The following is a 144,179-nucleotide window of genomic DNA, read 5'->3' on the forward strand; positions in this document are numbered from 1 at the left end:
TGGATATCTCTTTCCCTTGACCCTTTGACATTTCTTTCCCCAGACTTCAGTTCAACTGGCACTTACTTAAAGAAAAGTTCTCCAACTCACCTGTCACTCCTCATTTTCTACTATAGAAATCTGCTTATTTTATTCATAGCACTGAGCTTATTTTCTTTCTTTCTTTGCTTAATCATTTATTTCCAACTTCCCCAGCAGAATGTAAGCTCCGTGAGGACAGAGCCGCATCCGTCTTATTCATGACCATACACCCTCCGTGTCTAGCACAGTGCCTGACAGTCACTCAAAAACTACATATTAAAAATGTTCAGTCAGCCGGGCACGGTGGCTCAAGCCTGTAATCCCAGCACTTTGGGAGGCCGAGATGGGCGGATCACGAGGTCAGGAGATCGAGACCATCCTGGCTAACACGGTGACACCCCGTCTCTACTAAAAAATACAAAAAAACTAGCCGGGTGAGGCGGCGGGCACCTGTAGTCCCAGCTACTGGGGAGGCTGAGGCAAGAGAATGGCGTAAACCCGGGAGGCGGAGCTTGCAGTGAGCCAAGATCCGATCACTGCACTCCATCCTGGGTGACAGAGCGAGACTCCGTCTCCAAAAAAAAAAAAAAAAATTTCAGTCATTCTAACATTCACAGTGATGATTCTAGCTTGTACTTTTGAAAGCTGAATATATTCTGAGTGTATATGTTTTATATGAAAATTTCAAAGAGATAGTATTGAGGTTGATCTGAAAGGATTTATGTAATCATGAAAAGTTTTAAAATATATTTTAGAATGTATACATAGTATTGTCCTATTGCTTTGTTTAAACTTGCATGACATAAACAGAGCTGCCATTTAGGAGAGGAGTGTGGATAAAACAAGAGTCTTACTTGTGTTTAAATGGTATGTGTATAAACACCTGTAAATTACAAACCATATTTTCAAGAAGTATGATTATTGCTATATGAGTGTAATCTGAGGCTGGAATTAGGATGGCATTGCTAGAATTCTTGGTACTCTTGAGAAAGAATTCTAAGAAGCCAGGTAGTTACTGTGCAGCATAGGGAGTTAAAGAAAATATAGTTTCATTTTATGGAGAATTCCTGAATACCATTAAATAAGATACATATTAATAAAGTAGAAACAACTTAATGTACTTCTAATGCTTTATCATTTGTGTCTCCTTTTATCTAGCTCTTCCTGAGAACAAAAAGGATTTATGAAGGAAAAAGCAGCGAATCAAAGAAGTTCTGGGATTAAATTCTGTTTTGGCCACTTACTAGTCATTTGACCTTGGGCAAATCACTTTACTGGACCTCAGTTTCCCTGTATGCAAAAGGTTTTGGTAAAAATCATATTAGTTAAAGAATGTAAAGAGTTTTATAAATTACAAAGTGATTAAGAAAAGTAAAATGTATTGTTTTGTAGGAATGATAAAAAAAAAAAGAAACTTTGACATTTTTTCTTCAAGTTCTTGCCTAAAATATTTATTTGTTTGACCCTTTTTAGATTTAACAGATTCTATATGTTTAAATATCAGTGTAGACCCCTTCTTACCCTACTGGATTTATAAGGTACTAAAAGTAGATATGGATCTCTTCTGTCTTGGTTCATTCTAAAATGGGATGTTTGCAAACCTCTTGGTGTTTTTTTTTTAAATATGAATGAAGCTTATATTAATTTTTGGCTTGGTATTAAATTTTGTTTGGAATATTATTGATTAAGAATGTCTGTTTTTGTTTGGTGTTTTTGTTGTTGCTGTTGTTTATTTATTTTACCAAATTTGACATCATCTCTACCTTTCCTGGAACATTTATTTTGTTACGAACTTTTGCTGATTGTAGTCTTCATATAATACTGAAAACAAAAGATGGCATATAGGCCTCAATCCTAAGAACTTTCCTTTTAGTTCTCATTTCTACAATGTGTGAAACCCTTTTAAATGGCTTTGTTAAGAGATTTTTCTGGAAGAAGGGAAGACATGAGAAAACTCAAATTACTTAACAGCCAATCCCTGCCAAGTCTTCATAATGTTCCTCTCTCATACATCACTTTGAAACTACCTGCCTAGTGGTTTGGATTTTTGAAACTCTAAGTCAACATTGCATTGGTCTTCCTGTTGCTATTGTCTTGACTTTTTACTCCGGTTTTGGTGGAGTGGAAGAGTCCATTCTGTCTCTTCAGGCCTGCCAGCTTTTACTCCTTTTGGCAAAAGGAAGCTGATCAAGTAATCCAAGCACCAGGAGAATAGCTGCCCTGGCCAGTGATGGCCTCTGACCTAAGGGTCACAGGTTATAGCCTTGTGAGTAGCGCATTAAGTACATTTATGAGGCAGTCCTGCCAAATCGCTATAACACTGACTAATGCTGCCAACTGGAGCCCCTCTTGGGAAATTTGAATATAAAACATTCAAAGGGAGCTAATGAACAGCCAGAAGCAGGAAGTTACACAGACAGAAAGCAGTAAGAAGAAACCACAAGCAGAAACAAGGCATGGAAGTGTACAGTGGTAATCTTCAGTAATAGCCAAGTTCTTCTGGTCAATGCCATTCTTGAGGCAACAACCCTTAGAATCCTTATTGGGTGTCCAGGGTTGCTGTCAGACTAGTAAAGCTATGGTTGGACCCCAAATGCTCTTGGGGGCTGCATGTCCACTCCTCTCTTCTTTAATCTCTGCATATCCTTAAAAGAAGACCCCATTGTGAGAGGTCACTGAGTATACCTCCTTTGGCAGTGGCTAAGAACAAAGTTTACACATCTAAAGCTACCTGTTACTGTGATCACCTCATGCCTTGTGCCCCAATCTCAGTAACTGACTTTCTGTCTTGGTACTTCACCTGGTGCTAGACTCCTGGAGTCTATCTTGTTCTCTCTAGTATTCCCAATAACTGGATTCTATCTCCTAAATCCTGATATATGATCAGCTTCGCATTATTTCTGCCAGATTGTTTTACTGCCAGCTGGCTTGCTGGACTCTACCTATTACCTGCTTCCAAGTTCTCTGAATTCTTGTTCCACCCACCTGAAAGCCAGCCTCCTAGATGATGAAGTGTGAGATTATCTGTCAGCATCTCACCAGAAGATGACGCAGCCTTTGTCTTGTCACTATTGGCCACCTTCTGCATTGTCTGCTGTATCCTGCCATGCTCCATTTCTGACCTGTTCTGGGTTTGACCTAACTGGATAATAAGTCCCCCACACTACCTGTTACACCGCTCATTGAAAATGAGTTTCCTTCCACCTTATGCGAGGTAATTACAATAACTGCCTAACTGGTCTGACAGACCACTCAGATCTTCTGTACACCACATGAGTCACTTTTTTAGTCTTTAAATGAGACTTTGGAAAGATGCCTACATTGGGAAACCATTAACTAAAATGCCTAAGTGTGAACTTCTTATCCAAGTGTTTAAGGTCCTCTCCCATCTGACACTCATCTACCTTACCTTCTGCCTGCTTGACTCCTCTGCCCCAGCTAGAAAAGTCTTGCTAACAACTTTATAAAATTACCTGACATATTGTTTTTTCTTGTCCTTGAGTATTATGTCCTGCTAAATTACAGTGTCCACTGAGTCCTCTTTAACCACTGGAATCCTACTCAGGTCCTATGTAATTCATTAACTCAGCCAAAAGACGGTGACTACCACTTTCCAGTCACAATATCAGTTCATAGTTATCCAACAAGATATAGGATTTCTTTCTCTCAAAGTGTTTTTAGTCGAAGCAAGAGAGCTGAATGTTAAGCTAAGAAATGATTGGAGAATATGCATTGGGGAGACCACGTAAAGGAGGAAGCTGTAGATTCTCAAGCAGCAGGAGAAGCGTATTCAGAGAAAGCTTAAGGATGGGCAGATCCTTGATCTAAATCTTTATTTAATGATAAATAAATGTTTGAAATGTGTAGAGATGGGGACATTGTAGGCAAAAAAGTTAAAGGAGCAATGGATGCTAAGATATGTCTTCCATGTATGCAGAACAGCAAATAGCAGAGAGTGAGCGATGGTGCAAGCTGGGGATGTAAAGAAAAACATAGATCATTGCCTCTCATAATACACAAGGCATGATCAGTCTGGAGAATTAGGAAGACTTCCCAACTCTCTTCTATCTCCCCCTTATTGTTACAATTCTTGCTTCTTCCTCTGCTGTCGATTGTATAGATATCACAAAATTTAAACCTCCCCTCTGTACCACCATAAGCTGCTTCTTCATCCCATCTCACCTTTCCAGTCACAATGTTTTTCAGTATATAACTATTTCTTCCTCCACTTCATCATGTTGGAGGCACCTACCTTTAAAAGTTGTAACAATAAATTCATTCAATAAATATTTATTTACAGTGGATACTATGGCTAAAATGTTTATTTGCAGTGGATGCAGTAGTGGGCCACCTCAGCTCTCTTTAGGACCTACACAGGTGTTCCCATAGCTTCCACAAATGTTGGAAGCTGATGACTCAGAGTTGCGACCTGTCCAGAAATTGAACTGAAAATTCAAAAATTGAAGGAAGCATCCTTTCTCAATGTTTGCTCCCTTCCCAGGACCGGTTAGCTTCTAATAATTGATACCTGAATAGGCGCAAAGGCTGATCCCCCTTTTCTGCGGTGAGGACAGCCTAGCAGTTCCACCTCAGCTCCAAAGCAGTCGACGGAGTCAGTTATCTTTTGCAACTGCATCACAGTTACTTTCTCCTTCTCCCCAGTCAGGCTTTCCTAATCTCTCATAGGGATTAACCCCAATTAACAAATTTACCACTAAACTTTCTGTATGCCAGTTCCAGAGCCTCAGAGACTATTTCTCAGGGAGTGTGACCTATAACATTATTTAATGAAAACCATGGTTCCAAGAAGAAAAACTACGAAGTGAATTTTCATTTTTTAAAAAGAACTATTAGGCACACTCCATATGCCAAGAGCAGCGTTACACCTGGAGAAGATGCAAAGAAGAGGAAATGACCTGGGTGGTGGCAGTGCCGTCTCCCAGTTCTGGAGGCAGAAGAGCCTGCCAAGAGGAAAGGCCAGCTAGATCCCCATCCTGCCAAACTCTCCAGGACTAAGTACAAGATTAGATTGTCTTGCTTTACCCAGTCCAGTAAGTAATTCATAGGTCCAGAAAGTTAAATCTGAAATCTCTTTTTCTTGGTGGCTTTAAAACAAAATTAATTTCCCAGTACCAAAGTGGTGAACATGGTCCTCTTTAGAAATAAGAGAGAAGGCAGCCAGGTGCGGTGACTCACGCCTGTAATCCCAGCACTTTGGGAGGAGGTGAGCAGATCACCTGAGGTCACGAGTTTGAGACCAGCCTGACCAACATGGAGAAACCCTGTCTCTACCAAAAATACAAAATTAGCCAGGTGTGGTGGTGCATGCCTGTAATCCCAGCTATTTGGGAGACTGAGGCAGGAGAGTAGCTTGAACCCAGGAGCCAGAGGTTGTGGTGAGCCAAGATTACACTATTGCACTCCAGCCTGGGCAACAAGAAGGAAACTCCATCTCAAAAAACTAAAAAGAAAGAAAAAAAAGAGAAGGCTAAATAATGTCTCAAAGTTATTTTCAGGCAAAGACGTAATATTAAAAGTGATGCACATTTTGAAATAGAAGCTATTTTAGTCTTGATCAAGGATGCATTAGGGATTTTAGGAGGCTTGGGTCATTTCATGGTATGAGGATTATTTATTGTAGATTGGCATTGTGTCACATTTATATTAAACCTATATATTGAATCTATTTTATATACAGCTTTCTCACTAAGACTGTTAAGTACTGATAATCAATTATAACCCTGTGTTGGAGCCACAGATCTGCTACTTAAGAAAAAGGATTACTGAGCAGTGGCCATCAGCACATTTATTCAAAGAGATGACAATGATTTTTTCCCCTGGCAAACAACAAGCCTACTGTGTCACCCCAGACTGCTTTTAAATGGATGTGGGTTTGCAACTCCTAAGGATAAAATTAAAACATGTACATTCTCTCATACCAGCATTATTTATCAAAATGACAGTGTGACCATTTTTCTTACAGCTTAAAATGGCACATTGATGATAATTACTTTAATCTACTTTTAGTACACCATAAGATGCTTGAATTGCTGATGTAATTTTGAAGTTAATCTTTATTTATAGTCATAAGTCTCCTGTGGTGTAAGGATTGGTCATTCATAACAAGACAAATAGAATATCTATTCATAGACTATACCAGCGAGGAGTAGATGCTCAATTTAGAAGGAAAAAGTGGACTAGAATAGAACTTGTTAACTTCTTCTCAAACTTTTCATGCAGTTTTCTAGATTAACCTTCATACAAACAAAGTTCATTTCTCTTTTTATTAGAATAGAAGAGCATATCTCCTGACTAGCATAGAAGAACAGAACCTTATCTGGGTATAGGAAAAGCTCATGCATTTATTTACCATTCATTCAGCATACATCTTGTATGTATGTTCCATGAGCCAGCAATATGGAAGCTGCTGGAAATAGAATGTAAATATAAAGAATCCTTGGGTATAGATTCGATTTAGGCAGAAACCATGACTGATTTCTTCATTGCTCTATATCAATGATAGAAAAATGGGGACTCCACAATTATTTACAGAGTGAATAAGAAAGACATAGTCTCTAACTTCAACAATTTTATGACCTAATAGAAAAGTTATCACCTAAAAAAATTCATATATTTTCAAAGAATTTAAGATAATCAAAAACAGGAGTGGCTTTTTTTATAGTAAAGCATAGCAGTTATAGATTTGGGATCAGATAAATATGAATGCAAATTTTGGTGCTACCACTTAGTAGCTGTCAGACCTGGGCAGGTGTTTGGTAACTAAACCTCGGTTTCACTCTCTGTAAAATTAGAATAATCACATTTTTCTGAGTAGTTGTAAAGGTTAGACATTTTATATATGTATATATATGTGTATAAAATGCCCATATATACTAATATACATGATGTCTAGAAAATTTGTTGTTACATAATAGATACTCCATGCATTCATTCATTCATTCAACTGAAATTTATGTTGTGCACCTTCTATAAGTCAGGAGCTGGAGATGCAGAGAACAAAACAGACTCTCCTCGTGAATGGAATCTACATTGTGGTACACTTTCTGATAAACTCGGTAGCCCCACAGATGGGATCTTTCTCTGTTCGGTGTCACAGAGCCAATACCCAAACCACAAGGCCAAGGAATGGAGAAGCAAGAGCATGGCTCACAAATCAACTTCTCAACTAGCAAGAGGTAAGGGGGCTAAAATATAGGATTTCTCTAATGAAGAGGTGGACAGTAAAAACAAGGGGAGGAATACCTATGTCTTCTCTGGAAATGGCTGGTGAACCTCTCAGAACTAGCATGCCACCTTCCTTTTTGTCCTTTTACAGCTTCTTCTGGTTATTGTCATGGTGATTATCAACTGTCATTATGCTGGTAGGAGTGTCAGTTAGCATGGAAATGAAATTAAAATAAAGCATCAGGTGTTTGGGGGGTCATTCAGTCAGCTGTCTCACTTCTAACCATTCTCAGCTTGTCTGGTTACAAGGGGAACTTCTTACCGACTGCATCCTGTGTTTTAAAGATAAGCAGCGTGAGAACAAGGTAGAAATTCAGCTAGGTCACACAGCCTTTAGTATGTTAGTTAAACATGTTTTGAAGAAAGCATTAGAGTAGGAGAGGAGTGTTGTTCAGAGAAGATGGTTGGAGGGGCCTCTCCAAAATGGTGACATTTGAGCAGAGACCTGGATAAAATGATGAAGAGAGTTATGTGGCCACATAGAGAAAGAGCATTCCATTAACGGAAGGAGAAGTGCACAGGCCCTGAGGCAGGAACATGCCAGGAACATAAGAACTGGTGAGCTAGAGTGAGCCAGAACAAGAGGGTAGGAAATGAGGTCAGAGAAGAGCAGGCTTCAAACCACAGAGAGCTTGCAGGTGATCTAGGGCCTTCGGTTTTTACTTTAAAAGATGGGAAGCCATTGGAGGGATGTGAGAAAAGCAAGGACACGATGTTTTATGTTTTTAAAAGAATCCCTGGCTGCCTTGTGAAGTCAGTCCTTCAGTGAGGCCAGGATAGAAGGAAGAAAACGTTGTTGATGTTAACGCCCTTCATCAACAGCTTATTGGTTGTATTTAAATCAAAAATTTTTAGGAAGCTGGCATAAAGCCAAACAAATGATATGTGGATGGAGCCCAGTGTTTGGCCCCAGTGTTTGACTAGTTTGCCTCTGCATATCGGTTGCTCTGCCATGGAAAATGCTACCAGCTGTTTCCCTCTCGTTGCCCCAACCCTGGCCAGGTCCTGATCTTCGCATTGCTTGACCCTGTGCAGATTCTTTTCAGAGACTGAACTCTCAGCATTGAAGAAATAAAGGGACTTGTATCAGACAATTCCATCCTATGGTGATGTGAACGCAGAAGACTCTGAGACCGGCCTCAGTTAATTTAGAAGGTTTATTTTGCCAAGGTTGAGGACACGCCTGTGACACAGCCTCGGGAAGTCCTGACGACATGAGCCCAGTGTGGCCGGCGCACAGCTCGGTTTTATACATTTAGGGAGATATGAGACATCAATCAATATAGGTAAGAAGTACATTGGTTCGGTCCAGAAAGGCGGGACAACTTGAAGCAAAGGTAATAAGACTCCAGGCGGGGAGGGAGCGTCCCACTACGATAGGTGAGACACAAAGGGTTACATTCTTTTGAGTTTCTGATCAGCCTTTCCGAAGGAGGCAGATCAGATAAGCATCTATCTCAGTGAGCAGAGAAGTGACTGAATAGAATGGGAGGCAGGTTTGCCTTAAGCAGTTTCCAGCTTGAGTTTTCCTTAGTGATTTTGGGGACCCAAGATATTTTCCTTTCACAGTGAAAATCAAAATGAGTGACTGAGGCAAAAGTCTCAGTCAATCAAGGTTTATTTAGCCAGATTTAGGACATGTCCCAGAAAACAAAACAAAACAAAACAAAACAAAAAAACATAAACCACAGAAGAGCCTGGGGCTTTTTTTCAAAGAGGCTTTTAGGAGGTTTAGTATTTATACATTCCTTCAAGGTGGGGAAGGCATCTAAGAAGAGGGGCAGGTGGGCAGTCAGGCGAATGGTTTCATACTTGTGAGACTTTAGTTTCCTGCCTAGTAAATATACATTTTACGTAAGATAAGGTGAATGCTTGAAGAGAAAAGGGGAGCAGAGGAAGAGTCACTTATACAGACATCTTTGGGTAGGTGGAGGAACTGATCTCTTATTTTTGTTTCACAGCTGGGAAGATAAGCTTATAATTGACATTATCAGTGTGGGATGAACTTTAGTTTTAGGGCCTAGACTTAGATTTGTAGACCGAAAGCTACAAGTGGCATGTCCTTATTATGGGAGATCAATAAATAATTTACTCATGAATAAGCGGTGGAGACAATCATTCATATATGCTGGAGGCCTTTTACCTTTCCATGGGGATCCTGCTAATGCATAACTCCAGCAACAGCTATTCATTTGGAAGAAGGTGTTGTCTGACTCAGCCTCCCAGCTTCATTTTTGCATAAAGAGTTTGGGGGTCCTGAAATTTTTAGATTTTCCTTTACAGTGGAATAACTTAAGGTATCAGCTTGTCAGATTAATCTAAGGAAAACTCAAGGAACAAAAACAAAATGTGAGTAAAAATTATGGCCCTCGTCTTGGTTCAAACCCCAAGTATAATATGTGCACATAGTATTTTATCACTTACTAAGTTGTTTTAATGAGCAAAGGAAACTGCTTTTGCAAGTTGTCACTCAGAAAGTGACATAAGACTCCAGTGTCATCATTGCTTAATAAGCTTATCTTCCAGTTCTCTCATTCTTTCCACCTCCACTCGAGGTGGGAGCCAGAGTCCCCTCTTCAGGACACTGACTAGTGTATTGCTTAAGCGTCCATTTCTCTGCTTGCCTGTTTTCCTCTGGCCAATAAATGGGTAACTATTATGGGATAAGATTCTAGAAAACTGGATTGGAAAATTTTCTTCCACAGCAGCTTCATCCCTTGCCTGCTCAGAAGAAAGAATTCAACTGAGGGGCAGAAAGCAGAGAAAGAGACTGAGGCAAGCTCCAGAGCAGGAATGGAAGTTTCTTACAAAGGCTTTAGAACAGGACAGAAAGTAAAGAACTCTTGGAAGAGATCCAACTGGGTGCCTGAAGGTCAAAACGAGAAAAGAAGTGCCTTTAACCTTCACCCTGAGACGTTATCGGCTTGCCCCTTTCCTATGATTCTTCTTCTAGGGTGGGCTTTCTGCATGCGCGGTGCCCTCCTTACCCTTGGGTACTGAGCACACACAGTGTGTTTAGGGAGTTATATGAGTGCCCATTTGAGGCTTTCTTCCCTTTTCCAGTGGAGTGTGCCTCTGGAAGATCATTCCTCTCCACTTTTGTCTCTTTACGTACATGCCTAGGAAGTTGCTTCTCCCTGAGGCCTGTATTCAATTACTATTGTGATGTTAACAGGTGTGGGCCATCTGGAAATGACCTCTCCCTGGCACTGCTGAATTAGCATGTTTAGAGAGGCAAAGTGATAATTACTGAACCATCACCTGACATTTCTAGTGGGTGGTGGGGAGAGCCCTCTTCTGCCCTGCACATGACTACCTGTAATAAGCCCATACAGCAAAATGAAAGCAAGTTTATTAAGAAGGTAAAGAAATAAAGAATGGCTACTCCATAGACAGAGCAGGGAGTTCCCAAAAGGGGAGGGACATGCCCACTTTAGGTACAATGCTTGTTTATATCATGGGGAGATGTATTCTATTACAAGGGTTTGTGATAATGGATTATTTTTTCTAATTACTATATTTTACAAGAAAAAATATATATATATTTTTATATATATATATATATATGTTTTTTTTTTTTTTTGAGATGGAGCCTTGCTCTGTTGCCAGGCTGGAGTGCACTGGTGCGATCTTGGCTCACTGCAAGCTCCGCCTCCTGGGTTCAAGCGATTCTCCTGCCTCAGCCTCCTGAGTAGCTGAGACTATAGGCACGTGCCACCATACTCAGCTAATTTTTGTGTTTTTAGTAGAGACAGGCTTTTGCCATGTTGGACAGAATGGTCTCGATCTCTTGACCTTGTAATCCTCCCGCCTCTGCCTTCCAAAGTGCTGGGATTACAGGCATGAGCCACCATGCCCAGCTATATTTTTACCTTTAAAGCAAAATTGGAATGTTTTTGTCCTCAAGATATTGGGATATCAGGACATTCCTGAGTCTGGATCTGTTTAGTAAATGTAATCAATCTGTTCCCTTAACTGTAAATACCTAGAGGCTAGGAATATCTAACTTCCGGGAAATGCAGACCAGCAATTCCCAGCCTCATTTTACCCAGCCCCTAGTCAAGATGGAGTTGCTCTGGTTCAAACACCTCTGACTCAAGGACCTCTGCCTTCATTGATGATTTTGTCTCTTCATTTTTACTGTAACAACCCTATTCTGACACACTGGAAACCTAATCTCTAACAGGAAGAATAATGAGATGAAAAAGAATTTGCATAAGAAAAAATAAACAAATAATGTATTATTTCAAATAATAATTCAGGAAACTCTACTATTTCCATTTTATGGTGAGAACACTGAGCCCTAAAAAGGTTAAAAAACTTGCTTACATTTACATAGTTCACTGACAGCAGATTCAGTACTCAAATTGATATCTCATTTCCCCAAATTCATGTTCTTAGTTACCACATAACCAGTATTGTCCCCATTGTTATGCATGAGAAACAAGCCTGGAGGGATTAAGTGATTTATTCAAGATCACATCATTAACATACTGCGGAGCCAGAAAGAGAACCCAGATTTTCCGCATCTTACCAGTATTTCCATACCGCCCATCCACTTTCTCATGTCTTGAATTTCCCATTCATCCACAGAAAGTAGCAGTCTTGAGGTTGTGCCATGGAATTAATGGAGTTAATATTCCCAGTTAGAGGAAAGATTTCATTATTTAACATTATTATAAAATAAAAATGGTATTTCCACAGTAATCATCCATATTTACTTATGCTTTTATCCTATCATTTTCAAAACAACTTTCAGGGCAACACATATTAATAATACAATAACAATGATGACTATATAATAATCTCACATAATGCCACATGTAAATTTGAATATTAATGAATATTTCTATGACTATGACAACAGAAAAAAAACAATGTTTTCGGTGTAGAAAATGCCCTAATCATTGCTCTGATATTATGAAAAAGCTAGCATTCCTCCCAAAGTGCCTTCCAGTTTTCTAGGAATGATTCTCTCCACAGCTGGGTCTGACCTCCAGAGCTGCTGGAGAAGATCTATTTTAAATTCTTTGTCTGAAAATAATTAAGCTCGGGAGAGTAAACAAGGAAAAGAGATATTTTTCTTGATAGATACAAACATTAACATTTGACCCATGGTAACAAGGTGATAGTGACAGCCTAACTATTGAAAGAGAATCTTTTATATTTGCAGTTTATAAATACTTGCTGCTTACTTCCCTCCCCTATTCAATATTCTCTGTTTTGTGTTTTGTAAACAACCCAGAAATCTCCACAGCAACAACCATAGTATCAAAACCACATTATAGCTTTGAGTTTGGAAATGTGTACAGTGAAATCTCAAATTTTCTTGGCTGTAGTGTAGTAAGAAAAGGAAAGATTTTCCAGGGACTACTTGTATGGCCAATATTACATAAGCATAGTCATAGCTCAAAACCATGTGTTAAATCTTTGTTCTAATAAGCCACTACTAACTGTACATTTAAAGAATATTTTAACTCATAATTTTTATGAAAATAAAACTAAAACCAGTCAAATGTGCAGTCCCACAAACTAGATTGAGCAACTGGTACTGGGACTATCATTTCATTTTTAATGTCTACATCTCACTCTTGCAATCTTATAATGTCCTCTTTGAGTGTACTTTTGTCTAATGACATAAAAATCTATAACACTACCAAATTATTTTCAAGAATGTCAATAAATAAGTTGCTGTTTTGTGTCTATCACCTCGTCAGAGTGGTAACTACGACAATTGGTCATAGAGGAACGCCTCTCCCAAAGAGCTCTGGAAGAAAAGAGCCCAGTGGTAAACAGCCCATATACTCTGCAAAAATAAGTAAACGAAATGTTTGATAATGGATTGAAATCATCTTTTTAAATGATTTCCTAAGAGAGCAAGAAGTCAAAGAATGCACAGAAGCTGAAAACCGGAGAAAAAGAAGACACTTGGAAGATAATAAAGGCCTAAAGCCAGCTTTTCCCTAGGAAGCATCTGCTCAATCATGTTAATCTCCCAGTTTCTGTTTTCATGGAAGTGCAGAACACAGGAAATAGGTAATAAAATCAAGGACTACCCAAAATGAAAGATTTCACAGAGCTCTTCATAAAATTGGTAACAATCCTGGAGGATGAATAAGAATTAAATCAACCAAACAGAAGGATCATCAAGTAAGCTCAATTCTCTAAGGTTCCCTGACTAGTAAACACAATTATGCTTTTATAATCTATATTTTCAACCTGGATTCCTTCTACATATATGGTCAACAAAGATTTTTAAGTGATATCAAATTGGAAATACTATCAGGTGACTGATGGAATTCAACAGAATTCCTCTCCAGAGAATGGAGTCATATCCAGACCTCAAAGAATTATCACAGCTGAAGTTCCAAGAAACTTGAGTTAATGATAGAAAATCATGAAATATATGAGCATATAGGCTGAAATTAATGAGAGTCAGCCAAAACAAGATACCAGCAATAATTATAGATATTGAAATTAATTAGAAGAATATAAAATTAGTACTTTTTATGTTTCAATCAGTAAGATTATTTTTTGAAATTATGAGCAAGGGACAGGAGACTATATAAATTAAATAATAAAATTTGAAATAAGTGAAATATATATTTTTTAGAAATTAAAAATAAAATAATTGAAATGTAAACAGATTAACGGAATACAGGTTAACAGGTTAACAGATTAACAGGTTAACACATTAAAGAGAAAACTAGGTACAGCTGAAGAAAAATTTAATGAACTAGAAGATAGATGCAAGTATAGTATCCTGAAATTAACCCTAAATGCAAATATATGGAAAATATGAAAGCAGTTAGAAGGAATGAAAAGGTCTAACCATACGTTTGATGAAAGAAACAAAAAGGTATGGTACAAAATAATTAAGCTAAGGCAATAATCAAAGGGATAGAAACAAATAATTTTTTGAACTATGGAAAGAAAGAAAAACCTCAGATCACAGAAACCTACTGATTGTCTTACAGAAAAAAATACGTATATTATCTATATCTGCACAATTAGTCACCAGATGTTTTTGGTGAATTTTAGAGCACCAACGGCAAGTGTGATATTTAAATAAGTCTGTGATAAGAAGAATTATTTTAAACTGATAGCTACAATAGAAAGCAGAAAAAGTAAAAGACTTTTTAATCTTCCTTGAAAAATGTTAATCTAAAATACTAACAAAACTGTCTTTCAAGAATAATAATAAAATTTTGTTTCCAGCAAAAAAAAAATCTAAACAGAATGTTTACTACAAATTCTCATTAGAGATCTAAACATCCGCTTCATTCAAAAAGAAAATTATCATAGAAGTTCAGAGATGTGAAAAGAGAATAACGGGTAGTAATTTTCGTAAATCTATGAATCGTTGTTTTTAAAATAATTATAATATTTAAAGAATGGTATTAAAAACACAGATTAAGGGAAAACATTAGATAGAAATAGAATACAATTTCGTTGGAGAGCTGCAATAAGAGTTAAAGCATTTTAACATCCCAGTTAAAATGGGTAAAGTAGAAGGTAAAGATATTGATCAACTTTACACATTATTTAGTTATATATGCATATAAAACTATCTAGAATTATCATTTAAAAATAAATACATAAAAAAGAAGGTGGCACAAGATGGCAGAATAGGACTTTTCAGTAATTGTCCTGCAGAAACATCAATTTGAACAACTATTCATACATAAAAAATATCTTCACAAGAGCTAAAGAAACTAGATGAGAGATTACAGTACCTGATTATAGCACAATAATAAGAAAAGATGCGTTGAATAGGGTAGGAAGACAGTTTCACGTTACCCACATCACCTCTTCTCCAATCTCAGGCAACACAGTGTGGAAAAAGATACCATCTTATTGGACGAAAGAAAGGGAAGTGAAGGAATTTGCTTTGGACCCCAAAAGTGGGTCTGCCACCATAAAACAAGGCATTGAGCAGAACTCCACGGCCTCTGACTTCAGGCTGGTATTCATGAACTCAACCTCCAGACATGACCTGGTAGCAGACAGAAACCTGTATCCCCTGTGAGGTGGATTTCAACTCCAGTTCACATCATTGCCAGTCAATCACAGTGACCTTGAGATCAAGACAACACTTAGTTCTAACAGGTCTCAGCAGCAGTGGGCTTCAGGTACAAGCCAACATTTCAACAGATTCAGAAGCCAGAAGCTTTAGGCATACACCAGCTCTGCACCAACCTCAGCAGCCATGGGATTCCAGCTCAATGCCATACCAGTCACAGTGGCCCTGGGTTTAGGGAGCACCAGATGGCCTGCTTAGAATCTCTGGACAGGCTCACTGTTGAAAGGCATTCCCAAACAAAGCTAGTCTGTGAAGAATGAAATAGGTACCTATTTATTCAAATGTGCAGACATTAATGCATGGCCACAACATCAAGAATAATCATAGAAACATGACATCATCAAATGAACAAAATAAAGTGCCAGTGCCTTACCCTAAAGAAATGGGTATGTATGAACTGTCTTACAAAAATTCAAAATAACTGTTTTTATCAAACATCAAGGAAATACAGAGAAACAATTCAACAAAATGAGGAAGACAATACATGACAAAAATAAGAAAACTAACAGAGAGATTACTATAATTTCAGAAAAATCTAACAGAAATCCTGGAACTAAAAAAATACAGTGAATGGAATTAAAAGTAAAATAGGGTCAACAGCAAAATTATCAAGCAGAAGAAAGAATGAGTGAACTCAGGGATGGGTTATTTGAAAATATGCAATCAGAAGAGAGAAAAAAAGAAAGGAACAAAGAAACTTCTGTTTCTCAAGATTTATGGGACAATATCACAAGAGTAAATGTCATAGGAGTTAAAGAAGGAGAAGGAAAAAGGAGTAGAAAGTTTAAGAAAATAATAGCAGAAAACTTTCCAAACCTGGAGAAAGACATAAATATTCAGGCACAAGAAGGGCAAAGAGCTTCCATAATAATGAACTCAAATAAGACATATTATAATCCAAGACACATTATAACCAAATGTCAAAAGTCAAAGACAAAGAGAGGATGTGAAGGCAGCAAGAGAGAAGAAGTAAATAACATATAAGGGTGGTTCCAATATGCCTAGAAGCAGAATTATCAGCAAAAAATTTACAAGCCAGAGACAATGGAATGATATATTTAAAGTGCTAAAGAAAAAACAATTGTCAACCAAGAATCAAAGCTGTTCTTCAGAAATGAAGGAGAGATGTTTTCCCAAACAAACAAAACCTGAGGAGTTCATCACCACCAGACCTGTTTTATAAGAAATGATAAAGGGAGTTCTTCAAACTGAAAGAAAAGGATGCTAATAAATAACACAAAAATATTTGAAAATATAAAACTCAGGGTTAAGAGTAAGTACACAGTCAAATTTTGGATTCTAATCCTATAATGATGGTGTGTAAATCATTTTTATCTTCATAATGAAGGCTAAAAGACAAAACTATTATAAACAATAATAACTAAAATAATTATAAGGGATATGCAATATAAAATGGTGTAAATTGTGATGTCAAAAAATTAAAATGGGGTTCTAAAAGTATAGTGTTTTGAGGGTTTTTGTGATCTGTATTGTTGTTATCAGCACAAAATAATGTAACTATAAGATGTTTTTTGTAAAACTCATGGTAACCAAAAAGCAAAAACCTATAGTGAATGCACAAAAAAAAAGAAAGCAAGGAATCAAAACATACCACTAAAGAAAATTACTCAGTCACAGAAGAAGACAATAAAGACTAAGAAAGAAACATGGACCTACAAAACAACTAGAAAACAATTAATTAAATGGCAGTGGTAAGTTCTTACCTATCAATAATTACCTTGAATGTAAATAAATTAAATTATGCAATTGAAAGACATAGAGTGGCTGAACAGGAAAAAAGAAAAAAACACTTACATGCTGTCTACAAAAAACTCACTTCACCAGCAAAAACACAGACTGAAAGTAAATATACGAAGAAGATATTCCATGCACATGTAAATCAAAAGAGAGCAGAAGTAGCTATACTTATATTAGAAAAAAATAGACTTTAAGTCAATGGTTGTCACAAGAGACAGGAAGGAATTACATAATGATAAAGGAATCAATCTGTCAAGAAGATATAACAATTATATATACACCCAACATCAGAGCACAGGCAGCAGCAGCAAAAATGAACAAGTGAGATTATATCAAACTAAAAAGCATCTGCACACCAAATGAAACAATCAACACAGTGAAGATTCATGATAAAACATGGGAGAAAATATTTGCAAACTATATATCTGATAGATCAATATCTAAAATATACAAGGAGCTCAATAGCAAGAAAAGAATATTCTGGATTAAAAATGGACAAAAGATTTAAATAGACAGTTCTCAAAACAAGACATAAAAATGGCCAACAAGTATATGAGAAAATGCTCAACATCATTAATCATCAAGGAAATGCAAATTAAAACTGCAATGAGATAATCACCTCACACCTGTTAGATTGGCTACCATCAAAAAGATGAAAGATAACAAACGTTAGTGAGAATATGAAGAAAGGGAAACATGTTTACATTGTTTGTGGAAATGTAAATTAGCATGTTATTTCAAAAACAGTACAGAATTTGCATAAAAAATTAAAAATAGAACTAACATATGATCCAGCAATTCCACTATGTACATAATCCAACAGAAATGAAATCAGTATGTAAAAGAGGTACCTGCACTCTGATGTTTATTGCAGCATTAGTCACAATAGCCAAGATACATAATCAACCTAAGTGCCCATTAATAGGTGAATAGATAAAGAAAATGTGTGTTATAAAGATACACAATGAAATACTATACAGCCTTAAAAAGAAGGAAATTATGCCATTTATGACAGCATGGATGAACCAGGAGAGCACTATGTTAAGTAAAATGAGCCAGGCACAGAAAGACGAATACTGTATAATCTCACTCATATGTGAGATTTAAAAAAAAAAAAAGTTTATTTTGTAGAAGTAGAGGGTAGAATGGTGGTCACCAGAGGCAGAGTGGTTGGGGGAGGGGAAAAGAGATATTATTGAAAGAATACAAAATTTTAGCTAGATAGTAGGAGTAAGTTCAATCAAAAGATCTATTTTACAGCATGGTGACTATAGTTAAGAGGAATACATTGTATTCTTATAAAACGCTAAGAGAGTGAAAGTTAAAGGTTCTCACCACAAAAATGATAACTATGTGAGGCAATGCAAAATTTTAATTAGCTAAATTTAACCATTCTGCAATGTATATATACTTCAAAAATATGTTTTACATGATACATACATACAATTTTATCTGTAGAAGTAAAATAAATAAATAGGTAAATACATTTGAACTGATAAACGGATAGTGTAATTTTCAAAATATTAAATTATAATGGAGGGCCAATGAGAAAAATATGCAACCAAAACAAACAAAAATCAAAAGCAATAAAACAATCCAAATGAAGGTTTTAAAAAAGGGTAAAACACAAAATTCCTCAAAAGTAAGAAATAGTAAAAATTAAGATATAGAAATAAATCCAAGTATACTAATAATTATAAAAAGGGATAAATATTTCTGTTAAAAAACAAAACTGTCTCACCAAGTTCTTTAAAACTCCACTTATAAGTCATTTATAAGTGACTCTGTGAAATACATATAGACACAGAAAGTTTATATGAAAGGATAAAAAATATCTACAAGGCAAATACAAACCAAAAGAAAACTGGTGTTGCATTATAAATATTGTATAAAGTAGATTTTAAGACAAAGCATTACTAGATCTAAGAAAAATAGCAGCTTTTTTTACAAAAGATTAAATTCATTAAGAAGATAAAATAATTCAAAATCTTTATGTATTTAAGAACAAAACCTCAAATTATATCATCAAAAAATTGACAGCTCTGCAAGAGGAAGATAAATTCCAACAAGATTTGAACACTGTAATCAACAAGTTTGCTCTAAGGAACACATAGAACATTATATCAAACAGTTGGAGACTACAGTTTTTTACCCTAGGTACACATCAAATATTTACAAAAATTTACCAAATGCCAGGCCATAAAGCAAGTCTCAGCAAATTAATAATAGGTATCCTACAGACTATGCTCCTTGATCAAAATATAATTAAGTTAGTCAATTAAAAAAAAGAAAACTTTTTTACACATCAATTTTCCAAAACACTATGTACACTTATAGGCCAAAAAACATATCATAACCATCAGCAAACTGAATCTAGCAATGTACAAAAAATATCAAATAGAGCATTAATAACTTGCTTATACTAGGAATGCAAAGTAGATTTAACATAAAATCAGTTCATGAATATCATCACAATAATAATTAATGTATTAAAAAGTCAATTATAATTACAACAGATGCAAAAAAATGAATCCTGTAGAATACTATATCAAAGCATGATTTTTTTAAAAAAATAATGAATTAGGAATAAAACAACTCTCCCTTAACACAACAAAATCTTCAGTGAACATCATGTTAAACATATGACATTGTAAGCATTTCCTTGAAAAGTTAGAACCAACTAACGATGCATACCATCACCACTTATGCTCAGTGGTGAACTGGAGATTCTATACTGTTCAGCAGAACAAGAAAAGAAATAAAAGGTATAAGGATTGGAGTAGAAAGAACAAGGCTGTAATTCTGGCAAACAGAGTATCTACTATCCAGTAGACTATCCAATAGAATCAACAGATTTTTATTACAACTACTATGCACACATTTTTATGTTATGACATGTGACATTATAAAGAGTACTACATAATGAAAAAAAAATAGCCAGTCATGCAATGAAATCAATGTGAGCAGAGACAGCACAGGGATCTTAGGTTCAATTATTTAAATATTCTAATGGTCCCTATCTAAATGTGTTCTTCCACAGATGATGCAAATAACAATTTTCATATAATATTGCTTTTGTTGGCATAGTCCCCGGTTCTCCCCTTCTGCAAGCTCTACAAATATCAGAAAAGCTGGAGATATTCTGCTCAGTCCTTCACTATCCTTTGGATCATTTCTGTAAACATGGGTGGGTGCCCATTTTGTGATATACAATGCGCCTGGCCCTGGGAAAGCATCCAGGAATAAGACAAAGCCTCTGCCTTGATAAGATTCACAATCTAGTGGGACAGACAGTAACATAAATAGAGCAATAAATGATAAAGATGTCCCTGCATATGCCAAAGTGATTGGTCTAGATGTATTAGTAATGAAAAATGAGGAAAGACATGTCACATATGCTATGAATCCATGCACATAGAAACAAATTTGCAATACCTCCAGAATCATTAAAATATTGCCCAACTTGTCTTATTCTAAATCATACATCCTAACTGATTGAGATTTTAATTTTTTTGCTAAAATTGTTTTAATTCAGTATTTTTAGTAATCCAGTGTTTAAAAGAAATAACACAGGAGGTATATATCCTCTAACTTATTCAATTAACCCACCAGTAAACTGTTATGAACATGACTTTCTTTGAATTTCATTGAGAAAAGGTAGATGATATCTGGCTAGGGCAAGGTGTACGGAATGGTTGGTTTACTTTTCTATGCACCTACTAGTCCTTGCTCCAATTTTTTTCCCCATCTCAGTTGTTTACACCAAGCACTTAATTATCTGTAGGCTCTCCTGCTTTCTCCTGGGACCATGGCAGTATACCAATAGCCTATATCCCAAATCAAAAAATATTTAAAATAATTATTTCACTATTCAATGCCTGAAACAAAAGATGCCAAGCACTTTCAGAGCACCATAGAATAGCATCTCCGCTTCCAAATTATTATTATTATTTTTTTTTTTTTTTTTTTTTTTTTTTTTTTTGAGATAGAGTCGTGCTCTGTCACCCAGGCTGGAGTGCAATGGCACAATCTTGGCTCACTGCAACCTCCCCTTCCCAGGTTCAAGTGATTCTCCTGCCTCAGCTTCTCAAGTAGCTGGGATTATAGATGCCTGCCACCCCACCCAGCTAATTTTTGTATTTTTAGTAGAGACGGGGTTTCACCATGTTGGTCAGGCTGGTCTCGCACTCCTGACCTCAGGTTATCCATCTGCCTCGGCCTCCCAAAGTGCTGAGTTTACAGGAGTGAGCCACTGTACCTGGCCCCCAAATTCCCTTTTAATAGAGTAAGCCTATTGATTCATCTTATTCTCAGGCCGCATGGGTAACCAGAAGTTCTATGCCAACATATCACTGAGAAACAGTGGTGGTAACTAGTAGCACCTGGAAAGGAACACCTACCTGCAACCCAGTCAGCTGAAAATAGCTTTTCTTTTTTATTTATGTCAAATAATAAGATCGTTGTTCTCCTCAGTTTAAAGTCACTATTTTCTCCCTCTGCCCCCATTTTGCTTCTTGCTAACTTTTATCTCCATGTATTGAATGAATCTTCAGTCTCAGCATGCTAGGGTTACGAACTCTATGGGAACTTTAGTAGAAGCCTCTTCTGACAATATGGGCAGGGTACCATTATGCAGAACCATAGTTTGTTCTGTGCTCTTCCTGGACTATGGAACTTGGACACCAAATATGGCCCAGGCTGTCTCAACCGAGTCACCAAGATTGTGCTTCCTGAAGCCTGCCACCTCCGAATAGCACCTCAGCCAGATCCACCTCAAGGAGACAGAATAGCCTCAAGTACATCTCAATTGCCATATATAAAAAGTAAGAGAAGGTAGAAATGGGCTTCTTTAAGGTCCTCTATCTGGCGAATAGCCAGTACAAGAACTGGAATATTTAGCCATCTCTCCATCATTCTCTACCTGAAGCACTCAAGGATGAGGAAGGCAGAAGGGATAGAAGATACAAGAGAACAGCCATAGTGAAATGAAAAAACTATAGCCTAGTGGTTAAGTGCTCGGCCCCAGAAGGCACACTACCTGAGTTCAGAACACTGGGCTATGCCACTTAAAAGCCCTGTGACCTTTGACAAGTTAGTTATTCTTTCTGGGCCTTGTCTTCTCACCTGTCAAATGGGGAGAGCCTTACCTCTTAGAGTTGTTGTGAAACTCTAGTGCTCGTGGAGATGGTAAAAGCTCAGTGAATATCATTTTCTAGATTTTCTAAAGATCTATTATTTTCACGAATACTATTATTCTTCTTGCTGAAATAAATGATCACTTTTTCCCCCAAAAGTTCTGTGTTCCACATGATACAAGCAGATGAAATAGTGAAAGTTCTGTTAACCAACTATTTAACCACAAACAACTCCTTTACGTTTTCCAGGGAACAGATGGACTTTTCAACACCAAATTGAAGGCTATAAATAGACTCACTATTTTGTCATAATACAAGTCTTAGATAAAAGTGGGTTTTATGCTCCTTCTTTAAGAATTGTTACTCATATTATCCATGGAGTTATCTCTGTACTATCAAAATAATGAATTGTTATCTCAACTCGAAGCCACAGCACAGTTCAAAAATAAATTTAGGATGAGCATCCTTTTAGTTCTGCACAGTCCAATACAGTATCCAATAGGCTATTTAAGTGTGGGTATTTAAATTTAAATGAATTAAAATTAAATAAAATTTAAAATTCAGCCCCTTAGTCACACTAACCATGTATCACGTGCTCAAGAGCCACATGTGGCTAGTGAATCTTTCCTACTGGATAGCACTGTAGATTATAAACTGGAGTGTCTGGTACCACTTCTCAGCTAATCTAACCTGATTAGTAAAGACCATTAAGAAGTCACTGGTGAAATCAATCTTCCATTTAGAGTCGAGTGTGATAATTAAGGAATCTTACATTACAATTATTTATATTCAGTATTCCCAAGCAAATTTTATAGGCTATCACATCTGTATTTTTCAGTTCTAACATCAGGAAATTACATAGTACCATATGTTTTCAAGACAGTTGCTAATTTGAAACACACATATGAGATATCCCAAGCCACCATTTCTTCGCATAATCATATATAAACTATGCAAATGATTAGTGGTCCAGACTCCCCAAGCAGAGTCTACACAGCAAAATGACACTTGAGTGTCATTGAGGAAATTTGTACTGTGAAGGTAGCAAATATAAACTATTAAAATTATGAAAGTGATTCTTTAGTCTAGATTTTTCAGAATAAATTTTCCGGTATCTAAATTTACTACTTTATATATGCTTTCCTTGACTTCAGTTCATTATATCTGAGTTACCTGCTCTTTCAATACCTTAGTTTCATTACAAAATCATCATGAACCACTGATCCAGCATCTCCTGACTGTGAATCAAGCAGCTGCACGTCACACACATCTCCCCAGCCCTGGCCCTCTCTGCAGCTGGCCAGGTTAGCAGGTTCGCTTTCAGAGCCTTCAAGAAATCCAATTTGTTCCCAGGAACTGCCCTAACACTATTTGAATCTCCTAATCTCATTGTGACATTCTTGGAGGTAAGAAGGTGGTCACATGAATAACAACGAGTCCTAGGTGGGCACTACAAAAGAATATCAAAGAAATAAAAATGTCCCTGATAAAAAGAATCAGGAGTGGAGTGGATTGGAGAACAGTGGTCATTTCCAGGATTTGAGTGATTTCCAAGTGTTAGCACAGAGACTAACAAACTGTCAACTCATGGAGGTAATGATGATGGTGATAATAGTGATAATGATGACAACGACGATGATAATGATGTTGATAATGGAGATGATGTGTTTTCCCAACCCTATCTGCAAAGTATGGGAGAAATAAAATTCGAACCCCTATTTGTGACTCCTTAGTCTGATGCTCTAATTCATGCTGTCTACACTTGCTCAATGGTAAGCACACCTTGCTACTAGTTTACTTTTTGTATTCATAGACATAAATCTCCTCAAAGACCCCAGAACTGAACTCCAGTGAACAGAAGGCACACTGGATAAAGTCACCCCATTTAATAATTTCTCCTGGCTGTGGGTCTGTTATGTGCTAATTTGTCAACAGCTTGTTTTCAAGATGTGGTTATGAAGAACGTGACTCTTTATTCTGGACAAAGCTGAGGCCCAAGAAGCCACCTGGCTCATGTCAGGGGTGCACGCCTTGCTTTTCTATTAGAAGTTCTCATTTTCCTGTTTCACTTTGTCTTGAATGACGTTGTGCTGTGTCCATATGTTGTCTCCTCTGCCCTCTTGGGTCATTCCGTTCCAGCTCACCAGATCGCAGCTGCTTCATGTCTCCTGCAGGCTTCCATTCTTGGCACATGCCCAAACTAGTGCCACAGCAACCCTATTCCAGGTAGGAAACTGGCTACTTTCCAGGGCGTTATTGTTATTACAGTGTCCTTAAACGTCTGGCCTTTCCACCTCTGTAGATTTGTTTCCATTTAAAAAGCCTGGAGGATTTGCAGTTGCACCTCCTAAAGCACCAATGTGATAAAAGCAAGGACATCTGGGGAAAACTTTTTTTTTTTTCACTTTTACATTCATTTCAGATTTAAGGTCATCAACCTCATGTAACCACTAAAATGGAACTTGTGCCTCCATTCAAATATATAAGGAAATGTATACTTCTCTTGACTTTTGAGATATTCTCTTTCAAAAGCTTCATCACATAAAAATCTATGCATTTTCCTATCGCCTATTCTTATTCAGGAATCTGGATTTACAATGTCATATGCAATATTAGAAAAGTATTCTACAAACTGATCATACGCCATCTGCTTGTGAATAATAATTAGTAGCCCCCTCTCCCACCCCAAGAACATCTGTCTCATTTTACTGCCAGCCTATTTAGAGCCAAGCATCATTGTTACCTGGATCTTGATCCTCTTTTTCCTGATTAATGTGCTTATTTAGATCTACTATTTAAAATTTATAGACAAGCTCTGAGCACTACTGGATAGACAGCCCAGAAGGAAAGAAGGAAAGTCAAGATGCCAATGCTAATTTTAGATGATTTTCCTGGTCAGTCAACCCAATGTCAGATTGCTAGATTTTCACACTGCCACTCCCATGGCAACCAGATTAGCAAAAAGCTCCTAGCTTGCAAGAAGAGTTTTCATGAGTATCTTTAGAAAACACAGTTCTTATTCAAGGAAATATGAGTAAAGAAAAAATAGAAAGCTTTTGTTTGTTTGTTTTGGGGTTTTTTTGTTGTTTAATTTTAGTTGTTAGTTGTTTAGAGGGTTTTATGTTTGTTTGTTTGCTCATGTATCTTTCTATTCTTGAAGTCCAAGGAAGAATGTCCATTTTCTCTTGAAGTCATGAGGCATATTTTCTTATTATGATTCTCATAAATAGAAGTGTGTCATTTGGAAAAGTGGAGATCATTCTTTATCCTAGTGGTATTAAAACAAACTTTTTTTTGTGCTTTTCAGATTTTAAAGACCTCAACAAACTTAAGAGATGTGCATAGAGAATTCAAGACATTTTATTTTACAAATTGGAAATTGGACAGAAATTTTGACTTGCTACAAACAAATTTTCTTCTAGAAATACAGTAATGCATCAGCTCATGCTTTGTCTTAGCAAATCTCTCGATGCAAGAGACACAGTTTGTTGTTCGTATCAATAGAAACGTTTTGACAACAAACTCTCTTCCCTTTTGTAATATCTATACATCTGATGGCATTATTCTTGCACCACTGATTATTCAGAATGGTCTGTATTTTGCTTTGTATCTACTACTGTCACATTTTCTTAATCACTCAAGGAGTTGTTAACCTATATAACATTCTTCACTGCTACTTGCCACTCCCATGAAAACTCAAAGTCAGCTATTACTAGAATTATTTTCCTAAAAGCTCCATGGAAGCCTTGGAGTAGCTAACACTTTAAAATAAATTTAAAAATACTCATTTTTGAGGACTTTCACTTATTAAATTATTTTTATGAATACCTTGGCATAATTTTATCACTAGTGGTAAAGATTGTTTTCTATCATACATCATGAATGAAGTTCTTTCCCATATTCATTGTACAGTAATTTCACATGCAAATCTATACAAAGTACACACAAAACTCAATAGTGAAAAATGTGACATAATCAGTAGTCAGAAGGCATCATAATGCCACATGTCTATCCCATTGCCAGCATCTTCAACTTCAATATCTATTCCACCTACATTTATCTCTAATTTTCACCCTTTTTCACAGCATAAGATTTGTTGTGGTGTATAAGAATAGGAGAATTACTCATGAACTTTTCTAATATTTTTATTAGAAAGAGAGAAAATATTATTAAAATAATCTTTCCTGACTTATAGCCAAAGCTTTTATAAACTATTGAATTCAATATTTATCTGGGCTGCTAGGGTTGAGAGGTTTACCAACGAAGCTCCTTCTTATTAACCAACAGCACAAAATAAAGATTTTGCCTACAGCTCAGTTATTGCTCTTAAAAGTCTTTTAATTTAATCTATGATCAAATAAAATGTTCCAATAGGTTGATTTCTGTGTTCATTGAGTAAGTCAACTACTTTGACTTCTAAATCATTTTTCAAAATATTAATCATGCTAAAAATAAGAACATAAAGGCAAATAGAAATCAGAAAAAGTATCTATAAATTAATTGTCTCTGAATCTTAAGACTAAAAAGGATCATATAATACAATGGTTTTCCAGTTCTGGTTCATGGCACACTAGGAATTCTGGAGAAGTGTCTTGAGGGCTGCCTTTGCCAGGGAGAGTGGTAAGTGGAACCCTACAATCTCATTCAGTTACATCACTCAGATCTGCTCTATTCTACATGTTAGATAGAGTTCAGTGCACTACTTAAAGAAAGGAATTTTGTGGATGTTTTACTTTGGACTTATATCTTGCATCAATTTAGATTGTTCAGAGCTGAAGGCAAAAGAGGAAGCCAAAGGTTTTGTTTTTTGCTCTTCGGCTCATGGTTATTAAAATGTGTGTGTTAGGGATTTTCTCAAGGAAGTTTCATCCTTTAGAGAAGACTGTTGATTAGCATGTCTACTAAGCATTTGTATCACTTTCTTGAAAACAGCCAAGCAATGCCACCTCTAGGTCCCATGTCAGGCATAAGGAAGGCAAGAAGCATCATTAGTAAAAAATGGGAGTGGAGGGGGTACAGCATTTGATAGGAACTATAAAATGTGTAAGAACCTTTTAATTGTATTTGTCTCTAAATATCCTAAAATATCAGTCTTGTTGCAATTAACAGCTATCAAAATAAGTTTTAGCCAAGACAAGGAATTGAAAAGGGTCAGAAGACTCAAGAATTGGCAAACCCTAAAATATTATTGATCATCAATTTATCCTTTTATAATACATTCTGTTGAAAGGCAAAATCTGTCTATTTATATATTATTAAAGGATATATACATACATGTGTATATATGTACATATATATGTATCACAGCTCATGGATATTAAAATGCATGTTTTAGGGGTTTTCTCAAGAAAGTTTAATATATGTGCCATATGTGTATATATGTATTACACTAGGAAATATACATATGGCACATTACATACATATGCATATATTACATATGTATATACACATTACACATGTATTATTACATATGTATATATTACATATATGTATACATATTCCATATATATTCCATATATACATATGGAATATGTATATATTCACACAATGTGCCATTCAATTTCTTCATAATATCTAATTTAGTTGCTCCTTTCAACAAAACATTACTGAATGCCTACTGAATAGCCTATGTGAACATATATGTATATGTTACATATATGTAATGTGCCATATGTATATATCCTAGTGTATATATGTATATATCCTTGTATAATATGTGTATATATGTATTACATATATGTGTATATATGTTTGTATATAATATAAGGATAAGTTGATAGCCAATAATATTTCAGGGTTTGCCAATTATTAAGTCTTCTGACCCTTTTCAATTCCTTGTCTTGGCTAGAACTTATTTTGATAACCACATTTCTTTTTTTAATTTGCCTTCAAGAAGCAGAATACATAGTGTTTAATGGCATCCTTTGTGAAGATAAACTATTGCCTAATCAGACAAAGTTTTCCTTTCTATATGTTTCTACAAAGATCCTTCACTTACTTGGAAGATAATTTCCTGGTACTTAATCCAGTGATACCACAGGCCAAAATTATCTTGAAAAGTAAAAGTTCATTTCTTGCATCAATTGATCTGAATTATTGGAATGATGCTATCTTTTCATACAACATGCCATTCAATTTCTTCATATCTAATTTAGTCACTTATTTCAACAAAATATTACTGAATGCCTACTAAATAGCCTATGTGAACAGTCCCTATACCACAAGATATGGGAGATACTTTTCTTCAAAGATGATTTAACTTTAACAATTAATTGTTCATGAACCTTCCAAAACCTCTCAATGAGAATTCTCAGAAGACACAGAGGTAGTCCTTAATCAGGCAATGACATTTATTTTCTCAGCCCATTTTCAAAACAATGGCCCTTTTACCATAAGGACACGACTTTAGGAGCATTCTGTTTACAGCACGGGTCTTTCTGTCTCTCTTCTCAGACAAAAAGCTGAAGCCTTTAATTTGCCTTGGCTCATCTCAGGTATGAGTTTTAGACTGAAAACTACTCTTCATTTATTGAATGGCAGAATCTCTATTAGTCAGCTCTAGTCTGTCTAGTATTTCAGAGCTCCATTTAAGGAAAAAAGAAAAAAGGCACCAGCTTCATTCTCAGATTTTACACAGAGAAATCCTACAAAGTAATCTTCTAGGGGACCAAAGATGGCTAATCTATGCTTTCCTTATGTAAAGGCTTGATCCTTTGAAAAGAAATCTAAGTAACATGGAGGAGGCTAGCTCACCAATAAGCTGAAGATAGAATTCATGAGATACTTAAATCCCTCTTCCAGACAGGGCCCCAGAGAGACAGTCTTCTGCCCCTTCACAGTCTGGGTACCTGGCAATTACTTCTGATGACGTGAGTGCCTGGTGTGGTAATAATCTTGTCAAAGGTTTAGGCATAGACAAAATAATCAGGAATAATTCTTTCCTCATAGACCAATTTTCTAGGGCTTGCTGTGTGAAACCAAGAAGAAAATACTTTGTCAAATTTATGCGCAGATAAAATCAAATAATGTTGAGATATATTAGCAAACCATATTCAATGGTACATTAAAAGGACTATTCACTACAATCAAGTGGGATTTATCATTGAGATACAAGGTTGGTTCAACACATGCAAATCAATAAATGTGATTTGCCATATTAATAGAATGAAGGATAAAATCCATAAGACCATCTCAATAGATGCAGAAAAAGCATTTGACAAAATTCAACATCTTTTTGTGACAAAATGTCTCAACAAATTAGGTATAGCAGGAATGTTCCTCAAAAAATAAAGGCTATTTATACAAAGCCCACAGCTAACATGATACTCAAAGGCAAAAAGTGGAAAACTTTTTCTCTAAAATCAGGAACAAGACAAGGAAGCATATTCTCACCATTTCTGTTCAGCATAGTCCTGGAAGTCCTAGCTAGAGCAATTAGACAAGAGAGAGAAATAAAAAGACATCCAAATATAAGAGAATGAAGTGAAATTGTCTCTGTAAATGGTATGCTCTAATATATAGAAAATTCTAAAGACTCCTCCAAAAAAACTGTTAGAACTGATAAATGAATTCAATAGTTTCATGATACAAAATCACCTTACAAAAATTAGTAGCATTTCTATATGCTAACAATGAACTGTCTGGAAGAGAAATTAAGACAACAATCTCATTTACATAGCATCAAAAAATAAAATAAAGTAGGAGTAAATTTAACCAAAGAAATGAAAGACTCGTGTACTAAAAACTGATAAAAGAAATTGAAGATGACACAAATGGAAAGATACCCTGTGTTCATGAATTGAAAGAATTAATATTATTAAAATGTCCACAGTAACCACAGCAATCTATAGATTCAAAGCAGCCCTTATCAAAATTCCAATGTCATTCTTCAGAGAAACTTTAAAAATCCTAAAATCTATATGGAACCAAAAAAGACCTTGAATAGCCATAGCAATTCTTGCCAAAAAGAACAAAGCTGGAGGTGTCACTCTACCAGATTTCAAAATATATTACAATGCTGTAGTAATCAAAATAACATGGTACCTGCACAAAAACAGACACATAGACCAATGAGATAGAATAGAGAGCCCAAAAATAAACCCATAGATTAACTGAGTTTCACAAAGGTACAATACAATGTGGAATGGACAGTCTCTTCAATAAATGGTGTTAGGAAAACTGGATATTTATATACAGCAGAATGAAAATGGACCCTCATCTCACCCTCTATACAAGAATCAACACAAAACAGATTAAAGACTTAAATGTAAGGCATAAAACTATAAAGCTACTAGAAGGAAACATGAGAGAAAAGCTCCCTGATATTGGTCTGGGCAGTAATTTCTTAAATATAACCCCAAAAGCACAAGCAATAAGAGCAAAATAAGACAATTGGGATTGCAAAAAACTAAAAAGCTTCTGTATAGCAAGGAAAGCAATCAATAGAATATGGTCAGGCATGGTGGCTCATGCCTGTAATCTCAGCACTTTGGGAGGCTGAGGTGGGCAGATCACTTGAGGTCAGGAGTTTGAGACCAGCCTGGCCAACATGGAGAAACCCCATCTCTACTAAAAATACAAAAAATAGCTGGGCATGGTGGCACATACCTGTAATCCCAGCTACTGGAGAGCCTGGGGCAGGAGAATTGCTTGAACCTGGGAGGCCAAGGTTGCAGTGAGCCCAGATCATGCCACTGTACTCCAGCCTGGGCAACAAGAGTGAGAGTCTGTCAAAAAAAAAAAAAAAAAAAAAAAACCCACAATTAATAGAATGAAGAGACAACCTACACAGTGGGAGAAAATATTTGCAAATTATGCATCTGATAAAAAGCTAATATCCAAGATATACACAGAACTCATACTACTCAATAATAAGAAAATAAATAACCCTATTAAAAAATGAGCAGAAGACTTAGACACTTCTCAAAATAAGAAATATAAATAGCCAACAAGGATAAGAAAAAAATGCTCAAAATCTATAATCATAAAATAAATGCAAATTAAAAATATCACCTCACACCTGTTAGACCGGCAATTATCAAAAAGATGAAAGATAAATGTTCACAAGAAAAGGGAACTGTTATGCACTTTTGGTGGCATTGTAAGTTAGTACAGTCATTTTGGAAAACAGTGTGGAGGATCCTGAAAAAAACTGAAAGTAGAATTACCATATAATCTAGCAATCTCACTACTGAGTATATAACCACAGGAATTGAAATCAGAATGTCAGAAGAGATGCCTACACTCCCATGTTCATTTCAACATCATTCACAATGGCCAAGATACAGAAACAACCTGTGTCTATCAATGGGTCAATGGATTTTTTCAATGCGTTATATATACACAAAGGAACTCTATTCAATCTTAAAGAAAAAAATGAATAATTCTGACACTTATAACAACATGAATAAACCTAGAGGACATTATATTAAGTGAAATAAGCCAGGTACAAAGAGACAAATGCCATATGATCAGATCAGGCTAATTAGTATGTCCATCACCTCAAATATACATCATTTACTTGTGATGAAAACATTAAAAACTCTTTTCAGCTATTTTAAAATATATAATACATCATAATTAACCATAGACTTCATGTTGTACAATATAACATCAACACTTACTCCTCTTATCGGTAAACCAAAAAGTATCTGAGACAGATCTCAATCAATGTAGAGGTTTATTTTGCCAAGGTTAAGGACACGTGTAACATCCTTAACATAATGTCCTCTAATAAACCTAGAGGACATTACACTAACTGAAATAACCTAAGCCAGGCCCAAAGAGACAAATGTCATATATGAAAGCTACAGAAGTCAAATCCATAGAAGTATAGAGAGTAGAATGGTGGTTACCAGAGGATGGGGGTAGGGTTGAATGGGAAAAGGGGAGTTGCTGGCCAATGGGTACAAAGTTTCGTTTAGATATGTGAAAGGAAAATAAATCCTGGGACCCATAAATCACAAAGCCAAAGGGAAAAGTCAAGCTGAGAACTGCATCAGGCAAACCTGTCTTCCATTTTATTTCTAAATAAGATAACTACAAAGATTTTAAAGAGCTACATACCTCCCTCACAATTTGCCCATTAGGAAATTCCTTGTAGGCGTCAAAATCTTTACCCTAACCGTTATGTTGAATGTCACCCTGACAGTGTACATTGATAGCTTATCTTCACAGGTACAGGACAAAGGACAGAACTCAAAGTCATCCCTCTGCTCACCTGAGACAAATGCATATGTGATTACTTCTTCTGCCCTCTATTTATTTTACCTTATGTAGAAATGCAGATTCGCTAAGCTAGATAAATGCATAAGTGACTTTTCCTCTACCTGCCCTCTCACATAAGAAGGACTGATCAAAGACTCAAAAGAAAGCAACCATTTGCATCTTATCTACCCACACCTTTTAAAAATTTTCTCCTCTTTCCTCAACATCCAACCTTTTCCCTTTAAATATTGAAGCCTTCGAAATTATTTTTGGAAAAAGGCACAGTCCTCTCTCCCAGATGTGCATCTTTATCCATGGCAAAATAAATGTATAAATTGATTGAGACCAGTCTCAGATACTTTTTGGTTTACAAATAAAAGGAGTAAGTGCTGGTGTTACATTGCACAACATGGTGACTATAGTTAATTATAATGTATTAAATATGTTAAAATAGCTAAAAGAGAAATTTACATGTTTTCATTACAAATAAGTGATACATATTTGAAGTGATGGATATACTAATTAGAATGATCCAATCATTCCACAAGGTTCACATGTATCAAAACGTCACTTTGTACCCAATAAACATATACAATTATTATATGTCAATTAAAAATAAAATAAAACATAATTTTTAAAATTTTAAAAAACAAACACTAAATTACCAAAAACTGAAACATTACCCCTAGGAAAATACATATATTATACATATATTATACATATATATATTAAGTGATGGATATATCCCATATATATTAAGTGATAGGATGCATACATCCATCACTTAACATATATATGTATAACATATATATATAATGTATATATGTATTTCCCTAGGGGGAGATGCATATCATATATTATCATCACAGTACACTGCATTGCCCCTACTGTCTCTATCTTCTGGTCACCTGTGTGTAACAGCTAAAACAAGAAGGTGGAGCAATGCCTAATTCAACCTCAACTGGGAACATGTACCTCTGGCAATTAAATGTTTCACTGTCGTGCATGTCTTTGAACGACCACAAAAACATTGCAAATATTGACTTAGGGCTACAAATAATTTTAACAAGTAAGCAAATTCACAAATATGGAATCTACAACTAATGAGACTAAACTGTATCTGAATAGGGTCTATTATTCAGGATAAGGAATGGTTACAACTCAACCTGAAAAGATAAGCCAATTTAAAAATCGGCAATGGTCTTAAATAGACATTTCTCCAGAAAAGATATACAAACGGCCAAGTACATAAAAACGATGCTCAATATCATCAGTCATTAGGTAAATACAAATCAAAACCACAATGAGATCTCATTTTACATACACTAGAATGACTATTTTTTTGTGGTTTGTTTGTTTTGAGACGCAGTCTCACTCTGTCACCCAGGCTGGAGTGCAGTGGGGCTATCTCGGCTCACTGCAAGCTCCGCCCCCCAGGTTCACGCCATTCTCCCGCCTCAGCCTCCTGAGTAGCTGGGACTACAGGCATCCGCCACCACGCCTGGCTAATTTTTTGTATTTTTAGTAGAAACGGGGTTTCACCGTGTTAGCCAGGATGGTCCCGAACTCCTGACCTCGTGATCCGCCCGCCTTGGCCTCCCAAAGTGCTGGGATTACAGGCGTAAGCCACCATGCACAGTGGCTATTTTTTTTTAAACTGCAAGTTTTGACAAGGACCTGGAGAAATTGGAACCCTTGTGCATTGTTGTTAAGAGTGCAAAATGGTGCAGCCACTGTAGAAAATGGTTTGATTGTTCCTCAAAAAGTTAAACATATAATGACCATATGACCCAGCAATTTCACCCCAATATCTGCCCAAAAGAATTAAAAACATTCAAACGAAAACTGCAGCATTATTTACAACAGCCAAAAGACAGAAACAACACAAATGTCCATCAGCAGAATGGAGAAACAAAATGTGTTCTGTCTATACAATGAAATATTATTCAGTCATAAAATGAGTGAAGCACTGATAAATACTACAACAGAAATGAATCTCAAAAACATACTAAGAGAAAGAAGCTAGACACAAATGTCACTATTATATGATTTCCTTTAGGTAAAATATTCAGAATAGGTAAATCCATAGAGATAGAAACGTATTAGTGATTTCTAGGGATTGAGGTGAGGGCGGGTGGGGTGTGACTGCTTCATGGGGAAAGAGTTTCCTTTGGGGATGACAAAAATTACTTGGAACTAGATAGCGATGATGACTACAGAAATGTAGAAGTACTAAATACCACTGAACTGAATGGTTTAAAATGGTTAATTTTATGTTACGTAAACTTTACCTCCGTAAAAAAATGCATCACTATAAAAAATGCTGAATGAGAGCCCATGACACTGCAACTGATTTATAAATACTTGGAATATTTCCATTGAACCCGGATCTGGTTTTGAATTTATAAAGATAACTCAAATTATATACACTAAGAAATTATTCTTATGACCTATATTTTAAGATACAAAAGAGATTTCTGTTATTTTAATTGTCCTCAAACTGATCCAAATATACATTTTCAATATACTCTTTTAAAAGGAGTACACTGCATCTTCAGGATAAGACAGACAACATTTATCTCACTTTCATTTCATAACTTTAATAAATACATGCATTATTCTAATAAATCTAAAATCGATCAATAGCATATATTAAAATGTTTGTATAATTTTAGGAACTAATACATTTATTTCACGCTTCACAAAGCACTAGCTACAAAATTCAAAACACTTGAAGATATTTAAGAAAAAAACACAATAAAGTTTTTGTTTTCCCTCTAGGTGACACTGAGTTCATTTAGAAGAAAAACAGTTTAATTCTTCACCCACATAGGCAGCATCAATTTAGCTGAATTTCTAGAGAAAGACTAAAGAAACAAACTCTTTATGGCTCTTATGTTGAAGTTAATAAACTTATTCCTAAAGCTGGATGAATAGAAATAACTGGTCCCTAAGATATAACAGCTACAGCTTACACTTGGTTACCCTCCTCTTTCTCCTTCCTCATAGAACCAAAATTATTAATAGCTGTTAAGCCCACTCTTTTTCCCAGAAACCCCATACATCTCAGGGGAAGTCTACCTCAGCTTTAGGGGTGGACTTGATAACTATAGGTGACCCCAAACGTCTTGCCAGTAATTTCTTCAGGAATGGTTATACGACTTACACTGAGAAAATGGTATAGGGGAGTGGTTTGCTGGAAGCGTCTAGGAAAATTCTTCCTGATTCTTCTGAGAAATTTTTCTAAAACAACCTCCCCTCCCTTTGCTGGAACACTGCCATGCATGGATATGAGACCATATATCTACAGACATCTCACCAGCCTCAGGATGAAGCCAACATACAGAGAAGTATAGACACCTGGACTCCTGAAAAAGAGAAATGAAGCCAAAATCATTAAAATCCTGACCAATACCTCATACCCAAATATTCCATTAAATTAGAGAATACTTTTTTATTTTTAAATATGGGTTGGGTTTCTATTAAAACTGAAAGAATGTTAACAGATACAAAGGTTTAGGGCAAGCTTGCTTTCTCACAATTACCAAATGATGCACTATTAAATTCATTGTTTCTTGTTAAAATACTCACTTCAAAGATCCCATGTTTAAACTGAATATTTAGTAGATTAAGGCATATCTCTTGACTAAAATCTTAGTACATTATCACTGGCATCTAGCAGCAAGAACACACTTGTCAGATTGATAGTTATCACCAAGAAATGGAATTTTTTTTCATTAATTAAACATTACTTTTAGACATAATATTTGAGTGCCTACAATGTGCCTAATAATACTCTAGGCAATGGAAATACAGTAATGAACAAAACACACAAAAATCCTTGCCCTCATGAAGCTTACATGCTGGAGGGGGAAACATACAGTGACGTATATATAAAATATATAGTACGCCAGATGGTGGTAAGTGTTAAGAAGTAAAATCATACAGACTGCAGAGATACAGAGTCTGAGGATGAAAAGACAATCTAATCTCAAAAAGAGAGTCAAGGAAAGCCTCACTTCTTGTTCACATTTGAGCAAATGCCTGCAGGAAGTTAGAGAGCGAGAGCAGTGCTAGGGATAAGGAGATAGCTACAGGCAAAGAGAAGAGGGCTCGTGAAATGCCCTGGAGGTGGAGACGGAAGCCTTCCTGCTGTTTCCTGTACCAGGAATAGTAAGGAATGCAACAAGGCTGGGCTGCAATGAGAAGGGAGAATAGTGAAGACAGCATTAGAAAGGGAACGTGGGACCATTGGCACTTACAAGAGAAAGCAGACCAGGATCAAGTGCTGTAATACGCAAGTTATTAGAAGTGGTCTGGGTCTGGGTGTACTTTGAAGATACAGCCAGCAGAATTTGTTGGTGAATCAGATGTGAGGTAGAAGAGAAATATATCAGTCAAAAACGGCTCAAAGTTTCTTGACCTGAGCAGCTGGAAAGATAGTGTTGGTAACTGAGAAGAATGTTATGGCAGATCTAACTTCTTTGGCTGTGGGGAGGAGGCGGTACATTTGAGGGAGCCCGAATGTGTATTTGGACTTGCTAAATTTGAGCTTCCTGTTAGATATCCGAGTGGAGATGTCAAAAAATCTGTTGATCCTAGGAGGCAGGATGCTGGAGTTCAGAGAAAAGCTCCAGACTAGAGCTGTAAATTTAGAAGTTGTCAGTGTGTTGTTGGTATTTAAAAGCATGACGTTTGATGACATTATCTGGAAAGCAGAGGTAGGGTATGAAAGTAAGAGATCCAAGGTCTGGGCCCCAGGACGATGTGATGCCGAAAAAGTATATTTATGTTGAGGAAAGAGGCTCATAAAATGCTGTTGCAACAGAGAAAGGATCCCTATTTCCATCTAGCCCCAAAGCTATGAGGAATAGGAATAAAGGAGATGGCACCAACATATGCCTAAACAGTTGTCTTTATGTCTTTCATTATCCCATCCAGGGAGCGTATTAACATGGTCTGTAAAGTTCCAATGAAGTTTTGATTTTGTGAATGGATCCTTTTGCTGAAAGTAACAGTAAGCCCAGACTCAAAGTGGAATAAATGATAAGCTGACAATTTAACTTCACATGACAATGAACCTGAAGAAAGAGCAGACCCAGAGGCAGGCACATGGCTCACCTTTGCCTCCTTGTGGTTCTCGGGCCCCTGCTCTGCCCCACATTGACGCAGGCATCAGAAAACCACCAAGATGGTCACAGCTGTTTCTGGCCTCAGAGCAAGAGCAGAAAAGCAGATCTGCTCTTGGAATGTCTCAGAGCGAAATGAGTCAGAACTGGTGAGGAGCTAGACAGGTTTATTTCAATGACTAGGTCACACAGAAGTTGACAACTTAATCAAGAAGGAAGCAATTCAGAAGTGATATTCAGCGATGTCCTTGAGCTCATTACACACAGAGTACATTTTTCAAGTGCTTTTGAATTGCCTTTCTCTCTTCTATTATTTGCTTTCACTTAGCCAATCTCTCAAGGACATTAACAATTCTTCCAAACCCTTTCTCTTAGTTTTCTCCCCTATGGGCCGTCATCTGCTTCCTCAAATTTAAACCAGTTACTGTCTGGTCCTGCTGCACAACGTTCATTATGGGGATAATGTACTTTGTTACACCCCTGGATATATTTCTTGAATCCCATAAGGAAATCTTTCCTAGAAAGCTTCAGTAGGACATCTCTTCATACTTTATCGGTCAAAATTAGATCCTCTGCCTACTTCTATACCAACTAATGGCAAGGACATAGGATGACCGTCACTAGACAGGTAAAGGTCCCTTTGACCTACAGATAGTATTCCTCCCTGAGGAGCCGATGTCTAGAGAAATCGGGATTTGATTGTCAACAAGAAAGAAGGCATTGGATGCTGGGTATGCAGCCAATGGTATCTGATTCAATGATGAATAGAAAACTCTTTTTAAAGCACAAAATAGGAGCAGTGCGTTGTAAAAAGAAGAAAATATAGTTGCAAAATTAAAAAGTCATCCATTTGATTTCACAAGTTGTTGCTCATGAAATATAAAATAGTTAGAAGATTGACTAGGATTTTTCCTTTTTTTTTCTTTTGAGACGGAGTCTCACTCTGTCACCAGGCTGGAGTGCAGTGGTGCAATCTCGGCTCATTGCAACCTCCGCCTCCTGGGCTAAAGTGATTCTAGTGCCTCAGCCTCCCAAGTAGCTGGGATTATGAGCCACCACATCCAGCTAATTTTTTTTTTTTTTTTTTTTTTTTTTTTAGTGGAGACCAGGTTCACCATGTTGGCCAGGATGGTCTTGATCTCCTGACCTCGTGATCTGCCCACCTCTCTCTCCCAAAGTGCTGGGATTATAGGCGTGAGCCGCCACCCCTGGCCTGATAAGGATTTTTTAAATCACTTCCAGCACCAACATTTTGACTTAAATACTATTTTGATAAAAATCATGTGAATTGCTATAAAACACCATAAAATATCACCATTCTATTTTGAGAAATCTTAGTACTTTAATGGTAGCCATTTTTGGACATAAACCGGATCCATAAATTTTTTTTTTTTTTTTTTTTTTTGATGGAGTCTCGCTGTGTCACTCAGACTGGAGTGCAGTGGCACCATCTCGGCTCACTGCAATCTCTGCCTCCCGGGTTCAAGCAATTCTACTGCCTCAGTCTCCTGAGTAGCTGGGATTACAGGCACATGTCACCACTCCTAGCTAACTTTTGTGTTTTTAGTAGAGACAGGGTTTCACCATGTTGGTCAGGCTGGTCTCAAACTCCTGACCTCGTGATCTGCCTGCCTCAGCCTCCCAAAGTGCTGGGATTATAGGCGTGAGCTACCACACCCAGCCAGTTGCGTAATATTTTAAACATTACATTGCACATGCCAGGTAAATGTAAAATCAAGCTTCAATTGACAGTAATCTGATGGGTTTCAGACTATAAATTACTTAGTTTTAGATCAGAAACAGTGAGCATCTGATTCTTAAAATGAAACTTAATGGAGCTACTATTAAAGTCAGTGTATGACCGGAGCCAGATTAATAGTAGATTAGGTAAATGGTGATCTCAGTCCCAAAGGCAGCTTGCAGTTTATCATATGTCTGTATTTCCCTCTGTAAGTGAGAAAACTCTAAATTGATGTTTAAAGGCCATAGGTCATCCCTCCAAATCTCTTCTATTCTCATCAACCACGTATCCTGGGTCCTGTACATTCTGACCTCCACTTCACTTCATTTGCCTCTAATTTGGTCTCTGTTGCATTCATTGCATTAAGAAGGTGCAAAAACACGTTTCGCATGTACAGAATTGTCATTTCAATAGGAACTCTTCTCTCCTACAAAAATCAAGCTTCTATGAAGAAATATAGAAATACATGGTCCAGTTCACCTTTCTGTCCCTGGCTAAATAATGACTAAATGTGATCTCCCATCCCTTTATAATTGATAGGCCGCTGATGTAAAATAAAAATCACTGCTATTGATTTTCTGTTGGACAAGGTTAATAGCTTGCTTGTTCTTGTGTGCTTTCGATTTACATGTGGCATTTATTTCCCTGTTTTTTATTTGTGTTGGTTTTGTTAATAAAAAATCATTTTATAAATAAGATTATCGTTACTTATATCAATGATCAGGTTTCTCTAGTAATGAGGCTATCAGGTAATATACTAGTGTTGTTTCTCTCAGAGAAAATTATCTCTTACTCATTTTCACTTAGATTTGAAACATTCATCTCTTCTCAATTCTTTAAAGATAATTCCAAATTAATTATCGAGCTGCACCAGGTAGAAGTAACGAAAATCCTTTAAAGGGAGAAAATAGATAAACCAATTGATTCTTCATTAACTAATCAGCTAAAGTTCTTTCATATTTCAAGTAGCCTTCTCAAGATCATAGTTGATATAATTCATATGAATTATTACATCATTTTTCTTTGGAAGTTTGAAATAAAGAGTTGAAACCAGTTTCTGAGAGAAACTACTGTTATCTGATAAAATAATCTATGAGGCAATAATGAGGGAAATGTTAATGAACATTCCCAGAGTATGTACATCTAGCCTACTTTCCTGAACCTTCCTGAGTGCAAATAGATCATGTATTACTGATTGCCTGGTAATGGATAAGTCATCATTAGGACCTAAGATGTTCCAATGTGGAAAGTGCTATTAATAATTTTGGCATCCTATATTAAATGTGTTATTAATAGAATGATTAATTATTATTTATAAAAAGACCTTATTATTATTATTATTTTAGACAGAGTCTTGTTCTTTTTCCCAGGCTGGAGTACATTGGCACCATCACAACTCACTGCAACCTCCACCTCCTGGGTTCAAGCAATTCTCCTGCCTAAGCCTCCTGAGTAGCTGGGACTCCAGGCATGCACCACCATGCCTGGCTAATTTTTGTATTTTTCTTTTAGTAGAGATCGGGTTTCACCATGTTGGGCAGGCTGATCTTGAACTCCTGACCTCCCTTTGATCCACCTGCCTTGGCCTCCCAAGGTGCTGGGATTACTGGTGTGAGCCACCACACCCAGCCAAAATACTTTATCATTATTTAAAGCCCAAATACACTGACACATATGGTCCAAATTTCTGAGCTTAAGAAAAATTTAACCAAACTACAATTTCAAAATAATGCATGCTGCTAACAACATCATAGTGTGAATATGGAAGTGTACCTTGGTAGCATGAGACACAATGTCCTATCCAGATACAGGCATGTGGAAAATAGGTATCAAAAGCAAGGCCTCAGTCAGCTATGATGAAGGATTCTGCCCTTTGCAATAAACACAGTTGTCTGGCATGAGTTAGAAAAGTTGCTTTCTCCTGAACAACAGCACTAATCAGTTTGTCATCTTGCTAATGGGCAGTTCTCTTCACCATTCCATCAGTGATATGGTTTGGCTGTGTCCCCACCCAAATCTCATCTTGAATTGTAGCTCCCATAATTCCCACATGTTGTGAGAGGAACCCATTGGAAGATAATTGAATCATGGGAGGGTTTCCCCATACTGTTCCCTGGAAGAGAATAAGTCTCATGATATCTGATGGTTTAACAAGGGGTTTCCACTTTTGCTTGGCTCTCATTCTCTTTTGCCACCACCATGTAAGAAGTGCCTTTCGCCTTCCACCAAGATTTTGAGGCCTCCCTAGCCATGTAGAACTGTGAGTCCATTAAGCCTCTTTTTCTTTACAAATTACCCAGTCTCGGGTATATCTTTATCAACAATGTGAAAACAGATGAAGGAATACAATCAGTTTTGTTGAGTCTCATCTCTAAGACTATTGGATGCTGCTGCACTGCTGCACTGCTCCATGGACTGTGGCCTCTCTCTGCATGAGAGTCAGTGCAACTATTCTAGGCTTAGTGACAGAGAACACGAACAATTCACTCTCTCCTCATTCCCAGTGCACAGAAGGGAGGAACTGGAGAAGTTTATTTCAGTTAATGAACCACATAGAAGTTGGTAACATAATCAAGAGAAAGGAGACAGAAACAATGATCCAGTGTTGCCCTTGGTCCGATTGAGGACTCAATATGTTTTTCCTGTTTTCTACTAACTGCCATTTCTTTTTCCTTATGTAGTCTGCCTTAACATATCTACTCCCTCAAGAATATTGCCAAATTTCTTGAAACTCTCTCAGTTTTCCTCCTTTCTGGTCCTCTCTCTGCTTGCTCAAGCCTGAACCAATGGCTCTCGGGCTGACTGCCCAGCTGTCATCATGGGAACTTGCTTCATTCCTCTCCTGAATGGGATCAACTGTTTCCTCATTGCCATCTGTTGTTCTGGCTTGCTTTGCTCCTCATTTCACTCTAGTTCATCTTTAAGTAATTTCTTACGTAAGAGTTAGGACTCAGGAAGTATGGTAGGTAACTTTCTGAGCCTTTGACCATCTGGAAATGTTGCTATCCTATTGTGCACTTGATTATAAGATTGGCTGGGCATAGAATTTTAGGTTAAAATCATCTCCCTTCAGATTTTTTAAACTATGGCCTTGCTGTCCTCTGGCACAAGATATACATGTTGAGAAATCAGATGCAGTTCCAACCCTCTTGTTCTTTATCTCTGAAATTGCTTAGGAAATATTCTTTGCTCTTGATATTCTAGAACTCAAAGTGTCAATCTTACACAACCTCCTCCCTGATTTAAGGAAAATCCACTTCAAACAAACTTAGAGACTTTGAATCTTTCCAAAGTTTCATTAGAATGAGTTAGCTTCTGTTTAACACAGGACACCACCACAGAAATGTATCATGGCATCTCTTTGGCACTAAAAACATTGAAGAGATTGTGAAATTGCATTTTCAAAATTATGTGTTGTGGATAGAGCTATTATTTACCCAAGTATCCATTTTTTTGAGTTGTTTCCTAAGACAAGTATCAAACACTCACATAGCACTTACTATACATTATAAAACATTCTAAATGCTTTACAACTTGCTCTTAAACCATGTAATTCTCATAACAGCCCTGTGAGAGAGCTTCTGTTATTATCTCTGTTTTGAAGATGAGCAAACGGAGACCCAGAGGGGTTAAACTATTAATAAAGAAAACACAGCTAGTGTAGGGTAAATGCATCCGACAGCAATAACAAGCAAATCCTTAGAATGACCGTGTATGGCACATGCCCCTGAATATGTGTTCTGAGCTAGGGAATCCAGGACTGGCCAACCCAGAGATTCATTTGTTATCTATGAGAAACATCTGGCCCCCCATTCTCCGACCCCACTGCCCCACCACCATCCTGTGGAATACAAGCTGTACAGGGGACTGAGGCCCTGAGTTTGGTGTTAAATGAAGGTTGCCAGGTGGAGGTTGTTAGGGCTGGGTGTTGAATGAAAACGCTGTATCAACTGCACGCTGTTTACAAGTCGTTGTTTTCCTGCCCAGCCCACTGCCGCTGGACTGCAGGAAGGAGGGTATGCTGTCCAGCCCACCACCAATGGACTCTCTCCCCTGTATATAATCCCTTAGTATAAGCCCGTGTGTCGTTTGCTGGTTCTAGGTCTCTTCTTCCACCTCTTGAACCTGGTGCCTTCCCTACTGAAGTTAAGAGGGGTTCGGTACAACCGCTGGTAAATGGCTGATTCAGGATTTGCACCCAGAAAATCTTACTGAGGAGACCATAAGCACTAAGCTATGCTGCCTCTCACGAGCTAAACACATCAAGCTCTTTAAACATTATCTTACACTACAGTTATACAATGAGCATTTGAACATGACAAATGAATAAAAAGCCCTCACATGAAAAGATGATGCTGTGTATGCTCCCATCTTCCTCAAAGTATTCCTTCCTAAATTGTAGAAGTTCTTCACCTACTTAGCATTCAATACATTTGGAGCCTTCAGTGAGTATTAAATTGATGCTTCTGCTGCTGACACTGCTCTCAGCCTTGCAGTATAATGAGGCCGTCAGAAGAAAACAAACCACTTATTAGTCAACTCAAAACATCTTTCCCTCCATTTTACAGAGAGATTGAATCAGCATACATGCTCCAGACTATACAATGTCTAGAAATTTAAGATTTTAAGTATCTTTTTAGAAGAGAATAGTTTGTATTGACTAATACTTAATTTTGAAAATTCCCCTTCTCTACTGGGTTTTTTTATTTTAAATAAGAAAAAGAAAACTTAACAAAGGTAATGCTTTCAAGTATCACTTTTTTATCTTCCTATCTATTTTCACAAAGTTATTCAGTGAGCTTCACCTTTCATTTTTTATCTGCTCCATCCCAGAACCAATGTCTTCCTTAGTGAACCATCCTGGTGGCTTGGCCGCCGTGTGACCTAGGTTCCAGTCCTACCTCTGACTCTTAGTAACTATGAAACCTGAAGCAAATTAAGTACTATCTTCTCTGAAATTCAGTTTTCTCATTTATAAAGGATTAATAATAATTCCTCCCTTGCAGACTTGTTTTGAAAATTAGAGGCAACATACATGAAGGATTTGATCCAGAATACACACTCGGTAGACAGCACTTGTTCTATCTCAGTATGTCTTAAGAAAAAGAAGGTGCATTGTGTCTTTAAATGCAAATGGTCTAACTAGAAGTTTTACCATAAACTAATTATCCCAAAGTTTGAAAAAAAAATCAAGAGCTAATTCCTGGAGTCAAGTCTCTATACTCCAAGTCATGAAAATGTGTTCAACATCTCAAGAATGAGATTTGTTAAATTGATCGTTTGGGATGAAATCAAGCAAAGAGAATACTAAGCAAATTTTTAAGATTTCTTCCTAAATACAGATCTCTAATTATAATTATTGAGCAGATTCTTTGCTTCCCTTGTCCATATTGACAACCACATCTTTAAAATTTTTTTCAAACCCTTGATAGTCAAATATAAATGCCTGACATTCTCTTTTTAGAACGATTTTACGGTACTGAAAACAGCTTCAGTTTTTCTGTGAACAATTAAGCTATTCTGAGGACCCCTGGGTAATTAATTAGCTTTCTCCAAACTGTTACTTAAGAAGATGTTTAAGATATATCAAAGGCCATTATAAGAGGCCTACTTTGAAATACCCGACTTTTCTAAGTTTGGTCTTGCTTTAAAGTGTCTTAAAAATGAATCTGTTATAAATGAAACATTCTGGTCTCTGACATTTCCCACCCAATCAGGATGAGGCTAATGACACTTATAGGCCTGAATTCAAGACAGAAAAATTGTGTCTTCCCACATGCTAAGAACAATGCGCAGTAAATGAGCCTTTTTTCCCCAAGCAGCCATACACTTATGTCCCGTGCTTTCTGTTGCATTACTCCTGTAAGGCCAGTAGGATCAAAGATCCATGGATGTATTCTAATCCTCCTCCAGAAACTCTCCACACTCATGTCCCACATACATGAAAACGCTCAGTGTTTCCTTGTATATGCAAAAAAAAAAAAAAAAAAAAAAAAAAAGTCCTGTTCAACACTTACATCAAAAAGAAACATGAAGAAACAGCATTCATGCCTCACTCACATTTTATAAAAGGTGGAGATGCTGGAAGTGTCTGCTGTGTTTCACTTTTTTTTTTTCCGGGGTGTGTGTGTGTATGTGTGCGTGTGGGGGGGGGGGTGTTGCTGTTGTTTTTAAAATGAATGTATAAACACCAATCCTCAAAGGTAGCCTAAAAATAATGCCTGAATAAACACCTGTAGTTTCAGAAGGCATTGCCTAATGTAAATTTTGATTTAGATTTAGTTTTACTAATGCGAAATAAAAATATATCTTGGGGCCCCCAAATCACCAAGCTAAAGGGCAAAGTCAAGCTGGGAACTGCTTAGGGCCGACCTGCCTCCAATTCTATTCAAAGTCACCCCTCTGCTCATTGAGATCAATGCATATCCGATTACCTCCTTTGGAGAGGCTAATCAGAAACTCAAAAGAATGCAACCATTTGTCTCTTATCTGCCTATGACCTGGAAGCCCCCTACCAGCTTGCTTCAAGCCTTCCCACCTTTGTTTCTAGTTGTCCCACCTTTCCAGATGGAGCCAGTGTTCATCTTGTATATGTTGACTGATGTCTCATGTCTTCCTAAGATGTACAAAACCAAACTGTGCTCTGACCACCTTGGGCACATGTCGTCAGCACCTCGTGAGGCTGTGTTACAGGTGCATGTCCTCAACCTTGGCAAAACAAACTTTCTAAATTAACTGAGACCTGTCTCAGATTTTCTGGGTTCACACTAAACATTCAATTGTAAAATTATCTAACTATAAACATAATATTGAATTTTCAAAATATTAAATCTTTGACAAAACAGTTGTTTCTAACAGTTTATACTGAGAAATTAATCCAAAGGGATCTAAATATATAAAGACACTATGTTCATTATCATATAAGGAACAAAATTGAAAACTCAGGTATAGCATATTTATAGAATATTTGAATACATATATATAAAACCTTTTTTAGATGGCATATTATATAGCAATACAAATATTTAAACACAGTTTCCAAAAAATTAATGATATAAGAAAATGTTGATAAGTGAAAATATGAATAAAACAATATTAGAGTATGGTTAAAATTAACTATGTTTTATGTGTGTGTGTATTTGTACATATGTATAATATGCAACACATATAGATAGTAATTTATGTAGATAGATATATAGGTGTATAAATATGTAAGTATATATGAAAAACCAAAAGGATATATACCAAAATATCCTAGTGGTTACTTCTAGATGGTGCAATTATAGAACAAACTTAATGCTCTTTTTTATGTCACTGTATGTTCTATGTACTATATAATGAATATGTAGATTTTTAATTAAAAATGTTCTTTTGACTTAGAAAAAACCCAATGGGACATTGAAATCAAATCTTCAGTAGTACTTTTGACAGTGGCTTTGGTGGTTATGACAAGATAGCTAGTTGCATTTTGATACCTATTTTCTATCTTCATTAGGAGCAGAGTAGTAGAGACTCCTATCTGCTCCCTGGAATTAAGCTCTGAGTTTCTCAGCTCCCCTTGCAGCTGGGCTTGGTTAAGGCTAAGCTAATGAAATGTGAGTAGAAATGTTGTATAGAGCTTCCAGGAAACCTCTTTAATGGAAGTGGATGGAATGGTGGAAAGTTATGTTTGCCCTGGGTGAGGCGAATGGATCACCTGAAGTCAGGAGTTCAAGACCAACCTGGCCAACATGGTGAAATCCCATCTCCACTAAAAATACAAAAAATTACCCTAGCGTTGTGATGGGTGCCTGTAATTCCAGCTACTCTGGAGGCTGAGGCAAAAGAATCGCTTGAACCCAGGAGGTGGAGGTTGCAGTTAGCCGAGATCGCGCCATTGCACTCCAGCCTGGGCAACAAGAGTGAAACTCCATCTCAAAAAAAAAAAAGGAAGTTATGTTTGCCCTTTTATATTTCCTCCAGCTGGTGGCTTCCAACAAAGGAAATAATCTTGAAAATGGAAATCAACAACTAGAATGACAGAGCTTAACCCTGGAGGAAACCTGGATCCCTATTGGCCACAAAGCTACTGTACCAGCCTTAGACTGCCTTTTTGAGGAAGAGAAATAAATGTCCATCCTATTTAAGATGTGTTATTGGGGTTTTTTTCTCTTCTGTGCACCTTCCACAAGCAGTTGTACCGTCAACATTGGACCCTGGCAACCTCAGCAATTATATTAATGGGCAGCAATAGCAGTACAAAAAAAAATTATTAAACTTTAGAACAATGGTTTTCATATTTGACCAAAGAGAACCAGAGTAGAAAGAAAATATATATATATCATGGTAGCAAGTCCTGGAGCAATTTCTGAAAAATTTGAATGAGGCTGGCATTCCCACATAAAGTGGCTAAACCTCTGTTAATAATATTCTTGCTACAGTTTAATCTTTAAAAGGCATTATTTGCTCCATCAGTTTATTCTTCCTGACAGACAAATAAAAATCCCTAAGGATTCTATTTCTTCAAGCTTTCAATGCAGCTGTAATATAAAACTAACAATTTTGTGACATGATCATTTCTTGCAAGACCCAATCTCTCTCTTTCAAGCTATACTATTTCATGTCTAATTACTATAGTACAGTGTTTGTAATTACGAGAATTTTATCAAGACTTAATGAAATTTCAGAAGTGAAAGTCATACTAAATTAATTTTATGACTACTTGCTCAGGCAATTTGGGTTGCATTTGTCTAATAGTTTGAGTCTAGAGTTTTTAGAATACAATGCAACATTTTTAGTATTTTATTCTAAAGGACAGTACAGTTCTGCATTTCCATTCTATTAAACTACAGCCCTTGGCTCTAACAATACCATATTTACCAGGTTCAACACCTGGGTTTCTGTCTCATTTTTCTGATATGAATTTTGATTCACCTTCCATAGCTGGCCTTCTTCATTGAATCCCTTTCTATAGGTTGTTGCATTTTGACAATTTGCCCTTCCTGGAAATTGGACCTCTTTATATTCCAGTGACTAGATGGTATTCTCCCCAAAACTTGGACAGTAGCTCTGTCTAACTTACCTCTCTATCTCTGCTACTTTCTGCTACCAGAACCAGCTCAGCCAAAACATGAGTTCACCACACGTCTTAGAATATTACATTTAAACTACTCCCTGCCACCCCTAGATATAGTTTCTCTTAACCATGGTTAAGACTCTAACTTTTCTTGCAGACAAGCTTATCCAAGAAACAATCACTATGTTAACCACTTTTTCCTTCACTGACTTTGTGAATCATTCAAAGTAAGAAAATTATGTTTTGGTAATAAATGATACCAAACTCTAAATGGCTTAATCTTTCCAAAACAGCAGTACTGCACGTGTTGGCTCAGCCTTATCAACAATTGATTCTGCAATGACCCAGGCAGGGAGAGAAAGAGATGGGAGAATAATAGGGAGTCACATATAATCTCTTAAATATTTCATTAACCAAAAGTAAGTCACATGACAGTGCTTAACTTCAAGGGGTCAGGAGACTTTAATCCTCCAGTGCAACCAGAATGAGAGGAGAACCAAATATTAGTGAATAGTGCTAATGCCGACTAAACCTCGCTAATTATAATATTTACCTGATTAATGTCCATTATCATATTATCATCATAACATCATTTTTTAAAACCAAAATATTAAATAATTGCTAACACTTGCTGAGCATAAAACATTTACAGAAGATAGAATTAAGGCCTAGAGAATGTTAGGAACTTGCCCCAGGTTACACAGTTGGTAATTGGTAGATCCAGAATTTTACCCAAATCTGTATGAATCTAAAGACTTTTTGAAATTAATATGATGAAAGATTTATTAGTATAAATCTGAAAGAAATTGTGTGTCCACCTTCAAAATCCTGGTAGACATGCCTCTCAGTGCATAACTTCTAGAAGAGGTCTTGGTACACTACCTAAAGGGAGCCAACCTGGGCCAATATAAACCAGTAGATTCAAATCTAGGTTCAAAGACTGATTGAGAGGATGAGGTGAGTTGTACCATGCATGTAGAAACAGTTTATTAATCTACAAGAATGTATGGGAGCCAAGCAGAGCACAGAGAAAGAAGTCAACTATAATGTGTAGAAGGTAATAGCTGAGGTGCCTGTAAACAAGGTTTTAATCCACTTTAGCAGTGACAATCATTTTGTGGCTTTTTGCTACTCTCTATCCCAGACAAGGACTTAATTATGAGCATTGGTTATCAATAAATCTAGAAATCAATTACATAATGTGATCTTTCATTCAATATGGGTACTGGGTAGAAGTCTCAAATAAAAATGAAATTAGAGAGGAAGATGCCATGCGTGAGTGATAAAAGCATAGCATATTCTAGAGTAGTAAGGACTTCAAGAAGAAAGGGTTTCCTAGTTTTCCACCCTGAAAGGAAATGAAATGTGAGCACAAGCTGTGAACTCGAAGAGTAGATCAAGGAGACTGGCAAGAGATTGAATTAAGCTGCCCAGAGGCAAAGAGACGACAGATCATAAGAGGTGGAAAGAGAGAACATGGTTGGGATTTGGAAGTCAGCTCAACAGAGTGATCTTCTGCATTACTCATGATTTAATCCCATAAGATTAAGCCATGGTGAGACTCAGTCATGATGCAAAGATTATTACCATTCAAATGTTTGTTGATGCTTTGAAATTGTTGACTTTTTGTAATTTTTTTTTTTTAGCGTATTTGCATGTTAAGAAAATTGAGCTGTTCGGTTGTGTACAGCTGCCGTAGTTACTGCCAGACTTGGTACTGTCAAACCCCTTTGTCTGTAAAACACATGACTTTGATTCTTTTCAAAAGCCATGGGGTAGAAATTCCATGGCAGTGAGAGAAGGAAACAACCAAAAGTTTTCTCAGTCCCTTTTTGTTCTGCCAAAGAAAATGTTAAGCAATATCCAGACAATACCTATCCTGCCTGCAGGTATTTACTTGAACATGGTTATCTTTAACTGCACAAACAAGAGCCAGAATTGTTCATGCCATCTCTTGGAGGAAGATGATGCACACATATCCACAAACCACAGCTCAAAACATTAGGGAGCACTAAGTGTATGTTCCTGCAGTGTTCTGATCTTATTATTTTCTCTGGACAGAAGTTTGGGGCCTCTGGTGAAATCTGATTATAATATTAATTTGTCTGAGATGCAAAGGGACAAATCCCCCTGCCCCTGCCAATCTACCTACAGACACCAGAAGTAATAAGAGTTTACAAGTAGAATTTGACGGGGCAGGAGCACCATTATCTGGGACAAACACCACCACTTTAAGTTCCAGCTCCCTTTCTAGCTTCATGCATTTCAAGGAAATCACTTCTCTTCTAACAACAAGCAGCCAGAAAAAGCAGACAGTAAAACACAGATAAGACAGCTAGGGTATGGAAGGAGTTGGGGGTAAGTCTCTTGGGTAACTGCCAAACTTCACCTTCATACAATGGGCCCCAGTAAAACAGTGGTCCTTAATAAGCACATTCCTTTCCCTTCAGGTGCACTAAGATAGGGAAACTAAAAGCAGACTGGGGAGGGGGGTTTGCCTGCAGCTGCAGGAAAATGTATGGAACAGATACAAACTCTCCCTCCCAGATAAGCACATAAAGAGACACAGAAGCAGTCCAAGCCTCTGATAAACTATCCCACCCCAAATCCTTAAAAACTCTTAGTCTGTAAAAGAGTGAGCTCTGACCTAACTCTTCCGGAAGCCCCTCTCAGGTTTGTTTTCTCTAAAATAAACCTTTCCTTGACTGTCAAGCCACCTTTCATGTTTCTTTCCTCTTTCTTTAATTCTTACAGAATTCCCAAACAGAGGAACTCTGAGCAGATGCTATGCAGATGCTACTCCTCCCTCAATGCAGATGTACAGCCTACATATCAGAAAAGAGCACACTGACCTTGCTTCACTTTGTTTAACAACTGGTCATAATCTATTATTATATTTGGTTCCTAGGTGAAAAATTAAGTTGTTACAAAGTGGTTCAAGAAGTGTCACAATCCATTTGGGGGAATTTTCAGAGGATTTCCAGTAACAGTGGTGAAGTATATTATTTGGATGTGCCAGCAAGGTGTTCAAGCCAAATGAACCATAATCATGGCCTGTTTCCTTATTCACCAGATCATATGTACCAGTGGTGCCAGAGGAATACTAGGGCAACACTCACATAACATAAAAATTACCAGAATCATGAACAGCTCTATAATTTTTTCCTTAAGATGTCAAAGAAGTAGATCATTGACTTTTTTTTTAACATTTCAATTGCTATGTTAGCTATTGCATAGCACACATGCAAAAGAAGTGACTACGAAGCTATATATTTTTGTGTAAGGATAACAAATGGAAGATAACAGAGAAATAAAGAAAAATTTTGCCGTTGTTTTTCCGGCTTAGTTACCTTTTAAGGTGGAAAATTGTCATTCTCAAATCTTAGTCCATTTGCATTCTTAATAGATTACTAATTCACACCTTTGTAGCTGTTCTCAAACCCTCAACATGGTCCTTACTCTCACCTGATACCTGCCTTCTCAGGCACTGAAAATACAAAAGCAGTAATAAAAGAACCTTCACAAGTTTCCTCCACCACATCATCTCACCTACCAGTGTCAGTGTCTAAAATAATCTTCCTTCCCTCCTGCTTTGTTAGAGAAATTTGTCATGCTCCAAACAAAGGTGAAACCCCTATCCAAAGACATATTTCCAGCAATAAACTCTCCTCATTCTAGCTGCTACCTAATCTCTCTACTACCCTTTACCAGGAAAACTCCCCACAAAAATTATCTAAACGTAGCCTCTAATTCTTCTTCTCCCTTTTTTCTCCCTTGAACCCACTCCCAAATCAAGCCATGGCCACCACCATTCTACTGAAATTATACTTCTCAAGTTACCAATGATTATCATGTTGCAAATCCAATGGTGAATTTCTCCATGTCTTCCTTCCCTGTGAGACTGCATAGAAAGGTGGGAAACCCTGATGCACATTTGAAGGGACTATAGAATGTAAAAAATCACCTTAGAGTAACCCTAATGCAAAGTAAAGCTGGATAATCTAGAAAACTGTAACTTCCCTGAAGATCATTAGAGAGCTGAGGTTGAAGGCAAGCAGGTGAACATAATTCCAGAGTGAACAGCCCCTGTGAGGACACACAAGACCTAGGAAGTGATGCATTTTTAGAGCACAAAAGGAAACTGCCATCATAAAAGCAGGTTAGAAGAAAGCAGTTAATATTACAACAAATTCTTAAAGACCTATGAGCTAGCCTCCCTTAGACCCTCAGACGCAAGCTGAGTCTGAACTCACAGAAAGCTCTGTTCTCTGACCTCCACCTGGTGTTCACAAGAAAGATGTGAGCAGGGAAGGAGAATTGAAAGAGGATAAAACAAAGAAAAACCCTATCTTCTTTCCTAGACTCTTCTTGTTTAGGTACCCATAGCTTTAAGCTGCTGGAGAAAGAGCAGGAAACCCTTTAGGCCCCGGGGCTCAGACAATGTTAAACTGCAATTAGGCAAGATACAGAAGCAAAAACTCTTGGTCTCTTAGAGGCGGAGAAGGTTGGAAATCCCCTTACCCATCGCTCACCACCTGCCTTGCACTTAATAAGCAAAAGCAGCCCACCACTGAGGGTGAAACAGAAAACTCTCCTGCGACCTGTTCCAAGCAAAGATACATTGCTGCAGAGGGAAGAGTAAAAGCAAAGACCATCTCTTTCTAGGAAAGTGGAAGAAAATCTTCATAGGCCTAGGATCTTGCAAAGATCACTCAAACTCTTTCCTGCCTAAAGCCAATTTCCTCCCCCTGCTCCTACAGATGCTACGCAGGGTATGACTGCCATAGTGAGGAAACACAAGAACACAGAGAAACTTTCAGCCTGGAGGCTCAAGAGTACATTAGCCTGCCTAAGAGTGATGCTGTAATGAGAGAATCAAAAGTATCTGCTTGTCCCCACGACAAGCGCAACACTAAATCACATGCAAATCAGTATACTGCTGGAAGAAAAGCAAGAGTGTGGAGACAGTCCTCTTCTATTGCTCAGGTATTTGGGAACTATTGAAGCAAAGCAGAAAGTAAAGAAGAAACATTAAGAGAACTTCAACACTTCAGGCCACACACCAAACAGAAGGTAGCAGGAGATTCACTGCTGAAAACAATCTGAGGTCTGCAGCTAACTACAGCAACAACAAAACCTAAGAAGACACAATCACTGATGTGATTGACCATTAGGTCAGTCTCCATATTCATATTTCACATATCCATATTAATAGCCTTAAATAAGATGAGGCATGACTATTTCAGGGCAAAAATACTTCATATTTCAGTCTCTACTGTTCTTCTATATACAGCGTCCAACAGTCAATCAAAATTTAGGAACACATGAAAAGCAAGAAAAAGCAACTCATTGTTAAGGCATAAGGCAGTCGACAGAAATAGACACAAAGATGGACTCTGTTGAAGCTGGCAGACAGAGGAGTTAAAATAATGGGGATTAATATGTCAAAATATCCAGTAGAAAAGATAGACCATGTGCATGAATAAATGGGAAAATTAATTAAAATTTAAAGACTCCAATTTTTAAAATATTTTAAAAACCCATGGTAACCAAGATGAAGAATTCCTTTAATGTATTATCAGTAGACTAGACACAGAAGAAGCAAGACTGAATTAACTTAAACTTGAAATACAAAATAAAAATATGAAGCATTAAGTGAAAGAGTGAATAAAGCAAAACAGAGCATCCACATGCCATGAAACAATATAAAATGACTTAATATATTATAATTGAAAACATATAAGGAGAGAGAGAAAACGGAACAGAAGAAATAAATGAAAACATAATGGCTGAGAATTTTCCAAAAGGAATGACAGAAAATGGTAGATCTGAGAACCTCAAATGATGATAAGTTGGATAAGTAATAATGTGCATGTGAGCATACACACACACACACATGCACACACACACACACACACACACATGCACATACACACACACTTTCCTGGATACATAATAATCAAACTGTTGAAAATAAAAATAATAAGAAAAGCTTGAAGACAGCCATGGAGTTGGGAGAAGAAACAAGATATAAGGGAACAAATACAAGATTTAGAAGATACTTTTCTACAGAAATTATACAAGCTAGAAAATAAACAAAACATGACACCTTAAAGGAATGAAAGAAAAAAAATTTAGCTTAGAGTTCTGTAACTAGCAAAATGTTTTTCAAACAATAAAGGTTTACAAAAAGACTTACAGACCAACAAAAGCTTAAACCTGCAATGAAAGAAATTTCAAAGGAATTTCTTCAAGCAGAAATATAACACGAGGTAGAAATTTGAATCTACACAAAAACATGAAGAGCGTCACAATAATAAAAGTGAGGATGAACATAGAAGATATTTTTTCTTATTTTTTGACCTTTGTTATACTTGGCAATTGAATGCAAAAAAAAAAAAAAGTGCACTTTAGGGTTAACAACGTTTGTAAAAGTAAACTGTATGACATTTTTAGTTAGTTCAAAGGATGGAAAGAAGAAAATGGAAATATGGCCGGGCGCAGTGGCTCAAGCCTGTAATCCCAGCACTTTGGGAGGCCGAGACGGGCGGATCACGAAGTCAGGAGATCAAGACCATCCTGGCTAACACGGTGAAACCCTGTCTCTACTAAAAAATACAAAAAAACCTAGCCGGGTGAGGTGGCGGGCGCCTGTAGTCTCTACTAAAAAATACAAAAAAAAACTAGGCGGGCGCTACTTGGGAGGCTGAGGCAGGAGAATGGCATAAACCCGGGAGGCAGAGCTTGCAGTGAGCTGAGATCCGGCCACTGCACTCTAGCCTGGGTGACAGAGCGAGACTCCATCTCAAAAAAAAAAGAAAAAGAAAATGGAAATATACAAGTGTACTGTTTTCTATGCTAACTGTGACGTAGTACAATATTATTTGAAGGTAGACTGTTGTATGTTGAAGATGTATATCAAACCCCTAGAGCAACCATTAAATAAAATAAAAAGGAAGGATAACTAATAAGCCAATAGTAGAGCTAAATTGGAATTATAGAAATTCCTCAATTAATTGAGAAGGCAAGAAAATAGAAAAAGAGAAGAAAGATGAGGTAGGACAAATAGAACAGTAATTGTAGATTATTCATTTAAATCTAACCACATCAATAGCTGCATTAAGTGTAAGTGGTCTAAATGCTAAAGTTAAGGCAGAGGTTAATAGATTGGAGTACAAGAACTCCTCCCCAAATTGAAAGATATGGATTGGTTAAAAACCAAAGGGTGGAAAAATATATACCATATAAATACTAATCCACAAAAATCTTGAGTAATTTAATTAGTATTAGATAAAGTAGACTTCGGAACAAGAAAAATTCTCAGGGATTGAAAAGATGATAGCATTAGAATTCATCAAGAAAAATTAAATTTCTAAATGTGCATTCACCTAATGAAGGAGCTTAAAAACACATAAGACAAAAAGTGAGAGAAATGAACTACAAACCACCGCTCAATGAAATAAAAGAGGACACAAACAAATGGAAGAACATTCCATGCTCATGGACAGGAAGAATCAATATAGTGAAAATGGCCATACTACCCAAGGTAATTTATAGATTCAACGCCATCCCCATTAAGCTACCAATGACTTTCTTCACAGAATTGGAAAAAACTATTTTAAAGTTCATATGGAACCAAAAAAGAGCCCACATTGCCAAGATAATCCTAAGTCAAAAGAACAAAGCTGGAGGCATCACGCTACCTGACTTCAAACTATACTACAAAGCTACAGTAATCAAAACAGCATGGTACTGGTGCCAAAACAGAGATATAGACCAATGGAACAGAACAGAGCCCTCAGAAATAATACCACACATCTACAACTATCTCATCTTTGACAAACCTGAGAAAAACAAGAAATGGGGAAAAGATTCCCTATTTAATAAATGGTGCTGGGGAAACTGGCTAGCCATAAGTAGAAAGCTGAAACTGGATCCTTTCCTTATACTTTATACAAAAATTAATTCAAGATGGATTAGAGACTTAAATGTTAGACCTAAAACTATAAAAACCCTAGAAGAAAACCTAGGCAATACCATTTAGGACATAGGCATGGGCAAGGACTTCATGTCTAAAACACAAAAAGCAATGGCAACAAAAGCCAAAATTGACAAATGGGATCTCATTAAACTAAAGAGCTTCTGCACAGCAAAAGAAACTACCATCAGAGTAAACAGGCAACCTACAGAATGGGAGAAAATTTTTGCAATCTACTCATCTGACAAAGGGCTAATATCCAGAACCTACAAAGAACTCAAACAAATTTACAAGAAAAAAACAAATAACCCCATCAAAAAGGGTGTGAAAAATATGAACAGACACTTCTCAAAAGAAGACATTTATGCAGCCAACAGACATATGAAAAAATGCTCATCATCACTGGCCATCAGAGAAATGCAAATCAAAACCACAATGAGATACCACCTCACACCAGTTAGAATGGTGATCATGAAAAAGTCAGGAAACAACAGGTGCTGGGGAGGATGTGGAGAAACAGGAACACTTTTACACAGTTGGTGGGACTGTAAACCAGTTCGGCCATTGTGGAAGACAGTGTGGTGATTTCTCAGGGATATAGAACTAGAATCTCTCAGGGATATAGAACTATAGAATACCATTTGACCGAGCCATCCCATTACTGGGGATATACCCAAAGGATTATAAATCATGCTGCTATAAAGACACATGCACACGTATGTTTATTGCAGCACTATTCACAATAGCAAAGACTTGGAATCAACCCAAATGTCCATCAATGACAGACTGGATTAAGAAAATGTGGCACATATACACCATGGAATACTATGCAGCCATAAAAAAGGATGAGTTCATGTTCTTTGTAGGGACATGGATGCAGCTGGAAACCATCATTCTCAGCAAACTATCGCAAGAACAGAAAACCAAACACTGCATGTTCTCACTCATAGGTGGGAATTGCACAATGAGAACACTTGGACACAGGAAGGGGAATGTCACATACTGGGGCCTGTCATGCGGTGGGGGGAGTGGGGCGGGATAGCATTAGGAGATATACCTAATGTAAATGATGAGTTAATGGGTCCAGCACACCAACATGGTACATGTATGCATATGTAACAAACCTGCACGTGGTGCACATGTACCCTAGAACTTAGAGTATAATAAAAAAACTTTTTTAAAAAGTGAGAGAACTGAAAATAGAAATACACAAATCCACAAATATAAATGGAAATTTTAATATTCCTCTCTCAGTACATGATAGAAAAATAGCAATTTAAAAATCAGTAAAAACATAGAAAATCTGAACAATATTATCATCCCATTTTACCTAACAATCTACCAATCAACAACAGGATATACATTATTTGCAAGTGTACATGTATCAATGTTAACCATATTCTGAGTCATAAAACATGTTTCTACAAAATTTTTAAGTCATACAAAATATATTCACTGAACACAATAGAACTGAGAAGCTAGAACTCAATAAGAGAATAATAGCTTGAAAATCCTCAAATGTTTGGAAACATCATATTTTTAACTAATCCACGAGTCAAAGAAAAAAAATGACAAGGAAAATGGGAAATGTTTTGAAAGGATTTGAAGTGAAAGCACAACATATGAAGATATGATGAATGAAACTAAGACAGTCCTTAGGAAGAAACAATCATATTGGAAAAAACATAAGTTCTAAAATTAATGATCTAAGGTTCCATCCTAAGAAACTAGAAAAAGAAGAACAAATTAAATCTAAAGCAAACAGAAGGAAGGAAATAATAAATAAAAATAATCAAAAGTCACTTAAATGGATGACAGAAGATCGTGAAGAATCTCAAAGCAAACAAAAGCCGATTTTCAGAATTCTTTGATATCAACAGCATTGATAGACCTCTAGAACGAGTGTTATGAAAAAGAAATTATCAATATTGGAAGCAGGAAAATAAATAACACTGTTGATAAAACAGATATTAAAAGGATAATAAGGACATATTACTAATAATTTTATGCCAATAAATTTGATAAATCAGATCATATGGACTAATTCACTGAAAGATATAAACTACCAAAGCTCAAAAAAGAAACACAGTACCTATTCCTATGTTTGTTAAAGAAATTTAATTTATGGTTTAAATCTTTCCCACAAAGAAAACACCAAGATGGTTTCACCAGTGAATTCTAATAAACAAGAAAGAAAAGAAAAGAAGAAAGAAAGAAAAGAAGAAAGAAAAGAAAGAAAGAAAGAAAGAAAGAAAGAAAGAAAGAAAGAAAGAAAGAAAGAAAGAAAGAAAGAAAGAAAGAAAAAAGAGAAGAGAAGAGAAGAGAAGAAGAAAAGGAAAGGAAAGGAAGGGAAAGGAAAGGAAAGGAAAGGAAAGGAAAGGAAAGGAAAGGAAAGGAAAGGAAAGGAAAGGAAAGGAAAGGAAAGGAAAGGAAAGGAAAGGAAAGAGGAAAGGAAGGAAATCTGCAGATCATCCCTCATGAAAATAAGTGCAAATATCTCAACCAATTAACAAATCTAATCCAAAAGTATACAAGTCTAATACATGATGACCAGATTGTTTCATCCCAGGATTCAAGGTTGGTTCCACATTCAAAAATCTACTAATGTGGTACACTGTGTCAACAGAATAAAAAAAGAAAATTCTATGATTACTTAAACAGATGCACTAAAAGCTTTTGAAAAAAATACAACACCCATTCACAACAAAATCTCTCAACAAACTACAAATACAAGGGAACAGCTTTGACCTCATAAGAGTATCTTTGAAAAAACTACAGTTAACGTAACACTGATGTAAGTGTGAATATTCCTCTCCCCATCCCCCTACCACCAAAATCAAGAACAAGACAAGAATATCAGCTCCAACCATTTCTGTTCAACTTAAGAGTGAAGGCCCTAGCCAATGCAGTAAGAAAAGAAAGACAAATAAAAAACATGCATATTGGAAAGGATGAAAGAAAATAATCTTAATTCACAGATAATATTGTCTACTTGCTAAGAAAAAATACAATATGTAGCAACAAATAATTTGATATTGAAAAATAAAACTATAATAGCTTCAAAAAAAGAAATAATTAGGTATAAGTTTATCAAAATAAGCATAATAACTGTATTATCAAGACTACAAACACTGATAAAAGATATCAAAACAGGTCTAAATAAACAGTGAGAAATACCATGTTCATGGAGTGGTAGACTCAATATAATTAAGATGTCAATTCTCCCTAACTTATCTAGAGATAAAATACAATTCTAATTCAAATCTCAGTAAAATCTTTTAAGAAAATTAAAAGCTAATTGTAAAATGTCTATGAGAAAGCAAAAGAGTTGAAAGAGCTAAACACTATTGAAAAACAAAACAAAGTTGGAGGAGTCACACTAATTGTTTTTAAAATGAAGTACAGTAAGACCTCACTTAATACCATCAATGGGTTCTTGAAAACTGAGACTTTAAGTGAGATGATGTACAGGAAGTCCTCAAGTAAGATTGTTTCATTCAACATTGTTTTGTTTTAATGTTCATGTGGGAAAACATTAGTTTTATTATAATACATATTATTTCACTTAAAGTTGTTGTTTCCAACAACCTATTGATGACCTTAGCTGAGGACTTACTGTTTCAAGGAGTCCTCAAAAGCAATATGGCATTGGAAAAATGATAGACATACGTATCAATTCTACAGAAGAGAGAGTCCAGCAAAAGGTATCACATTCACCTGCTATGTTAGTCTATTTGCTGTAAATACCTGACACTAGTTAATTTATAAAGAAAAGAGGTTTATTTTGGCTCACTGTTCTATAGGCTGTACAGGAAACATGGGAATGACACCTGCTTCTGGTGAGGCCCTCAGGAAGTTTACAATCATGGCAAAAGGCAAAGGGGAGCCAGGGTATCAAATGGTGGGAGGGAGCAAGAGAGAGAAAGGAAAGGTCCCAGACTGTTTAAGTAACCAGATCTTGCATGAACTAACTAAGCAATAATTCACTCATCACCAAGGAGATGACACTAAGTCATTCATAAAGGATCTGTCACCATGATCCAATACCTCCCTCTAGGCCTACCTCCAACATTGGAGGTCACATTTCAACATGAGATTTAGAGGGAACAAAACAACCAAACCATATCATTCTGCCTCTGGCCTTCCAAATGTCATGTTCTTCCCATATTGCAAAATAAAATCATCTCTTCCCAATAGTACTCAGGAGTTTTAACTCATCCCAAGGTCACTTAAGTCCAAAGTCCAAATTCTCATCTAAGACTCAAGGCATGTTCCTTCCAACTATAAGTCTGTAAAATCAAAAACAATCTATTTACTTCCAGGATACAATGGTGGCACAGGCAGTAGGTAAATAATTGCCTTTCTTCCTATCTCACAAATTACTTGCTCCATCTTCTTTGCTGATTCTATTCTCAACCTCTTAATATTGAAGTTCCCCCAGGACTTCATCCTGGGTCTTCCTACTGATAACAATTTTTTTAATGATCTCAATTTATCTCATGTTTGAAACATAATCTACAGACTTCTGATTCTCAAATTTATATCTCAATCTGGGTCTCTCCTAAACTTCAGAATTCTATATTTATTGCCTTATTCAACATCTCTACTTGGTTGACTAATACACATCTTAAAATTAGCATCTCCTAGGACAAACTGCTGGTCTTGTCCCCAAAACCTGCATTCCAGGGACTCTTCCACTTTTCAGTCTGTTGAAGTTCCTGCCTTCCATTGATTGAAGGCCAATGAATTCAGAACAGTCCCTTATTCCTCATTCTCACAGTCCTCTCCAATCTATCACCTTGTTCTACTGTTTCTACCTTGAAAATACAATATGCACAATCCAATCTCTTCTCACAGTTTGTGTTGCTACTACCTACCAAGCCATCGTCATATAAGGGGTTTCTCTTTTTTCTCTCTTGCTCCAACCCTGCCAATATATTCCCATCACAGAGCTAGGAAGATCTCATTAAAACAATTCAGAGCACTTGCTTCTTATGCTCTTTCAATAACTTTTCATCTTACGCAGAGAAAAAGGCAAAGTCCTTAAAATGACCTTCCATTTCCTTAGCACGCCAGACCACTCTCTCTTTATTAATACTGTGTGCTTGCTCTTGCTGCTCTGGTCTCTCTAGCTGACTGCTGTTCTGGGAGCAATCCAGGGTCCTTCCCTCCCCAGGGCCCTTTTGTTTCAGTTCCCCAGGCATAGACTACTCTCTTCCACGATATAGTGCTCACTCTCTCAAATCCTCAAGTCTGTTCAAATATTAGCTTTTCAGCAAAGCCTTCCCAGGCCCCATAACACCCCATAAAACTTCCCACTTCCATGCTCTCTTTTTTTATGCTCATAATACTTAATAAACTATACTCTTATTTATCAATACATATTAATATAATATACCCACATATACAAATATGTGCTTATATATTTTTTCTTTCAATTATTTGTCTCACCTCAGTATTATTATGTACAATCTATGTGGGCAGGGATAATTTATCTATTGATTTACTGTATATATTTCTGTATTATTTATTTATCATATTTTATATATTTCTGTATTATCTATTTACTGTATTTTATCTATTTCTGTATTATCTATTTACTGTATATTTTCGTATATACTATTATTTCTACTGTATATCTCTATATTTATTTAATACAGTAAATAAATGAAATTACTTACCATATTTATTTATTTACTATATATTTCAAGGATTATTTTACTGTATATTTCTATATTTATCTATTTATTTACTGTATATTTTAGCCATCAGAAAAGTGACTGGTTGTGAATAAATATATATGAAAAACTAAAAGACTCCAACACTTTTTTCCTACAAGATCTGAAAACATTCATGGAGACACACCAAATGAAGTAGCAATCCTAGTCTTCTATTTAATAAGTATGTAAGGAACATCTGACATTTAAAACTTCAGTTTGTTTCCACAATGCAAATGTGTGATTGATTTCCCACTCACTTTTTTTTTTTTTTCACAGAAGTTTCTAATTCTATGAAACAGGTCCTTCATTGCTCCTTTTTTGTTTCATATATAACACTCTATGCATACCAATTTGACTGAAACAATGGTGGATTTTCTCCACGATTTTTGGCTGCACTAAATTTATACTAAGTCTGAAAAGAAAGAACATCCTACGAATGACTGAGAAAGTCTTATAGGTTCATTGTCCTCTATTTTGGAGAGGTTATGTTAAAAAGAAGATGACATTTGAAAGAAAAGCACATAATATAATATCAAAGTGAAATATGGGGAACTACTCATATGAAGCATGCTATGGATTTATCAATAATTTACAATTGTATTTCTTCATCTTATTGTACTTTTCTTAATGAAACTGTAAAAAATCATGTAATGATTTAAAAATCATGTAATGAAACGCAGGAGGATTTATGCTTATGAGAGTTTTACAAGTTTTCCCATTCCCAAAAGAATTGAGTGGAATCTATAACGGGTAAAGAGATCTTATTAATTTTGTCAGATTTTTTCTTGTCAACAGGAATAATATAAAAATGATTTTTTATGGTTGAAGTTACCAACCAAAACTTATTAAAAAGTGGCTCATGTGTGAGAGTGAGCCATCTAAATTAGGTCAGGTCAAAATGATACATCCACTTATCTCATCCTGAATTCTAGACTTGCAGCATAATAATTCATGGAAACATTCTAAACGTGTGCTCACAGGATGATCTCGAAATTCAAAACAGCATCTTAAAGTACAAGAGGTGGAAGAGAACAAACTGGAACTCAGGATGGGTAAAAAATATATTTGTAAACCCTGAAAAAGCTTTCTATTTTAACTTACTTTAAAGAAGAAAGGATTAAAAAGGTGTTTGTCTTTCAAATAACTGGTAGTTTTAAGCACTATTTAACAAGGGAAAGTTCTTTTTAAAATTTATTTTAGTATCCTTTTTTATAAGTTCTTTTCAGCAAAGCGTTTTTGGTGTTGTAGAATGTATTAGGTTTTCTAAATGGGTTGTAATGAGAAAATTATAAATTGTGTACTATTATTAAAAGTTATTAACTATAGCAATCAATAAATAACATTTTAACAAAGTTTAATCATGGAGTATTTATGTTCTCTCTGACTCTAAATTTCTTCAATTTGCATAAATATAAATTACAATATGAAGACTATTGGCCAATTATTTCTAATGTTGAAGAGGAAAACGAAGTTCATAAACACGTACTGGTTAAAACATAATATAATGTCAGGAGGCCCCAAAAGGATTCATGATGGAAACTGGACTCGTTCCCTGCTCAGTATGTATTAGGTATCTACGAGCCTAATGAGGAAGGTGAAAGATTGGAGACTCTGAACAAGATAAGATAGAGACAGTAAGATGTGTTAACAGAGGTGCCTAGGAAAGGCTCTATCCCAAAAATAAGTGACTGAATAATGTCAAAGCTCAACCGAGAAAGAAGAGAAATCTTTTGAAGGTGGCATTCTGACCTAAAATGTCAACCCTATTTTAAGTCATCCTACAATCTCCATTCATTCCATTTATTTAGGGACTTGTTACATGTTTAAAAGTTCTCTTTTAAAATCTGAAGCTTCTCATTTTGATCAACAAGTTCCAGAAAAAAAAAAAGAATTCATGTACAGCTCTCTGAGGGAGAGCAGGACCAAGTGAGACGGAGGTGCTGCTTCCATTCAGAGAAGGGTGCGCCTCCCATCCCCGGCTCACCAGGTTTCCCAGGGATAACGCCCGCCTCACCGCGTCACAGCAGCTTTGGGAAGCATTAGGGACCTGTATTCTTTTGTTCTATCCAGTAACGACACTGAGACTCCAAGTCATCTCCCTGTTACTGAGCCTATCTTAGGTAGCTCAAATGCTTTCCTTAGTGACAATTTCTTCCCACCCCCGACCCTGCATCTATGGTTGGTGGTGTTACTTTCCTTGGTACCATTCTGGTGCCATTAGGGGGCGCTGCTTCACTTCTTCCCTCCAGTACCCTAATTCTGTCCTTGCTCTTCCTGTCGCAGCCTGCCCACCTAATTTCATCAGGCCCCTCATGGCTCCCACATGCCACTCTGACTCTTCCAATCAGATATAACATACCAATGAGATACCAGAAATATTCTTTTCAGACCATCAATCAAAGTTGCCATCCATGTTTCAACTTTGGGGATTCAGTTCTCTCCTACCTCTGGGGTAAAATTCCCAACTAATCCAAAGCATTCTTCCTAAAGGCAGCTTTGCCTTCTCCTCACTCTTTTGTCATCTTACTCATTGTCTTCAACAGACTAATCAACAGTCTAAAATCCTGTCACTTCCCGAGAAGCATAGGACAATTTGGCTCTGTCTCACAGGACTCTAGCCTTCCCACTCAAAGCTTATGGCACAGATGCCACAGGCTGCCGAGTTCTGAACCATACAAATAAGAAGCACAAATGCTGTTTCCAAAGGTCCAAAATACAATTAGCTCTCATAAAAATTATAGCCACTATACAAACTACCCATTTTGGGGAGGTTTCAAACAAAAATATTCTTACTTTCCGAAGTCAAATAATTCATACACTTGGTCAGTTAAATCACCTGTAATCCCAGCTAATCAGGAAGCTGAGGTGGGAGGATTGCTTGAGCCAAGAGTTCAAGACCAGCCTGGGAAACTTACTGAGACCCTATCTCTTAAATATATACAAATATACATATATATACACATATGTATTATAAATGTGCTAAATTCCAAGGTAAGGAGTGAAAAATAGAGTCCTGAATCCCATACAGCTATCAGGATGCTTCTCAGACCCCAGTACCATGGTCACTTTGACAATATCCCCAATCAGTCTTTACATGGAAACAATGTCAGACACCAGCAAGAAGGGTGCAGCCAATGGAAGTCGGAATCAAAATAGTACGGGGCTGCATCCTCTCCTCAACCTACTAGCTGTGTGACCTGGCACAAGTTTACCAGTCAAGTGTGAGAATTGGATTAGGTGTCCTCTCTGATCTCTTGGAACTCAACAGACTCCATGGCTCTTACCCTTTCACCACATGGGAAACAACCAGCAGATGCTCCCCTTTTAAAATGTGCACTTTTCTCTGGCAAAATAGCATTCTCTTCTTCTCTAAAAGAAGCTCAGTCAATAAAAATACCTACTCCAGAGACTGAGATGGGACAGGTCACGCTAATCATTTCTCCCTGTGTATCAGATGGGAAAGCTTTTTATTAGGGATCATTTGCCAGTGATTTCCACAAGGAAAACAGGGCTTTATTTTACTACAGACTATAGGTAAAACTCTTGATGAGAATTTGGGCCGTTGGCCATTTGAGACCCTGATAGAAGTCATGGCCTTCTCAGAAGGTCAACCCTCCTGGAATCCACCAGCTCATTACCATTAGTACTAAAGCAATAAACACACACCACAAGCTCACCCCAATTAGTGTAACTGCCTAAGAATTCTTTTTTTTTTTTTTTTTTTTTGAGACGGAGTCTCGCTCTGCCACCCAGGCTGGAGTGCAGTGGCCGGATCTCAGCTCACTGCAAGCTCCGCCTCCCGGGTTCACGCCATTCTCCTGCTTCAGCCTCCCAAGTAGCTGGGACTACAGGCGCCCGCCACCTCGCCCGGCTAGTTTTTTGTATTTTTTAGTAGAGACGGGGTTTCACCGTGTCAGCCAGGATGGTCTCGATCTCCTGACCTCGTGATCCGCCCGTCTCGGCCTCCCAAAGTGCTGGGATTACAGGCTTGAGCCACCGCGCCCGGCCTTGCCTAAGAATTCTTTATCTGGCTTGATCGGGAATCATGCATTGATTACTTGCATGATGCTAAACTAGTCCATTGATCTCACTCTGCCTCAATTTCTCTGTCTCTAAAATAGAGTGCTTCACTTTTTAAATCCTTCCATTTTGCCCAACTTACGGCAGGGTAAACTGATAATGTGAGTTTTCAGATCAATGGGTCCCCGCTGTCCTTCAGCTGAACTGGAATTATCCAAGTGCTAGAAACCCAGTTAAACTGAAGTTTCATGAATACAAAATTTTATACAATTAAGAGCTACTTTTTTTTTTTTTTAGTACTTGCTATGTGCCAAACACTTTTCTAAAAGGTTTACATGCAGTAGGTCCTGTAATTTAAAAAACAACCCTGCAAGGCAGAGATTATTATCACCTCTATCTTACAAATGAGAAAAATGACGAACAGTCACCACGCCTACTCCAAGCTGGAAGATTGGGGAGAATGATCATTAAAATACAGCTGAAAGTGACTTTTACTTCAGTTTGCTTCCAATGAGCAAAGAAATGGTGCAAAGTTTACATGGGCATAAGACCATTAGAATGGATATGACCCCTGTTGACTCCCTAGGTCCTCACAGGGGCTCTCGGAAACGTCCCAGATCAGTGAAGCTGGACTACAGGGCAGAATCAGCCATGTGCAAGTCATGCAAGTCCACGAGCTCCCTGCTTCCAGCCAGAGTCTCTTTTCCACCACCTATCTGAAGTTCTTCCTATACCACCTTGCACGTGTCAATGTTCACATCATCTTTATAGCCCAGGTCCACTGCAGGCGTGACCATAGCTCACCTGGGAGTAGTGTTTGCTTGCATCACACCACCTAAAACAAATGGGGCAGGGCTGAAGCTGATTGTTTAGCTTGGTGGTGAATGAGCATGGTCTTTGGAGCTAGACGTTTGGGGTGCAAATCCTGATTGCAGCACTTTCTAGCTGTGAGACGTTGTGTAAACTGCTTAGCAGCTGTATATCTTGGTTGGTTCCTCATCTATAATGTGCCTAATTATTGTCAGGATTAAATGAGTTAACACATACAAAATACTTCAAAGAGTGCCAGGGCCATCATAAGCCCTCAATAAATATTAGCTCTTACCTTTATCACTATTATTATTATTATTTTTGAGACAGAGTCTCACTCTATTGCCCAGGATGGAGTGCAGTGGAGCAATCTCAACTCACTGCAGCCTCTGCCTCCTGGCTTCAAAGGATTCTCATGCCTTAGCCTCCCGAGTAGCTGGGATTACAGGCACATGCACAGCTAATTTTTATGTGCGTTTTAGTAGAGATGGGGTTTCGCCATGTTGGCCAGGCTGGTCTCAAACTCCTGGCCTCAAGTGATCCACCCGCTTTGGCCTTCCAAAGTGCTGGAATTACAGGTGTGAGCCACTGTGCCTGGCCACTATTACCTTCATCATTGCTATGATTTTCTTCTCCAGTTCATATACAAAGACTTTTCTGCCCCTGTCATTCATTCATCCAGGAAAGGATATGTGTGTCTACTACGCGTCAGGCACTCTACTAGGTATGAGATTAAAAAAAAAAAAAAAAAAAAAAAGACAGCCCTATTGGTAAGAGTCTACTGAAGAATAATATCAAGTTAATGGACGCGTATATTATTAAACAATTTTTTTACCCTTCATCCCTCAAAAGAGATCATGTCACTAGCACCAGAGCAATAGATCTTTCTTCTTTTATATTCTTATATTACATTCTTTCCTGGAACGGTTTTTTTTTTTTTTTCCTAAATCAGGTAAAGCAGAAAGTGCATTGTACAATTTTTCAAAGAGACTCATAAAATTTAATTTTATTACTATGAGAAATATGAATATTCCTTAAAATGAGTTATGTGAAATGTGTCAGGATTGTAGTTCAGTGTTTATGCTTCATTCCTAGTTGGTTTCGTATAACCTACGCACTCTGGGCTCCAAAAAAGTTTTGTTGTTAAAGACCAGTTTATTTTATAATCTGGTATTTAATCCAGGAAACCTCTCTCCCACCTGGGAAAGGTTCAGAAAGATTTTTCTAGTGAGATGCCTAAATCAAGAAACCCTGGACTGATTTGCTTAAACTAAAACCAATAGCAGCCCTCATAATCAGGTTAGAAGAAGGTAAGAAAAATTCAACCTCCTATATCAAGTAAGATTCCTGGCCTTGGTTAAAATCCAAACAAAGTAATGAGTAAAGAAACCTGTATTTTTCAGCTAGGGAGGAGAAAAGGCAAGGGAGTGAGTTGCAGCAACACAGACATCCAGTACTGCTCTGCACTCTTCAGGTCCTAATCAGAGAAAGAAAGTTGTTTTTTACCATGAGGACCCTGGTGCCATTAGCCACTCTTCACCACATTCCTCCACAATGACACGATTCCTCCTGCACCTGCTCGTTGCTGCTCTACCTCATGTATTTTCTCTCTCCCTCAGTTGGCTCTGTCATCTCTCTACTGCTCCTTTTTTTTTCTTTTCTATCATTAAAAAATAAATTCAGGGCCAGGTGCGGTGGCTCACACCCATAATCCCAGCACTTTGGGAGGCCCAGGTGGGTGGTTTACAAGGTCAGGAGTTCAAGACCAGCCTGGCCAAGATAGTGAAATCCCATCTCTACTAAAAATACAAAAATTAGCCGGGCACAGTGGTAGGTTCCTGTAATCCCAGCTACGTCGGAGGCTGAGACAGGAGAATGGCTTGAACCCCGGAGGCAGAGGTTGCATTGAGCCGAGATTGCTGTACTGCACTCCAGCCTGGGTGGTAGAGTAAGACTCCATCTCAAATAAATAAAGAAATAAATAAATAAATAAATAAATAAATAAATAATTCAGTGCAATCCTCTCCTGCCCACTCCACTTTGCTTACTTCTTATTTCCATCTCATGTGCTGAAACGTACCGAACACGCATGCACACACACTGACACACACACAGACATACTCATGGCCAGCTTCCAAAAGGTTTTAATACAAATGCAGGTGCTGGCTTTCAAGTCATAGACTTTTGACCCTAGATATCAGGTAAGTATTCACTGTGACAAAAAATAAAGGATATTATTGTGCTAAAACGGAAACAACCTGTTCTATAAACTGATACAGTTTTGTCTGTTTACCTGATTAAGCAGTTTTTATTAATATTCTTCACTCCTGATGACTCCTGAAAAAACTTGAGGGGCTAGCCTAATTTAACTAGAAAACTTTTGATAGCAGTGAAGCTCCAACTACTATAACTTGTTACTAAAATTATCATTATAAGCTAAACAATAATAATCTACATCATGAAGCATTTGACATGGATAAAAATTATTACTATGTCTAGGTTATTAACATATTCCCTGTATATTTTAATGCACATTCAAATCTATAAGATAAATGAAAATTTCAACCAAACAGACATATGATATATTTAAATTAAAACATAAGAGCATAGAGCATAGTGGGGAGGAAGGGATGAATAGGTAGAGGAGGCAGGGTTTTGAAGACAATGAAGCTCCCCTGTATAATACAGTAGTGGTGGTTATATGTTCATTATAGATTTATCCAGGCCCACAGAATGTACAACAAAAACCAGGAGTGAATCCCAATGGGAACTACTGACTTTGGGTTTTAATAATGTGTCAGTATAGATTCATTGATTGCAACAAATGTACCACTCTTGGCTGGGAGTGGTGGCTCGCATCTGTAACCCAGGACTTTGGGAAGCTGAGGAGGGAGGAACGCTTGAACCCAGGAATTCAAGACCAGCCTGAGCAATATACAGAGACCCCCCATTTCAAAAAAAAATTTTTTTAATTAACCAGAAATTTAAAAAATTAGCCAGGCATAGTGACACACACCTGGGGTCTCAGCCACTTGGGAGGCTGATGTGGGAGGATCGCTTGAGCCCAGGCGGTTAAGGCTGCAGTGAGCTGTGATCACACCACTCCACACCAGCCTGAGCAAGAAAGGGAGACCCTGTCTTAAAAAAAAAAAAAAGCAAAAACAAAAAACAAAGATACCACTCTGGTAGGGGATGTCAACAGTGGTGGCGCTGTGCATGTCTGGGGAGGTTGTGTGTGTAACTATATGGGGCCTCTTTGTGCTTTCTGCTCAGTTTTGCAGCAAACCTAAAACTTCTCTTTTAAAAAATCTATTTAAAAAGGGAAAATGAGGCAAATAGGCCAAGAAAAGAAACGCTAAAAAAAAAAAAAAAAAAAATTAGTAAGACCACAGAGAAAGCGTGCTTCAACGTCTGCCACTGTATCAAAGAGTAGGCACACCACGCCCAAATATAAACCCTGGAAGGAAATTATTTGAGTCAGGCATATGTATAGGTAGCTGCTTATCTCTGAGTTTCTCCACCTTCGTACTCTTTCACATTCAAGATTATTCTTTATATGAGGAAATTTTCCCGTGTCCCTTGAGTGACTTTCCTTCTGTTATCCATATTCAAGGATCAGAAAACCTCTGAGAAAATGGAGGTAGAAAACAATAATAGAAAATGAAGACCGCATAAGGCTCCCTCATTTCATCACCTACAGCAACTTCATGAGAAGTCCTGTAATTATAAAATTATAAGATTTGAGATGAAGCAGTCTCATCCCTTCTTTATAAAATGAGACATTGAAGGCGAGAGATGCTAACTTCCCCAATTACCCCTCCAGAAACAGACCCCAATTCATGCCCAAGTAGTTTAGCTCAATATTCTCTCAAACAGGTCATATTGCAACATGAAGAAGAAAGAAAAAAAGGAATTCATTTAATAGAAATGTATTTATGGCTGTTTATTAAAATGTCTATTAAGTATTGATAATCCTGGGTCTGTGGCTCCAGCTCCCCATATGCCCGCCCCATTCGATCCTTAGCTGACCACATCCACACTTGCCCAAATCCAAGACTCCAGGATGACAGCTCTCCGGAACAACAAACGTCTGTGCACAGTGAGTATCTCCAATACTACATGTTTGATATATTCAAAAAGAACCTAATTGTCTTATCTGGACTCTGATCTATTCCTGATCCCCTTCCTGTAATAACGGCCCCGCAAGCCACCCAGCCACCTAGCCAGAAGCCCTCCAGAGCTCTAGGCCCCTTCTCTTCCCTCAGTCCCCTCCTTTACTTGCTTCTCCTGTTCTGTTCTTGCTCCACCTAAGCATCTGCCTCATCTAGCGTTTCCTTTCCATCCCACACGACTGCCTTCCCCCAGGCAGGCTCTCATCATTTCTCATTTGCAGGCTGTGGTAACTTTCCCATCATTTTTCTCTGATCTCCACATTCCTTTCAGATGATTCTTTCTGAAACACGAAGCAAATGTTGTCACTTCCTTAAAACACTTCCATGTCTCTCCATCACTTTCAAAATAAAGTCTCATACCCTTACTTCCCATGCAAGGTCCTGAATGTGTGAATCCTGCATTCTTCTTCAGCCTCGTTTTGCACTGCTTCTCCTCCCTCACCTCTGGGTGTCAATTCTGAGCTTCCTAAAATTTTTTGCAAGATACCCTAACATGTCCCCGCTCCTTGGTGCTTACTGGAATCCATCTACCCCTCCTTCCCTGCCCCAGACCAACCGAGCTGAGTCCTCCCCACACTTCAAGCCTCAAGTCACAAGTTGTCTTTATTGTGTGGTACCCACATAGGAGTTAGTCAGGGTGATGGGATGGCCCCAGTATCAGGATCTTATAATCAGGGAGGGCTTCCTAATCTACATCTCCATAAAAGTTGTGGTGAAATGGGTGGGAAAAGCAGGGCCAAATCTCCCTCTCAGAGCCAATCACTAACCCTTCACGTTTAGCTAATTTGCATGTAGCTCCCTTGGGGACGAGTGAATGACCATCTCCCAGGAACCGTTGCAGAAAGAACCTTCTACACTATAGTGGATTGGAGGCCTGAGATCCACAATGGTGGGCATTGGTCTCACCACACCTGTGCAAGCTGTCTGTCCCCTCTTGAGCACTTGCGAAGGCTGGTGCATTGCAGAGGCTCTCTGGACCTGGCTCTGAGACAACCCTCATTCTAAATCCAACGGCCTGCACAGGCAGACACAATAAATGTAAATAATCTGGAAAGGCTAAGCCAGGCAAAGCCAGCCAAGTGCATGCAGCTCTTACCCCACTAGCTTTGACTTTTGGGGTTGCCCATCCCCTGCACCCTTCACCCTGAAGGAATTCACTGTTCTCCCCCACCTCCTAACACCTCCCAGCACTGCTGGGAGCTCCTTAGAACAGGAGTTGCTTTACTGAGTGCCTCATGAATAATAACACTTAATAAGTGTTGGTTGTGTGAATGAAAACATTATAAGAAGTACCACTTCCGGATTTGGTGATTCCTCGCTGTTTTGAAACCAATAGCTAAATATGTTTTCTTTTGTACATAACATTGAACTGCTGTGACAAATACCAGCTAAGTTTGTTATATTTAATGCCTCCAGGTAATAATTTCCTCTCCTAAATTTTCTGTGCTTGTTCATCCTCTGAGTCATCATTCCTCCCTCACTTCTTAAAAATGTCTTTCTGGTTCTGCTTCTAAAGGTTGTTTAAAATCGAAAGGCCTGTTTAATGAAATAACTTTATGTGAGACAAGGAGTTATTTTGCTCATTTTTCAGGGGCAGACACCACCACACAATACTCTCTTCAGATTTTCCATTTTAATTAAACAATTACATTTCAGTTGTTTGAATCTCATCTGGTATATGTGATCTTTTGTAAAATTTTAACAAATTCACCAAAACAATTGCAATTTCTTCCTCCTAATTGTATGAGTTGAAACCTACAAGTTTGCCAAAAATAGTCTTAGAAAAATTATTAAGATTTTTCAGAATTTGCATTTTTCCCAAATACTCAGGTTTCTAAGGATTGAAAACAAAGAGATATGAGAAAAGCATCATGCCATATTCATATATCACACATCCACTTCTGCAATTTAGCTTCAAATCTACAAGAGATATTATTGCAGTAGGTGGCATGAAGTTAATCTCTTTTCATTCACGTTTGCAGAAACACCACATGTGATCAGACTGCTGAATGAACTTGCATTCACAAATTCAAACCAGGGATGATCCATGTTGAAGATGACATAGATACCAAAATCCAGGCAAGCAAAAGTAGAGAACAGCAAGTCACTGATCGAAGGAACCAGGTATTATGTTTTCCTATATTTCAATTCAGTGACCACTAGGACTAGTGGTAGATGCTAAGATGCCTAGATAAATAGATAGGTAGGAAAATAGATGTTTTAAATACAGGAACAAAAAGTTAAGTAAAACTGACTAGCATGGCAATAGAAAGTCATATTTATTCTGATTTTTAATTAAAACTATGACCAAAATAATAAATGTTCTCTTGTGAACTGGGGGGTCTAACATATACCTATAATTATAAATGAATATTAAAAGGCTTTGGGCTGGTATTTCCCAGTATCTTTCCTCTTACATCGTGCTAGTCTAAAAAGTACTATAAAAAGCTTCACCAATTTAGTGAGAGCTCTCCCCCTTGTTCCTTTTTATAACTTTGCACTGACTATAAATAAAGGTGAGGAGCAAAATCATTATTTTTGAGTAAAATGCTAACCATATTAATTTGCAAGTCTGATTGGTATCTCTTTTAGAAAATCACAAGTAGCATAAATAGCATGCAATGTGAAATTGTCATAGTAAAAACTGCATACCCTTGCTTAGTCTATATCTATCTCATTCAGAGATAAAGTTATTGTATTATGCTTTTATGATAATCACTAAAAATAATATTTTTGAATGGTTTTTGTGCAACAGACTTTCAAACCCCCTTATTTTCCACAACATTGTTACATTCGAGTAAATAAATTAGGTATATAGGCAGGACTTTAAGGGAATCAAAATATAATCCAAATGTAGGCATGTACTGACTTGATGTAAACATTTATTTTCCCTAAGGTAAGAGGAAAAAGCATCTTCCAAACAAATGAAAGCAACTATTACACTCAAAGTCTTTTATTATCTGGACCCAGCCTCCTCCACTCTGACAATAGCCAAGGCTCCAGCTCCAGGGGATTGGTCAACAGAGGTCTGAAAACCCTGCAGAGAGAGGTCTCAGCTCTTCTGCTCAGATTATGTTCCCTCTCTTCTTTCCCCACAGGTAGTTTCCTGTTCATCCTACAAGGCAAAGCTCAGAAATTGCCCCTAGAAAGATTTCCCTACCACATCACTCCCACTCATTTGAATCAACCAATTCATTCCTCCTTCGCCTTTGCTCCAATGGCATCTGTTCATACCACTTTCATAACAAACCTCAAATTGTTTTAGGCTTGGCTGTGTGCTCCCACCTCCTCTGCTAAGCTGACAGCTTCAGAGACCCACCTACCCATCTCATTTGTTGAAACATAGTAGGCACTTACTGAATGTAAGTTGTGTTACAGGAGAGTCTCATTCAGAGAGGGCTGTAATTTTGATCACTTTCTAATGCATTTTAGAAGATGCAAAACTTCACTCCTATTCAGTGTAAGCACATGCACAGCAGCAGCATGCTTTCCTTCTCTGCTAGAATCATGTCCTACCAAGTGATCTTGGCACTTAGTCAACAATGGGACTGAGCAACTTCCAGAAGTCAGCGCAGCAAATGCCCACACTGTCAGGCTACCAGGCTCAGCCCTGTTCTTAGTACTCCATAACCAAAGAACAAACAGGTCAGTTAGGCCCCCAGGGGCTCCCCGGAAGATACTAGATACTTACAGACTTTCTGGAGCAATCTATCACCACTCCTTGCCTAGCTCCTCTATATTTCTGAATTATTTTCTCCTTCTCCTCCCTCTCCAATTACATTAGTTTCTCTGGGTCCAGTGCTAATATAGATTTCAAATTTACAGTGTCAGCAACACCACATAGAAATGCTGGCTAAAATGTAACCAAATAAGATTAATAGGTAAACTTGGAAAAAAAAGCAAAGGAAATCTACAGGTGCCAGAAATAAAAGAGGAACTCAAAAACAGAGCAATAAGCTTGTGCCCTGATACACAAGCAATAAGCTGGTCCCCTGGAAATATTAGTCCTAACATAAGTCCCTGACTCCTTGGGGGAGACACATGGATGCATGGCCACAGGGTCTTGAAAGGCAGGACGGTGGTACCAAGACACACAGTTCGCCAGGACCCTATAATGGGTGACCGCTCCGCGAACAGGGGTCTAGAAACACTCTTACCAATTTTTCTCCAGGGAAACATGAAAAATTACTTCTGTCAGGGCTTTGGGGAAAAGTAATTCCATTATCAGAAGCAAATCCAAACCTACAATTTATATGAATGTCAGGGAACATTTAGCAATCTAGGTGGTATAAGATTCCCAAGTTGAGAGATTAAGGTAAATACTGCTGTAAGTTTAATGAGAACTCCCTAAAATTTTAGCAGAAGCAAAACCAGGAATACTTTGAAGAAGTTCCATAATCTAAGATGCACTAAACTCCCACACTTAAGCAAACAACACTCAAGAGGCATTTGCAATTTTTAAAAATATATGAAACAGAAAAATGAGCAATCAAGAGTGTATCAACAGACAACGAAATAGAGAAGTAGGACTAGCATCCTCTGATACAATAGAGCAATCGGAAAGAATGTTTAACATGTTTAGAAAAGTAACAACACTATAAAAATTGATTAAACAATAACATAAAACATTGATATAAAAGACAGAAAGTCTTTTAAAAATAACTTCAAAGTAATATACAGATCAAAGAAAAAAATCATAACGTAAATTGGAATATACTCAGAATTAAAAGAGAATAAAAACACTATGTTTTAAAGTTGTGAAGCACAACCAAAACAAAATATAGAGAATGATGTATTGTGTAAATGTTTATATTAGAAAAAACTGAGTAAGCAGTTAATTCATAAAGACAGATAATAACAATAAAATAAGCCCTAAAAACTTGGAAGAAAACTGGCAGAATTTAATGAAACACAAAACAAAACAAAACAAAAAAACCCACAAAATTTTAAGTTGTTTTTTCAAAAAAAGACTAAGAAAAATAGAAAAATCTCTGGATATTACCCAATATAAAAGAAAAGAAGACAAATAAATAATATTAGCAAAAAAAAATCGATACAGATGTAAATAGAAATACAATGTCATTAGACATTATAAGAAACAGCTTTCTGTTAATAAACATGAAAAGTTAGACATATAGAAAGTTTTTCAAAAAATATAAAGATAGCAAAATCATCTCATGAAAAAATAGAACATGAAAAATCTTACCATCAAATTTTTTCAAAAGAATTGAGAATTTTCCTATAATTTAAAAAGAATTTAAATTTTACCTACAAGAAAATCACTGACCAAGGCAGTTTTACAGATGAGATAATACAAATAATCAAGGAAAAATATAACCCCACTACTATACGTAAACTCTTCTGGGAAACAGAAAGTAAAAGGCGGCTCACAAGTTATTTCATGAAATTGACTTGAACAAAAGAATTAGATGAGCCAATCATAAAAAAGAAAAGTATAGGCCATGCCCCCTCTTAAACATAAATGTAAAAATTTTAAATACAATATTTGCAAATAAAAACAAGCAATACATTTTTAAAGTGATGTTACATTAAGAGACAGTTCATAGTAACCACTTAGAGTTTATTGCAGAAAAGGCTAGATTAAAATTAGAAAAACGTATTAATATAATTATCACGTTTGTAGATAAAACAATACAGAAAAAGCATTTGATAAAATTCCACAAGCATTCATGATAAAATTCAGATAACTAGGAGAAGAAAGAAAACATATAATGAAAAAAAAGTTTTCTACAAAAAACTTATAGCAAACAGCAAACTTTATAGTGAAAACTGGAAGCATTTTCCCCCAAATTTGAGAAAAAGATCATACCCTCTATCACTTTTTTAATTAAAAATGCTACTGGAAACACAGCACTATGTACATTTATGATTAAATTTGGCTGTATGTTACAGAAAACATTACCAATAGTGCCTTAAACAAGGCGGAAGTTAGTTTTCTTGCCTAAAAGAAATTCTGATGTCAGCGCTGACCTAAAATTGTAGCTCCATAAATACATCTGGGCCCAAGTTCTTCTTCCTTTCTGTTCCACCATGCTCAACATTTGCTTGCATTCTCAGGGGAATTCCACAATCCCAAAATGGGGACTGGAGCTCCAAACATCACATCCATTGCTCCAAGCTTCAGAAAGGAAGACAGAAAAAAAGGCAAAAGGTTGCACTTCTCATTGGAGTTATCTTTCCCCTTAAAGAACTTTCTTGAAAGTCCAACCCACCTACTTCTATATACATCTCAGTTGTCATCCCTATATGAGAGGCTGAAAAATGCAGTTTTTTTAGCTGGGCACATCTTGTTTCTATTTTTAAGAAAGAAGAATGCATTGTGTAGACACCAGTCTCTGTTAGCTCAATACACAAGAAAAAGAGAATCAAAATACAGTGGAAAAAAAAGAAATACATTTGTTATTGTAAAAGACATGGTTTTCTACATAGGAAACTCAAAAGAATCTATAGATAAACTCATAACTAATAAAAGATGTCAACAAGGTTGATGAAAACAACATTAATATGGAAAAATCAACAGAGTTCCTATAGACCAGACACTTTAAGAAATGTAGTTGTGTAACAATATTATACACATACACACACATAATAGGAAAGAAATCTAATAAAAATGTACAAAAGATTATAAAATGTTAAAGACACACAAGACCTAAGTGATGAAATGAACTGTTCCTAGATAGAAAAACTCAATATAGTAAATCCATCATGCTCCCGCAAATTAATCTATAAATATCACCAAAATCCAATCAAAATTCCAAAAGCATTGTTTAAATAACTTTACAAGATGATAATGAAATACATGCGGAAGAATAAACTGTCCAGTATAGGCAAGACAATTATTAAAAAGGAAAATAAGATAGATCAATCTGCTCTAGCAAATACCAGCATGTTGTAAGGCTGCAGTGATTGTGATAGTGTTGTAACAGAACAAGAACAACCAAATAGACGAATTAAAGACAAGGGTTCAGAACCAAACCATCTCTCGCATTTGAACAGTTGTCATAAATTGAAGACAACATTACAAATCAGTGTGGTCACAATGGACTATTTAATAAGAAGTGGTGCCAGGATAATGGTTAGCTACACAGGAATAAACTAACTTAGTTTTCTACATCACAGTATGCAAAAACAACTGTTTTAGAAGAAGGTAGTAAATGTATTTATGATCCCAGGTAAGCAATACATATCTTCAATAAGAAACAAAAAACCCAACAAAGAAAATGTTAATAAATTTTACTACATTAAAAGTTAGAACATGTATTCATCAAAAGAAACTCTTAAAATACAGAGACAATCTACATACCAGAAGACAATATTTGCCATGCATAAAACTGACAAAGAATTAGTATCTCAACTATATCATAAATGCTTAAAAAAAGTAGGAAAAGGAAAAATGACCTAATAGAATAATAGGCAAAGAAACAGACAATCCACATCAAAGTAGAGCCTAAAAGCTAATTAACAGGGAAAAGTACATAAAAACCCATACAAGATGTTCTTTCATATTCATCCACTTAGCCAATATTTAAAAGTCTAATTTCAAGAGTTGACAAGAATGTAGGGAAATAGTAATTCATGTATTCTGCTATTGGGAGTATAAACTGGAAAATAATTTGTAAAATCTAGTATAGTTAGGATATGGATATTTTCAAACCACTGATGCTCCTTCTAGGTACATTTAGAGAAACTCAACTATGTGTAGAGAAGACTCATAAGAATATTAAATGCAACACTTTACAAGAGCAAAAAGTCTAAAATAACTTTGAAGTGTATCCTACTGTGAGAATGAATGGATAAATGGTTGTATATTGATAAATGGATAAATGGGATTATATATGAGCATTTGAAAGTAAATTGGCTCTACATATAGCATCATGAATAAATCTTAAAGGTAGAGGTTGACTAAACAAAGTAAATTGTAAAATGACATGTAGAACAACAATTGTTATGTATAAGCTTAAAATATACATAACAATATTATGCATCACTTATGAAAGCTTACACATGTAACAAAAATATAAAATTCATAAACCTCAGAATAGTGATTACCTCCAGGAAAAGAGACAGAGAAATGAAACACTTTATCTCAAAAAATAACTGAAAATTCTAAGCAAATGAGACAAAAAGCATGGAAGATTTCATATGAATACAAAAATACCTATTATTTTATATCATTCTCTGTACTTTTTGTATGTTTTATGTAATTATTTTAAAAGGAAAATTACGAAAAAGGAAAAACACTCGCTCATCATAAAATTTCAAAACTTACAAAACAATGATTAAGAAGAAAATGATCTTAATGTTTTAATATATTTCCTTACAATTTTTTTTTTTTTTTTTTTTTTGAGACAGAGTCTTGTTCTGTCACCCAGGTGGAGCTCAGTGGTGTGATCTTGGCTCACTGCAACCTCCACCTCCCAGGTTCTAGTGATTCTCCTGGCTCAGCCTCCAGAATAGCTGGGACTGCACCACCATACCTGGCCAATTTTTTTATTTTTAGTAGAAATGGGGTTTCACCATATTGCCCAGGCTGGTCTCAAACTCCTGATCTCAAGTAATCCACCGTCCTCAGCCTCCCAAAGTGCTGGGATTACAGGCATGAGCCACCGTGCCCTTACAGGGAGCTTCTATGCATATTTTATATTGTTCAGAATATACTTTATTATCAGTTTTCTATTGTCTTTTGTTTACATCATAGCATAAGCATAAGCATTCCTCATGTTGTCCTAATGATGGCATGATTGCCCATTAAATAGTTGCACCATCATTTATTCAGCCAGTCTATTTTGGGGCATTCAGCTTTTTCTAACTTTTCTCGATTGTGAAAATCGATGTAACGAATGTCTTTGAACTGAGCTTCTCTGTATCTCTAATGATGCTTCTGAAACTCACTCTAAGTAGTCTAGCGATTGCCAGCTGATTAAAAATAAATAGCTGGAAAATCTTTGGTCTCCATGGGAGAATCTAAGCAATGGTGTGGTCCCTTTGGACACCACGTTCCTCTACAGAACTGATTGTACAAACCCCGGGAGGGAGTCCCCAGAGGAGCCGTATCCCAGACCAGTGACCAGGGATGTGACTGTGCAATGCTAATGTAGAGATGCAGGAAATGCAAAAAAATAAGATGTTAGCAAAAGCAGCATGTAGGCCAACAAAAACATCCGTAATATTATTTAATATTATTTAAAAACCAAAAAGCCCCAGCACAGGAATCATGTAATGCATGAAAATTCTAAATATCATTTCTATACAGTGACAAAAAAATTCAGTATCTTTTGATAATCTAAATGAGAATACATTACTTTTTTAAAAAAAAAGTTATTTTCCCTTCTAATATATGTTTGTTTTGTAAATGGGTGAAAAATTTTATCAGTTTACAATTACAGTTTTCTTAGCCAACCTCTTTTAACAAAGATATGTCCTACCTTTCAAAACACAAAAATAAATAAAAAAACACATGGCTCCCTTTAGGCATACTGTACAGGAAAAAACAGATAAAATAATAAAACATGTGCCTCTAATTCTTAAGAGCAACATTTTTTGGACTTGTTTATGTGTTTCTATTACTATTATTATTTCTTTTGTAATAACAAAGAGATGCTGTCCTACTGCATTAGAGCAAACTCTAGTGGTAAGTGGGTAAAAAAGTCTTACAGCTTTGCAGGAATGATGATTTTTACTTTCTCCAAGGAGTGACTTTGTAAAAGCTAGGAGAACCAAATGGAAAAGGCTTCGAGAACCAGCGACATTGAAGTCTCAAGGGCTTCCTCATTATCCCTGAGCCCACAAGCAAGCCTTGGCAGTCTAAGCCCCAGGAGACACCCTTAGGGAGCTGTTAGGAAGCCACCCACAGCCTCCTCCCTACAGAGATCATTAGCTTTTCATCTCAAAAGCACTTTACAAACATTAGCCAATTAACAGAAGTAAGCAGTCATAAATACCAGTAAGCAAGCAGAGCAAGAGTACGATTATATAAAAGCCCTGGCTGAGATGTGTTTACACATTTGGAAGTAACGATTTAATTTCGGCAAATGCAGTAGTCTCAAACAAAATTTACAGGTCATAGCTGTTAAAGACATTAAGTTCCTCTACTATTAAAAAGAAAGTGCATGATAAGTCCTGGATGGAACTTTTGGGAAATTCATTCTCTCCTCCTCACTCCAAAAAAGAAAAAGAAAAAAAAAAAAAAGCAACATTTACATGAGCCCCTGCTTTTTAGCCAATAGCCTGTGGAAATCCTTCTTTAAAGAGCATTATTCTCAAGAACTCAGTGCCCCCAACTAAGATCCATGGAATCAAAATGGTAGGGAATGAACAAACAGTTCATTTGGGTCCTATTATATATGATGCTGATTGTTATTGAGTTCATTCATTTTTGTATTGTGATTTATTTCTGGCAACATAATTTTACACTCCTTGGCACCGTGAGTAAAGACAATACAACCTATCTTGGTTTTTATGGGCAAAATTAGTTTAATTTTTATGGACAAAATTAGTTCATCAGCTTGAGCAGAAAACAGACTTTGAAGGAAAAAATATGCACATTAAAATAATTAATTCCTTTGCATCTATTTACCTAGATGAAATTTTGATATGTTCTGTTGCCACAGTAACCAGATATTCTGAGAGATACATCAAGTAAATAACAAATACATGATGCAAAAAATGGTGAGACACTTTACCTAGCTTGTTCCTTCTACATAATAAAGCTGGGCACTGGCCTAATAGGGTAAAGTTCCTAGAATGGAACTTTAATTGACTATAGAGTAAGCATATTATCATTAAAATTATTTTAATATGCTAATTATGTTGTATATGGAAAAACAGGCATTGCTTCTCTGGTCTCATCTGCACTGCTTTTCTCAAAACTCTCACAGAATAAGACAAATGACATTTGATTACACAGTTCATCTAAAACAAAAGCAAAATTTATCTTTAGCATCCCCTTCAAGTTTTACACCTTTACTTGCCTACACAGAATAGATTTTCTTTTTAATATATTACATTTCTCACAACCAATATTGAGAAAGGCAGGTTAACTTGCAAATGTTCTATCGAGATCATTATAGAGATCATCTGGAAAAATCTTAAAACAGCAATAATCTGGTCTAATAAGTAGACATCTGGCCAAAAACTAAAAGACCTAGCCTAAGAGCTGTGTGGTAAAGGGAAAGACTACTTACTTTGGAATCAGATTAATTTGACTACAGACTCTGACTTCAGGTCTGAAAAAGGTGTACTATTTCTTAGGTTCGATTTCTTCATCTGTAAAATAGGGGTATTACGTACAGTCTTTATGAATGAAATGATCTAATTCTGTGAAAGGGTCAAGTAAAGAATACGATATATAGAAGCCAGGAACTACAGATAGAGATACATAGTTAGAAGATAGATGGATGGATAGATGGTAGATTAGATGATAGGTAGGTAGGCAAATAGATGATTGATAGATAGATAGATAGATAGATAGATAGATAGATAGATAGATGTGATATGATAGTCTCCCTCCTCCATCCCCTTATCACCATCCCTTTCTTGTGACAACTTTAGACTATTGGATCTATCCATTGGTTTATTATCATCAACAATGCTGAGAAATGTATCTGAAATGGGTACCCCAAATGGCAACCTTAGAGGATTTGAAGCATGGGAACAGGGATACCAAAGGCAACCACAGGACCTACTATTTCACAGCACAACAGTGTGATTGTAGTCAATAAGAACTTAATTGCACATTTTAAAGTAACTAAAAAAGTATAATTGGATTGTTTGTAACACAAAGGATAAGTACTTGAGGGGATGGACGCCCCATTCTCCATGATGTGACTATTATGCATTGCATGCCTGTATCAAAACATTTCATGTACCCCATAAATATATACACTTACTACGTAGGCACAGAAATTAAAAATTTAAAATTCAAAAAAATGTAAAAATAAAAAACAAAGGTAATCCTAGAAAATAGCACTTCCCTCGCACCAGCCCTGAACTTCTCCCTCCCCTGTGATGACAAGAAGAGCGCTACCAATCTGCAGAAGCCCTGACCTAGAAATACTGCCTTCATCTCTGACTAGTAGATAAACATCAAGGGAATTTCTGTGGCACAAGAAATTCAACCTCCCTGGCTACTCTAGTAGGCCCCAAGTGCTGAGAGATGGCAGAGAGTAGCAGTTAACAGCCTACAGCCACACAGCCTGGGTTCAAATCCTGACTCTGCTACCTACGAGCTTGCCTTAGACAAGATGCCACTTACTCCCTGGGTGACCTTATAGTTACATAACCTTTCTGTGCCTCAATATCCTCACTTGTACAATGGGGTTTGTCATAGTAGTTATCTCATAGGACTGTTGTGACAACTCAAGACCAAGTGAGAAAATATATTACAATAGTAAAGATGCTTGTTATTATTATCCTTTCCTTCACGCTCTCGAGCTCAAAGGTATAGATTAAGCCCTTATAGGCTTTCCCAGGGATGTTACATAAAATTTCATCAAAGGCAGAAACATCTCACCCCACCTTCAAGCAAGGACGGACCTGCAGGCCTCACAAATCCTGCCCAGTATCGTACTCTTTTAAATCAATGGGAATAGCCATGGTGTTCACAGGTGTACAGGACAAGCAAAGGAACACGTTGCTAGAAAAATTCAAAACCCATCAGGATATTATATTCAGGGTTTGGTCAAAACAGAGTGGAGTCCTAGAAAGAGGAAAGATAAAAGATGAAAAGATAAAAGATGAAAAGAAGGCAGAAAGACTCAATGATAAAACTTCCGCATTTGACTTGAGTCCCTGGTTTCTGGACAAGTGGTGGGACCATCCTATCTCACTCGCTCTGGCTACCTAATCTCTCTCAAGTTTCTGTCAGTCCCCCACCACCCTTGATTTGTTTATGCCATCATCATTTATCCCCTCAATTACTACATCTTATTTGATCTTCTTCCACATCTGTTTCATCCAATCTACCTTCCACACGCCTACTAAACATCTTTTAAAGATATACTTCTGGTCATGCCCTCCTCCATCTAGTAGCTATCAGTTGTACCTCATTGTCCTCATAATAAGTCTAAACTTCTCAGCAAGAAATATCTTATTGCCTTCATCATCTACACCCACCTACTTAGCCAGCCTTATCTCTCACCCACCTTTGTCTTTCAACTGAAACTTTCATTGACATTCTACCAAATGGTATCTAGTCCATTGAACATACCATGCACTCTCTCACCTCTGGCCCATTATGCTAAAGTATTGGAATTCTCTTCCTCCTGCAAGGTGGCATAGTGATGCAAGGTGGCATGGTGATGGGTAAGGTAAATTTTCTTCTGCCTTGAACATTGCAATTCCTTTTTTCCATGTAACTTCTTTATGTTATACAATAAAAGAACAGCTCATGAGAAAATGTTCACAACAGCAAAATGTTCATTGAATTACTCTGAAGTTTATTTAGACATGTTCTTATGTATCCTTGGGACTGTTTTCTAATCATCCCTGAAAATTATTTCCTAAACGATGACACTCCTTTTGAATTAAATGAAGTATGTATATATAGCAGCTTATGGAATCTACTTTTTATGCTGTTGGGATGACAGTAATAGCCATCTCCCACGCTGAAACAAAATGTTCTACAGTTACAATACAGAAGAACTGGTAGAATAAACTTGAGAACTGAAACTGAGGACTCACCATGTTCTATGTGTTCAGCTATCTAGTGCTTTATCTTACCATTTAAAGAGTTCTTTTGTTTTGCTTTGTTACTATAAGCACTCTGAAAAGAACAGTGTTAGTTATGCATTGATCTGTTTCCCTTATGATGAAAATTTAATACAATGCAATCTCTTTACTTGGTCCAAGGCGAGGGACTTAAGTTATTTTTCAAAACATAGAATACTACCCAAAGCAGCCCTCACTGACTTCTCAAGCTCCCAAACAAATGGCAGGCCTGCTGGAGGCAACTGGGGATATGATTAGAGCCAAGAGGTGCACTTAAACTTTGGGTGTGGCAACCCAGCACAGAGCATTGAACAATTCACGCACTCACTCACCAAGGGACTCTTCATGCTTAGCTCTTACCACCACTCAGTTCTACACCCACTGTAATTCTGTGCATCCTCTCTATTCCTCCATCCAAGATGCTCTCCCCTTCTGATATTTAATTTAAAATGTAATCAAAAAGCTGCTCTCCATCTTTGACTTCTTCTTCTTCTTCACTATCTTGGCTTAATCCATACTTCACTTAATCAAGTCTTAGCTGCTTCCCCTAGACCCTCTGAAATGAAGGCTGTCTTCTCTTCTACATCCCAACGTATTCATGATCAAGAGAAGATTCGGTGTCTCCTTTACTCACCAGTGCTTGTTTGAGACCATGACATACTCTTTCTGTTACAAAATCCCCGTTCCTTTGAGCCCACCATTTGGTAATATCATCTCTTCTTTGTCTTCAAAGAAGCATTTTGAGCTCCTGGCCCTGCTCCTCCATTCACTGAAGACTTTAGCTCCTTCCATCATCCCAGACAATGTAGTGTCTACATAGATGACATTGTATGAAAAGCCCTTACTTCAATTTTTTGAACTTTTTATTTCCAATTATATTTTCTGGGTTTTTTTTAATTTTTATTTTAGTTTTGGGGGTGCATGGGCAAGTTTGTTACAAAGATAAATTGCATGTCACAGGGTTTGGTTTACAGATAATTTCATCACTCTAGTAATAAGCACAATATCTGATAGGTATTTTTTCTGATCCTCTCCCTCCTCCCACCTTCTACCCTCAGGTAGGCCCCAGTGTCTGTTGCTGCTCTCCTAATATCCACGTGTTCTCATTGTTTAGCTCCCACTTACCAATGGGAATATGCAGTATTTGGTTTTCTGCTTCTGTATTAGTTTGCTTAGGATAATGGCCTCCAGCTCTATCCATGTTGCTGTGAAGGCCATGATCTAGTTCTTTTTTAAGGCTGCATAGTATTCTGGGGTGTATGTGTACCACATTTTCATTATCCAGTCTATTGTTGATGGGAATTCAAGTTGATTCCATGTCTTTGCTATTGTGAATAGTGAATAGTGCTGCAGTGAACATACACATGCATGTGTCTTTATGGTAAAATGATTTATATTCCTTTCAGTATATAGCTAGTAATAGGATTGTTGGATTGCATCGTCATCTTGCTTTAAGTTCTTTGAAGAATCACCACCCTGCTTTCCACAATGGTTGAACTAATTTACACTCCCACCAACATTCAATTATATTTTCTATAGCTTCACCTCTTACTTTCTTTAGCTTCACCTCAGCAACCCACTTCTAAAATCACACCATGAAGACAGCACAACCAAACACCTTCAGAAATTAAAAATCCGACCCTAACCCCCTTTTTCCTGCCTCTTTTGCCCTAGTGCCTCTCCTTCAGCAGCCTCAGCCACATAGAACCTTCACTGCCTCTCCCCAGCCCCTCCAGTCTTCATGTCTCTCTTTGTCCAGTTCAGATGGCATGGGGCATTTCAGACTCTTTCACCTTCCTGTCCTTCCTCCTTCCTTTTAGCAAAACAGAGTATTCCTGCTTTTTTCAGGAGTCAACTTCTTTAGCTTGTGTTATCTTCTTCCCCTTCTGGTCCTTTGCCACCCAGCTGTTCTCCTGCCCTCTTCAATTCATTTCCCATATAAAATACAGAGTGATCACGGCTTACAGCTACCCCTTTCAATGTCTTCCATTTCATTCAAAAAGAAATATGAACTCCTTAACATGGGTTTCTATAGCCCCAAATAACATGGCTCCTGCCTCCATCTAGACCCTCAACTTTCCTCCGTGCTCTCTAAACTCCAGCCGCACTGACCTGAGTGCTGGTTCTGAAACAAATCCAATCTGTTTCCTCCTTGTGCTTTATCCTGGGTTCTTCCTTCTGTCCACCTAGGGCAGAGTGCCCCCAAGCTTTGCTTAATCAATCCCATCCATCCATCAGTGTTTGGCTCTGATATGAAAATTATCTAAACGCCTTCCCTTAGTGTCCATCTAAATCTCATCTCTGTTATCCTTTCATGCCTCCCAAGACCTTTTTGAAGAGCAATGATCACCATGCTTAATTGTATATTTTATTGACATCGTAATTTGCTCAATACCTCTAAGCTCTATTAGGAACAGATTCTCTATATTTTGTTTATCATTATATCCTCAGTGACCAGAACACAGTAGTTGCTCAATCATGCCAAGACAGAAGGAATAATAATGATGTTCATATACCTGTTCAGCGGCACGGTAAGTGGCCAAACTGTTTCCTTCCATAGTTTGGGAGACATAGGACATGGGAAGTGCAGTACCTTTATATTGCTTTAAAACAATTATTGATTTTTTTCTCCATACACAACAGAAAAATGCTCAAAATTGTTATCAAGCTATGGATAGTCGTGTATTAAACACATACTCCGGAGTCAGCATGTCTATTTTATGCTCCAGTTTCCAAAAGCACTAGCTATGTGACCCTGTACAAATCCCATACAAGACCCAATTTTCTCATTTAAAAAATAGGAGCAATAGAACCAGCTTACAGAGTTGTTATGCAGAGAATGAGATATAATTCAGATAACAGCCCACTGCGTAGCATTTCACAGGCGCTCTACAAAGGTTAGTTTCTGTCTGATCCCTATTTCTACATCGTTAATGTTAATATTGCCATTTTGCATGTGCTGTGAGATTGTTTCATTAAGCTAATGAAACAGTCTCACACCCACTATTAGAGGGAATCTAAATCATTTCAAAGTTTCTTTATCTTCCAGTTATTTTAGGGAGTTTGGAGGAAATGTCTCATATATGTTCAGGAAGAGTAATTAATTCTCAATTACTCATGTTCTCCTCTCCCTCTCCCTATCTGTCTGATAGTGACAACCAAGCCTTCCCCTGCTGTAGCCACCCCGCTGGTTCTGCTTGATCATCAGCTTTTGCCCAAGGAAGATGTGCCATGCTAAGCTAAACTGCACTGAGGTGATTCTCGTGTGCCAAGACACAATGCCACACTGCTTCCTGGGGCCACTGCTGGTATTCTCTCCTACTAATGCCATGAGGGTCATTTTTGGTTCTAAAGCTGCTCTGTCTAGAAAGTGAGCAATTCTTCACATTCCTATGTTTTTGCTACTCTCTGTTAGCATCTATTAAAGATCTTTGTAAATATAGCTCTATTCTTTTACAACTCCTTTACAACCCCTTTTTCTCTAGCATTCCATCAAAAACTCATGCAGTCTTTTTTTTTTTTTTTTAAATTTCTGAGATGGAGTCTCACTCTGTTGCCCAGGCTGGAGTGCAGTGGTGCAATCTCAGCTCACTGCAGTCTCTGCCTCCTGGGTTCAAGCGTATTATTCTTTCTCACCCTCCCCAGTAGCTGGGATTATAGGCACACACCACCATGCCCAGTTAACTTTTGTATTTTTAGTAGAGACAGGAATTTGCCATGCTGGCCAGGCTGGTCTCGAACTCCTGACCTCAAGTGATCTGCCCGTCTTGGCCTCCCAAAGTGCCATAAAACCCGTATGGTCTTGAGTTAGTCGGCTAGGGCTGCCATACCAAATTTCACAGACTGGGTGGCTTAAACAACACAAATTTATCTTCTCACAGTTTTGAAAGGTAGAAAATACAAGGTCAAGGTGTCAGCAGGTTTGGTTTCTGGTGGGGCCTCTCTCCTCAGCTTGCAGACAGCACCTCCTGGCTCTAACCTCACATGGACTTGTGCATATGTGAGAACACACAGTGAGACAGCTCTGGTGTCTCTTCCTCTTCTTATGAAGACACCAGTCTCTCTGGACCCTTTTTTAACCTCACTTAATACCTCCTTAAATGCCCTATTTCCAAATACAGTCACACTGAATGTTAGGGCATCAACATATGAATGAAGAAAGAGGTATACTATTTACTCCATAGCAGGCCTGGGCTAGGAAAACCAGATAACAATGGGCCAAACGAGAAATTTCCCATCCCCTCAAAGGATCAATAAATTGTTCTTAGACCCAAATTCCACTCGTTCAAATTACTTTCCTCTTAAGATGAAAGTATGACATTTCCTCTTAAGATTCCTTAATCCTAGTTGGATAAATTGGCCTATTACCTTCTCCTATCCACCCTCATATCTGCCTGAACATATCTGAATCGGCTGCATCTCCTGCACCCCCATGCACACACACTTTTTCTTTCAGTACCAAAGCAAAGATAAATACCCAACATGGTAATGATCCAGGATCTCTTCAATTCCTGAATATTTCTCAGGGATCATAGAAAATGAGAGTTTTACAAAGAATCAATAATTCTTTGAATTATTACATGCTCATTCTGTGCATTATTTCAGTCATGTAGCCTAAAACATTAGTAACTCACTACCCAGTGACTTAATTTATTCCAGAAGGGCAATTTAGGCCACGGGAAAAATGAAACCTATCACTGCCAATCCCTCAGATAATGTAATAACTGTTATTTTTCTCTACTGGCCATTTGTTTCTTAAATTAGAAGCCTTCACAGCACAAAAGGGAAAGAGGCAGCCTTACATATGTGTAAATTTGTGTCTGACCCCATTAACGGAAGAGGTTAGATTCTTGTACTAATGAGGGAAATGCAGAACTTGCATCCCCAGAGAACAATTATAGTCACACACAAGAGATGCTCTGTTTCCCAGCTTACTACCTGATTTTCACATAAAGCTGTGCTACTTGTCTTAGAGAACACCGCACTAAAATATCTAGATGGTAACTTATTCAGCAATCATTGATTGAGCTTCTTCTGTGTCCCAACCTCTGTGCTATGAGGTGAGCATATTAATGTAAATAAAATACCACCCCTGGGCCTGGCGCAGCAGGTCACTCCTGTAATCCCAGCACTTTCGGAGGCTGAGGCGGGCAGATCACCTGAGGTCAGGAGTTCAAGGCCAGCCTGGCCAATATGGTGAAATCCCCTCTCTACTAAAACAAATACAAAAATTAGCCAGGCATGGTGGTGGGCGCCTGTAGTCCCAGCTACTCAGGAGGCTGAGGCAGGATAATCATTTGAACTTGGGAGGTGGAGGTTGCAGTGATCTGAGATCACGCCATTGAACTCCAGCCTGGGGTTCAACAGAGCAAGACTCCATCTCGAAAAATAAATAAATAAATAAATAAATAAATAAAATACCACCTCTGCCCTCAGGAGTCTTGTAGTCTAGGGAGTAATCAGTGAAGCTTATTAACATTACTGAGAAATAAACAATCTTATTAATGTGGTTGATTCTGAACAGGATATACTTATATTTTTACAGTACTTTGCAACTTAGCAAACATTTTCATATACTTACCTCGTTTTTTCCTCACAGTGATCACCGTAAGAGATGTCATTAACCCTGATTTGGAGATCAAAAAACTCAGCATTAAAAAGTTTAAGTGAATTATCCAAGGTCACACAGCAAGTGAATATAAGCCTTCTTCAAAACCCAAGTCCTGTGTCATCAACAAATGTATAAGCCCTTGCCAAATTATGCTCAGAATAGTCTTTAATGCTTCTATTGTTTCATCTCACTATTTTTTTCTTTGTAATTTTATAAACAATTGTCTGCCAGTGTCAAAGGTACATTTTTGATAACAAAGCTTCTGGTCACATCGAAGAGGAAGAAGAGATAGAAACATAACACTGATGCTTTAAAAAAAAAATTGTACTAACCTGCCCATACTAACCTGGTTCTCTGTAAAATAGTCTAAAAATTTCCAAAAATTGAAATTTCAGGTCCTGGATTATATAATAATGTTTTATAATCCAAAAATACAGTTTGCAAATAAGAGTGTTTTTACCTCTTTATTATGCCATTATACATAATTCAGCTCCAATAATTAATGTTCAGGTTTGCACTAAGAGGTTTGCACATGGAGAAATCTGTAGTCTTTGTTAAACCCACATGCGTCAAAATATCTACTGCAAAGTTAGATGATAAGGGTCCTATATTTGCATACTGCTATATTTCTCATTTCACACAGCAAACCTTTGCATCCAGAGAGTTCATAGAGATTTAGTGAAAACTAGTCCAAGAGCACACAGTTTATCCACAGTAATTCTGTCAAATGCATTGAGCCGCCAAGACCTAAGCGCAAATGTTCTCAAGCCTAGCTGCATGTTGGGATCACCTGGGAAGCTTTAAAAATTCAGATGCCAGGTTCCACACTCAGAATTCTGTTTCAATTGGTCTGAGGTGACGTCAGTTATGCAACTGCCCAATGGGTTCTTCTTGCTCACTGCCCAGATGGAGCTGATTTATCAAAACAGGGGTATTGCGATAAAGAATTTAACACACATAGAGCCAGCTAAATGAGAGAGAGACCAGAGTTTTATTATTACTCAAATCAGCCTCCTTGAAAATTCACAGGCTAGGGTTTCAAGGGTAGTTTGACAGGCAGGAAGCAGGGGAAATGATGCTGCTGATTGGTTGGGGATGCAACTGTAGGGTGTGGAAAACAGTCCTCGTGCACTGAGTCCACTTCTGAGTGGGAGTCACAGAGGAGTCACTGCTCCAGGTGGAGTCATTCACTAGTCAATAATGTGAAAGTCTGAAAAGACATCTTTTTTTTTTTTGAGATGGAGTCTCCTCTGTCGCCCAGGCTGGAGTGCAGTGGCCGGATCTCAGCTCACTGCAAGCTCCGCCTCCCGGGTTTACGCCATTCTCCCGCCTCAGCCTCCCGAGTAGCTGGGACTACAGGCACCGCCACCTCGCCCGGCTAGTTTTTTTTGTATTTTTTAGTAGAGACGGGGTTTCACCGTGTTAGCCAGGATGGTCTCGATCTCCTGACCTCGTGATCCGCCCGTCTCGGCCTCTCAAAGTGCTGGGATTACAGGCTTGAGCCACCGCGCCCAGGCTTGAAAAGACATCTTAAAAGGCCAATCGTAAGTTTTCTACTAATGGTTTTATTTACAGGAGTAATTGGGGAAGTTGTAAATCTTGAGACCTGTGGAACAATAGCTGGTAATTGTTTAACTATACCTACCTCTTTGCAGAATTCAGACCCCTCTCATTTTATTAACCTGGTAACCTTTCATTAATTTTATAAAGCCAGTTTAGTTTGGGGAAGGGCAATTATCACTTAAACTATAAACTAAAATTTCCCCTAAGTTAGCTTGGTCCATAACCAGGAATGACCACGGGCAGTGATGTGGTTTGGCTGTGTGCCCACTCCAATCTCATCTTGATTTGTGGCTCCCATAATTCCCATCTGTTGTGGGACGGACCCAGTGGGAGATAATTGAATCATGGGGACAGTTTCCCCATACGGTTCTTGTGGTAGTAAATAAGTTTCATGACATCTGATGATTTTACAAGGGGAAACCCCTTTTGCTTGGCTCTCGCTTTCTCTCTTGTTTGCCACCATGCAAGATGTGCCTTGGCCAGGCCCGGAGGCTCACACCTGTAATCCCAGCACTTTGGCAGGCCAAGGTGGGTGGATCACGAGGTCAGGAGATCGAGACCATCCTGGCTAACAGGGTGAAACCCCGTCTCTACTAAAAATACAAAAAAACTAGCGGGGCGTGGTGGCGGGCGCCTGTAGTCCCAGCTACTCGGGAGGCTGAGCCAGGAGAATGGCGTAAACCCGGGAGGCGGAGCTCGCAGTGAGCCGAGATCGCATCACTGCACTCCAGCCTGGGCACAGAGCAAGACTCTGCCAAACCAAAAAAAAAAAAAAAAAAAAAATGTGCCTTTTGCCTTCCGCGGTGATTGTGAGGTCTCCCCAGCCACATGGAACTGTGAGTTCATCAAACCTCTTTTTCTTTATAAATTACACAGTCTCAGGTATGTATTTATCAGCAGCATGAAAATGGACTAATACAGGCAGTTTGGGGGTTAAAGACAAGATGGAGTTGGTTAGGTCAGATCTCTTTTACTGCCATAATTTTCTTGCTGTTATAATTTTTGCAAAGGCAGTTTTAGTTATATGGGGTTTCTGAAAGCTCTGTAAGGAACTGAAGGTATAGTCAAACTCAAAAACCACTGCCTTGAGACAGAGAGTAGTTCAAAGACAAGCACAAACCAGGAGCTTGTTAGAAATACGAATCTGGGGTCCCACCCCAAACCTAATTAATTAGAACTAAAGTTTGGGAATACTGCCTTTAAGGGAAAATAAAAGGACATTTAAAGGTTATCTGTAGATCCTATAGAGATCAAAGTATTTCTTTAAATAAACAATAGGTTTTAGTGAATCTCAAATATTTGAGAAGAGTGAATCTTTTTGGTAAATGTTATATTTCTTGTTATTCTTTTGTAATAAGCAACACTCTGGAAAAAGAGGTCCCTTGCCTGGATCCCTTTCCATCTCAAGTGCAACAGGGAAGCAGACATTGGGTACTGGAGGACAAAGCCTGGGAACCTGAGGAAACAGAATCAGTGCTGACTGCATGTCCACAGGGCAAGGGTGGTCACCTCACACTGCTCGTGGATATTAATAGAAGGTGTCTGTCTGCTGTGGTGCTCATCATTTTACCCTGCTTACTTTGTTTTTTTGGGCCAAAAACTGGAAATGGCTTTTTCAAGCAAAAAGGAATGGATATGTTGGGCATAATGAGTAATCATCTTGTTATATTCACCTTAGATGGTGAGTATAAATCTTCTTGCATTGTTCCAGATAAATACTACAGAAGATTTTGATTATTTTTTCCATACTGGGTGGTGCCTTAGTTCTAGTTTCTTGATCTAAACCACTCAGTTTTCTCTGTTTATCAAGAGATTACACCACAGTCAATGAGAAAAGCCCTCATCAATATGCAATCAATTGGAAATCACAATCAATATGAAAAACCTTGGAATATTTGAGTGTTTTTCTCAGGGGGAAGAACGCTATTACCTCGTGAGGAAAAGAAACCTTTTAAAGTGCTCTGAACCTTGTTTCTTTCTTTGGAAGAAAACAAAAGAAAAAGGAAAGCCCTACATTCACTTGTGCCAATTGTTGAGATGAAAACTCTGCCTGCACATTTTTCCAGATAGATATTTCTTTCTTTGCGGGAGGATTTATGGGATCCTAAGAATCCCCTGCACACACAGCCCCCTGCTGTTGTTCTGAACCATTTGCACAGAGTGCACTCTTAGCAGCTCCTCCCCAGGCTCAGGCAATTTGTCTCTCTGATTTTCTTTCAGGAGCTCGAACTTCCTAAAACTTCTAAGCTTGTACCATGACAAAAATTTCAAAGATGTATTTAAACAGAAGATGACGTTTTAAAATGTGTCATTGGCTTCCAGTCCCAGAATAAGGTCAGATGAAGTAACATGACCTACCCTCCCCTAAGATCAGCTAAAAATGTTAGATTTAAGAAAATAATAATAAATATGATACATACTTAGCGAGCTGAGAGGAAGGAAGAAAACATCTTTATGTTTCTGTCGCAGGCAATCCATCGGGAACCAGTGCTGGCTACACCTTCCTTCCCCCTCTATGGCTACCACACCTGTCAGGTTCCATCATCCTTGCTCCTGGATTCCTGCAGTACCCTCTCAATATATCTCCCTATCTCTACCCCTGTCCCCTACAAACTACCTGTAGCCAAACATAGCTATCAACATATAGCCAACAAGATTTTTTTTTTTTCTTTAAGACAGTCTCATTCTGTCACCCAGGCTGGAGTGCAGTGGTGTGAGCTTGGCTCACTGCAACCTCCGTCTCCCGGGTTCAAGTGATTCTCCTGCCTCAGCCTCCTGAGTATCTGGGACTAGAGGCGCGTGCCACCACACCTGGCTACTTTTTGTATTTTTAGTAAAGACAGGGTTTCACCATGTTGGCCAGGTTGGTCTCGAATTCCTGACCTCAAGTAATCTGCCTGCCTCAGCCTCCCAAAGTGCTGAGATTACAGGCGTGAGCCACCGCACCCAGCCAACCAATGCCATCTTTTAGAACAAGTCAGATCAGGTCACGGCTCTCTTCAAAGCACAGACTAAAAGCCAAAATCCTTACAATGGCTTTCAAGCCATACATGACCTGTCCTCTCCCTTCAACTCTGGTCTCCTCCCTCAGGACTCCTTCTCTAAATGAATCAGCTCCAGTTACACCAGCCGCTGTGCCACTCCCACAAAGCCTGCAGCATCCTCACACATGCAGGTCTTTACTCTGCTGTTTCACCTCAATGAAACACCGTTTCCATGGAAGTGGCTTGGCTCACACTTTCATTTTTTTAAGCCTTTGCTCAAATTCCACCTTACCATGAAGCTCACTCTGAAAACACAACTTTATACTCCAACTTGCTTCCCTTCCTCCTCCATTCTTGACCCTTTTATGAGATGCCTATATCCCTCTCCCATATCATTTATTACCTTTTAAGATTTCAGATACTTTACTGTTTTAATTATATGTTTACATTTATCTATCTGCTGCTGGAATCTAAACTCCACAAACATGGAAATATAGATCTCTTTATTCATAGGCATAACCCTAGTCCTAGAACAATACTGACTTATTATAGGTACTCACTAAAAACCTGTTAAACAAGTGCCTAATATCTCCAGCCACTACAAATAAGGAGGAGCTTAAAGTCAGAGTTTTAAAGTGATAAGAGGGAACTTTGATAGCTTGGGAAGGATGTTAGATCATTACATAGGCCCTAGGGGAAAGGAGATAAGGTTTTAATACAACACACAAAAAAACAAGAGAATGGCCTCAAAGCTATGAAATAAGCAGGGACTCATACTGTCTATCAGAAGGCAGAATCCTGGAAAGCCTGGCCCCTTGGGAGACTGGAAAAAGCCCATTCCTCAAGGAGCTGAATCTATGTCCAAGAACCTAAGAAAAAAATATTTGTAAGGTATCAACTCTGAATTGACACCGTAGTAAGTGGTACAAGAATCCTGAAGCCAAGAAATTGGTTCTTTAAACATGGTCCTTGACTGGTGAGGATCTCTGCATATGTACCTAAAGCAAGAGAAACACGTTCACAACCAAGAACCCTCAGGGTCTGATGAAAAATAATAACCCTAGTTTCAAAAATTTACAGAGCAAAAATCACAAACTACTCAAGAAAATGATTTATTGAGAGAAAGATTGCAGAAACACAAACAAGATTAGAAAATCCAGGAAGCTGACCTAATATACAAATCCAAAAAACACTACAAAATAAAATAATTACACTTAAAATAAGCATGTTCAAGATGGAATAAAAAAATATAACTAAGGAAGCATGTACTCTTAAAATAGTATGTAGACATTTTAGAAAACAATTGTCATTAAAATTAAAGCTATAATAGGTTAATAGCAGGCACAACTTAAAAGAGAATCACATTGATAAAGCACATCCAGTCATTTGTAGAATAAATGTCATAAATCTACACCTAAAGAAAGACATACATGTAAGAGCTAACACTAAGAAAACAATGGGGTGGTGCTTCATGGCCTTGAATTCGGCAGTGTACTGATTCTCAGATATGACACTGAAAGTGCAAGTAACAAAAACATTCTATCCACATGGAAAAAATAAAACTAGACACTTACTTCCTACCAACATAAAAATTCGTTCCAGGCTTACTAAAAGTACAAATATGAAAAACAAAACTTTAAAAGTTCTGGAAGACAATATTTAATGTCTCTATCCTTTAAAGTGGTGAAAGATTTCTTAAGGCACAAAAAATCATAAAATAAAGGAAAAGACAGAAAATCAACTAATTAAAATCTCTGTCTGAGAAAAATGTAGTAAACTAAAAATACAAACTACAGACTGGGAAAAATATTTCCAACTCATGTGACTGACAGTAGACTCAGATCAAATATATATTAAAAAATACTTAAAACCCAATAATGAAAGATAAATAACCCAATAGAAAAGTGGCCAAAGATCATGAACAGCAATTTATAGAAGAGGAAAGATGAATGTACAATAAACAAATGAAAATATTTCCATTCTTACTTGTTGTCAGTGAAACACAAACTAAAACAGTGATGAGATATTTTTACACCTGTCATGCTGACAAAAATTTAGTCTGTTAATACCAAGTATCAGTGAGATGAGGGAATAAGAATGGTTATATACTGATGGTGGTGGTATAAATTGGCGTAGCACATTGGAAAGCTAAAGATATGATTAGCCTAAAGTCCAGAAATGTCTTTTTCTGAACTCATATATCTTAGAAAAACTTACATATTTACTCAACAAGATATATACCAGAATGTTTACTGCTCCATTGTTCATTGATGGGAAAATTTGAAAACAACCTTCATACGTCTGTCAGTAATGAAATGAATAAATAAGCCATGGTGGAATCACACAGTATGAACGAACTAGATCTGCAACTATCAATACAGATAAATATTTTTAAAATATTAAATTAATAAGGCAAGTTGTAAAAGAATTTACATAATATAATGTGCAAAATTTGAAAACACTTTGAACAATACTATTTTTATGGTGATACTATTTTAGGATGATACATATGAGTGAAGCAGCAAAAACGTCTCAAAAATGGCACAAGCATCTCCAGGATATGTTTGTCTCTAGGGAGTCAGAGTAATGGGATGGAGAGGAGGGCCTTAGCTGCAGCTGTAAAGTTTTAATTCTTTAACGATAAAATTATCTGAAACAAATATGAAAAACTAACATTTATTAAATATGAATGGTAGATGTCTGTCATAATTTTTTGAATTTTGGGGGAAGAATTTTCTTAAAAATTGTCAGATAAATAAAACATGTTCTTCCATTTATTCAACACAAACTCCGCACTAGGCACTGGAAAAGCAAAGGCAAACAAGGCACAGTCCTTCCTACTGTAGAATTCAAAGTTTTTAATGGAAGATGGGTACATAACCAAATAAATGCCTTAATGTGTGATGATGGCAGAGATAAAATAATATATGTATGTAAAAGATACAGGGAACTCATACTGAAAGATTAATCAATTCTACTTAAGATTGGAAGAGTCTTAAGGGTCTTTTAAAAAGTGATTACAAGTGGTTTCTCCATCAATGAGAACAATTTAACTCCCATGCATTGGTTCACATTTTAACCCATCCACAATTACAGTTATATCAGTATCTAGACAAGGAAATTGAGCCATAATACTTGAAGTCACAACAGTCTCTGCGATTTTAAAACTCTCTGCCTTCAAAGAACTTGGGCAAATAAATTCATGAGGAAGGGCCTGACAGGGCCCCCAGATACAACAGTAGGGTTTAATGTGAAATGAGTTACTAAAGATATAAATTTGGTGAAAAGGGTCATAAGAATTAAGCTTCAAGTTGATCCTTAAGCCACAAACTTGTCCCAGCTGGACAAACCAAGGTCAATTGCTCTGAACTTTGTGAATCTCAGCCAGCCCTACAATTGTATCAGGATACTACTTCCTCATATTGTACAGCTCATTATTTTTTAAAAGTTCAATCTATATAATGCTCTTGTGAAAAGATTTCTTTCTTTCAGAATTGTTCAAGGAACTCTCCAAATTACAGCCTCAAATTCCTCCCCATATATTTAAACGACCTAGTAGTGACCAGAATGTAATCTATTTATTGTTTAAAGAACCACCTCCTCTTATGAATGACTTAATGATTCTTCCAAAGGTGTGGCAAGTTTTCATCAATAAGTTGGAAGCCTTGGTTTCTCAGGTTAGTATTCTATCCAAGATCCAGCCAATCACTTTATTGATGTCCGTCATTAAAAATAATCCATACAGCTTGTATGGACTTCCCCTTGGTATTGACTCCAAAAACAAGAATCAGGTAAAAGTACTGTGGTCATTTCATCCATCTTTCAAGCCAAGATACTTGTGTGTGTGCCAGAGGTTAATACTTTTATTTAACATTTAGGGAGTTAACACATAGTTATAAGGTCAACATAAGCCTTCCAACGGAAATACTCTATTTTGTTTAATTTATCCTTCAAGGAGAAATGAACAATTCCAGGACTTTTATGAGGCAATGGATCTTTACAACATGGAAATTACTCTAAAGTTTACAATTGAACACACACACACACGCATGCACACACATGCACACACATAAAGGTGCTCCATATGAGGTTAAGATTTGGGTCATTTTTAGGATTTGTTAGTGATCATCCTTGTTTTTCCAAAAATTCAGAAGGCAGAACCAATAAGCATGGAGGCAAAATTTCTGGAAAAATATTTTACATTAACGTTACATTCTCAGGAAACTTCTATAATTTCCAGTGTTACTGAAAGGCATTAGAGGAGCTAAAATACTTTTGACAATAAAGGAGTTAGTATTGACAATCATGCTAGGACAACAGGCATTATCCAGGACCATCCAGGCCACCAGGACATATGGTGACCACAGGTGCCTCCAGTAAGGACTAATACACGGCTGCTTGTGCTTACAACTCATTCAGCATTAGGGATATATTCTGTAATAATTTCATTCCACAGCATTCTGTAGGAGGTTACATTGCTGAAAGTTTAGATGTTCTAATGGATCTCTTCCTGAGGTTTATTTTTATGGCCATAGTGGGCATTTGTTACCACCCACTTTGAAACTGTTCCAAACAAAAATTCTTGTGGCCATGTTTTGGGGGCCTCGGTCACCCATCTGTTCATGTACTGGAATAAACTTACAATTATTTTTAGGGAAAATCTTGGCTTACTCCTCAGTACTTGCTCAGCCCATCACTCTGTGAGTTTGCAGTGGCCTCCTACTCTAACACATGCAAATTCATAACTACATGGAAAATTACATTATCAAAAAGGCGAAGTATAAACATTAGGCTGAGGAAAATACGTGCAAAGGAGAGCATAAGAGCTCCTGCAAAGAGCCGGGTAAGCCTCCCCAGCTTCGGAGAACTCTCAGTGCTTATGGGTACCTGGGTCTGCATTTAAACAGGAAACAGACTCTCTACATCCCTAAACATTCACTTGAGAGGAGAAAGTGACATTCACTGCCACTCAATACTGACTGAAAGCCTTATTGAGAAAAAAAATGTATTTAACAGCATTACCTGAAGTATATGTTTTCTATTCACTTTCCTAAAATTGGAAAATTCTTCCTTAAGAGGACCATGAGCTACCTTCATATCTGGACTGCACTGCTTTGGTCCCTCAGATAATCCTCCTGCTAAGCCGGGCTGATTTATTCTGCAAACAGCCCTTACAGGAAGTAAAGGTAAAGCAACAGTCCTGTGAAGCTCGTGGTGATTATTTGCTGAGGATATTGTTCATTGTAATAATGGGCTGCTCTCTATAAGGTCCTTAGGATACATTTTCTCAGGGCTCACAACCAGGAATGATTGTGCATATTCTGGAAAATTGGTGGCTTTTTCTCATAAACATGATGGCTCATGCTTCTTTCTTAGCACTGGCTGCTAGAAATCTGAGAGCCAAATTTATAGTTTCCTAACAGTGTTTGATGACCTCACAACACGCATTTTGTGTTCTAACATCACCCGTCATTGGCTTATTATCCCAACCTTTATTTTTTTCACCATAATTCTCTCACTTATAAAAGTCCTACCGTACTTTACTTGTTTTGTGGGTTTGCAGGAAAGAGGTAAGGTTATAGAGATACACAGTTGCATACATACCTTCAAAAGAAAGATCATACAAAATCACCCAGCCTCATTTTCTCATCTGTCAAACAAAATGGATGAGTACTCCAATCTCCTAATCCCTCCAGTTCTATTATTTTTTTAATATAATTCTGCATTTTTGTTTCTCAATCTGTCTGAGTTTCTGATTTCTCTGAACACCTGGAAGCCGATTCTATTTCTCAATCTCCCCATCTGGGAAGCAGCAGTAATATTTTATTTTATCCATACTCCTTAGAATTTCATAAAACAACCTGGACTCTACAATAGTCCTACTTATTTTTCTTTCCTTGACAGTCATTACAGGTAGCAGGAGAACAAAGAAGTATACATCAACACTCTAAGACATCACTTGAATCACTGCCTTTATGACAAGTTCCCATGGTAAGCCATCTCCCCCACTGCCCCCTCACCACTGCCCGGCTTCATATTAAACTAAAGAAATGCACTTCTTACAGTCACCTTCCGAACCAGCCATTAAATTTTAATTTTGGTGTTCTCTGCATCAAGAGCCTAACACAAGGAAAATATCCTTACTTTTTAGGAGATGAACTGGCACTGTTTCAATATTGATATATTAATTCAGTTGAAAGGACTAGGAGACAAGATGCAAAATTACCAGGTACCAGCCAATGTTTGAAAAGCAGTACAACTACTGGTTGTACATGCAGACTTGGGGAGTCAAATGGCCTATATTCGAATTCCAGGTCTGCCACACTAACTCCTGACTTTAGCCAAGTTACATAACATCTCTGTGCCTCTGTTTCCTCAACTATGAAATAGGGATAAGTTGATATAAGGATCAAATAAGTTAGTACAAGTAAAGCAACAGAACAGTGCCTAGCATCTACAGACACACAGTGTCACCTGCTAGTATCATTACTCAGCGACCAAAGCTATAGAATTTAATGGATTCATAAGTAATATCCACAATGAATTGAGCTATAATTGTTCATACTGGAAATACAGATATATTTTCAAATATGGTTTTTGTGTCTTGTATTTTATATAGTAGCAACTACCAATTAGTTTTTTATATATATATATATATATGATTAAGAAAAACTCACTTTACTTACATGTCAATTTTCTCCTAGTGAAATAGAAAGCTCCACAAGTCATCAATACTTTAAAAGATTCATGAATATATATGTATTATGATTCTGTTAGGATTTCACTATATTCATTTTTAAATATTTGCATTGGCCTTGGTCGTTTGGAGGTTAAATAAAATAAATGGCATGAATAGTGGAGAATCAGGTGACACACACACAAAAAAAGAATATGGCTAAAGTGGCTATCTGTTAAATCAATTCCCAATTCTTTGCCCAATTCACTGACATTTGCATTTTACCGAAGCTTATCCAGACCACAGAATGAGTGAAACATATGGCACTTCTTATTTATGAGCGATGTTTCATGATTAACATTGTAATATCTGACACAACATATGTAATTAGAAAAGAATTAATTTAATTCATTAAGTAACTCTAACCCTTTGACTCTCCGTTCTCTAAATGAACAGTATCCAACTTCTCTTTTCTCAGACACCTTCAACTGGCCATATATGTGCTCAGAGGAAATGATTCTTTCCTTTATTTCAGACTGGCACTACAGTTTTGGTTTTATGTGGCAATTTTGGGAAACCATTCTGAAACTCACATTATGAAACGTGAATTATGTGCCCAGAGAGAATTGTTTAAATTTCCTGAGGGAGCTTAATACTCACCCACGCCATATGGAGAACAGTTTCCCAGTTCCCACTGTAGCACACCTACCTGAATATATTTAGTTCTGGTCTAACTTCAGCCTCCTCAATTGATTTAGAGGCTGGTAATTTCTCAATGACATCACTTTTTATTCTTTCTGTCATTCATTAAAGCACTTAAATCTGTGACACCATTCAGGCTTAACTCCTTCCTCTGGAAGCCAGTTGGACTAACAACACACAAAGCAGAGAGCAGACACTTGACTAAGGAAAGCTATAGTGGAAGGCATTTCCTGACTTATCATTCTCCTATCGGTTATTTTCTTGTACAAGTCACCTTTAAAATCTCTTCGGGTGTTACACTGTAACCACAGGACCTCATTGTATGGATATTGTCAGCTTACTAACTGTATACTACATCTAACTATCATACAGATTTATTTTCTTAATACTTCACCAGAATTGGAAGAGGTCAGTCTTTGCTCTAGGGTTTCTAGAAAGGTCTAGTTGCCTTATCTATCTTCTCTAACCAACAAAATAACTTTTCTTGCTTAATTTATTTTGGCCTATTTAGTTGTTTCAGCTGATCTCACTCTTAGAGAAGTCATTACTCTAATTCTTCCAAATGTGTAATATGCCATGTTTGAACAGTCCTTCAGTCCCCGCCCCAGGAAGTCACTCACTTTTGTGGGATCATGCTTCTCTGTACATTCTCACCAAAGATTTCACTATCAGATTTGCAGCCAGAAAAAAAGATCATCTTCAATAACATGGGGCTCATCCCAATTGCTTTTTTACCATTTGCCTTTCTGGCTTTTCCTAGCCCGGGTTAAACTCAGGTAATTGTCTTATGAGATTAATATATCATCCATTTTATTTGCAGTGCCCTTTCTCTCTGATCTTTCTCTTCTCCTCTCTGAAGAGCAAACTGAAATAGCTACAAGAATGTCTCAAGTAACAGAAGCAAAAGGCATTTTCCATTGTATGTGCCATAAAATGAAAAATGTCTATTATCTACTCACTCACTCAAAAATCTTTAGTGTTGACTTCATGTTGGGCCCTATTCCAGATGCTGGGAATGTAGCAGTGAAGAAGAGCTCAAGCAAACCGCTGCCCTCGTGTAGCATCCATTCGTCCTGAACATCCTCATCTGCTAGCCCTCCAGTTGAACACCGCCCACCGATAATGACCCCTGAGAGTCTCTTCACACCAACATTGGCTGCAAGGGACACGACACCACTGTCCTTGACTAGCATGTGGGAAAAGAAGCCAGCATCCTCTCATCACCGTTTCAGCAATTTCCCCCAACAGGCCCGTTCATGAGACGTGCTACCGCGCACTTTTTCAGTTTATCTGATGAAGTGCCCTTCAAATTTGATGCAGGGCCTCCATCTTGAGGTACTTTTCCAAAGGCAGTGATGACTAAGCCCTGAGCTATCCCCAGTACCTCATTTTGTTGCCTTTGAGTTGCCAGGTGCTGCATCTGCGCAGTGGATGATTAGGGCTCTGGGTTGGGCTGAAAGTCAGGAAACAATGCACACCGGCCTGTCCTTGGGCTGAACTCTAGATCTTCACCACACCAGCACTGAAGTAGCTAATGCAGGCATTACTTATATTAGGGTTTGTTTGTTTGTTGGAGACAGGGCCTGGCTCTGTCGCCCAGGCTGGAGTGCAGTGGCATGATCATAGCTCACTGCAGCCTCAAACTCCTGGCCTCAAACCATCCTTCTGCCTCAGCCTCCCAAGTACCTAGGACTACAAGCACATGCTAACAGGCCAGGCTAATTTGTAAAATTTGTTTTTGGAGATGGGGTCTCACTGTGTTACCCAGGCTAGTTTTGTATTCCTGGCCTCAAGTGATCCTCCCATCTCATTCTCCCAAAGTGCTGAGATTACAGGGATGAGCCACCATACTCAGCCCGTATCAATATTTTTAATAACAGTTTGTGGCAAAACTTTTTTTTTGAGACAGGGTTTTGCTCTGCTGCCCAGTGTAACAAAACTTTTAAGAAACCCCAGAACATGGACTGACTGAGCTACCTAGAAAGTATCAGTCACCCAACCTTAAGCAAACAATTAACAGCAAAAATAAATATAACTTCTCATGGCAGCCCAAAAAATAAATAAGTGAAGGAACATTAGACAGGGAAACCACAGTGCACCGACTGTACCCTTATGATGGTTTTATATATCAGCATCATAAAAAATTTCCTAAAGGCTAAGCTGAAGCCAAACTGCTGCTCTGATCCATGAATTTACCAATATTCAAAATAAATCCAACACATCAGGAAGATCCGTGCCTTTCCCTTATACTCCTGGTTTGAAACACCAGTGGAAAGGACAAAAAATAAATTTGATTATCAAGAATTTCTTGAAAAGGAAGAACAGACAATAACTATTTTTTAAATTATAAGTCAAATACAAAATCTGATCAGATGATTTTAAAATGTTTACAATGATTTATATTCCGTTTAATGTTTCCTTTTCTCCCACTAAATTGCTGTGGAAACTTCATTTAATAGATAAGAAAACAGTGTATGGAATTAATCATTGTTAACTAAATTGCATTTAACATCTGCTGAAGACTCAGAAATGTGAAGGTCTGGGGGAGATTTTGAATCTTTATTCTCTTCTCAGAGCCAGGATATCATCCCCATACCCACACTATTTGCCAGACAATCAGGATTAGTCAGCAAAGGAGGATGGATGAAGTGTTCCTTTTGTGGGAGCTATTTATGTACTTGTTGGATTGTCGCTAAGTAAAGATAGTTTAAATGTGCATTTCCGCAAGGCGAACGAATGAACCACAGTATCTCAGAGGGTGGCTTGTAACCATATGCTTTTTGATCTATTCAAGTTCTTTCCCCCGACTATTTACAACTAGTTGGAGAGCAAAAGAGTTGGGGAGTCTCCCAGAAATGATGTAATTGAGTATTTCCATTATATTAATGTACTGTTGCCTAATAAACCACCCCAAAACTTAGAGGCTTAAACCAATGACTTATTATTTCTCGTGATTCTGAGCCCGATTGGGTAATATTTCTTCTCTTTGTGGTGAGGCTAGAATCATTCATTTGGCTGCATTTAACTGGGTGCTTTGCCTCCCTGAAGTACCTCCCATCATTCAGCAGTTTAGCCCAAACTTCTTTATGGCACAGCCCCTGACCTCAAATTCCTGGCCTCAAACCATCCTTCTGGCTTCCAAGAGGGAGTGTTGCAAATGTGCAGCACTCAGTGTGCCTCCACTTGCTTGATGCATGCTAATGTACCATTGGCCAGAGCAAGTCCCATGGCTGAGCTCAGCAGCAGTCATGAAGAGGACTGCACAGAGTATAAATATCAGGAGTGGGGTCATTGGGGGGCACCAACATTGCAGTCTCTTCCATCCAGTTCTCTAGTGAAGGCAAAATATCTCAAACTGAGTAGACACCTCGATTATCCTTCAACATGTTAATCAGATGGAACACATTAGCACAACAGCTCATTTAAATGCAAGACAATATTTGTTAGAAAGTGTTTCCTCTGCCTCCTTCCAACTTCCACCCATTAATTCTATTCCTGCTCTCTTAAGAAACAGACAAGACTAATTTATTTTCTCTTTCCAACGATAACACTTAAAAATACATTAAAAGGATGTCATGATTCTCCAAACTCTTTCAAGAGTCCGTGTCTTCTATTTTCTGGCCACAGTGTTTTCAGTTTCTTCTCACTAGCCTGGTCAAACTACCAATAGCAATGGATAGCTCAGTTCTATTTAAGATAAGCTTGGCTGTTCTCTTAAGTGTCTTGCAGCAGAAATACTGGCCCATTCAAAATAGTTGGGCTAACTTTTAAAACAACAACTAAGCATCTTCCAAGACAATTATAAAAGACTAACTAAAACACAGAGGAAAAGAAAACAGAGGGAGCTCAAAATGGGAGCTTGGCTCTGATAGGTGAATTTTCACACGGAGTTGTGGCACTGAGAACAATACTAGCCTAGAACCACTTGTGCTATGTCATGTGTAGGTCATTTAAATGCACAAGACACAAAAACTCTTCAACGGTCTACTCATTCCACACTATCTCGAAGCAAGCCACAAAAGCAGGCCCAGGGAATTAGATTTCTCTAGGGATGGACCCAGAGGACTCAGCCTGAATAAAATGATCCAAGTATGATTCTGTTCCTATTCAGATATTCCCCCAGGAATACTCTGGAAGATCTCTACAAATTCAAGTCTTTTGCAATAAACTACAACCACTCTTGCCTAACTCAGAATATTTCAGGAAACTATCAAGCCCAAAATTGTACATTGCCTATGGAGAATTATCTGGATCTGTGAAATCATTCACTTGAAGTGATTTATTGGAGGAATTTTAGGTCAGATATATAGGTAACCTCACACTGGAACCAGCTAAACAGAAACACAAATGACAGACAAACCTCTAATCCATACTGCAGCCAAAACAGTAATAAGGCTGTATGAATTCAAGTCTCTTCTGCAGTACTAGGCAACTAAGGGCAATTGGCTGATGGCATCTGAGCCTCTTCATCAACAGTATTTCCATACTAGGACTTGACAATTGGAGAAAAATGTTTAGCCTCAAGTCCTGGTTAAGTCTCTGTTAGTTCAAAACCTCTCTGCTCTCCTAATTTAATATTGTTATTAGTTGGACTCCATGAAAACAAGCTCTAAGACAAAGATGAGCATACAAGAAATTTATTGGAAAACTCTTGGGATGAATATTTGTGTAAGGAAAGGAAAGGGAACAAAGCATGGTTGGGCAGAAGCAGAAGACGACTTCAACAAAGACCTCGGCTAACCCCTTGGGGAACTCGAGCTGGGATGACCCTTCTGGGTCCAGAGCAGGGCTGCGAAGGACACGGCTTTACACATCTGCACTGACATTTATAGGATGCCAGGTTCCCCAGAAAGGGGCATGATCTTGAGCAAGGAAGGCCTTTCAACCAAGGCACTTTGCAGAAGGCTATAAGCTGAGGTGTGTCTTCTTATAGCACTTCCAGCAGCTGGAGAATAAGTATTTCATTTCAGAAGGAAAATCTGAGCAGCATATGCCAGAGCCAACTCTCCATATTTAATGAGATCTTCTTTCTATGGCCTCATGGGTGATGTACAACTCCTCCACAAAAAAGGACACACTTTATTTTATACAATTTGACTCATACTCTGTTTAGCCACAGTTTAAGACCAACATCTAAATTAAGGATTCAGAAACTGTGCGTTTCAAACTGATTAGGCAGCTTCATATCCAAAATTCATGCCAGATACATCAAATTCATAAGTGCTCCTTCTTTCTGAATCCCTAATGCAATTGTTTTTGGGGCAGATATTTAATAAAAATACCAGTGGCATAATTGGGTTGTATCTGCTGAACAGGTCTACACAGAAAAACTAACAAAACCAAAAAATAATTTATTGATTTTGAAGCAACTGGCTTTTTGAACAAGATTTCATTAAATCTTAATATAAAAATATAATGGGACATGAAGATACTATATGATTTTTTATTGTGTCTTTATCCCCAAAAATAAGCAAACCAACAAATAAAACATTGCCCATTGTCGGTTCAGTATGCCCAATTAGTCAGAACAATTGTTTTGGCACTAAGGAGAATTTTTCTTACTCTCAATTTATTAAGGATTTCACCCCAAATTAGGATGTTTAATTTAAAATAGCACATGCATGCACAACACACACACACACACCACCCATCAGTAATACTATAGCTTCCTTGCTTATAACTAGCATATTTAAAGCCTGAAATTTGATTACTTCAAAATACCTTGACACCTTCTACTTAACATACAAAATTCAAAACCTCTTGCCCAAGGTCCTTTATTCCCACTCAAGTTGAATCACAAGGCACATGCAATCTGTGAGTGATTTTGGAAAGAGGGTTGATTTCTATAATTCTATTTCCCCAACATGCATTCTGTTTTTACTTCATTCAGTTCAATTCAACAAACCATTATTGAAGGGCTTCTGTGACCAAGATGCCATGGGAGATTCAGAAGTTAACAATACATAGATTCTAACTTGTAGATGTATGAGTGTGTGTGTGTGTGTCTGTCTGTGTGTGTGTCTGTGTGTTTAGAATTCCACTAATTACAGTAGGTTGAAGCATATGAAAGGGAACGTGTTTATCTACAAAAAAAAAGCACTTGTACTTGGTTCAACTTAATATAAGATAGAAAACAATGTAATTATTTTTCATAATAGAATTACAATCAAGCTATCATGGGAATCCAGGAGAAGAAAATGTTCATTCTAATTAGGGGAATTAAAGAAGGTTTCATTGAAGACCACAAACTCGTCCTTGATGAATCAATTTCAGCAGGTGACTGGAGATGGTAGACAGCAGCACAAAGGCACAACTTGTGCAAACGTACTTAGAGATCGCAGAGCTCAGAGCTGAGTCTGGAAGGACTGGAACCTAACACTTTTATTTTATCTTGATGTTGCAAATACTCTCTCCCTGGAAGTTTTTTCTACAAAAGTATTTGGAGTTTGGTTTGGTTGGTTTCGGTGTTGATTTTTTTGATGTGGGGAAGAAGGGAGCCTCCTAGAACCAAGCATGCCATATATGTGCTCTCTGCTCCTATGGAAGGAAGATCCTCAAACCTTCGAGCCACTACAGAAATAATATTCTGCAGCAGCTGTCTAGAGAGGCTGAGATTTTTCCTTTTAGCTACCTGGAAAATGTAGAGTTGCTATTTCAGGAAAACAGGAGATGAATCTCAATCTCAAAAAAGTGTATATTTTATTTAGTCAATAAAAATGTCCACCCACCTATTCCACCCACACTGAACAATCAATAGCAATGAAATTTTGGCCTACACAGGCTGAAAATAATAGGGGCAAAGCAAATACAGACACTAGAAAAGGATTAGATGTAAAATGTTAATTTCATTTACAAAGTGTTTCACGTGCAAAAAAGCATTTGTGTAAGTATTTTCACAAATTGAGATTATCGGGTGTACCCTTTCATTCCTAAGATATAAACCTAGAATTTGAAGACTTAGTAAGAAAAGTGGGATATAAAATGTCTCAACCATTTTTAAAGTGATTACATGCAGATATAACATTTGAGTATATTGGGTTAAATAACATATTGAAATTAATGTCACCCCTGTTTATTTTTTACTTTGTGTGGAATTCGAAAATTTAATATTACACACGTGGCTTGCATGATATTTCTATCAGACAGCATCGACTTAAGAGATGCAACTTAACTTCTCTAAGCCTCAGTTTTCACTTTTATGAAATGGCGCAAATAACTATTGCCCTGTCTTATTGTTTTGCTGTCAAGATAAATGAGCTAATATAGAGACATTTTATAATTTTTTGTAAAAATGTTTTGTAATGTAGATATTGCAGTATTTTGTAAACTATTACACATTATATAAATACCAGGGAGTCCCGAGAGCAACAATTCCTGATGAAAAAGCCCGTGTAATGAATCAGGGTGGTAAACATAACTTTCAGGCTGCTCTGGCATAGGGTTTCAATGTGCCAAACAAAACTAAGAGATGCAGACTTACCCTCCAAGTACTTCGATGCTTTCCGTTAGTATAAATTTGAAATGCCAAGCACGCCAAGCCATCTGCCAGACTCCATGATGGATGAACCCCTCCAGGAGCTGGATGATGTTCTCTGAGCATGCTCGAGGGATGATGTAAGCTATCACTCTATTCTCAGAGGTCAGCCTGGCTGGGAATCTGAAAGGCTGTGATATTAGCATCCACCTGACTTGTGAACTTATCATTGTAGCATCAGCAGTAAACAGCCAGCCGTATCTGGACCCAGGGTTGGTGATCACTGTTAACTGTCAAAACGACGACAATTTTCCAACCTACTATATAAATATAAAAATTGAGCCTAAATCAGAAAAGACTAATGTTCCTAAACTAGGAATTTCTTCTCATTTCCAATCTTTGCTAGAATTACATCTGACTTTTCTGGAAGTACAAGAAATCTCAAATCTCAGACTCTCAGTCTGTGAGGCTGAGATGAATGAAGAAAGAATAAAGTCTGCCTACTCTTAAAGCAAAGGTGCCCTGAGAGTCTCACTCCCAGTTAGTGCAATGGTAGGTCAAAGGGTAGAGCTTCAAGAAACAAATTTAAAGTCCTCAAACACAGTCACCCTCAGAAGCAAGGGACAGAGAGTCAATCAACTGTGTCCACCATCCAGTCTTATATTCTGACATATTATCTCACCTTTGACAGTTTACAACCTGATACCATCAAAACAATTGTTCTTCAAACATTTCTAGCCTCAGGACTTGTTTGCATGCTATTTCTCTGCCAGAAAATGCTCACACGGGTCATGTGGTCCCCATTCTATCTGGCAAACTCCTACTCCTCCTTCAAGAGTCAGCTAGTGTCACCTCCTCTGGGAATCTATCTCTGATACCCCCTACAATGCTTGGACCTGTTTATAAGACCTCTTTATGTTAGAACTGCCTGCTTCTGTATGTGGCTTTCCATTTGACTGATATCTTTTCACCGCATCTCTTAACATAGTTGAATTTGTTGGAAGGAACCTTTGTTCATTGCTCTTCCTTGTTCATGCAGGGGGACCTCCACTGGAGTGACACTCCTGGCCTCTCTCTATCACCTCTCAACCCATTCCTCCTGATTGGCAGGTGAGTTAGAATAAACCAGCCATGCTCTGTTCTTCTCCTATCTCATTGTGTTTTCTTTGTGATCTGCATACAAGATAAGACAGTATGTATTGTTTCTACTTACTATGCAATAGCAGAAGCCTTGCCCCATGGTTTCCTAGGGCTGCCAGTTGCATTGGGGAAGGGGATATATTAGCAAACTCATTTGACAAACCTCAGCCACAACCTCCAAATAACTTTATAGTTATTATAAAACATTATTTTATCTCCAGCTATCAGACCTCTATGTTCATATCAATTAGTTCCAAACACAGATGGGGAAACAGGATTGTTGTTTATTAGTCTCCTAAAACTCTTATATAGTCATCAGATACTTAATAAATAAATGGATCTCAATTCAACAGTAGAGCCATAGATGGATGAAAAAATGTAAGTCAGGAAAGAATAAGCAGCTTAAAATAGAATAGTTGTAAAATATAGGCAGGCTGGATGTTATACTAACAAAGTCCTTGAAGAGAAGATGATGGACAACAATAACCTTTATTATTGACTTCTATTCCTGTCCTCTCTTTAAGGAAGGGGCTGGGTGTTATCCATTTTTTGGGTCTCCCAAATTAGCACCAATAGTAGACATGCAAATATCTGTTTAATTAATAAGTAATACCCTGTGCACATGTGCAGGTTCATCCTGGGAAGAGGAGAGCATAGGTACAAGTTAAAGAGTTTCTTATGACAGCTGGGCTGAGCTGTATGATATCATACAAGCCAGGAAACTACATCCCATGAAAGCAGTCCTGATGGAGCCTTGACAATGATGGTAAGAGAAGGGCTTTTCAAAAGGCAAATGGATTGTTACTACTATGGACTAGCTGATAAGATGTGGTTAAGCCACAGAATTGCCTGGCTCAAATCCTTCTAAGCCTCAGTGTCCTCATTCATGAAAGGAGGTTGGTGAAACTGCTGATGTCAGAGGATTTTTGTGAGAATCAAATAACTGAATTCATGTAAAGATATTAGTTCATGCTTTTTAAATAGGAGGTGCCAGAAAACTGTTGGAGCTAGAGTAGCAAGAGCAGGAGTAGCAACAGCAGTAGCTTAATTCCAGTATTCACACTTAGGAGAACACAGATGTAACATGAAAAAGAAACAATTTCAAGGGAAGGAGATGGTACAGATAATTTAACAGGATGGAGGTAGATCTATTAGCTAATGAAAAATCTGTAATTTTTTACCCTACCACAGAATAAACTAAGCTGTGCCTTATATTTTACAACTTACACAGTTTATTTTTATATTGTTGGCATTTCTATAACATTTCCTGACAATTTCAAATTTCCCCATCAGAAACACTCGGACATTAAATTAGGAAGATCCCAGAGTCTCCATCTTCCATAATGTACTTTTTCCTTCTGATACTAATCTCAGGTCAGAAACATGCAAGTCTGTTATACTGGGTTGCGGTTGCAGTCAATAGTCACCAAATATTAAATTCTAATTTTTACTCACTCACATTATCTACAAAAAGAAAAATCTAAGAAACTTGTATTTTTTCTAATTTTCTTCTATCTTGCACATGCCGCAATAATTACCTGACTCGGTTCCCCACTAAAGAAATTTCACATGCAGAGTTCTGCTATGCTTGAATTCAAAACCATCGATGCTCAGTTTTTAAAAATCTATTCCATAGTAAATGCATCTAAACAGTTTTAGATTTTTCTGGAAAGGAAAATCACAATTGCCTTTCCCAAAGCCACTATTTGAATTGGTAGCCGGTAGCTTGCAAGGCAGTCACCCACACTTAAAAATCCTACAAGCTGATATCTATAAGATATGTCCTCAAGTTGTAAACACCTATTTTCTTAATGCCCCCCTCCTCATATCCCCTAGGCAACCTATAAAGAAAAAGTTTAACAGATTTAGTAAAATAAAAACTCGCTTCCAAATTTACATCCTATCTTCCCACACACCTAACGAAAAAAGTAATAAAGATTTCATACCGAATGAGCTAAAGCCAGCATCTTAACCGAATATTTCCCCATCTACATTCAAAAAAGGAGAAGAAAATGCCAAATGTTAAGTACATATATTAAGTATTTTAAATTTTTTTGAAAGATCAAATTATGCAATAACTACATTAACACAAGTTTAGTAAAATTCTTGGCCAGGCGCGGTGGCTCATGCCTGTAATCCCAGAACTTTGGGAGGTCAGGGTGGTCAGATCACGAAGTCAAGAGATCAAGACCATCCTAGCCAGCATGGTGAAACCCCGTCTCTACTAAAAATACAAAAACGTAGCTGGGTGTGGTGGTGCCTACCTGTAATCCCAGCTACTTGGGAGGCTGAGGCAGGAGGATCGCTCAAACCCGGGAGGCAGAGGTTGCAGTAAGCTGAGATCGCACCACTGCACCCCAGCCTGGCAACAGAGTGAGACTCCATCTAAAAAAAAAAAAAAAGTTCTGTAAAAGAGATAGTAAAAATCAGTTCACATACGTAAGGATTGCTCCCCTCTGCCCACTTGCCAAGTTTGGAAGAACTTCCTCTAACCTGGTAAGTTTTCTCTTGCTATTTGCCAATGTGCACACACAACTACAAATTTTCAGGACACTTCTCATAAATAGATGATAATATCTATGTCTACTGTAGCTAATTTTTGTTGCAATTTCAGCCACATAGTTCCTTATTACAAGTCTTTCATTCACCATAAAGTCTCATTAGCACAAACAGAGCTGTTACTGGCTGAAATGTCTTTCCATACACTGAAAATATAAAGTCATAACCAACTTTACTAATGATTATCCTACAAACCTAAAAACTTAAATGTCAGGTATATTTTATTTTCTCCAACCTGGTCTACTAAAAATAAATTAGAGATCTATTCCCCATCTGCAATTTAATTACACACTCAGGAGGCCACCCGATTATAGTTGGAGGGTGTCATTTTGCAGCCTTTGGGTAACTGGAACCTCTCTTTATTTGCATTGCTTCTTTGTAAAATTTCAGACAGACTCAGGCATTCAATCATTAGAAGCTTGAATGAGAAATGGTAACATGGACATTTTTTATGGCCAAAGTTGGAGGAATTAAAAATAAATAACATATTGTCATCTAAAGTATTCATTTTTAAAACAGAGGACACTATGGTATGTCCTTAGCACATACCTCATTATTGGTTTTCATTCATTTACAAAATCTTTGGGTAAGAAGGAGCAGGGAAGGTATTCCTGCCCAACTACCACCTGATGCCTTGAAAATTTCTGTCCTATGTGATACAGTCTGGTCTATATTCTAATAAATTATTTTTATAATCAGTGAAGAATCAAGCTTTTATAATTTATATTCAACTACGTGTTGTTTAGTTATATATTTATTTTACTTTAACCCTGGAAAACAGTATTTTTAAAACTTCATAATTTCTGTTTTTAATTCCTTCAAATCTTTTATCCACTGGACATCAATTTATAATTTTTTAAAAATGTCTTTAACATACTGTCTTGAAATGCAGTTAAGTCAAATAAGCATTTTGTTTGTTTGTTTATTAGTAAACTGATAAAACACTGAAGACTAAAGAAGGTAAAAAAGTAATTTTATATTAGATAGAATCTTGTGTGGTAAGTTTTTGTCCTAAAACAAAATGACTGGGTTTTTCAAGAAAGAGGAAGATTTAAGACAAAACAAAATTTAAGCACATTGTGAATGGTCTATGTAAGTCATAATAAAGTTAGTAAAAATAATTTTTAAAGGGGTTGTATAATTCAATTGGCTATAATTAAAAGGAAATTATTATAATCTTTCTAGAGATGGGCCTTTAATATTTTTAAAAATTCACTAAAACATAAGTAAATAATTGGTTAAAACAAGATTTTATTATAAATATTCACTTATTTTTAATGCAAGAACTTTTTAAACTTTTAAATTCTATAATGTCTTTTTAACATTCTTCAGATTGATATCTTAAAAGTGCCACTCTTTATTGAAAAGGCCTTGAATGGTGACTCTCTCCTTCACCTTTTGTTGGCTCCTATAACTTACTAGTTATCTAATATAAGGAAATTTTGTTTTTTGAAAACAGGCAAATAAAGTGTCTTTTGGATATGCCTTTTGTTCTGCATGTCAGTTGTATTCCTATCTTTATATGGATCATGTGGAAGTGATATTTCACCACCAAACTACATGAAAAAGCTCCAATCGCCAGGCATGGTGGCTAATGCCTGTAATCTCAGCACTTTGGGAGGTCAAGGAGGGTGGATCACGAGGTCAGGAGATCAAGACCATCCTGGCTAACATGGTGAAACCTCGTCTTCACTAAAAATACAAAAAAATAGCTGGGTGTAGTGGCACGCACCTGTAGTCCCAGCTATTTGAGAGACTGAAGCAAGAGAATCTCTTGAACCAGGGAGGTGGAGGTTGCAGTGAGCCAAGATCACACGCTACTGCACTCCAGCCTGGATGACAGAGCGAGACTCTATCTCAAAAAAAAAACAAACAGAAAAAGAAAAAAGCTCCAATCAAATAACTTAAAAAATGTAAGTGCTAATGTAGATGACAGGTTGATGGGTGCAGCAAACCACCATGGCACATGTATACCCACATAACAAACCTGTACGTTCTGCACATATATCCCAGAACTTAAAGTATAATAAAAAGTAAATAAATAAAAATAAATTCAAGTGCGTATCAGATTTGTAGAAGCTAGCTCAGATGTCTTTTAATTCAATGCCTTGGTAACCTTTGGTAAAATTAATTTGGTAAATTTAGTCTCAAAACTCTCCAGGAATTTAAAAATCTCAGTCATGTTCAAACCCTCAGGGTTTCCCCCCACCCAACCACTAGAAATTTGGGTCACTAAAAAGTTAAAGTAGTAGAAGCATAACACTTGCTTTTGGCAAAATTTTATAAGCACAAAGATGTCAATTCTCAAAAAAAAGTAAGTTGCTTTTTTTTTTTTTGGTAAAGAAACTATTTAAGAGTTGCTTTATAATGAAGGAAATTATACAGACAAAACTAAATAATTTTTTTTTAAAAAAACAAGCCAGGGCAACAAAACTCTGAGCCCTATTGTGTTAGCAAGAAAATAGTCGACCTGGCACGGTGACTCACGCCTGTAATCCCAGCACTTTGGGAGGCCGAGGCGGGCAGATCACCTGAGCTCGGGAGTTTGAGACCAGCCTCACCAACATAGAGAAAGCCCATCTCTACTAAAAATGCAAAAGCCAGCCGAGGGTGGTGGCAGGTGCCTGTAATCCCAGTTATTTGGGAGGCGGAGGCAGGAGAATCGCTTGAACCCAGGAGGCGGAGGTTGCAGTGAGCTGAGATCAGGCCATTGCACTCCGGCCTGGACAACAAGAGTGAAACTCCGTCTCAAAAAAAAAGAAAAGAAAGAAAAGAAAAAAAGAAAAGAAAAGAGTTAATATGGGGTAAGGGCAAAACCAAGTAACTATTTAAAATCAAAGGGTGTAATGTAAAGGAATTGTTCCATTTTGTAGACTGGTATCATTCAGCTTCTTAAAAAAAGATCTTTACTACAATGGATTGTAAAAATAACCACTTTAAGGACAAAATTCTTAATTTTAAGTGCTACAGAATTTAAGAGCTTTTTTGGGGGATTAATGCAGGACACACAGCTCATTACTGAACAGTCTCTGAGTATATGTGATCCAAACACACATGGGGTTGTTCCTGAGACAGCAATCCGCCTAGTGGGCCAGATAATGCCATTGTAATGCTTGTTTCCCCTGAGAAGGGGACTGCCCAACTCTCCCTATAAAATACCAAGCAAAACACTCCAGATGAAGCAGATATATGCCTTACACATAAGCCATGTTGGACTAGCTTTATGATAACTGGAATATCCTTCCACCAAATATGCCTATTACCTGGGTCATGGTAAACTGGGAGGTTAACCAGGGCCCCTTTACATGGGTGCCCCTCCCACAGAATTATAGGACTGTTTAAGAAGGCTTTTCAAATTTGCTACCCCTCATAGGTCTTACATATGCATCTCCCTGCTGGGAGCCCAACCCTTTTCACCAGAAAAGGTAAAATGGTCTGGGGGTAAAAAAGGGTTCCCAAGACCAGAACATAAAAACAGACAGGTTAATAGAATTATAAAATTTAAGATGTTTACACAAGCTCTATGTAAGGTAGTTGTAACCCGCTTACCTAAAAGTCTTATGAAAATGAATACTGTATCTAACTAGGGGCTGTTTCCTCTGTCTAGTACTATAAACCGGAGGCATATAAATCTGTTCTTTTAAGGAATATTTAATTGCACATGCTAAATGGGAACTACTAAATTGTCTAAGCCCGCAAAATATAGGGTAAAAGCTGGAGTGCTAGTCAGGATGAATCCTCCACTGCACAGCCCTTTTTGTGGAGCTTTTACTGGGGCCGATGGCAAACACTTTCAACTGACAATGACTGAACTAGAAAATTTCTACTTGATGGGACATTTACTGTCTTGCTTTGGAATATTAACTGAAGCTACCCCCAACTTAATGGAAATAATGTTTTCCAAAAGAGTTCCAGTATAAAATAAAAATGGTTTACATAAAATCTTGCTACCTAATAAGCAGAGAGCCTCTTTTCTAGGACTAGTTGTGAGGAGCCGCTAAATTCTACAGTGACTAGCAGCTCTCATGAGCTGTTTGGTTTGTAAATGGCACTTCCAAGGTAAACATCTTGTTTTAAAAGCTCTGGTTAAAAAAGGGTCAAGAAAATCTTTTTCTTTTACATTACTTGGGTAAAGTATGTTTTTGTAAGCAAATTTACCTTCCTGAGTTCTCCAAAATTCAGATTGTAATTTTACATTATAGTTGTCCTCATAGTTGTCTGCAGAAGTTCAATAGTAGTTAAAAAAATTTCATTTCAAGGGAAAAGCATAACATTAATACTAGATTTCAGTCCTAACTTCTTGAGTGCAGATTAAATTATTCCTTGGCTACAATAACCCTCTAGAAAGTACCAGGTTATAATTTTTTTTTTTATTTTTAGTTTGTGCCCTAATGGAATAGGCTCCTTTTCCTCTTCAGACACACAAATTACACTTACAATCATCAAATAATAAATGTTATTTATCTCTCCTTGTTTTACTTCCAAGGAAACCAAAATAATGGTATCCTGAAGACCAGAGATATGAATCTTCCTCATCTGGCATCCCACCGGGCCTGGATCTGTTTCACTGCTAATGCTCTGCTGTTAAAACTACGCAAGCTGCCTTCGTCTAGGCCCAGGAACTATCATGGAAGAGGTGGGTGCAAAAGATTGTAAGGGCTGGTTTTGAGGGATAAAATCAGGTCAAGGTCAAACTCTCCAAATCAAGAAGGGGGTACAAAAATGCCAAAACAGCTGGTAAAACAAGATTAGTTGCCTTCTAAACTAATATGTGTCACTTTTTCTTCCACCCCAACCATAAAAATTGTCTGCTTACTATAGAATTAAAGGAAATTCTTTATTAACAGAATGAAAATACCTTGTAACAAAGCCTCCTGGGTATAATACTCCCAAATATGAGTTGTAAAGACAAATCTATCTGTATATTTTAAATTATTTTTCAGACATAAATTAGACATTGAATTATTTTTCAAACATAAATGTATATGTTTTATATAGCTAATTATTATAAGTATGTAACAAAAACCAAGCTAACAGTAGCTCAACATATAGACGTTAAAAAATAAGTCAGTCTTGTAACTTTGCCTTTTGGTTTTGTCGTTGGCCTTCTTTAAAATAATAATATAAGAAGTAATGAATGCCTGTCCACATCCATTTTTATCTGGCCTAGAACAATTAATTGGCTGTGAGTCTTTCGACTCTTAAGGCCCTCGGCCATAGGGAGTTCTGCCAAGGGATAAAAACAAAATGACACTGTAGAATCATATGACTTCTCCTGTGACAAAACCTCCTTTTATTTCCCAAGTATATGGTGCAATACAAAAGTGGAGGGAAAAATAGATTTGTCTACTGTTAACAAGTCTATAACAATTTAGACACTGAGGACCAGGCAGGGTATTTCTTGCATTTGATTTAAACCCTCCTCAGGATGTTATACCTATGGAGATAAATTGGCTGGAAGAGAGATTAAATTTATTGGATTCTGATTTAATGTCGGTCCTACAATCTTCAAATAAGACTTATTATAAAGTTCAAATGAGCCTTGATAAAGAGGGTAAACACAGTGTGAGTCCGATCAAAGAAGATAACAATGCACACAGTGGTATTCTGGCTCATTAGGTTGTTTACTGCTGTCTGACTCTACCTATAACCTTCTTGGATGCCTAATCTTCACTATCTATATGATATTTGTCACTGTATTAGTATTATATAGCTCTTGTAAATATTATGTCAGATACAGCAAAAGGAAAAAGGCACAGTTGAAGACCCAGATCATGATAGCTTGCAAAATGAATCTGATCTGGGATTTTTTTTTAGACCAAACCCTAGGCCTGACTCTATCTCATACCTTAAAGAGTTGCCTGTTACATCTGGTCAGCCTGTGTCCTCCCCATCATGATACAAATTGCTGATATTTAAAACTATTGCCACCAACCAGACTACTCTAGGAATGAGCCTTCCTCGTGCTGTAGGACCTCGTCAAATGACCAAATCAGCTAACTCTAGGAATGAGCCTTTCCAGAGGAACCTGCTGCCGTTTGTTGGCCTGCATATGCATTCTATGGAATGCTTTTTGACCAAGAGGGGCTACTGAGGACTAAACTCTGGTTTTTTATCTTGCCTAAATTCCTATCTAAGGGGTCTGGGGAGTCATGCCCTATAAACCATAAATTCTCATCAGATAAGGTTTATTAAACCCTATCTATTGTGACTTACCTTCCAACCTGACTCTGGCAGAACATTCCAAGACAAGGAAGAAAATCAAAATAATTTAGCCCAAAACATGTTTCTTTGCCATATTTTGAAATGGCCCTGCGAAGCTGTTCTTTGTGGGGGGGACAATTTGCATCTGTAAAGAATCTCTGTTAACATAGCTAGATCATTCTCTTCCAGGCCCTCCCAATCCTAAAGAAATTAACTAAGACCTGAAAAGAAAATATTTGTCATCTATTGTCTCTAAGGACAGCCACTATAAGACGTCAAAAGAACTTTGGTTTCCACAATCTTTATCTTAACCCGAACATTCCCTTTCTATCAATCCCAGGTCTTTAGACAAACTCAACCAATTGCCAACCAGAAAATGTTTACGTTCACCTATAGCCTGGAAGCCCCTGCTTTGAATTGTCCTGCCTTTCTGGACCAGACCAATGTATTTCTTAAATGTATTTGATTGATATCTCATGCCTCTCTAAAATGTATAAAACCAAGCTGCACCCCGACCACCTTGGGCACATGTTCTCAGGACCTCCTGAGGGCTGTGTCATGGGCCATGGTCACTCATATTTGGCTCAGAATAAATCTCTTCAAAAATTTTACAGAGTTTGACTCTTTTTGTTGACAATATGTACTATTCCAATCTTCATTAATATTTTTTCAAGAATAAACATGTTTTCATTGTGCTCACAAAAAAAGAATATTTCAATAATCATTATATAAAATGTGGTAATCTAATGGCAATAGTTACCACTACATTTATTACAGTAATGATTATAGATTTAGTTTACATAAACAGTGTTACCTTGAGCTCACCCTTCTATTCTTGTCTACAACCACAACGGGTTTGTTGCCTGATGCATGGCAAGTCAATACATTGAGACAGTGTGTTGCAGCAGAAAAAGGGGTTTAATCATAAGGCTGTCCAATGAGAAGCCAGGAGGAAACCTCAAATCTACCTCCTCGGGGAGTTTGGGGCTAGGGATTTTAAGGGGTTTAAACCAACAGGCGACCAGAGGTGTGGAGATTCTTGATTGGTCAAAGAGTGTGGTGTGAAGTCACCAGACAAGGAGATGAAGACCCTGTATTCTTATGCTGATTCTGTTCCTTTGTGGGGGTCTTTGAATGGTTAGAGTCAGCTGTTCCACTGGAATTTAGGATCTAAAAAACATCCTAAGCAATTCTTAAAATCCTTGTGATTCTAACATCAGAGATCCTATCTATAGGAACAATGGGGATGCAAATGGTCAGTATGTAGTGCTACGTGACTTTCCCTTCACTTAGCAAGCAGCCACGAGGAAGTGGACCAATATGCAGCCTGATGAATGCTTAATTATAACTATAATTTTGTCCAGGACCCAGCATGTAATTCTTGTTAACTCTGTGTGGGTGGTTTCACTTCCACTATCTTTGACTATCTTTGATTATATGGCCCCTCCCTTTATGGTTCTCCACTTATATACAGGTAACTATTAATCAGCAGGTGAGTTATTTTAAATACAAACTTTTATTTGCTAGAAGGTGAAATGGCTGTAATTGTCGGATCAGAGAGGTTGCCCTCCATTTAAAATATACCTTAATCATCTAGAATTTCACACACACTGATCATTTATGTCTAAGTGATAACAATTCATCATTGGCATCTGCAGAAGCTGAAATAATCTTAGGTTTTTCATTGATTTGACAAATACGTATTTGGATCCCATTTCATTCCCGATGCTGTGCTAGGCATCTGTGTTACAAAGAAAAATTAAACATAGTATCCAACATGAAATAACTCATTCAAATAGAGGAAGTTTCCTAACACACTTAGGAAAATGCTAGCAGCATACACAGGTGATTCAAGGAGGTTTGCCCACCTCCAACCAGGGGCAATAAGAGGAAACTGAGTCCACTGTACTGAGCTTCAAAAGATGAACTTAACTCAGCAAGGAAAAGTGGGGGAAAAGAGGTGTTCTCATCTTATACAAAAATAGGGGGTCTCTCTTAGACCTAGATATACTGTTAGATAGCGTCTGTTTCAACCAACCTCCTAATTTTCCAGATGAAGAACGTAATATTTTTGAGGCTTTTTCTCACTAATCCTTATAATGTTTTTTAGAGATTTTAGAAGCCAAATACTATGTTAATTTTTACAAACAGGGACATCGTGGTACACATATAGAAAGTTATGTTAATTTTTACAGTTAAGGACATTGAGGCATGCATGTAGAAAGCAACTTGCCAAAAGCCCCTAAAAAAGTTTGATGAATGTAGGTAGGTATCTCAAGTTGAAAGACTCTCACCCAACTATTTATGCTGAAACAAATGATATTATTTGTACACGAAAAAAAAGAAGACTGGGCTGAGAATTTGGAGTCCTGATACTATATGTTCTATGATTGTGAAAAGGCTCTTATATATTCTCACTTGTAAAATGAGACAGTGGGATAAGACATCATACAGTTCTAGGGTCATGTTGTCAAACTGTCAGAGGCATTTAAACCAGAGCACTCCATCTTGAATAAGGACAGGATAAAATGAGGCTAAGACCTACTGGGCTGCATTTGCTGGAGGTTAGGCACACTAAGTCACTGGATGAGATAGAACGTCAGAACAAGACACAGGTCACAAAGACCTTGTTGATAAAACAGGGTGTGGTCAAGAACCCAGCCAAAACCCACCAAAACCAAGATGGCAATGAAAATGACCTTTGGTTTTCCTCACAGCTCATTATATGCTAATTATAGTGCATTAGCATGCTAAGACACTCCCACCAATGCCAGGACAGTTTACAAATGCCGTGCAGGAAGTTACCCTATATGGCCTAAAAAGGAGAGCAACCTTCAGTTCCAGGAATTGCCCACCCCTTTCAGGAAAATTCATGAATAATCCACTCCTTGTTTAGCATATAATCAAGAAATAATTGTAAGTATACTTAGTTAAGCAGCCCATGCCACTGTTCTACCTGTGGAGCAGCTATTTTTTATTCCTTTACATTCTTAATAAACTTGTTTTCACTTTATGGACTTGCCCTGAATTCTTTCTTGTGCAAGGTCCAAGAACCCTCTCTTGGGGTGTGGATCAGGACCCCTTTCCAGCAACAAAACTACATTAAAAATATCTGTTGCTTGAATATGGCAAATATTCCAGAATTTGTTCCAAATCATCTGAGATTCAATATCTCCTTGCATTACCTTTTTATTCCTGAAAATGTTTAATTCCATGCTTCTTCTTATCTAGATTTGTGTCTTTTTCTTTTTTTCTTGAAACCAAGCTAAGTAGTCTGAGCTATGATTATTAAGCATTTAGAAGATCCCCAACAAATGTATTCCATAATGAAAAAGCACTCTGAACATACTTGTAGCTACATAACTTAAAAGCGCTAAAATCACAACATTTGTAATATTTCTAACTTGAAGTCATAACCCACACAGAGAAAAGTAAAATCACCCCAAATGTGAAAGAAAGTAGCTAAATATTAATACGATAAGGCTTTAAATTATACATTAGAAAATCCACCGAAGAAATGTTTTTCTTCTCACTTTGTAGAAAAGTCCTATTTAAGTTCATTTAGACAGTTTCCACCAGACCCTAACTTCATGCATTATTTCCCCACCAGTGTTTTTAGTCACCACCTTCTTTTCCTATTTATTCACTAAATATCCTTTAAGTTCCTGCAACTATAACAGGCTCATTGCCTGATGCACACCGCAAGTCAATACACAGTGACACCAGGTTGCAGCAGAGAAAGAGGTTTAATGTTGGAGTCACCGAACAAGGAGATGGGAGGAAACCTCAAATCCATCTCCTCAAAGAGTTTAGAGCTAGAGATTTTAAGGATTTTGGAGTGGGCCCAAGTGTGGTGATCACTGATTGACTGAAGAGTGTGGGGTGAAGTCATGGGACAGGGAGAAGAAGAAACTGTATTCTCATGCTGATTCTGTTTCTCTGTGGGGGTCTTCAAACTGGTGGGAGTCAGCCATTCCACTGGAATTCATGATCTGAAAACATCTTAAGCAATTCTTAAACAAAAGCCTCATGATTCTAATGTCTGAGATCCTATCTGTAGGCACTACCGGGATACAAACGGTCAGTACCTAGTGCTAGGTGACTTAGCAACGAGGAAGTGGGCCAAAGTGCAGCCTGATTAAGGCTGAATTATAACTATATTCTGCCCAGAACCTGGCACGCAATACTTGTCAACCCTGCGGGGATGGTTTCATGCCCGTGTTCAAAACCCAGTGGTAGAAGCAATGCGCAGCATGCTCCCATGCCTCCCAAGAACATGCAAAGTACTTGAAGAGACAGGATATACCTTAATGAAATCATTACTAAATTAAGAAGGAACACATAATACAACTGAGAAGGAATGGGACAGACCCTAAGTGGCATTTTTAAGAAAATGGTAGTGAATGTGTTCTGGAACAGTGAGGAAGCATTCCACAGGGGCGCTAAAGTGCAACTGACCCCTGTAGGATGAATAGGATTTGGACAAAGCAGTGAGAGAAGGAAAAAAATATTCCTGGTAAGAACAGTACACCACAAGCAAGGATTTGGAGATGAGGATAACCGAGTTCCTGTTTCTGCCCAGTTAAACTACTCATTGTTCAAGGCCTAACAAAACCCTCCTGTTGGGAACAGGACCCCAAACCTGGCCATAAACTGGCCCCAAAACCGGCCATAAACAAAACCTCTGCAGCACTGTGACATGCTCGTGATGGCCATGATGCCCGTGCTGCAAGGTTGTCGGTTTACTGGAATGAGGGCAAGGAACACCTGGCCCACCCAGGGTGGAAAACCACTCAAGGGGTTCTTAAACCACAAACAATAGCATGAGCGATCTGTGCCTTAAGGACACGTTCCTGCTGCAGACAACTAGCCAGACCCCATCCCTTTATTTCCCAGTAAGGAATACTTTTAGTAAATCTTATGACTGGCTTGCTGTCAAAAAATATGTGGGTAAACCTCTGTTCAGGGCTCTCAGCTCTGAAGGCTGTGAGACCCCTGATTTCCCACTCCACACTCTGTATCTCTGTGTGTGTGTGTGTGTGTGTGTGTGTGTGTGTGTAATTCCTGTAGTGCCGCTGGGTTAGCGTCTCCACGACCGAGATGGTCTCAGCACCCTCCCACTGGCCAGCCCCAATCAAAATGATTCCAACCTCTGAACTACTTTAATTAATTCATCTACGTAGCTATTAATAGGAACCTCCCAGTGATGGCTGATTTTATGTGTTAACGTGACTGGCCACAGGATGCTCAATTAAACATGATTTCTGGGTGTTAGGATATGAATGGGTGGACTCAGTAAAGTAGATTGCCCTCCCCATTGTGACCTCATCGAATCTGTTGAGGGTCTGAATGAAACAAAAGGTGGAGGAAGGAGGGATTTACTCTTTTTGCTTCCCGTCTGCCTGCATGAGCTGGGACATCTCATCTCTCTGGCCCTAGAACTGGGATTTACACCAGCGACTCCCCTGGTTCTCAGGCTTTCAGACTCAGATTGAATTACACTGTGGGCTTTCCTGGAACTCTAATGGCAATTTGTGGGACCTCTCAGCCTCCATAATTGTATGAGCCAATTCCTTATAATAAATATATGTATATTTATTGAAGCCAGAAACAATACCCCAAAATGAAGCCATGCAGGCAAAAGTTTTTCTCTGACCTTCTCTTACCCTCCTGTCTCCCTGTCCCATTCTTCTCTAAGGCTAGCCATATAAACTAGTATTCCTCTTCCCCAAGGCAAGTCATAGAAACCAGGATTCCTTTTCCCCTAAGCCAGCCATAAAACTGAAAAATGGGATCTAACTTTTCCTCTGCTTTATCTGTGTAAAAACTGGGCCTAGAGAAATTATTTGACTACCTTGTTTGACTGTAGGTTCTAAGACCCCCATTCCAGAGAGAGGCCTGTCCCATACCCAGAAGGAAGGAATGCTGCTCAGACAGGCCAAGAAGAATCTCAACAGACAGGCCTTGCGAGGTTTCCCCACTCAGTCCATTAGTACTAGTAATACCCTTTTTGTCCAGCCATATTTCTACAGGGATGTCCATATTTTATTGAACCTACACATAAAAATGGATATTTTCCCCCACGTCTTTGGGTCTTCATTCTGAAGGCTCCTGTGTATACATGTAAAACAAATTCATATGCCTTTTCCCCAATTAATCTGCCTTTTGTGAGTTGACTTCCCAGCAAACTTCGTAGGGCCAAAAGGAAGTTCTCTCTTGGCCTCCACAACATCCTACTGGTTCTCTTTCTCTGGACACCCTGACTAGTATACTCCCACACTAAAAACTCCAGGTGGAATCTCATGAGCACATGCAAAGCCTTGATACCTGCTCTTCTATTTCTGTAATCTAAGAACGGACTGAACAGTAGGACAACCAACTCTTACATTATCTGACCAAGCCCCATTTTCCCCTTCTACTGAGTACCCTATTAGATCATTCCATTATCCCTTGGATTTACTGATATGCTGGAAAAATTCTTGGCTAAGACTTACTCACCTGTGAGCTGTAATTGAAACATCAGCAAATGATATGACTTTCCTTTCTATGGAAGCTATTATTTCTTCCATTCTCACCAATTCAGTTCAGAATGCTGTAAACTCCTTGCTCACTTTTGCTACTTCTAGACTTTCTTCCTCTACTATCACTAATATTTTTGTTTTGAAGCCTAGATCATCATCTTAAGTCCTTTTGGAGTCTGGCTTAATGTCAGAGTGTCCTAAAAGCTTTTACCAACTTCCCAGACCTGAATTACATACCTTTCCTTAGACTCTTGAAAGACTTCATAGTCTTACTATCTTCACACTAAAAAGATGGTTTAATAATTACCTATCCACTTGTATGCTCCCCAGTCAGTGACTTGAGGATAAGGACTGTGTCTTCTTATCCTTTGCATTTTAACTCATAATACAGCTTCTGATTTGGAACATTGGAGATGCTCACAAATATTTGCTAAATAAATGAATCACTGAATCCTGCTTTACTGTCTTCCCATTCTCATCAAAAACATTCTCTCACACTCCTATTTCCTCAGGAGTGTTGGCACCTGAATATCAATCCTCTTTACTCCCCTCACCATTTTCCATGTGCAAAACTTCATATTTTCTCTTATCTGCATTTACTAAATCCTCTCCTAATTTTCCCTACTACTTCCCTTCTTCTCCAAAGCACCTAGCTCAGTGTCATGAACTTGAGAGGCACTCAAGAAGTACACACGTCAATGAGAAGACTATCATCAGACTCAGGGGCAGCTCTGAAGTTCTGGGGCTGAGCTGATTCAGTAGCACATCTAATAAAGTGTCTTTGCTGCCACAAATGGAAGTCTACCAGTTAAAACTTTCTCACTGAATGTCTGCTTTCTTTATTCTCCCTCCATATACCCATTTTCCTTAGGATTTCCAGAGAACTAAACAAATAGGAGCCAAGCCCAAGTGTGACTGGAAACAGCAGTGATACATGCACAGCTCAGAGCACAGTTGTAAACTTTATGGCTCTACTTTCTTTGTGTCTTCAAAAAGCTTAACACTTAGTCACTGTTTATGCTGTATTGTTGTACTTATGCTAGATTGCTCATTGTTTCATCCCTTTATTGTCTTTGTCATGGTTCACCATAGGGTGAGCCATAGCAAATACTTCACTGCTCCAGTGATGTTGGACTTGGGCTATGTGACTTGCCCTTAATGATGGAATGTGGGTGGAAGTGAAAGTGTGTCAATTGCCAGCTATAAGCATTGTATGTTTCTGTTTACCCCTTTGAATTTATGCCACCCTTCATGAGAAGAACAAGCCACAGGTAACCACTGATCTCAGAACAAAGAACCTTTGAAACAGACTTGAACTCGACCCACAGCCTAAGACAGAACCACACTAGCTGAACTGCAGAGCAGTGAGCAAGAAATAAATCATTGTTAATTTTAAGCCAGTGAGATTTGAGAGTTGTTTGTTGTGCTGCGTTACTGCTATGAGAACCTAATTCATACACTATGCTTGTTGTTTGTTCTCTAAATCTCTGAATCATAAAATATCGGGCTCTGCCCAATGACATGCATATGAGGAAGGGTAGAATCCTGTTTGCAAAATACATGTACAATCTAACAAAGATTTTAGAAACATTTCAGAAAGGAGTGGTCCTGTTTACGAATCACTAGGATTTTGTGCTGCTTTAGATTGGTTATTGTTATTCTTGTTTACCAGGGTTTGTGTCAATCATTCTCTTCTATTAATTGAAATGGTTAAGGTTCTATCTGCCATCCTTCTCTTCCTGAATACATTTACTCATAATCATGATTATAGCATTTTTTATGTGAATGATCAGCTCAAATGATGCCCATAAACTTCAGCTACATTACGTATTTGCTCTCCAACTCACGTTTTTTAAGATTTATGAAGAGCCATAAAGAATTTGATTAGCATTAAAAATTCATGATGTATAGGGATGAACTGAACACTGAAATACATCTGCATTTTCAGGCTGAAGGGATAAAATTGACCTAAAGTACTTTGAGGTTAAAAAAAATGTAAGGTCCTAATCTTTGACATCATTAAAACTGCTTTTTTTCCCCCTTTTTATTTTCATTCCAAGATGAAATACAGGTTCAGATTCCATATAAATTTAGGACTCGGGTAGCTTGGGGATTAAGGAGCAGATGGGAAATTTGAAGTTCAAAATTGGATCCTTATTCAACCTCTGCTTTACTGTATGATACTTAAAATATTGCTCTTTCATTGCTAAAATGGGTTGATTTAGCAAGACATTTCTGTCAGCAGTGTCAAAGCTATTTTAGAGACAACCTATTCAGGGTGTCTTTTTTTTTTTTTTTTAATTTTAAGTTCAGGAGTACATATGCAGGTTTGTGGTATAGATAAACACATGTCATGGGAGTTTGGTCACCCAGGTATTAAGCCAAGTACTCATTAGTTATTTTTCCTGGTTCTCTCCCTCCTCCCACCCTTCACCCTCTGAAACGCCCCAGTGTCTGTTGTTCCCCTCCATGTGTCTTTAGATATCTCAGAGGTAACTGAGTTTAAAAATTCTCAAAATATTGAAAAAAGCTATCTTTAGTTCTATTTAATTTATGATTTATGCATAAAAACAGAAACGTTTGCAGGTTGACTTTATGTGATATAGTAAATCTTAGTGGGAACAATCCAAATTTCAGAAATAAATATGGGTTTCTTCCTACTTCTAGGCTAAATAAAATGTATAAGCTACTCAACCTTCCTGAGCCTTAGTCTCCTCATATGGAAGAAGGAATAACAAAAGTACCCAAAGGCTTTTGTGTGGACAGAAGTAGAACAATTAGTACGTTGTATTAAAGCACTAGGTCTGGCATACTTACAGCCCAACAAATGAAAACTATTATTTATTAACAGTAGATTAAAATCACAGAACAACAATAGTGCGTCCAAAGTCTGAGCCTTTGGCATTGTGAGCAATGGAGAAATGGAGCTACTTATCTAGGTAGATAAACAGGAATTACATGGCTATTGGGACTGATTACCCCCGTATGACTCTGAGTTTATCTTTGTGACAGCTGGGGAACAGCAGAGCAGAGAGGCAGAAGGGCTTTCTTTGAAACATTTTCTTAAGGAATCGGGAAGAACAAAATAAATAAAATACATAGAGTCTTCAATCCCAAATGAATTCCTTTCCACAGGGTTAATAAAAATAGGCTGCCAGGCTCTAGACTGAAATACCATTAAGCATTAATCAAGCCTCCCTCTGACGCACTTCACTGGAGCTGCTTACTAACCAAAAGTCTCATAGACTGGGGCGTAGGTCACCAACTTCCTCATGGTTTTCATAGACAACATCTTGAATGTCAGAAGCCTAAGACTTTTTACTTGAGATGTTTTTCAGATTCTGGATTCCAGCGAGTGGCTAATACCAACCAGTCTGAAGACCCTCACCAAGAAACCAAATCAGCAAAAAAATGCAGTTCCTTCATGTTCCCATCCCACGACTTCACCCTGCACTCTTTGATAAATCACTGATCTCCACACCTTTTCCCACCACTCATTTAAACCCTTTAAAATCTCTATCCCCAGATTTCTTGGGGGGTAGCTTTTCGGTTTCCTCCCATCTCCTGATTTAGTTGCCTTGCAATTCTATCTCTTTCTCTGCTGCAACTTGGTATCTCAATATATTGACTTGCCACACACTGAGTATATGAACCTTGCACAGTTATGCAAATGCTCTGCAAACACTGGTCCCATCATGAACTAAAGTCACCAGGTCCGTTTGGCCTATTTAACAACCACCTCTTTATTCAGCCATATCCTCTAAGCTCAGTTCCACCTGATTGTCGAACTTAAAAAACACTAATCTTTATCATAGTGTCAATAATTAGAACTATCAATATTTAACACCTACTCTGTGCCAGGGACCATACTATCTCCCTGACATATTATTTTTAGACCTTCCAACCATCCTGAAGGAATGCTATCATTCCAATTTTAAAGATGAAAAAATCGACCATCAGAAAAGTGAAGGTTTCCTAGGTTCATATGGCAAATAAGGAACAGAGCAGAGATTAAAACCCAGGTTAGGGCCGGGCGCGGTGGCTCAAGCCTGTAATCCCAGCACTTTGGGAGGCCGAGACGGGTGGATCACGAGGTCAGAAGATCGAGACCATCCTGGCTAACACGGTGAAACCCCGTCTCTACTAAAAAATACAAAAAAAACTAGCCGGGCGAGGTGGCGGGCGCCTGTAGTCCCAGCTACTCGGGAGGCTGAGGCAGGAGAATGGTGTGAACCCGGGAGGCGGGGCTTGCAGTGAGCTGAGATCCGGCCACTGCACTCCAGCCTGGGCAACAGAGCAAGACTCCGTCTCAAAAAAAAAAAAAAAAAAACCCAGGTTAGTCGGACTCCCATGCATGTGTTCGTTACACAGGGCTGTACATCTTCACTTTAATAGTACAGTAGAATATAACAGAGTTTGGGGTTGAAAGCTGAGACTTTTTCTAATCCAAGCCTGCTGTCATAAACAAGGAAACTGAATTCCAGATCAGAACATCCAAGTGACCTTTCCAAGATCACAAAATCGTAAGATACAAAACCAAGTTTAGAATTCTTTCCATAATATCTTACTGCAATCTTCAGGAAAATTCTACTATAAAGGAACACATTGCCAAGCCAAATTATGCTGTTTCCATGACTCCCAGGCACATTGAAGACCCTAATCTCTCTCTCTCTTTCTCTCTCTCTCTCTCTCTCTCTCTCTGTCACACACACACACACACACACACACACACACACACACACACACACATACACACAAGAAATGTGGAAAGAATTGACCTCTGCTACTTGCAGGTTGTACCAATGAAGCCTTACGAATAAAGCAAAAACTTAGCTATAAAGCTTCTCAAACAACACTGTTACGAAGATTTTTAAACTGCATTTACTTATTCAGTGGACAGTGACATAATTTCAAGCAGTTACCACAGTTTTTATAAGCTCCTGCTTGGAAGACAAGAGGATGAGCTTAATGAGGTGCAAAGAGTCAATCTATATTTCTCATATTGAATACACGTTATTGTAAGGAAGCAGAGATTTGAGTGGGTGGCAGGCACACTGTTGAATGGAAAACAACCAGCTTCCCCTAGTTTTTCTTTATGATGCAGGAAGTCAGCTTATAGTGGCTTCACCTAAAATGTAAGCATCCTGGTGACTGTTGCCTTTCACAATCACCTCTTGCACACTGAAGCATGGTTTCTGACGTCAGGCTGACTGCTTCAATTTGCCAACATAACTCTGAGGCTGTGCTCTCAGGCAAGGGGCCAAGAAGGCGGCTATTTTTCCCTTGGTTACCATACTGCTCTGGATGCATCATTTTGCAAATTAACAGTCAAGGTCAAAAGCATTGCCTCCATGCTGAGCTCTAACAAAACACGTTTTGAAGGTTGCTTTAGTCTGACTTCACAACACTTCAATGCTGATATCCATGAGGCATAGGCTACATTTTCTACTGTGTCTAATTTGACTTTTGCAGGAACTTTCACAAATGCTAACTCCATTTCATATTAATTGCTAGTCAAATTTGCAAGAGAGAAAATTAAAGGGGACTCCAAATTCTAAATTGTTATTGAATATGATTTTTCCAGATTAGGACATAAAGAGTCCCATTAAATACTTTAACCCTTTGAGAATATGAACGCCAGTACTCAGTGAATGGTCAAAACTGTGGATTCTTGAAGATCCTGTTGCCTTCCTCACTTGTGGCAATGGTTAAACGATGCAAGAGTGTGGGGTGTGGTGGAAAGGTATAGATACCGTTTTCAGGCCACATGAAAGTTCTGAGTAGACTCAATTCACTAAGTTCTTTAAGCAAAGGCTACAAAGAAAGGAAAGCAAGCCTTCTGCTTTTTTGAATGATGTTTCAAAAGACACTTTTCCTCAACAGAATGAACACATTGCTATGAATTCTAGACTCTCAGACCCAGATACTGAGTGAATTAAAACAAAGGAAACATGAAATAGTGGCTCCGACAGTAAGGTCTTGATGCACCTTCAAACGAATTTGTTCTGAATAATACATCAAGTACCTAAGAACTCACATCTTGAGCTATTTTTTAAAGTACATTGTGAAGTGCAAAGCATCAAGAAAAGCAGTCATGTTGCCCAACATTTGAGGAGGCTGGCTATTTAAAAAAAAGTTTCAAATTTTTTTGGACAAGTACAGAGGAGAATTCCTGAGCTATTGGTTGAGGATCACAAGAACTTTCTTGCTTTTAGATCTCTGAAGTTCAAAGACATGAGTCTGTTTCAGGAGTATTATGGCTGATAGAGCTGTCACAGAAGTGCCTCTGAATGAATTGTACTGAGAAGCAAATATGTAAAGGAAAGAACGAAGGGCATAGTCCACTGATAGACTACAAGCCCTGAAATATACGTAGATGGCCCCAATAACCCCTTCTAAGCAATGTCAAAGACATGTTATACATTGTAACTGTGGGTATTTGGAAAGAGGTGCTTGATGCTTAAAGGCAGATCCTCACTGGTCATAAAAAGGGCTCTGAAAATGAAGAGAAAGCATTTACAGGTTCTAAATTGGAAATCGATAGCTCAGAATACAAAAACTGAAGGAACTTTAGCCCATGATTTGACAGACATTTAAAGCTCTAACGCATGATCTGGGGATGCAGACAATTAGCAGTTTCTACTTAGGGATACATGGAAGATCTAACAAAGTGATTTCTAACATTATAAGAAGACTTAGCAGCATGTAGTGAAGATGCCGTTATGAGTAAGAGACACTTCCTAGGGTCTCTTCAAGTGATGCACATCTTACAAAGGTTTTTCTTAACGGTCCTTTGCTTGTCAGTGTACCCCCACTTCACTGAGTGCTCCTTGAATGCTCCAGTCTCTTATTTTTTTTATTATAGCTACCTAAGGGTAAAACTAGACTATGAACTCTTTGAGTGAAGAGATTGCATCTTAGACATCTCTCCCCAGTGCTAAGCAATGCTCCTGGCACATGATATATGGTCAATTAGTATCTTCTAAATTTTAAAAATAGCTCCCACATGGCAGACATTCATAAATCCTTTGATTTTATTCTCACGCTATCAAAGAGAATTGCAAGTTGAGTCTACAGAGCTTATGGAATAGGCAGTACTATGAAAGTGGCCAAGATTTCTTTTCAGACACTTGTAACTGCTTTCTGAGAATAATGGAGTGCCACAAACTCCCCTCTGTTATTACTGACTTCAAGTGGCTTACTAGAGTCAATTTCACGTAAGGTCATCTGTGTAGAGTAATTCCCGGAACACAATTTTTTATCATACTCTATCCATGTGGTACTAAGTGCCTGGATAGAGCTAACACACATAATAATGGTTCAGAAGTACCATCAAAACAAACCCCTGTGATAAAAATAATTTCCCAGGGTCTCTATCGAATCATAGCTCATAGACGCCCAATGTAGCCTTCTTCACCCTCAGGAAAGGGTCCTCTCAATTGTTTGCTATTTGAAATATAGTAAAAAATCAAACAAGATTAAAGCAATGGAAACAGTTCCAAAAATTACATTTCTAATCAACTAATTGACAAAGCTTTCTCTTATTTCTCCCCATCCTCATAATAACTTCTAACATTCCTTTAGTCTTGGAAATTTAGCAAATATTCCACTAGACACTATTTCATTTAACGTTCCCAACAATATTGGGAGGTAAGGAGGTAGCATTATTTCCATTTTCAAATTTAAAAAATGGATGCCTGAGAAGTAGAGGAATTGCCCCAGGGAAGTAGAGGAATTCACCCGGTGGCCATCTCTCATCGCAGAGCCAGTGTCCCTTCCACCACTGGCTGGTATCACTACACCTGGTCCGTGGGCACCTTGCCTGCTTCAGCCTAGTTGACTATCCAAGCCATTTCTTACTAAAAGAATGAAACTAGGCACCCATACATGGTCTCTAGAACAGAAAAATATAAAAAATGTGAACCGTGTTAAAGAGGTAAGAAAACCATAGTCAATATGGAAATAAAAATAACTCTAGGAAGGCTCAGAAATTCTCCAATAAAAATTAGCGAGTCATCATCAATAGAAAAGATTAACATATTTCAACTCCTCAGCCATGACCATGACCAGGCCACAGAGAAACATTGTATCTCCCTATGAAGTCATCATTCTTACTCCTTGAAAACTATCTTAAGTACCCTTTAATTTAGCCATTCCCAAGGCAATCAAGATCTCAGTCCCTCTTAGACATACTCTTTCTTCCCACACCACGCATCTCTCAGACTGACAGTCAAGTCTAGAGTCTTTTCCAGCTACACAGCCCCACCTGAAAAAAATAAAGACTCTGGAGATAGACTTGAGACTCTGTCTAAGAGAATGGGGCCCCAGCTAAAAATGTGGCATAAATTCACCATCATGACTGAAGTGCGTGTCATTTCAGCTTCCCAGTGACTATCAGAAGTACACTCAATAAAGGTTGTTTGAGAAACAATCAAGGGGCTAGAATGTGTCCTCAGTATGTACTCATCACTATGTTCAGCAAGCCAAGCCTTAAGGACTGAGATTATTTTACTTCTAAGGATTATCTAGGCTTTGGATAACTGAAAGATAATGTAGATATGAGTGAGCCTGGCCTGGCGCTGTGGCTCATGCTTATAATCCCAGAACTTTGGCAGGCTGAGGCAGGCAGATCACTTGAGGTCAGGAGTTCGAGATCAGCCTAGCCAACATGGTGAAACCCCATCTCTACTAAAAAATACAAAAATTATCCGGGCATGGTGGCATCCACCTGGAATCCCAGCTACTCGAGAGGCTGAGGCAGGAGAATCACTTGAACCCAGGAGACAGAGGTTGCAGTGAGCTGATATTACACCATTGCACTCCAGTCTGGGCCACAGAGCGAGACTCCATCTCAAAAAAAAAAAAAAAAAAAAAGAGAAAGATGCAAGTGAGCCCACTTACCAAATCTTTCTCACTGGCACAACTGCAAAAAATGCAAGATTTTATATCTCCGGTTGCGCTGGATTTAAACTCAGGGCAGGATTAAATAAGACGTGATTTTTTCTTCTCTTTCAAATGATATGTGTACAAGGGTTAAAAAAATGAGGTAACAGAGAGAGGCTTATAACACTGTCTCTTATACCACTCTCTCCTTGCCCTCAGACATAACTACTTTCAACTATCTCTGAATGTAAAGGGAATACTTTCTTTTTTATTTTTTTTTAAACTTTTGCTTTATTTTATTTTATTTTGAGATGGTGTCTTTGCTCTCTGTTGCCTATGCTGGAGTGCAGTGGTGCGATCTTGGCTCACTGCAGCCTCTGCCTCCTGGATTCAAGTGATTCTCCTGCCTCAGCTTCCCGAGTAGCTGGGACTACAGGCATGTGCCAGCACGCCTAGCTAATTTTTTTTTTTTTTTTTAGTAGAGACGGGGTTTCACTATGTTGGCCAGGCTGGTCTTGAACTCCTGACCTCAGGTGATCCACTCACCTCAGCCTCTCAAAGTACTAGGATTACAGGCATGAGCTACCAAGGCCATGGTGAAAGGAACACATAGGGGTCACAGGCACCTCCACTAGACACTACTATGGGGCACACACAGAATTTGTTCCTGCTGGCGCCTAAGAGCACTCACCCCAGCTCCTGCACCTGCTCACTTGTGCGCTCCCTCCACAAGAGGTGGAACACAACAGGTCTGAATGAGTGGAGCTTGCCCCTGCCAGCACCGAAGTAGCCAGCTCGTTCCAGTGCTTGTGCACTCCAGTTCCCACCTCATTCACTCACGTGCTGCCTCCCGCAAGGAGTTGAGAGCTGCGGGTCTTTGTGACTCCCATAAAGGGATCAGGGAAATATCATGCTTCACTATAATGACAGATGGATATCACTATACCTTTGTGAAAACCAACAGAATGTACAACATCAAGAGTGAACCCTAATGTAAACTATGGGCTTTGGGTGATAATCACATGTCAACGTAGGCTTATTGATTTTAACAAATGTGCCCCCCTGTCTGGGGATGTTAACAGTAGTGGGAAATGTGCATGTGTGGTCAGAAGGGAGTATATGGGAGCATTCGGTATTTTCTGCTAGATTTTGCTGTAAACGTGGAGCTGTTCTAAAAAATAAAGTTTATTTTTTAAAAAAGTAAAATGTTAAAAATCACTGATTAAAAAGTTTTTGAACATTTTAATAGCTCTAATAATGACCATATGCATTATATGTAAATACATACTTTCTAATTAATTTTCAAAAGAAAAGCAATCTTTAAAAAAGGAAAGTTTATCTCCTGGAAAGTTTCATCCATTGCAACATGATTAAGAAGGTGAAAAATGAGGAAGTCAAGATGATTAGTCGAAGGGAGGATTGAACCGCAATGCAGTTGCAACAGAGGCCACATGAGTTGCTCTGGAGCTGAGTTGAACCTGCAGAACTGCCCAGAATTTAGGTAATGGGGCCAAGCCTTTACACTATCCGTTGAACAATCACCAGATGCAGGCTGCTCCTGGGGAAGTGGAAGAACTTGGGACAAAGCAACTCTCTCTGGAGGCGACAGGAGGGGAAAACCCAGAGAGGGCCCAACTGCGAGCTGGCAGTCGTCAGTACTCCTGAACAGCTTGGAGAAGCAGGCTTCTGTCTTAAGAGGGAAGAGGCTGAGATATGGGAGGCATAGGTCAACGAGGTGGAATGATTCCACCTTCACAATGAGGTGGAATGATGAACTAAATGTGAGATGTAAATGTATAAGGCTCCCAGGAAATAACATGAGAGGCCGGGTAATCCCAGCACTTTGGAAGGTCGAGGCAGGTGGATCGCATGAGGTAAGGAGTTCAAAACCAGCCTGGCCAACATGGTGAAACCCCACCTCTACTAAAAATACAGAAACTAGCCGGGCATGGTGGTACATGCCTGTAATCCCAGTTAATTGGGAGGCTGAGGCAGGAGAATCACTTGAACCTGGGAGGCGGAGGTTGCACTGAGCCAAGGTCATGCCACTGCACTCCAGCCTGGGCAACAGAGTAAGACTATCAAAAAGAAAAAAAAAAGAGAGGGAAAATAATGTGAGAGAATATCTCCATGATTCCAACGTAGAGGATGACTTTTTAAATAGTACCCAAAAAAACACTAAATATAAACGGGGAAACTGACAGATTGGGCTACGTCAAAATGCTCCATTAAGAGAGTAAAAGTGCAAGCCACAGGGTGGGAGAAAAAATGTTCAACAACATATAAGACAGAAAGAGGACTTCTATAAATAGCATCCATAAATCAATAAGAACAGTAACCAAGTAGAAAAGTAAGCTAAAGACTTGAATGGCAGAAGAAAAAAATCATATATACATGCACACACAGGTGTCCAAATGGGCCAGTATGAATATAAATGGGTATATTAGTCATCAGCCAAATGCAAATTGAGGCCACAATGAGATGCCACCACAAATCCAAAAATTACTAAAGTGAAAACCATAGGCAATTCCAAGGATGGGGGTGCGGTACATGGGGCAAACGAATTTCTCATATATTGCTGTTAAACCCACAGTGGAAAACGACTTGGCAACATCTACTAAAGTGGAATGTACATATAACCCATGAGGTAGCAGTTTCTCTCCTAGGTATACACCCTCTGCATTCCAGTTTAAACTGCACCAAAGTTTCTGGCTGTTTGAAAAGATATAAAAAAGAGTTCTTCCAACATAAAGCTTGCAGTGTAGGGGACACAAAGATTGAGTGTCTACAAAAACAACAGCTCGGTCCACCAACACTCAACGCGGCTCTTTAAGACGTACAGACAAGCAGGAGTCTCAAATGTCACTGGCGTGGTATCTGTCGTGACTCAGGTACAGCCTTCACCTGAGATAAGCACTTCTCAAGAGTCTTGTGATCAGAAGAAACTGTAAATCTGCGGCCAAAGAAATAGGTGTAGAAGCGTTTGGTTCTGTTAAGTGCAAAGGTTTGTTGGCTAGGGCACTGTTCTATTCTCTAGATGGCTTTGTTCTTAATGAAGATGTGTATTGCATCTTAAAGCTAAGCACAGGTCTGTTCCCAAAAGATGAAGGGTTAATGAGCAGAAACAGTGGTGAATACAAGGCACTATGATGTGCTCGCTAGCAAGCAGAACTGCAAATACCAGGATCCATCAGAAGTTCCAACTAAACCCATTTTAAACAAAGAAATCGCTGAATGATACAAGTCGGTATGTGCCCACTCCTGGTTAAAGGCTACAGAGTAAATAAGTTCTGTTCATGAATCTTTATGACTCAGCAACCTAAGTAAGAGCAGCCCTAGAATACTCTGGACAGGAGCTAGAACAGGTCCCGGCCTCACTGAAATCACCCCTGCACCTATATTCGAATGAGTCTCAGTAACCATTATTTGTAAGCCACATCACTACTTTATCCACCACTAGGAAAGGAAAGGGGGAAATGCTTCCTATTAAACAATACCAGAACATTTATCATAAGAGGCATCTCAATTTAAAGATGATTAAAATGTGGGAGGAAAAAATATGTGTCTTAGAATAAAATGAAACATGATAAATTTTCCTACATTCCAGATTGGAATCTGCTCCCTACCTCCCGTTGTAAGAGCTGGGAATTCTATTTGTCTTTCTAGAGGCTGTAAAACAATTATTTAGCTACATCTGTTTCTGTGAAACCACTAGTGCTTATTTTCTGCATTACTTTTTTCCCTGAAGAAATGTATCCTCTTTTTTTCTTTGTTCTCCATGTTCTCAATTATTCTCAGCTCCTTCACAAGCATCAGATTGTGTTCTTTGGACAAAAAGGATGTTCTTGAAAACAATAAAGTAAATATGCATGTGTGATAAATATGTGATTTCTGAAAATACTGTGGAGAAAAGTTTCTTAAATGGCTGCCAAAATGTAAGCATGTAGATACGATGTTAATCACGAGTGTGATAAACCAGCTACAATTCAGAAAAACGGTTTGTTCCTTAGAGCCTTCTGTTAATTCACAGAAGTATCATACACAGAACTTAAAAGAAGAAAATGCAAGATTCATTTGATTGAGAATGTCCAGAGGATTTATTTCACCCAATTCAGATTTTATGCATGTTGAATGACAAAAGCAACACTATTAAATACCTAAAAATAAATAAATAAATAAATAAAAGAGTATTCCTAACTTGTTTTATATTGTATCTAGGTTAATGCCTTCTGTTGCTGTTACTTGGTAAGGAAAAAAAGTGAGTATGATAAGATAAAAAACAAAGAAGGAAAAAGAGGCAGAGAAAGAAAGGAGGAGAAGAAAAAAGGAAAAGGAAAAGAAAGGGAAAAAAAAGGAAAGGAAAGGAGAGGAGAAGAGAGGGAAAAGAATAGAAAAAAGAAAATGAAAGAAGATACTTTTGGTAGAATAGTTTGATGGATTTTCTTAGAACTTCAAATTTCCGGGTTTGCATTTCTGCTTAGTTTATACAAAACAAGAACCTTACAGTTTATAGATCTGAAATACCCAGTCAGTTGTCAGCAGAGCTGTCCGCTGACCTGTGTATCCTCAGCCTCTGCACCATGCACATAGGGATGTCTGAGTTCATTAGTGGTGATTAAATCAATAACTGCATCGGTTTCTGTTAGCCTTCCTTTTATATCTTATTTATTTTATTTGTTGAGTCACGATTGGGAGTTGTTTGCTTTTCAAATATTTATGAACATTTTTGTTTTGGGAAACAGTAATAAAATCGGAAACCAGACCGAGAACATTTTAAAAAAGGCGAGTAAAACGAAGGAGAAATGAGTTTTAGCCGCAGAAGGGGTGGAGTAAATGTGAAGGAATTTGTTCTCAGTGTCAGAGAAAGAGATCGCGTAAGTTACTAACAGCTATGTTCTGATGAGTAGCTAAGTATAAGCTGAAATTAGACCAGAGAAGTGAAAAGGGCTTAGAAAAATGGATAAAAAGGAAAAAGAGAAAGGTGAAATTGATGTTAGAGCCATTCTAAAAGTCTGATAATATCAGAGCTGAAAGGGCTCAAGTCATTGATCAAAACCATCACTTTTCAGGAAGGAAAGGAATGAACTGCTCGGTGTCCCTGCCAGGTGCCATCAGACACTGCCGCTGGGTGACTGCGGCCCCTCCGTCAGCAGGCCGTCCCAGAGGAACTGGGAAGCATCTAGATCAGAGCTCCCCAAACTTTACTGTGTGTATAAAGTACTGGGATCTTGTTAAGATTGCGCAGATCCTGGTTCAGTAGGTCTGAGATGGGGCTGTAATTCTGCATTTCTATCTAACAAGCTCCTTCGGGAGGCCAAGGCTGCCAGTCCACGGACCACACATTGAGTATCAAAGTTAGGACAGCGGTTCTCAGAGGAAGGGCCAAAGACACCCAAGTGAGAACTACTGTGGTGCCTGTTAAAAATGCATATCTACCAGAGCCCGTAGAAATTCTGAGGCAATTAATGGCTATATTCCAATTTTTTAAAATATCATGTGTAATATTTTAAAGTCTCATGTTTTACATTAAAAGCACTTAAAGGCCGGGTGGCTCACGCCTGTAATCCTAGCACTTTGGGAGGCCGAAGTGGGCGGATCACGAGGTCAGGAGATCAAGACCATCCCGGCCAACACGATGAAACCCTGTCTCTACTAAAAATACAAAAAATTAGCCGGGCGTGGTGGCAGGCACCTGTAGTCCCAGCTACTCGGGAGGCTGAGGCAGGAGAATGGCGTGAACCTGGGAGGCGGAGCTTGCAGTGAGCTGAGATGGCGCCACTGCACTCCAGCCTGGGCAACAGAGCCAGACTCGTCTCAGAAAAAAAGAAAAAAAAAAAAAAAAAAAGCACTTAAAATATATAGTCTAAAATTTAAATCTATTCTTGACATACAGTGTCTTAATTCTTGCCTCACAATAGAAAAAACAGTAATTTATTCCTGTTTTATAAATGAAGAAAGAAAGGTTAAGAAAGTTAAGTATCCGACTCAAGGATCACACAAGACAGCTAGTGGTCAGTTGAGCCTGGATTTGAACTCAGCTCTGTTTGACCCTGGAGGTTCACCTTGCCACCTCTATGTTGTACTTGCCATCATTACTTACCCCAATACCGAATTAAATTTATTAAAGCATTTATTGAAATATATATAGAGATACGTATTTTTAAATGATTACTAGATTTCACGATATGTCTCAACAGCACTTTAACAAAATGTCATCTATTATTTCCACCCATTTCTTTTTCTGTGCTATATTTAAATAGAAAAACTTACCAGAAACAAAAGTACTCATCTTTCTCAGTACTGATACAGGGCTGAAAATGGGCATGTTTATACTGATTTGTGTAAATTGAGAGTTCAGTAGTCACTCTAATCTATCTCAGTTTTCAAATATTTTCAAAAACAATCCAATAATGATGCAATGTTGTCCATATTGTGTCAGGGGGAAAATATCAGAAAGACACTCCAACGTGTGATGGGTGTGCGAGTGGGGATGGGGTGTACACATAATGTTCCACGTTAACCCACCACCTGAGAAGTTGGTCTTGAAAAGCTCTCCAGATGGACTTGGCATTAAGTGTCTGTTTGAACTCTGTTGGGGGTTTTTATTAGTCCTCATCTAGCAAACATGAGACCGTTATGCCTCTTAGATTGTCAGCTCTGATTACAGGATGAAAGCTAAACAGCTTCTTTGACCAAATTGCATGTTGGCAGTTACGGCTGTGATCCACTTTTCAATGATTATTTCAAAACCCATTAGAATGAAGAAAATCAAGAGAGGGATGTTCATCTGAGACCATGGATATAAAACGTCTTGCTCTTAGATATACTGACACTCTGTTTACAAAGGCAAACACACAATACTACAGCTCATGCCCTGAACAAAAGACAGTATGTTTCACAAATAAACAGTTACTTTGGTCATGACTTGCATGAAATCATAGTGCTTTCATCTGTATTTTCTTATTTTCAGTTGATAATATAACTCGTAGCTGACAAAGGATTTGTCAAGCTTTTAGTTTCCCTTGGGTAGGAAATCAGATTTATCAATTCTTGTGTTGTATTTGCCTTTGAAACATTTTTTCCTTCTTTATAGGTAAATCCTACATAGATACCTCAAAAGATGTGAAGTCAATTTTCCGCTCTTTCAAGTACAAAGAAGACCTGTGGTTAGTTGACTGATAAAGCATCATTCTTTTAAAAACTACTTACATTCTGTCTTTTAAAATACTGCTGAAAAGGTAAAGAAGAAAACTCAGAAATTAAATATTTCTGCACTGTGATACCTGGCTTCCATAACAGTAATAGAAAAATGACCCAAAAAAAATCCACTTATAATTTGGTCACCAGTTTTTACATACAATTTTTTTCTGATTATTGTCACCTGGATTGAATAAATCCATCTTTTTTGTTTATTTATTAATGCAAGATCATTCCTGCACCTTTATTCAATTGCAACAGATTACAAATAAGGAGTCATGAAAACACAGAACTGTAAAAACATATTGAATTGTGATGCCTAAAACATTTGCTCAACGAAAGGTAAAATCTTGGGCTGCAGTATCACCCAACCAGTATGTAGTGAATAGGAGAGAATAAGTGCCTTTTAGCAACTTTAAAAAATCTCTTGAATCTGAAAACCTAATGGTGTGATTTTTCTTCAAAATGAAAAAAAGAAGAATTACTTTCTAGGTTGAAAGGAAACAAGAAGTCACAAAAAAGCACTAAGAACTATATATATTTTTTATGTGAAGTTTACTCTCCATAAAGTTTGGATGTAGACATTTTTTAAAGTATTACAAATTGACCAAGAACAAACTGAAAAGCAACGGCCTCAGCATGTGGGCAGATTTCTGGGACTGGCTCGGATCAGAGATGATATGAGAATTTACTACCACACAGTTGTTGGAATTTAATCCAATGTTCTTTTACTGCATCTACATGATATCAAACTTTGGATGAAAGGTGAAAAATTCAACCAAACAGGTGAATGTTTCCTCTGTACTATGTCTAATACCTGAATGGTTCTAAATCCATCCTATAAAAATTATTTTATCCATTTTACTTGTGCCAAACATGTTGTTCCACTTTACCATTAAGGTTTCGTAAGTCACTTTAAATATTTTATTTCAAATAAAAAGAGTATAGTCATGTCTACATTGTTGACACTAGGAGAGTAATAAGGGCAATTGGCAGAGGATATGATTCTGTGATATACCACAGAAAAATAATCAAGCCATAGGCAGTAGATCAAGTCAGGAAATCAAGCCAGGGCTCAGCAAATCAAAATCTAGGCTTGGGAGTCTCAGCGTGTCAAATATATAACACCCTTCTTTTTCCTGCACAAGTTCTGAACCCATTGAGACATGAACAGACTACAAATCAAAATATCACTTTTATTACTGACAAAAATATTTGCAAAGTGTGTCTTGGGTCTGAGAACAAAAAGGTCTTTCCAATACTCTCTGCCCCGAATCTAGAACTTGAGAACACTACTGGATAAAACGTTTGGGTGTGCAGACCATGGAAACCGACTTTCACTAGTTTGGGGGTGAAAAAAGAAAAAGAAAGAAGAGAATCCCCAGACAGATTAGCTCTGCCCAACCAAGAAATGTGGATCGATGATTATTGATCACTCACCAGAAACCTCCCTCCTTTCCAATGGAACAAAAAGTCAGGAGAGTTGCTCCAGAGAAGTACCTCCAAATGGAAACCTGAAAAGTCAAGGAGTAGTATTTCCTCCTAGTCTTCCCTGTTTGTTCTGTTAGCCCATCACATTTAACAGTCAAGCCAAGAGTCACCCAGGAGGATAGTGACACCTTTCTGATAGATCAGAAATCTATTAGAGTACTGTCTGCATGAGTCCTCTCCCCAGTACTAACTATGGTTGTTTTGTGGATCTTTCTGATAACGACTGGTAAATATGATAGAATTTTGCTCCTTGAAGAATCTAACTATGGATCAGAAGAGTCAGCAATTAAATTAACTCTAAGGTCATATTTTGTCTCATTCAAAATGTCTCACCACATCTAACTAAACCCCTGAGAGCTTCTGCAAAGAGATT

Source organism: Macaca mulatta, chromosome 18, assembly GCF_049350105.2.
Source record: "Macaca mulatta isolate MMU2019108-1 chromosome 18, T2T-MMU8v2.0, whole genome shotgun sequence".
NCBI classification, from domain to species: Eukaryota; Metazoa; Chordata; class Mammalia; order Primates; family Cercopithecidae; genus Macaca; species Macaca mulatta.